The sequence below is a fragment of the Oryzias latipes genome, chromosome 20, assembly GCF_002234675.1.
Source record: "Oryzias latipes chromosome 20, ASM223467v1".
In the NCBI taxonomy this organism is placed as follows: domain Eukaryota; kingdom Metazoa; phylum Chordata; class Actinopteri; order Beloniformes; family Adrianichthyidae; genus Oryzias; species Oryzias latipes.
This window is the reverse complement of record NC_019878.2, coordinates 12,909,224-13,050,934: the sequence shown is the minus strand read 5'-3', so window position 1 is coordinate 13,050,934 and position 141,711 is coordinate 12,909,224. Positions and strand designations below refer to the sequence as shown.

At 38.3% G+C, this 141,711-nt stretch overlaps 1 protein-coding gene across 2 annotated transcripts; it reads left to right on the top strand.

Annotated features, from left to right (window-relative positions):
- The first annotated feature begins 20,096 nt into the window (after positions 1-20,096).
- On the top strand, positions 20,097-93,811 carry ofcc1 (orofacial cleft 1 candidate 1). 2 transcript variants are annotated; one of them, NM_001122920.1, is given in 24 exon segments: positions 20,097-20,148; positions 22,062-22,119; positions 26,254-26,320; positions 26,680-26,859; positions 30,268-30,372; positions 31,007-31,090; positions 33,189-33,398; positions 33,710-33,807; positions 35,108-35,194; positions 35,389-35,459; positions 36,662-36,773; positions 40,448-40,690; positions 43,912-44,060; positions 44,212-44,326; positions 44,939-45,203; positions 50,839-50,921; positions 52,650-52,795; positions 63,213-63,473; positions 65,430-65,682; positions 65,991-66,154; positions 68,402-68,561; positions 85,887-86,081; positions 90,029-90,155; positions 90,621-90,880. In NM_001122920.1, coding segments are annotated over 23 exon segments (3,273 nt in total). In that variant the 5' UTR covers positions 20,097-20,148; positions 22,062-22,095; the 3' UTR covers positions 90,695-90,880.
- Positions 93,812-141,711: the final 47,900 nt, after the last annotated feature.

The window sequence follows — 141,711 nt, the reverse complement described above, 5'->3', positions numbered from 1 at the left end:
CTAACGGAAGGGCGAACGATCCTGATCCAGAAGGATCCCTCAAAGGGTGCAATCCCATCCAACTACCGGCCAATAACCTGTCTGTCAACAACATGGAAGCTCATGTCAGGCATCATTGCAACCAAGATAAACAGGCACATGGATCAATTCATGAGTAACACACAGAAGGGCATTGGTAGAGACTCCAGAGGAGCCAAACACCAACTCCTGGTCGACAGAACAGTCGCCCAAGACTGCAAGTCACGACACACCAACCTGTGCACAGCCTGGATTGATTACAAGAAGGCCTATGACTCAATGCCACACACAGCTGTACAACATGAACAGGACTCTAAGAGCCTTCATAGGAAACTCAATGAAGCTGTGGAAAACCACCCTTGAAGCCAATGGGAAGCCACTTGCACAAGTGTCCATCAAATGTGGGATATACCAAGGTGATGCTCTGTCCCCACTGCTGTTCTGCATAGGTCTGAACCCCCTCAGCCAAATAATCAACAAGACTGGCTATGGATACCGACTCAGAAATGGGGCCAACATCAGTCACCTCCTCTACATGGATGACATCAAGCTATATGCTAAGAGCGAGCGTGACATTGACTCCCTGCTCCACACCACCAGGATCTACAGTACTGACATTGGGATGTCATTCGGGCTCGAGAAATGCAGCCAGATGGTGACAAAGAGAGGCAAGGTAGTCCACACAGGAGGGGTCTCACTCCCAGAAGGAACAATAACAGACATCGAGGACAGTTACAAGTACCTTGGAATTCCCCAGGCAAATGGCAACCTGGAGCAGGCAACAAGGAAAGCTGCAACAGCTAAATACCTCCAACGAGTAAGGCAAGTCCTGAGAAGCCAGCTCAATGGCAAAAATAAGACCCGGGCAATAAACAGCTACGCACTGCCAGTTATCAGATACCCTGCAGGAATAATAAGATGGCCAAAGGAAGAGATACAGATCACGGATGTTAAAACACGAAAGCTCCTCACCATGCATGGAGGGTTCCATCCCAAATCCAGCACACTGAGACTGTATGCTAGCCGCAAGGAAGGAAGCCGAGGACTAGTGAGTGTAGAAGCCACTATCCAGTATGAAACATCCAAGATGCATGAGTACATCAAGCTCAAGGCCCCAAATGACAGTGTGCTCAGTGAATGTCTCAGGCAATGGAGAGCAGAGGACACAGTGCTGGAGGACAGATCCTCATGGGAGGACAAACCCCTGCATGGGATGTACCACCGGACCATAACTGAAGTGGCTGATATCAAGAAGTCCTACCAATGGCTAGAAAGGGCTGGCCTACAGGACAGAACTGAAGCGCTCATCCTGGCAGCTCAGGAACAAGCCCTGAGCACCAGAGCGATAGAGGCTCAGATCTACCACACCAGACAAGACCCAAGGTGTAGGCTGTGCAAAGAGGCCCCTGAAACAATCCAGCACATAACTGCAGGATGTAAGATGCTGGCAGGTAAAGCATACATGGAGCGCCACAATCAAGTGGCTGGAATAATATACAGGAACATGTGTGCAGCATATGAACTGGAAACCCCAAGGTCAAAATGGGAAACACCTCCGAAGGTGGTAGAGAATGAGAGGGCAAAGATCCTGTGCGACTTCCAGATCCAGACTGATAGGATGGTAATGGCAAACCAACCAGACATTGTAGTGGTGGATAAAGAACAGAGGAAAGCCGTTGTGGTGGATGTGGCAGTGCCAAGCGATGGAAACATCAGGAAGAAGGAACATGAGAAACTGGAGAAATACCAGGGACTCAGAGAAGAACTGGAGAAAGCCTGGAAAGTGAAGGTGACAGTGGTGCCTGTGGTAATTGGAGCACTCGGGGCAGTAACCCCCAAGCTGGAGGAGTGGCTACAACAGATACCTGGAAAGACCTCAGACCTCTCAGTCCAGAAAAGCGCAGTGCTAGGAACAGCTAAGATACTGCGCAGGACCCTCAAGCTCCCAGGCCTCTGGTAGAGGACCCGAGCTTGGAGGAGAAACCACCTGCGGAGGGTGAGAGGGGCGTTTTTTTTTTTTTATATATATATATATTTTTTTAGACCTAATCGCCATGAGAAAAGAACAAAAACACATTATGATTGGTGGACACCAAGTGGTAGTATTTGCACACAACCACTAAGATTTTGGAAGAGCTGGGAACAATGCTTAACATAGGCTTGAAAACTTCATCAGATTGTTGGATATATGAATGCATTGCTGTCACAGTTCATCACACCAGACATAATACCCTTATCTTATTTAGATTGCAACACGAAGCATCTACACTTACTGTATAACATGTGGCTGTAAGCCTTAATAGCGATGCATGATTTTACATCATAAAAGTCTAGGGTACTCTTGGTACGCTAGACTAGACTTGGAGGGGGGTAGCTCCAGCCATGGGGTCAAAAAAGTGAGGAGCCTAGCCAAATGCCAAGATACCTTACAGAACCTGACAAATTGGATCACAATATCATCAGGAGTGCAATTTCTGGAGAGAGAAAAATAACGAAAAAACAAACAAACTAGTATTTAGTTTTGCTCGTTTTCACAGTTACATTTTAACAAAGTAGGCATTTTGGACGTTATTGAAGCTGTGTAAACCATTATATCATTGGTATAGAAGTGAATGTGAAACTTACCCTCAGCTCAATTTAATAAGGTCCACCTTGAATAATACTGGGAAGAGTATGGAGCCGTGGGAAACTCCACTATTAATGGGTATTGGGTCAAATGCTAAGCTCTTCGCTCTCATTGTTTGAGTGGGCCCTGAACAACTGCTTTGAGACCATTTGACACAGTTTTTAAAAGACAAATATCTGTCAATCGTTTCTGAAGGACTGAATTATTGACAAAATCATATATGATCAAACATGTAAAACGGACATTTTAAAAAATCTGGTTTTGTGGGCAACGTCTGACGAAAATTCTCAATTGTTTGTTTAAATGTCCTCCTCTACTTTAGTTCAATTTAAATCAGTTCACCACCTCATTTTCAGACTTTTTTTTTCAAGAGCTACACTAATATAAAGTGATAGGAAGATGGATAGAAGGGGGAAAACAAATATATAAACAGTTGTGCAGTATAGATGTCAATGGTAAGCAACCTCACATACAATGACATTTTGACTCAGGTTTAAATTTTTGTAAGTACTTGGACCTAAAAGTGCTTCAAATTTATATTTAAAAAAAAGTCACACAAAGGGATTGTATTCCTTCAGTATTGCTGTAAAAAAATATCCATGGCACAGTTATCAATACAAAATAAAAACGGAAAGTAAGAAAGTATTAAAAACATTACTGACAATATACAACTGTTATGATTATTTCAACAGGCAAATATGTGACATTATGGAATGTCATAAAAAAGTGACATTGAGTAATGACAAAAACATGCAACAATATGCCGGTGTTGCAAAGGCTGCTATGTCTAATCATTCCCACCTAAAGTGACGTGCAGGTTCTTCAGTGACAAATAAAAAAAAGAAAGCTGAGCTACATTTTAATGAGCAGAAATTGTTTTATTAATGTTTCCCCCTCTTTATTTTTCTCTCCAGGTTGGAGGCATCCTCCGTTCTGCTCAGCATAGCTCACAGTTCCTCCCTACTGCACTTTCTCCTTGGAGGGAAAGTCAAAAGGTTTTCATTTATCTCAGACCGAAGACGAAGCACAAAACACGACTCCCCCGAGAGACCCACAAGGAAACTGTGAACACCTTGCCCCAAATATCTGATCTTGGAGGAGCAGAAAATAGCATGCATGCATTTGTTTGCCGGGACGAAGACTTTTCTCATTCCCAAGATGCCGTGTTGTCATTGAACATGTTGCTGCTGTGTGTTCGGCATATAAAAATACATTTCGATTTTTATTGGGGAAAGAAAACACGAGAACAAAAGATCTCAAGAACAAAAGATAATTGTATTGATCTGCTGAGCATGTGGAGCGGCGCAGAAAAGGAATGTTGATAAAATATGAGCTGTGAGAGTATGACTACATTAAGTGTGCCTGTGTATGAGTGTGTTTTCCCTGCTTTTTTTATCTGTGTCAGTTTGTGTTTTATTGACCAATTTTCCTCAATTTTAGTTTTTTCCTTGAAAGTATTAAAGAGGCAAATAGGAAAAAAGCAAAGCTTGATTTTTAAAAGCATATTTTTGCTAAGTTATAATTCATAAGGGTTCCCATCCAATTGTTCTTGCTATACATTTAAATTATCTAGTTTTCTTGATGAAATCCCAGTGTTATTCAATGTTGGGCACTCCATTTAACAAGTGCAGAGTGTTTAACCTCAGCGGTAATGCTTAGTGCAGATGCGTTAGGACTTTTAATTTGATGTAAAGCGACGTTTCATGGTTGCTTTCCCTGCAGAGGTTCTGAACAGTGTCAGATTGCAATTACATAGAAGAACTAAACATGTTATTGTAATGACTCTTTCCTTTTTTGCTATATTCAATCTCTCTTCTCAAATCTAAGCCTAACTGTCTCAAATAATATCAGAGTCTACTTTGAATTCTTTTCATATTTTCTTTTGGAGTAAAAAGAAGCAGTTACACCCTTTTTTGCTGTGTGTGCGTGAAGAGGACACAGATTTTGTTTGAGCCATCTTCTTTTTGAATAAAGCAAGCAAAACATCTACAAGCATGACTGCAACTGCAGTTGCCTTTTAAATAAGGTCGTAGTAAAACATTGCTACAGAGCAGAACATCTAAACTCCTCCTTGGAAACTTCATTTTGGTGGTGGTGGTGTGGGGGGTCTGCGTGGAGGACAGAGTTGGGGGGAAGGCTTCTGTCCTTTTCTCAGAAAGAGTGACCTGCAGAGGCTAAAGAGAGAAATTAGACCTTCAAAGGTAAGTAAGTAGGGCCAACAGACCTGACCCACACACAAAGTTAATTAATGTCTATTGCAGGATTACATGAAAAAAACAAAACAATTATACTACAGCACAATTATAACTAAACTCAAGAACACAAATCTTTTTATGTTTTTCAGTTCCAGTTGCTCACAGTCCATGACACAAAGTTTTTGCACACTTGTCAGTCTTGGTCTCGCCACAAGGCTTATGGGATAGCCCTGCTTCAAAAAAACCAAAAAAAACAAAAAACAGGCTTTGAGTCAGTGTGAGTGCACGTATGAGCACGTGCATACACATGTCTATCCCTTTATGAGTTTTGTTTTTATGTGAGTGTGGGTTTGATGGTGGGCTTGCATCATATTGCTTCTAATTGCGTTTGCGTCTTTCTTGCATTCCTGCATGTGCATGCTCGTTTGCAGTCGATCAGATCAGGAGAAAAGAAAGATTTCAAAGCAGCTTGACAGACTCGGTTATTAAAGAATAAGCCAACTGTAACTTTTATGCATTCAACAAAAGGATTTCACAATGTCTCTGTGCAGAACCTTTTTTTTTACAACTTTAATCTTTAATCAAAATGCAATAGATCATACATTTATTACCAAATTTATAAGTGAAAGAATAGAAAAGTTGAAATTTCAGCAGTGTTCTTTTACCGGTACTTTATTTGGGTTAGTTTGCACAGGCACAGAATAAAACGTCTTAACATTTCAAACCAGGTTACTCAGATGCAATACTCAAAATGTTCTCTAAATTTATATATTTGGGCGATTATTTCTTTTCGCAGCCATCAGGTTAATGTATGTAAGTGCTCAGCCTGTCCAAATACCATTGAGTTTGTGTCATCAGGTAGACTCTAACACATAAATTGTCAGGGTAAAGATTTTTGAGAAAAAAGTGTTACATTAAGATAGCCTTCCATTTACAACTCAGATGTTTTCCTAAGAACTCACACATGCAGGTCTAACTGCTGTTTTTACAGCCTCCTGTCTGGGCTTTCAGGTCACTAATAATTACCTCCATGTGTCTGTCCCTGTTTCTCTTCATCTGTTTATTCATTCATCGCTTTTTTACCTTTTAGGCACTTGAAAAAAATGATTGTTAAGACAGAAATAAATAATTTGTGACTTGAGTCTATATTGTTTTTGTGTGTGTTTTATTTTGTGATTCAAGTACTAATTAATCCTGTACATGCTTGATGCCCTCAAAGCAAATATTAACACCATAAAGAAGTAATTTTGACTTCAAATCAAGGTGAGATGAAGATGACATTTCTCCAGACAAACATGATGCATTAAGCTGATGAGTCTCTGACTGTTGTGATCGTAGTGCGTACCACTCTTGTTCTTCCTTAGCTCTTCTTGTCTATGCATGATTTCTCCTTCACATAATCCATGTTGTCATCAAATGATCCTGTTTTAAGCTTCCATTTCATCTCAGAGGCCACTCGTGGCAAACCGCAGCTTGTTGCTTTGCACATGAGCATCCCTCTAAGCTTAAATCTGTCAGTTGACTCAAAGATTTAGCACTTTTTGTAATAACATTAAAAACATTAAGAAAAGCTTAGTAATAGCAATGAAAACTTGTGCTGATGTATGCTGAAATGTACCAAATGGGAGGGATTTTTAGTGTAAAATATTTTGCCAAAACAGTCAAAAGTTTGTCGGTGCTCCTTTGGCCTCCCCTTTAATAGACCAGGTTAGTCTGAAAATCTCCTCGACTCAAGTTGTTTAATGACCATAGCTAATGCCGCTACGCTCACCCCTCTTTTTGTCTTGTCTGTGTAAGCAGCCTAATCACTGCTGACAGTCAGCTTTGCTCTTTTATTAGCTCTGCGTCGCTTGCAATCAGTGACAGTGAAGTCAGGCAGCAGGAAGGGCTTGTGTGAACTCAACACCCACACGGGCCTGATGTTCAGACTTGTAGTCATGCATATCATCACACACATGCACACAAACTGTAAGGGTGTTAGTGCACTTACACACAAAAGAAAACTCAAATATGATGCATTTTGTTTATTTTTATCTCATGTGAAAAAGACATTCTTATAATAACATAATTTGCACATTTTTCTTTTAAAGATTTACAGTTTCACTGCAACAAACTAGTCTTCAGTGGGCAGTCAGTAGCTCACTATATGTAGGTCAGGACCACTGAAAGCTATATTGATTTTTTTGGCTGTGTCTGACTGTGGGTCCCCATGTTAGCAAAGGCTGACAGCTAATACGACATCCACAATACAACATGAGCATTCACAAACACACACACACATATATATATGGTTGCTCCCACATTTTGCTAGCCTCTTCTTGTCATTGCCCCCATGAATTGGCAGACAATGGACTTGTTTGATAAAAAGAAGGACTGACATTTGAACAGGCAATTTGTGAACGGTGGGGCGGGAGACAGAAAGTGGGGAGGGGAAGGGTGGGTCAGGAATTTGCTTCACTCCCTTTAAAGAATGTAGCATCACCCATATGCCCGTCTGCCCTGGTGCATACTTGATGGAGTGGAAGAGCATAGATGCGAGAGTCCCCCACACTTCTTTTTCATTCTGTTTCCATCCCACTTTGAACGGTTGACAATCTTTCAGTCCATGCCGTCGGAAGAGTAAAACCCTATTGCTGTCTCGTCTGTTGCATTAAACCGTGCAGTGGTCATTTAGGCCACTATGTAGGCCACTGCAAATGCAGAGATGGCTTTTACATCTCATAGTTCAATGCTGAGGTGAGATGAGACCACAGTGCATCCAGAGCAGCAAGGACCACACCTTTGTCAAAGCTTGCTGCACACGTGATTTAAGTGCTGTTGAAGGAACGCTTATTAATCCCCTTAAATGCAGCCTTGAACCTCATATTTACCATAGCTGACCTTTTCACCTTAGCCACAGGCTAGCATCTAATGTAGGAAATTGGCTAATTTGTGAAATGGTAGAATTTGAGGGGTAAAGAGCACTTAGGGCTAATGCTGGCTCATCTGAATAAAACTGCCATGCTTAGGAGAGGGCAAGCACAGGGCAGCAGAGATGCCAATGTTGGTGAGATGTACAAGAATGGGCTATCTCTGAGAAGGCTCTCCTTCTCACATCAATCGGACGCCTTTCACTGCTTCCATTAAATTGCCATTTGTTATCCTTGTGTGCTGTAGGGTTTTTCTCAATTACACCCATTTATGGTTTCTGGAGTAATTACATTAAGCTTGAGTTAGTTACCTGTAAGGTGTGTTCTACCATAAATTAATTTGGAAGTTTCTGTCTTACTTCCTTTCATTAGCTAGTAATGGGCTGCACTTGTTCTTTTGCCAGAAAACCAGAGGGCTGAATGAATTTGTAGGCGGGAGATTGTCCTCATAACGGAAAGTCGACTTCCCAGAGTTCAGAGCAATTTCAGTTGAAGCCAGGAGACAGAATATTATATGTGATTAATTAAGTCAATACCATGCAACCATATTGTCTTATACCCGAAAAGAAACTAAGCTTAGAAGTACACCTGTAATTACATGTGAACAATGGAGGCATATTTATCTCATATTTTCTGACACAGACTTATCAATATTCAAAAGACACACCACCTTTATTTTTTAATTGCAAAAAAATATTTTTAAGCACAATCGTCTCAAAAAGAACTACATTTAAAATAGATTCAGAGTTGCCCAGGGGCAAAACCAACATTTTTCCAGCTAACTTTAAAAAGACTTATGACAACAAATATGTTAAATGAATGCTTTGCTTTTTCACTTAACTGTTTGTCAGAAAATGTCTTCATCTTCTAAAATAATTTAAAAAAAAAATTTGATAAGGGAGCTTCATAGTCTGATTTTAATCAAGATAGGCAGCTTTATTTATATGATTAATGCACAAAGGAAGTAAAAGAAAATCATAGTCTTTTACAGAAGCAAATCAATTTTAAAAAGTGGTAAAACCGATAATAAAGTCTATACACCTGCATATTTACCTTTTAATACTGGAAATATTGCCAATGATATTTACATAACACACGCTCTTCAACCTCTTGTAACTTTTATACCATTTACACAATCAACGTGAATCAGCTGATGCTGACGAAGGGAAAACGCTGTGTTGCATATCATCCTTGCATTGAAATGCAACACATTATAAATAAAGCGTTAAACCTGGGTCTCCAAGGTAAAGAGAAAGTTTCTCATCTTATCGACCACAATACAGAAGGTAGAAACAATAACAGGCCTGTAAGAGGTACAGTGGTCCATCGTTTGTAAAGTAAGTAGGTGCCAAAAAATAACCGTGGTGCAGTAGGTACTCACTATATACACTTTTCTCAGACCGAATATTAACATCTTCACACTTTTCTCTTTTTTGAAACACACTCAAAGTTCAAATCTTTGCAGAAAAAGAAGTCCAATCAGGACGCGGAACACAATTCGCTATAATAAAAACCCATCCACTGAAAAATATCTGCAAAACAGCGAGACTGTGAAAGGTGAACAGTGAAAGTGGTGCACCATGTCAAACAAAGGAACCAAAACATAGCAAAGTTGAAAGTTGGAAATTTAAACTTGGAGCTCGTTTGAATACTTTAGGAATCTGTTTTTATTTGTGTGCAGCATTGCAGAGAAAACCAATTCTGCTGGTTCTGCCTAAAGGTTGTACCATCTGACTGTATTCTGCAAACCTTATGGGCCTGCTTGACTCATACTAGGAGAGCTGACCGTTATTTAGGCCTCACTTTAAAATCAGTTCTGCATTTAACTGGTTACAATTTGAGTACAGGAGTGATGTGGGCAGATTTCCTCATACTGGTTAACTGCTCTACAACTCCACGTGGATTTACAAATACTTAGGACTCCTTCCTAGGTGATACAGGACAATATGTACAGAATTACACTGTTACTATTCCAGAAAACTAATCTATTCATATAGCTTCTTCTGTCTCCTCTATATAATTTGTGTATTGAATGTTTCACTATCTCTGTTATCTTCGGCATATTTAGTCAGTCTCTCATTTGCTCTCGCCGTTTAGGCTAACAGCTTTTTCTTTCTGTTTATGGATGGCCCCTTAGAGCTAAATTAATAGAAGAGGCTTTGGGGACCAGAGAGGAATGTCATAAGCAAGACTGTAATGCTCATTTGCAATGTAGAGGCTAATTACCAATTTGACACTCTCCAATCTTGTTTCATAAAACCTTCACTGCTCAACATCTTTTGTGTTTTGGTGCCTGCAAGCAATGTATGACTTTTATACAACAGAGGATGTTGTGCTTCTGTTCATAACTTCATGTGCTTAAGATATTGAGCTCTTATATTTGGCTCACATAGGCCCACATTTAATATTCAGTCATGTCAGAATCTTGTTATGACTGCCTTCAGCTTTGACGGTACAATTTGGAGGAAAATTTATACTCATGAGAAGGGAAGGAGGATTATTAAAATGACTAAAAGCTAAGGAGAAAGATGTCACTCAAAATGCATGATAATTGGAAGCAATTTAATAAGTTTCCTTTTAACTTGATTTTGAGGTTAAATAAGTTGTTTGTAAGCTTTAATATAATTAGACTTGTTACGTAAATGTAAATCATTTTCTCATGAATTTTAGATAGTTTTTGGCTGAAATTTGATTTTCTTTAGGACACCATACAACTAGTATGCCATAGAAAACGTGCCTGGATAGCATTAGTATTGAATATTTCCTTTTATGTACTTTTCATCTCTGAATAAACATGCTATTCATCCTAAAGCAAACCAACAAAGTCTGCAGATTTGAAGACTTTTGAGACTCCATTGTTAAAAATCCAGCTACTACACATTTCAGGTGTGAGCCCTTTCAAATCTGCACAGCTAAACCAACAACTCATGTAACAAAACTTTTCTTAAGGCAGATAATAGATTGTCTGTATGTCAAAAAGATTCACTCAAAGTCTTATGTATTTTTACTTTTTTATTGCAAAGCAAAACCTATTGTAAAACCTTTTTTTTTCAATTCAGTATATAGCACACTGTAGATGGGGTAAAAATATCACTTTGATTGGTAATGACAATGATTCAAGCTTGCTGAAGAAGGACAAATGCAGCATTTGTTAGGATCAATCTTCTTTTTTTATGCTTATTCTTTAGATTTTAATTTGTCATCTTGTTGGCATAGTATCACATTTATCTTTACAGTTTGCTGTTAAGTAAACTGTCTCCTAGTCTCCTCAACAGACAGCCTATGCTGGAGATTTTACTGCACAGATTTTGTACAGCTCACTTAGCAAGCAGTATTGAAGACAATGTAGCAACCATGTAACGGCTTCTAGCTTTTGATCCCAATTTTTCCGTTGTAACGATAGATGTCACAGATGATCTATAGTTGAAGTCCAAAGAGGATGATGAGAGGTGATCTTTTAATCATGATTGCGCCATTTTTATCCGAAACCCCCCCCCAAAAAAACAACAACAACAACAAACAAACAAACAAAAAAAACTTGTTTTCTAGGACATAATTTCTGCAGAGCGCCAGTAGCTCCTAAGAAATTTGGCTCTGAGTTGCAGGGGGGACTGTTGGTGAAGAGTAAGCCTGCACTCATTTCCCATCATCACTTTGTTTGCACTCACTCCCGCTAGCTCACAGCCCCTCACAAACCCAACCTAACCTTAGTCGTGCAACAAAAATGACGGGTAGTATAGGAGCTTTCCAGCCGTTTAGTTTTGATATCCCAGCTCAGGCAAAGAAAATGAAGACTTATTGATCTCTTTGTCTACAAGTGGATACATCAGAATGGAGTGGAGCAGTGTTCCTGATTCAAAGAGATACACAGAAATGTGGTTTTAATCCTAATTTTCTTTATATATGTCCTAAATCTTAAGAAAATTGCTACAAGAACATGGTAAAAATTCAACATTAAAAATTCAACATGGTAAAAAGAAAAGACCCCCCACAATTTTCCTTCCTTTCCTTCAAAGGACAAAAGGCACCTGCACCAACACACCCTCAAAGACTGGTCAGTGGCTTGGGCTCATTTCAGACTACGGTATAACCCACAGCAAAGGTGAGTGTCCCCATGCACTGGAGATTTTGTTGCCATTTATGAAAGTCTGCACCTGTGGATTGTTGTTTGCTGTCATGGCGTCAGTAAAGATATCTGTGCAAACAGCAAAGAAATGTTCTACAGTTTAGGCTCTCGGGAACGTACAACTCAACAGTTGCTTGCATTAAAACTAGTTAGTGCTTTGTTTTTTTGTGTGGCTCTTTTGTAAGGAAGTTGGATTGCTACTTATGGCGTAACTATATATGAGTACTTGTCACAAAAAGTGTTTTTTAACCCTTTAACACAAGAGTTTTTTCTCCAGGGTCGACATTATTTCGACTACCCTAAGTCTTCAAGCGTTTTTACGCAATTAGTGTAAATCCAGCGGATTCTAAAGCTGACAAATTCAGCCTTGTGCTGATATGCAGCGCTTTACAGTAGTGAGGTGTTTACACAATTGATATCAATCAGCTAATTCTGTCACAGAGAAAAGCGGCAACTTTGTGTCAGTAATGTTTTGCATATCAGTGCAAGGCCAATGCAAAAAGCTACTTTTTACTGCATAGGAATGAGCTGATTCACATTGATCGCATAAACACTCGAAGAGTGACGCTATGTCAAAGAGCGTGTGTTCTTTAGGTGTCGCTGGCAACATCTCCAGCGTTAAAGGATTATGAGTCTCCTAATGAGGGGATGCCTGAGGCATTCCCAGTGAAATACAAAAGAAAGGCTTTAAAAGAGATCTTATTTTATTAATCTACTAGGCAAGATGTTAATACTTTCACATTTTAAAAGAAATAAATGAAAGGAAACTGTTAAACTATAGCATGGTTTGAGCAGAATCCTCGCAAAGTTCATCATCTAGTGGATTTATGAAGAAATACATTCCTCATATTCTTTTGATAACAACTGCAAAACTCCTTTCCATAATGATAAATATATATATATATATATATATATATATATATATATATATATATATATATATATATATATATATATATATATATAAAGTTAATTCCAATTATTATCACAATAATAAGCTGCTGCTAAATATGAAAAACTATATAAAAACATATATATATATATATATATATATATATATATATATATATATATATATATATATGTTTTTATATAGTTTTTCATATTTAGCAGCAGCTTATTATTGTGATAATAATTGGAATTAACTTTTCCCCATTGCTGCAGAAAGGAGCTGGATTTACCTCACTGAAACAAATGCAGGTTTTTAAAAATGTTGCAGAATAAAGGCAGAGATAAAATGTCCATTTACTTCAGCTAACTTCTGCATTTAAAAGTGCCCTTGCTTCACTTGTGTGTTAAACAGTACACTCACACAGTAGTAAACTGAGTGTTGAATCATTAACTGTAGGAAATAGATCATTAAAAGATCAAAAGAGATCTAGGTTAAACTCACAGAGTGAACATTATACCCTTTAAAAACTTAAAAGGCAGAGGCAGAGGACACAGAGTCTATGAATAGTCAAATGAGCTGGCTACTGTGTTCAGGGTCAGTGTTGCATGTCTACAAGCTGACCGGGGTTGATCGGAGGACATTTACACTTCAAACGTTTACCATAAACATTTAGAGAAATGTGTGAAGTAGTTTCTATCCTTATAATTGAGATTATTTCCAGATAATTTCCCACTGTTACAATATAAACTTTATTGGAAAAAAAAATGTTACCAGAGAGGATGCATTTTCTAAAGCTGGGCAATATTTTTTAAAGGAATATTTATTTATTTGTATTTTTTTTAATTAATGAAGATGTTTGGATGTTTCATGACATAGGACATGATATGAAACTATGAACAGCCATGCTGTGAAAGAAAATACAAATATAGCTGAATTGATTGGGTCTTAAAAGGTTTAGTTCAGTGTTTTTCAATGTTCACTGTTTCCTTAACAAAAATCACAAAGAATACAACCGCAGCAGCAACCAAAGATTTAAACAGAAAAACTCTATAATCTGTTTTAGGTACGTCCTTCCAGGACCTTGATGATAATTTCTGTGCTAATTTTATTATTATTATTTTGTCTAAATGCAACTTTAACAAAAAAAATAAATATATTTATAAGTGTATTTGTGGGAAAAAATGCATTTTTTATTTCAGTTTTGGGTAAACTTGTCTGTTGGCAGCTTAACCTTAATTCTGTTTCTTTTATTTTGTTATTACTTATGTTAAAAATTAACTTCAATTTTTTCTAAAGTGCTTGAGGTGTAAAATTGAATTTGTCCTTCAAACAGGCGTTATTAGAAACCAGCTGTTTCAGTTAAAGAGATAACTTAGACCAAACACTGGAATCTCCACCTGCAAAGAATTCCTTTGTGCTCCAACGCAAACCTTTAAGGAAAACTGAACTGTTGATCTCTGATTTCTTTAAGATATTTGGAAACTCTTATAACTGTGTTAAATTTTTTCATTTTTTGGGTCTTATAGAAGTTAAAAGTTAAAAACTAAGAGGTACTGTCACAAAAGCCAAATGAATCATGGGAGATGTAGTTAAAAAAATGCTTGTGCTGTTGCTGGACAGACACATCTCCGAGATTCATCATTTTATGCACTTTTTAGACTGAAGCTACACCGCTATGATCTTTAGCTGGTATTTTTGTTGGAACTGAGTCTTTATGAGCCATGTCGGCACAAGGAAGTGAGGACATTAACTACGTTTAATTGGGTTAGATTGATGACATATATGATTAAGCCTCTAAGAGTGATTGGCGGAGGCAGTTCAGGGGTAGATTTTTTAACCAAAATGAGAGTGAATGGCCTAAGTTGCAGCAAAATTTGTTTGAAAGAACACATAATTGATATTATCAGTGGTAAATGCTTTTAAACCTAATAGGTTCAATTGAATTATTTCCCACGGCACATCAGACAATCTCTCGGGGCACACTGGTTAAAATACACTGTTTAACCAACAGAATCATACATACAACTGCATATTTAAGTTTTGTCACCTATTCTCACATCAAAATAAGGCTTGAAACAAGGGTAAAGCCTACAATAGGGTTTTCATTCTCAATAATTTGGTATTTAAAAAAAACTAAACGTTTAGCTTTCTTCTGTTGAGCTCAGTGACAGCTGCTAGGTCAAGTTTTTGACCATCCATCATAAAATTTATGAAGTCCCTGGCTGATTGAATACGCCACTCCAACGGCTGTGAAGTTTTGGAAACCATTACTCCTGTAACTTATGGGGCTATTACTGCAGCAGGAATCTTACAATGCCATTACATCACCTCTAGGGAATCCAAAGTAGTCTAGGGGGATTTTAATTGTCCTGCTTTTTTGCAAATGAGGAGCTTGAAACATCAAGCTCCACTCTTAAAAAGCGTCTTTGGCAGGATATCTACTTTAGAAATAAGTTTTGATCAGAGAAATGAAAGGATGAAAATGTTATAAGAAAATATGTAATAGTGTAACACATCAGCTTTTTCCCCCCTCTTTTCATGCATTATTTCATAAACCGCCAGCCTTAAAATGTCTATTTTATCAAGTCACATGGCATACTAAAACCTCCATCACACTCCATGTTCTTATGGATCCTGTGAGCCGCTGACACATCCCAGCCTGTGGCCTCTTGCTCTTTAAAAGAGAACATAAGACCTTGACATTGCTGCATCTCCTAATAAATGGCTGAAAAAAAAAATAGTAAAAAGATGTATTCAAACAATTGTATAATTTCCTTTAGCGTTTTGTGCCTGAACTTGCAGACTCACTGCCTGTCAGAAAGCTCAGAATAAAGCTTTGACATTTGGAATCAGAGGCATGCAAGATGGTCAGTGAGAGGTTTCCCAGACACTTCTCGTTTGTTCTCCGTTTCTCTGAAATCATGTCCTAATGATGACCCTAGGCCCACTTTTAATCACTCTTTGCATTGCCCTTTTAACAATTATCCCACTTCACTGCACAATTTCAACCGTAGAACCACGAGATCCGGTGATGAACTCCCTAATAAACACAATCATTTGGGGCCCCGTCACTTTTTTACTCCAAGATATGAAACATTAAAAGGCAATTCTGTGGCATTTTGAAGTGCTGTCTGAAAGTCTTTGAAAATAGGTTTATTTCTCTAGCATCTCTTCTGAAGTTTGATGGAAGTGAACTGAATTCGTGGCACACCTTTTAAAAAGATGTCACTCATTCGTACAGGGCGGCATGCACTCCATGGTCAAAGTAGGAAACAAAGCAAACACCATCCAGAAACAACAACGCCTGACAAGCAGATTCATGCGCCTCTGACATAATTACACTAACATTTCAGTGTCATACCAAAATATACTTTCTTGAATAGCTCGTCCCAACTCATTAGGCTCATTCTATAGGAAGCAGACATGCCACTCAGTACTGACCAAGTGCTTCAGTGATATTAAAATGGAAAAACATCATATCCGGATGGGTTTTTTAGTGAACTGATGACCTTTTGACCCTTGGCCTTCATAATCGGAATCGCAAAATGTACCTTATATTGTGACACAACATTCCTGTCCTCTGAGAAATGGTATTCACAGTACTGCAGAGAAAACACGGATACTGAGTAATCTACATGTGGATACTAAAGTAGTTTACAAGGTTTATTTTTTCCTTTCATGGGTTGCAATATCAATGGAATAATCTTTCTTTCTGTCATGGAGTAAAAAAAAATAGTTTAAAAAGAAAATTGTTTTAATCAATCATTTTATGTTAACATAAATGTAAAGTTATACTGTTCTGGCCTGTCTCTGATGCACTGACATCATCAGGGGTTACAAAGTCTACAGTTGCTCCTGTAAGTCGCATCTGTGTCTACTCATTGCAAAACATTTCTTTTATTATTTTGGAGCAATGAAGGATAAATCTCTCATGTTTTCTCTGACCTTGAAAGCCAACAACAAAAAGCAGAGCAATCGATCTTGACACTCCTAAGATACCACAATAGAGCGTTCTGGATTGAATGTTCAAAAAAAAAAAAAAAAAAGCCAGCTGAACAGCTGTATTGAGACAAATCGTCACCCCCATATGCTGATAGAAGGCAATTTTGCACATTATGGAGACTGAAGATGAAAAAAAAAATCTGCTTAATCAACTAACATTGATATTACTTCTGGCAATTAGGAGCATGCTGGTAATGATATGAGTTTTCAGCTGTAAATAATTATACTGCCTGCAGGCCATGCTTTAATTCTCGGCTGTATCTATAAACAATAATCAAGCCAACAGCAGCAGGCAAAAAGTTGGAGATTTGTGGTTTGCAGAGCAACATTTGAGGAGCAGCTTATTGGAGCCCTAAGGTGGTGCCGGAAAGTCCGGGTCACCTTCAGGTGCTCTTTCCTTCTCTACACCCGCGCGCTAATACACAACACTATTGATCAGCATGTAGCTGTCAACTATAAAGCTGCTGCAAATAAAGCACAGATTTGTAATACATATGAGTTTATACACAAGGCGGGCGCCTGTGTTTGGCAGCGGAGCGGCCACCAGTGTGTGAATGAGTGTGTGAATGTGTGTGTGACTGGGTGAATGGGTCTGTGACGGTAAAAGCGCTTTGTCCTTGTAGGTAGAAAAGCGCTATACAAGTATACGCCATTTACTATTTACCCAAAAACATGCACATTTATTCAAATTTGAACCCAAACAAGTATTTCCTTTTTAGAGGTATGGCTCATAAAAATTAGGAAAAAAATAGGGAAGTCAGAGTGCTCAAGTTTTATCGCCAAATATTTCTTTTATGGTTGATTTTACATTAGGATGTTTGAAAGAAACTAAAGATTAGACAGAGAATCTTGAAAAACTTACATTCGCATACTTTCACTTTCCTTTTTCTTGAATTTTAAACTCCACTCTTAAGACAAAACTAAAGGCTGAAGTGAACCAAAAAGGCCTCAAAATATAGCACATTTTAAATGAGCTACTTATTATCTTTTTTGTAAAAACTGTGTAAATGAAGCACTTATTGTATTGTATTGTATTGTATTGTATTGTGTTGTATCATCTTGTATTAATAGTATTCTATTCTATTACAACATTCCTGTGACCATTCCATATCAGTTACAATTTTTATTCTCTAACAATAATATATTGTAAGATTATTATCAAATACAACTTTATATAATTTACACTTCTTCAGATCATAGAGGCTTTGTTCAGAGCAAAATAACTACATAATTTATCTCTTTTTGTTGTTTTCTGTACTCTTTGGTTTGCTGAAAGGTCAGTCTGTTTACTGTACCAAGGTTCACTTGCAAATAAAGTGGGAGTCTTGTTTATTAGGGGTTGTTGAGTTTTCTACTTTGGTTCCCACCAGAGATCAGGTAAGCTTTTAGATCAGCCAATCAAAGCAGACTTTCTGAAAAAAAACAAAAACAAAAGAAAATCTGATGCCGATCAAACAAGCCGGTATAAACATGCATTCAAAAGAAAGAACAATCGTATGCAATGTTTATTATAAAGGATTATTTAAAGATACCTAACACAAGTGTCAGACTTGACGAGTAACTTTGACAAAGTGTCAATCATGAAGTACCAGCCTGCTGCTGTGCAAAGACTAAGATGAAGTGCATAATTAAAGAAACATATAAAAGCCAGAGCCGGACCTGAGATTAATTAGCTGTGTGTCAATACCCCTCATAAGTATAAGATTAACTAATGACACATGGCCCAATGAAGGCCATTGATCTTCTCCAAGCATGCAGCGTTAATAGGTTGAAGCTAGCTCTCAATCGAAGCGCTGACAGAAAATGGAGGCGAGGTTCTTCCACGAGTAGAACGTCCCATCAGCCATACACAACCAAATCACATTCATGTGGTGTGGACTCGAGGGATTCCAGTTGTTGCTGTGACCACAACTCAACTGATCTGCTAGAATTCCCATCCTTTTAGTGATAATTAAAAATGACCTCAAAGGATCCCCCCTCCTCAAAATGAAAAAGGCTCAATTTAGATTAATGGGGATGGAATGGCCAACATAGTAAGTTGCCCCCCTTTATGATAATGATTGTAATGATAATAATGAACACTTGGATGAAGGATGAACAATCCCCTGTCCTGGAGTTGAATCCCTATACAGGTTAATTAGGTAAGATAACATCATTAGCCACACTCATGGCTACACTGAGAATTAATTGGATAAGAGGAAGATTTAGGTCTCTGTTTAATCGCATTTGCCATCTTCAACAGCTTACCCACGAAATGCAAAGTCCAAATCGGTGGGCAACTGTTTCAGATTACATTTAACCAGCTTAATGAGCAAAAAAAAAAAAACGTCCCAGTGGTCGTCTTAAAAAGACCTCCTTGAATGCTCCACAACATGTATTAATGACGCAATGTTGAGCCTTGTTAACCACTGATTGCTTTAGGATTTGTAGAAATAATCAAGGAAAAATGTTAACACAGGTCACTTGTTAGTTAACAGTTTCTAAGTCTAACCTTAAAACAGGAAAAACATTTACAAGTGAAAAGTTGCACAAAAAAATTAATAAAAAATAAAAGGGAACATTCTTTGCTGATACACATGAGCAATCGCCCTTCCTCAGTTGAAAAGGCCACTGATGGCCTGATGGCTTTCCAGTCATAAATAAAGCCCAGACTGACTTTTTGTTCTAAGGGAAGCATTAGCTGCAGCTCATGATCTGTTTTAAGGGGGCATTAGTGCTAATATGCCGTATGCCAAACATGAATAGACCAATCCGCTGGGCATTCTCTACCTATTCTTCACAGCAGCCGGAAAGCTTGCTTAGCTGACTTCTGCCTAGAAATACATTTGTCTGCAGTTCTAAATAATGCATGGGGGGTACTTTTATGTGAATTGTCATGTTCTGCATAATGGATGTTAACAAAGCAGTGTGAGTGGTTTAACTTTAGTTTGGGGAAGTTCATTGTGACTGAGAGCTGACAATGACGGCCCTTTTCTTTGTAAAATCTGTGTGTTCTGGGGAAACAGGTGAACAGGTGTAAGAGAAGTCACGCCACACAACTCATTAATGATTCACCTCCACACAAAACACAAGCAGTTTACGTTGCTTAGTTGATGAAACCACCAAGCAAATGAAACTCTATCCTTACAAATGTAAGTTCTGTTGCCACAAACTTTTTCTTTTTTTCCCAAACTGTTTATTCAAATTTTTTAGGATACTTTTCTCCGAAGTAACTCTGATCAAATTACCCAAACCTTTCATGCGCTTCAGTTCCAGTCAGTGAGAGTGAACATGAGAGGGTCATTTGACACCATGTGTGTTTGGTTTTGTTGTGCGTCATGATCACCTTGACGACTGCGGTGATAGCTGACCACGAAGGGGGGACAATCGTTCATTAGAAGGTAACCTGATTTTCAGACCTAAAATGCATGCAAAAAATAATATTGAATAGTGAGTCAGTGGGTCATGGAAGATGATTTCTGCAATAGAAGCTCTAAAGCAGTAAAATGAACATTACCTAAAAATAAAATGCAAAAAAGCCAAGAGACTCGTTTTGGCATCCTGACATACGCTCAAACATGCTCACTTTAGGGAGGAAATATCTCATGCATGCATACTGTTCGGTTAATAATCTGTTAATAAAACAGTGACAAAGTCCTGAAATTGATGTATATTGTTATATCTTATATCTTTAAACATTCTTTTTAAAGGAATACAAGTCTTTCTCAAATGCTTGCAAATCAATTAAACATGACACATTTACTTTACATTTAAAACTAACTACACTATAAGACAAATTTAAAATAAATATGTTTTTGTTAGACACTTTTTTAATATGAAGATTTGCATCGTTTTCAGTAGTTGTAATGTTTGCATCATTAATGCATAATACCTAAAGTCCTATGGTGCAAAAGTTCTCACTTTGAAACAAATCAGTTGTAAAAACGTACAAAATGATGCGTGTGAAGACTAGTGAAGAAAAGCCCAAAATCATTCAAAAAAAGAAAAAAAAAATCAGATAAAAATCTGTTTTCAGACGTTTCTACATAGAAAATTCTGCTGTTAGTAAGGGTTAGCAATGTTTGTTCTTTTTTTATATTCTGCACGCATCATCAGCAAATTAGCATTAGTTGAGCAACAACTAAGATCTGCCACGTTTCTCCCTAAAAGAACAGAAATGTTCACACTTTGTTTCACAGAATGCACAAACCTTCAGCAAAAACAAATTAGGTCATTTGTTAGGTTTACAATGGAGCTGGCAATTAAATTGTTTAGTCTTTGGCAGAAGGCAAGCACTTTTACCAGCTAATGAGACTTTTTTTTGCCCCTTTCACAGCATTACAGTTTTACAACCAGCGTTAAAGATGCTCTAACATTTACAGACATTTCTTTAAGTAACTCAGGAATATAGTTAATAGGATGAAAAACAAACACAACGAAGTAACAAATAAACTATTAAATAAAGGATGTGTTACCCAAAAAACCCTGCAAAATCGTACTTATATAAGATCATTGCTTTTTTTTCTGTTGATCCGGTGCATTTGGCACAAACAAAAACAGCTGGGAATATAAGAAAAGAGCATTGCTTTACCCATTTGTTTACATAATTAGATTTTTTTTGTGGACCATCATAAGGTGCATGGATATCCAGTGGTCTTTGCCTTGTTAACATGAATGGACCGCACACTGGCTCTGCTTTCACAGAGTTATTACGTCGAGTGTAATTTGAAACAATTACAAAAACACTGGCCCACTTGTTACAACACTCATTTTCCTTCACATATACAAACCACAAATTCAATAGCTTTACATGTTTTTCAATCACACCCAGTGGAGCTGTGTTCAGTGTGAAAAAGTATAGCATTTCATCCAAGTTCGCATGGTATGGGATAATCTTTCACATTTTGCCCGGGGTTTGTTTTGCTATTTCAGCAGAAACTTGTGCAAGCCACGTGAATTACCATAGGACAGATGATAAAAACACCAAATGGTGCTTTATCAGATGCAAATGAATAAACTATTTGAATAATGGGGATAAATAATAGGTCATCTGCATTAATAAATAGTGTTTTTAGCCTTTTATTCTCTAAAATGCAGTAAACAACTTAAAATCTATCAGCTGAGAGAAGACATTAAAAGAGGATGAGGATGTATGTGCTGCACAGAAAACTGTTATTAGACCATAATTTATATTTTTTTGTGCTAAACTTTAGAAAAAAGGCAAGGTTTATGTAAACAACCCTCCTCACCTACAGTTTGGATTCCTAAGCTTTTATTTGTGCTTTTGTTTTGACATATATGACTTTTTTTGCAGACTTTGCTTATGGTCAGAGATCAGGATCAGACGTATGGAGATGAACACCTCTGACAGCGTGAGTGCACTTCCTGTTTGGGTCTCATTAGATTCCAGCTAAAACCAAAGAGGTCAATGCTAGTATCTCTATCTCTTCGTCTCTTTGGAGGTGCTGGTCCAAATCTGACCATTGACATTTAGCATTCCTTCAAGCTGCCTCTGCATTTTGAATGGGGATTGAAAGGTGCAGAGGCCAGAGCCTGGTTCTCAAGGGTAAAAACAAAAAGCCTCTTGAAAATCCAGAGGAGTTCCCATGATCTCTGCAAAGACCTTGATCCGACCTGTGTTGCAAAGATTAGATCACACAAAAAATATAGGATTTTTCCCTGGATTTTGTAAACTGAGATGCACAGTTTTCTTAAATGGCACACTAAAAGTTGATATTTAGCAACAATATGCAAATAAATGGCAGTTTGGATCTTTTTGGGCCTTTATTGACATTTCAAAGTCAGTGCAGAAGCTTGTACATGACATTTCATAGTATAAAGTTTTCAAAGTCAATTTCCAAGGTTTTTCCAGTTACATACATAATCTGTTAGCATCAAAGGAGCACACACGCATAAATAATTGACTAATTCACTTAAAGGGGGCCAGCGTAGATTAATTAAGCCTGAATACTAATTATGTTTTCTGTCTACACCGAGTGATGCCGTTGTTGTTTAGAAGAAACTGTTTGTTGGGTCACATTTACCGCGCATATATGGCGGCTCTATAAATTACGAGGCTTTTGCATTTTAAGGGTAAACCTGCCTTTGTAGGCCTTTGAAACAAATTGCTAATCTTATCTTTAGTCATTAAAGATGCTTTGTAGAGGATGCCATTATTCCTATGACATTTCATTGACAATGATGCTTAGAATATGTTAAAAGATGAAAACAAAATATCAAAACATAAAAAAATAACTAGAATGTACATATTTATTATTTTATTTTGTAAAGCCTCTTTTCAATATATTTTTGTTTATATAAAAATAATGTGTGTATTTGCCTTTTTACATATAATTTTGTTTTTAAAGGCCTGTTGGCAGGTCCTCACACAGAGTAAAACAAAACAAAAAAAAGATCTCCCAAATTTCTTGAAAAACTGTTTCCTCTAATGTTAAAAATTGCAATGGATTTTCTGGAGTCTGTCTGCAGCAAGTGCATCATTGAAAGCGAGGTTTTGCTGTGTGTTCTCCCCTGGTAAGCTGCACACACGGGGACAGCTCAAAGCTGGGGCCTTGTTTACAGCTGTGTGGGGAAGAAAACAGGCAGACGTAAATGAGGGTTGACGGTTTCATGAAGCACAATTGCTTGATGGTAGATTCAATGTGACTGGGCTGAACTGGGCGATGATCCGTACAGTATGCAAAATTCACTCTCTAGCTGGTCTGTGCCCACCAGCCCTGAGCAGCAAGCGGTCTTCCCCAAGCCCTTCTAGCTATGCCTTTGAACGCAATAAGAACTGAACAAAGCATTGTTGTGCACTATTCCTTTTGACAACAATCACATTTAAAAGGAAATGAAGAGATAAAAGTTTTAAGAAAATGATTTTGTTCTCATTTTGACTGCTAAGTAAGCATTTCTTGAGATTTAAGGAGAAGTCTGTGCATTTCGTGCATGTAGATGCCTTCAGATGACAAGAGAAAGCATTTAGGGACCACAAATTTTCTCCTAATTTGTCTGCATGTGCATCTGATAAGAGACTTATATGGAAATATAGCAACAATATGAGGGACCCAAATTTCTTGGCACATAAATGTTTTGTTCACGGGGAAAACATTAAAAATGTTCATCTCCGTTGACAAATGCACTACTTTCACAGCTCTTAAGCAGCAAGCAGTCGTTTCTGCTTCTGAACATCCAGTTGGTTTGATGAACCTCTGTGACACTTCTTCTCCTCAGGATTAAACTGCAGCAATCATTTTGGAAGTGCAACATCTGCATGTTGCATCCACTTATGACACATCAAACCGCAGTCTTGGGTTGGACTAGGGATGCTGTCACAGTCTGAGGGGGTTTCGAGAGCAAGATGAGAATCATGCGCTTGCCTCAGCTCTTAAGACAGAAGCTCACATGGTGGTGTGTGGATTAGATTTTTAGTGACAGCAACTGGGAGCATAAGGCCTGAGGTGTGTGCACTCTACTCGTGCCACGTTTTTTTCCCTTGTGCGTTTTACTAAGTTGAATTTTTACTGGCACAGATACACGCATAGTAATCAGATGACTTATTGGCATTTGCCAGACATGGAGCTAATGTACTTTCCATTTTCAGAAACAAGGTTTTTGGGACACAGATTTGCAAAAAACTGTGCAGGAAAAAAACAGAAAAATCCAAAAAAGCATGCTTCAAACAACAATATGATACATCCTTAAAATAGGTCACTTTTCACAACATTAAAGAGATAAAAGCTAAGTGTTTATGATATTTGTGTTGAAAATTCATGCTGTTAAACACAAATAGCAATAAAACTTAGCAATCTTGTCTGCGATTTTCACTCACATTTCTTTATTCCCAAAGAAAACAGTAGAGATAAAAAAAGTAAAAGACTACAGCACAGAGGTTGCTGGAGCTTATCCCAGGTATTTAGGGCAAAGGTAGGGTGCACCCTACACAGGTCAGTGACCCCCATGACCCTGCAAAGGACTAAGCACGAACAGAATGTTTGATGAATGTAACAAATAAAATATGAAATAAATGGAATTAAAAAAAGATTAATTAATACGCTTTTTCATGTAAAGAATTGTAATTGACTTTTGACATGTTTTAACAGGTCGCTATGAATTTTTAAGAAGAAAAATGTTGCAGTGGACATGGCATTGCTTAATTTTGAAAGAGATTGAATATTATAAAATCAAACAGTGAGTTTTCTTTTATTAAACAAAGTATCTTATGTATTTTTCTACAATTTCTGCTACTAAGCACCTGACGAGTATTGGGTGTTTGCATAAAGTTGCACAAAACAGCTTTCATTGGTCAAGTGGAAAAATAGAAGAAAGAAAAAGAACCTTTTTCCACATTTTTACTCACAAAATCTTTGTTCTGCACATTATGTACATGTCAGAAAAAAAATGATTGGTACCCAGTCGAAAAGAAAATGGTTTTTAAATAAGTTACAATTAGATAAGCATTAATCTCTGTGGTATAAATGAATGTCTTGCTGTAGGGCTTGCTGAATGTAAAAGCAGATTTACAAAAACTCCTCTTACCAGATTGGACTGGAAATAGTCTTCTGCTATTTTAATTGCTCTGTCATTTAAATCTGAAATAAGCCCCCCTCCAAACATTCTGCCCCTTGATTTTGCCTTTGAAATTAAATATTGTATACAAATACATGCTGTTCATGGGCATGGGCACAGTTCATCACAGAAATCTGCATAAAATGATGCTTAAAAAGCTCCATACGCTTTGAGAATCAGAGCTCCTTTATATGGTTTATTCTTCTGTAAACACATCAATAATGAAAACAACTACTTACGCCTTTTACCTCCAACTTTGTGTAATTCTGTTTGTCCTCGGAAATAAGAGAAATGTGGGAGTGCAGCTTTAATTTAAAAGAAAACAATGTTCTCTTTATGCTGACTTTGTTCAATTTTCTTCTGGCTAAGGACAAACAGTCTTTACAAGTCAAAGTACTGTTGATGTTTCAAAAATACAGCAGTTGTGCCTCATTTTAATTAAATTAAGAAACCTCTCAAACCACAAATGGACTTTTAGAAGTACCAAACAGCTAAACTTTATTTTAAAAAAACAACAACAATTTTTACTTATTTATTATTGGCTTTATGGGTAATGCTCATGCAAATGTGAAAAGTGCAAAACGCGTCACAATTTGCATGGCCTTTTGCACATCAAACCTGTGCGCTCTCACGCAGCTTGTGTAAAAAATGCACAATTTTACAAGAGACAGTTTTGCTGCTTATTCATTTCTGATACAATGAGGAAGTATTTTAATGTGACCTTCATTACACATTCATGTCAACTTTTCTTATCTATTTATGATTAAATTCCTTTCCACTCCTGTTGTTCAATTAGTGCTTGACCCCTTTAGCGGCGATGTAAATTAAATGACATTTCAGTGTCGTCCCATATTTAAAATACTGCGTTAGTTGCGGATCATAAATGATGATCTTCATTCTGCAGCTAATTTATTCATTTAACAATTTCCCTCCAGAAGTTACAGCAGAAGGCTCTGCAGCAACCTAAGCAGAAGAAATCCAAGTCGGCTGAATTTCTGATGGGTGAGTCCTGCTTGATGAGTTATTGCTCATAATTTGTGTAAGGATTAATTAACTAATTACAGACAAATGGCTTTGGGCTAAATTTTGCTCTTGCTTGTCAGGGCGCAATTTGTAATTATTTTAATCATTTCTTCTTCTCCTCTTTTTTTTCTCATTCTGCAAGATTCTGATTTAATTTTAACCTAATTGTGTTTTAGTATCATCTAAGGAGAATGCGGCTTCAACGTTTCAGGGGAGAAAAATCACCACCAGAATTTTGTCGTTTATAATATGTGTATTTGCTTGTTTTGACTTTTTTGTTGTTTTTTAAATATTTTTTAGTTGTTTCCTTTTTCTGTATTTTCCCTAAATGTGGACAGGAAGTGAAGAGAGCGACACTGTCGTGGGCATAGATAACCCAGCCTTCGATGGAGAAGGAAGCACTGAGCTTTCCATTCCTTCGACTTGGCTGGGGAGAAAAATGCGAGGTGACAGGCCGGATAGCACCCTTGCAGCTCACCATAAAAAAATGGAGCTGCAAGCCCCTGCCAAAGAAAGAGGTGAAGCTTCATTCTTCATTAGCCTCAAATCTGTTGACAGTAGATGTGTTCCTGATCTAACCTTTCTCTCGCTTCCTCTTCCGTTCTCTCTTGGTTTTGGGTGCCCTTGGTCGTAGCATTCCAAAGCAAGCGTGTCCAAACAAGCAACCCTTGTATAACTTCTTCTTCACTTGGGAGCCCTGTGTTAGTGGGTGTTCTGTCTCTATCTAGAAGTACCCTTGACACAATCAGCCTCGACTCCCACTCTCAGCTATATGCCTTGTGGTGGGCTGGAGTCATAGGAGAGTGAATTTACATATGCTACCATGTTACCAAGCTGATCCGTTGTCTGTGCAGTGTACTCACAACACCCCCAAAACACAGCTCAAGGCCAATCAGGCATACAAAAATGCCCCCTTATAATTCAGTATGTCAGAGGGAACTCTTGAGGAATGGGATGGTAAATTAGGATGTGTTCAAGGTTGTAAGTATGCCAGTTTTCTCAGGCATGAGTCATGTCTTAGATTCTTAAATCATTGTGGTTGATTTATTTATTTTTATTGCTTTTGCGCTAAAAGGTTTGTAATAATTACATGTTGTTTTTTAATGTGCAAAACAATTCGTTTTTTTAATTCATTAATGTAGCTCTTCAATATTGGTATTGTACCCAGTTATTAGCAGTTTCTCACTTTGGTGAGGCCTTAAGGTAGTTTAGATTTACTTGCATGCATCTTGCATGTTAGGTTTACAGTAAATATTTATGACAACTCAATTCCAACACAATTTGTTTGATTCAATTCAATTTAGTTTTATTTACATAGCCCAATATTACAACAATAATTGTCTCAATGGGTTTGGTTTAGAAGATTAAGAAGGAGATCATTTGTTGATCTTTACGAGGTTTGGTAACATGGTCAAAATTATTAAAGATGTCTGAAAAAACAGCTTTTTGAGAACAACCAAACTACAGAAGTTTAATTAGCTTACCAACTGATAGACATACGATAAATGTAATAAAGAAGTACAGCCTTTCAGCAATGGACGGTTATAATTGCTGCCAAGGTATTCTTTTAGGCACATGTTAGGTTGTCCAGATACAAAATGTCAAAAATTACATAAAAAAAGAAAAACCACTTCAGATGTTCTAAATTATCCAATCAAAAATGAACTATTAATCAAACAAAACATAAAAGACATGTTGTGCCTCAAAAGCCCTAATGTTAATTTGAAAACTCATCAAAAATTGAGGTCTGACAAAACATTTAACAGCTCACTCAAGGTAATTTCTTTTACTTGTTTGATTGCTGTAAAAATCAATATTATGGATGAGGATTTGTGTCCTTTTGTTTTAGTTATGTTCTTGTTTTTGTCATGTTTTGTGTCTTCCTCCTGTCATAGTCCCACCTGCTTTCATGAGCAAAATTACCCACAGCTGTCTTAATTTAAGTCATCATCCTCGGTGTAAATAAGAGTCTTGTTTTTAGTTCATCCCTATCAGGTCATCTGTGTTATCACCCTTTTCTCTCTCTTATTATGTTCTAATAAAAGTTTGTTTTAAAGTCCACTCAGTTCATCTTTTAATCTATTGTAAAAGTGTTCCAATTGGTCTTTAATTACGAATAAGCCGTTTTTAGCCACACAAATAACGTGTGTAGGACATGTTTTCTGCAGAGCAGCAGTAGTTAATTAGAAATTTGCCTCTAAGTTGTGGGCGGGACCGTTGATGCGGAGTTCTTTGTTTACACTCTCACCTGCTAGCCTACAGCCCCTCACAACCCCAACCTGATATTATTGGTGCAGCTAATATTGCTAAAACATATTGGAGCTATCCTGCCATACAGTTTTGAGACAAGAACATATTAAAAACACCAAAAACCAAATTTTCATCAAAGTGGGTTTGTATATCACACCAGATAACAAAGATTCACATACACTTTTTGAGTAAAAAGAAAAAAGAAAGCTCATGGAGTGACAAGAAGAATAAAAAAAACTCTAACACTTTGACCTTTATGATAATGAATTTATATTTTAACATTCACATCTTTTCATGCAGCTAAAAACTCACTAGACGATGAAAGTGTCAGTCCAAAAAGCTACACAGTATCCAAGAATAAAATGGTTTGGTGTCTGTGATGCTTTGGCCTTTCCAACCATTCATTATCTCCTCATCTGTTATAAGTTCTTCTCCCTGGAAGAAAGGCTACTTACTGATACTGTGCATGTAAGAACAGATAATTGAAATTTTCATCAGAGGGATATATTGGAGGGCAGCCAGACTATTTAGGTAAATCACAGCTATGACTCAAAAGGCAATTCACAAAGCTACTACCATTATGCAAATTTGTATTTGAAAAAAGGGTTTCATAACCTCAGAGCTATTTGCTGAGAAATTGTTCAAACTCACTGCTAACTGTGTAGAGAGATTTAACATGTGAATTTCACACTCAATTTATGATGCCATTGAAGAGTCATACCGCTGCTCCTCAGTTAATAAGTTTCAGTCCGGGTTTTAGGCTTCAAATATGGACAGCATGAAAACCTCATGCAGGCGTTTCATTCAAGAGAAAAGAATCCCATCTAACCTTTTTTTTTCTGAAGTGGGGGGTTCAGTGGTGCTTTTGTCCAGGCACTTTTTTATGCATCCAAATGTTGGTCCTCACAAGCGCCTATAAAGGAAGCACTTATGTAACATGATTTCATGCAGCATTTGTTTTATTTGCTGGACAACCTGAATAGTACAGCTTAAGCAAATTTGATTGCTGTAAAATATCCGAGACCTTTTTTAGAGTTTTTAAAAGCTTTTTGGTGGGGTTTGCTCTTAAGAGAGCGATCCCTGGAGCCATTCTATAAATGTGCTGGAGAAGACTTGATACTTATATGTCAGTGATTGCTTATAAGAAGACAATGAGACATATAGGCTCAGGTTGTTGTTTTCTTTTCCTTTGAATTCCCCCTTCCAAACTTTCCAGGTCCTTCAGGACACTGACCGAAGAGTGTTTAGAAGGTATGGTCTCTGAAATTCCAAGTACTTTTGGGCTTGTAGACTGACTCATTAGTTTCTTTTGAACACTCCAAACATATGGCAGACGTATTTAAGAGATTGCCTTCCGTGACCTTTTGCAGCATGCTAATTAAGCCCCAGAGTACCGCAGGCCTCAGAGAGGTGCTTTGAGAAGCCCGGCAGTCTCTTTCCCACTTCGTGCTCCTGAATTTGTGTCTCATTTTGGCTCTGCCTTATCTGGCAGAAGCTGCTGCCACTGCCCTTCCACAGTGTGGGTTTCAGAATTAACATTTTGCTTCATGTGCTTCTAATAACCACTAACCTGAACCTGTACAACTCCCTCATTCCTTTCCCATGTTAACCCCCCTCCTCCCCCCAACTCCCAAGCCCTCTTTCTCTCATTCACTCTGCTCTCACACTTTCCACAGGAAATGAACATGCCCAAAATTACTTTGACCCATCGTCGGCAGAGCAGATAGACCCTAGGCATCACTGGACGACTGGGGTCAACACTAAAGATGAGTTGGAATTAAGTATGCCATTCTCTGTCATAATGGTTCTCCACGGTTCATTAAAGAGGGGTGAAAGAGATCACTGAGAGAAGCCTGCCATTTCAGAGTCTATGTAAATACACTAAGCGATGGCACTGCTAGATTGGCTACCCAACTTGTCATTGATGAAGGTCATGTATCATTGGTCAGTTTTCATTTCACCGTAGCAATTTCTCTCCCTTGTCAAGTGACACACGCAGAGCCATATCAATAGTTTGCAGCCCCCTCCTTAAGGAGGCCTATTAAAAGCAAGCTCTTGGGAGCCAAGTAATATGCATGTTATAATGAAACCTGGCTATTAATGGAGAAGCCATTTCACCTGTATCTTTTGGATATCACTGCCGTGTAATACCAAAGGATTCACCAAATCAAATCTCATCACAGCTTGACAGGTTGGCTAACAGGCATGTTAATGCTCCTATTTCATTACCCCTCTGCATGCACTTCATTTTCACCCCTCTCCAGCCACAGCTAATATCTCAGGTTTGCATGTTAAGATGTGCTTTAGATTGACTTCTCTGATAAGTACAAAGTAATTTTGAAGCCCGCTAATGCATGTAATTTGCCATCACTGCTGAAGATACTCTAATTTCTTTGTAATTGTCTTGATTTGTAGCAATACTGAACGCAGATGAAAACAGGCTGTACGAAAGGATGGCTGCCCTGCTGGAGGACGATGACACTTCTTTAGACATACCTGGTATGTATCTCTTTATAGTGATGCACATTCATAATGAGCTGTAGGTTGCTTAATTTAAACTAATTCAAATTTTATGTCAAGCAAATTTTGAAATGCTAAATCAACCACCTCTAAACGTCGTTTGTGCTCAATTTTTATTTTTATTTTTTGACACAATTCTAATTTAAATCTATTTTAACAGTGATTAGGTCAGATTTAGCCAGCTCCACTATGGGGTGCAGGTAGAATATCAGGGGTGCACGTCTGGGTGTGCTGAGACTTTAGGGTGTCCTATCCCTCCAAGCCTCTAAAATGTGGAGAAATCCATGATGTCATCATATCAGTTCATCTATCCACACACTGTAGCTATGTCTTATAGGTTGTATGTTTATTGATCTTCCTAACCTCTGAATTTACCGGGCTTGGGACCAGCACAAGTAGGGCACTTGTTTGTGGCCTGTTGAGGCTGCATTTACTTTTATTTTTCCAACTGCCTGTCTGTCCATCCTTATGTTTACTTCATTTGAATTGTGTGGGTTTTTTTTATTGTTGCGTGCTTGTTTATTTGTTTTTTGCATTTTTTAAGCTAATTTTGGATTTTGCAGGCCAATTTGAGAGGACAGTCATTGCATGGCCCCTGTGCCCATGTCTATAACAAGCTATGACAGAGGTGCAGATTCTAAACCAAATCAATACATTTCTTTTAATTGGAAAAAACTGAGAGTTAACATTAAAAAATCCGTTAACTTGAGGAAAAATTTTATAAGGACAAAAAACGAATATAAACAAGATATTCTGCAGGAAGTGGTGCCATAATAAAACAAATGGTAAACTAGAAAGAGGCTCACATGTGCTTTCCAGGCACAGCCATTGTCTCACAGTAGGCGTGTCTTCCCTCATTAGTTTGGTGAGAAGGCCAACACTGGGAAGGTTGAAGCTTAGCATTGTTCTGTGTGAAGACAGTCGTACCAGATCCTGTTGACATAGCGCACATCTCCCTTGTAATTCCCGCGCACAAGTGATGGGTTTAGGCCAGCTTCAACACGCTAGAATTTAGTAGGCTTGTATTATTTTCTATTGTTTTGGATTTAGCTGTACCAGCGAGATTAGCAGCCCTATTCATTGTCTCCGAATGTTCATGAAATCCCACAGTGAAAGTAAAGAGGATCTTGGATTAACAGTTCCAGGCAAAAAGGCAGGAAACAGGAAAAGAGAGGCAGGAAAAGAAAGAGACAGCTCTTCTGTAATGGAGTCCAACTCCTGTGACTGCCAGTTAGCACTTCAGTGTTTAAGACAATTACCTTAAGCAGTTGTACGAATGCCCCCCACCGGTACAGACTGCTACGTTCTTTGCAGGGGTAAACCGGCTCGGAGGTCCAAATGAACCAAATGCATTTTTTTACTTTTGTTTCCAAATTTACACACATATTTGGCTAAATGTATGGCAGAAAGCACAAACATGGCTAAGACAGTTAAATGTACATTTAAGGAAATTATTGTTTTATCCTGCATGTTTCCCCAAATATATCTTGTCCTGCCTTCCTTTGACTTCTTTTGTTTTTAAATGGATATCTTCAAATATAAACTGGCCCCACTGTACATCCAATAGAAAATAAAATTGAATAGAAACAGAGAAACACAGAAAAAAAAAATTACAATATTCACTCAAAATATTTTTTTCAATGTAAAAAAATAGTAGTATGAAACATCTATCTTGTGTGAATAATCGTACTTAAAAAATATATTTAAAGCAATTTTCCAAAGTATATTTTATGAGTACAATAAACAGATCTATTAGATTATTTTTAAAATTATATTTTAAAAATATATACTAAAAAATACTGCTTATATTAATGTAAAGATATGCAGTGTGCAGTAGAATATAAAAGTGATTTTTATTTATCTGTATGTTTGAAAGGGTTACTATTGCTCTTCGTAATTAATAAATCAGTTTTAATGCTTATCAAAAGAACCCAACTGTGTGAATGTGTGTGTTGCTGCTAAATATGCTCATCCATCAGTTTGGAAATCCAAGTGCTGCTGATGTTTGTGAAGGCACATAGATGTGTGTGTAGTAGTGTGTATGAGTCTGCTTACTCACTGATGCACATCTCTCCAGGTACACTACAAGCCTCCAGGGATGATGAGGTGTTGGAGGTGAAGGCGGGTGATCTGCTGCTTCAGCGGCGACTGCTGCTCCACAGTGGTGGTGATGCCTCGGGCTCTGGGCCCTCGCAGGCCCACACCACTGCCAAAACACGAGCCAAGGGTGGAGAAGTTGGACTCGAAGCGGGGAGGATGGAGATGGGCAGAGAGATCACTGTAAAAAGTAATGCTTTGTTCTTTATCCGGTTACAAATTTCATTTATTTTATGCAGCAATAACATTATATTAGGGTATATTAGTTTATGTTGATGTATTGTAAAAATTGCATGATTGAATAAATCATGAAGTGCTTTTGGGTGCCTGTGAAAAGCAAAGAAATCTTAGATTTAAAGAAAGGATTAAGATTTCATTTATATTTCAACAACACATATTTAGGAGGTGAAGTGGGTCAAGTTGATCCTGCACATTGCTTCAGAACATTACGTTTTTGTCAAATGTTGGGAGGTTTTTGATGTCATAAGTTATTTCTTGCAGCGAGGACAGCTGAGGAAGTGATTCCCCACTACGCCCAGCAGCTGAGGGAGCGTGTGCAGCCTGACATGATCACGCTTGGCAGCCTTTCACTGCAGCAGGTCAGGGCTACAAAGAGGAATATCTGTGTCATCATCCCATACTCACCAGCACATCAGCCTTGTCCATTATGCTGCATATCAGTGGTTTGGCTAATGGACAGAGAGCGTGTGCAAGTGTGCATGTACATTTGTCTGATTTTATCTGTTCAGATGTCTGTTTGTCTGCTGTGTGACTTACTTGCCTAACTAATTTTCCCTCTCCTGTTCCATGTTGGTTTCCAAAACCTTTTACTGAAATGTGGCTTTTCTTTTGTTTGATCAAAGCCGTTCTAAACCTCAGCTGTGAAATTTCTTTTTGTGAAACAGGCACTCGAGGTATTTCACAAGTTACATTACTCATTCATCCTCAGCACAAAACTGGTGCATGGATTTCAACTCTATCTTCTGTTCCAAATATGTTATGCTCACACAATTAATTTATTTACAGACGGTTTCATTCTGCCGTTTAACTTTGTTGTGCATTATTATGCATATTTGTCTCTTACTGAAGCTGCATTTCTTGTCTTTTAGAAAAAAATAGAGCATGACTACATATTATTTTCAAACAGGAGAGAAGGGATTTTTCTAAGCTAGCTTTAAGATCTGACGCCTTTTTTTCCCTAAAAAGGAGCATTTGCAGCCTTTTATTTCAAAGAGGAAAGGAAGTGGATAGAGGAACATAAGGTTTTCATTGTCTTGGAAAACTGAGACTGCAAAGAATTACAGACATTAAGGCATATGAAAACAGGATGTAGAACTTCTATCCACTGTATTTTTAGTTCTAATCTTATTTGAAAGACAGATGGGGTGTCAATTTACATGAAAAGAGTAAATGTAAGTGTTTACAAAATGTTCAGTGTTTCTCATTGACTCATCTTTCTATATGTGAACAGTCAGTGGCATCCACGCTGTAATTTATCAGTATTGGATCAGTGTTATCTTATTCTGCTATTATATGAGCGGGCTCCCCTACTGTTTTCACACCCACCTCCCATTGAAAGTGCATCATCTACCAGAGATTTCGACTCTATTTAGAACAAATAAACAGACTTTTCCCGATTATCTGCATTTCACAATACTAAGTCTGTATTGGGCTGTCACTTAGCAGTTTCAGTACATCTGAATGGGGAGTATGAATGTGCTGACTGAATGTAAAAGCTGCAGATACACTCATCAAACACTGCATGTCTTTAGGGCCTGGCTCACAATCGATTGCCTGCAGATTGCATTACAGTTGACTCCTTGTGTTTAACTCTGTCATTATGGGGCAGTGTATTGTCCCCCAAAGTAAGTGTGTATTTGTATTATCACATATTTTTAGCAACAAGCTCCAAATAAACCCTGGAAAATGACTGAATGGGCAAAGAGGAAGAAAAGGCTAGCTTCCCTTTTCAGAGGGAACAGTGAGGTAACAGCCTCTGTGTGGTAAGCTTTCAAGCAACATTTGAACAAACAATTTGCTTGTAAAATTTCTGGAAAATTTTCCTTTAAGCATAAATAATCTGAAAGATTTAGTGCTTATATTCAAAAAGTAAAAAATAATAATACTAATACAAGTTTTTTTTAGCTTTTGATTTTAAACTTTGACATGCTTTTCCAAAGAATGCCACTTCACCCAGAGACTGTGATGAAGCGGTCAGACCACAGCCCAGGCTGAACACACTGTTTCCGTGGTAAGTACAGCCCCTTTCATTTTTCTCTCCATATGTAAAATTGATGTCACATGACTGTAATCATTAATTGTGCGAAAAGCATTTGTATTCCCACTGACATTCCAGATTCATATGTCCTCTGCATGGCTTCTCTTGTCGGCAGACATTGCATTATGGGTAATATGGCTCAGGGGCACAGAAATCTGTCCGTGTCATTGGGCTCGGAGGTGCATCAATTCTTGGTCCATCTACTTTAGTCAGAGATCACACATCACATCTTGTGGGGGGAGCCCTGCAGGCAATCAGCTTAGCATGTTTAAGTTTTTAGTAATTATGGACTACTACAGTGGCTGACATGATAAAATCAAGAAAGCGATTGTACACATCCAAATTCTACCCGTGCCGGGCTGCGATATGGGTGGGTGCTAGTCGGACACCAGCCCTGTCAGATGAATGTGGTTTGAGGTTTAGCAAGATGTCCTCCTCTAGACAGCGATGAACCCGGTAAATTCCTTCTGATATCAATAGTGGGTGGCTATTAGATATGGGAGACTTTGTATGCATCACCTAGGGCTACATCCGCCCTAAAATGGAGAAGAAATTATTTCACTTTTCTCTCCCCATGCCCATTGTAGAAGAAAAAAAAGAAAGACCAGCCACACAAGGCTGACTTGTGGTTTTTTGCAACAAATGTGTAATTCATTTGTTTCTACTGTCTCTGATTTAATGGAGGTTGAGTAATTGCATTCAGAAGCACACTGCGCTGTGTTGTGAACTGATGAAAGCACATGTAATACTTTTGATAGGGAAACAGAGAGGAGGGAGGGGAGCAGGGAAAAGAAAGATCCAGTGTCTGCCTTTGATACTGAGCATTTATTTGCTAAATTATCCTTCCTTTAACAAGCATCTTATCCCCAGTCCCAGGCAGGCCAGGGCCCCTCTGATATTGCTTTATTTTGAGGAATTAAGAAAGGTGGCGAGGAGACAGAGCAAAGCAACCGCTTATTACATTACCCCTGATAAGATTGAAAGGCAGGGAAAAACAGAAGGAGAGAAAAACAAAGGAGAGGAACAAGAGTGAGAGACACGACGGAAAGTGTTTTGTTGTTGTTTTATTAGACTGAGCCGCTGTTTGCTCTAGAGTTTAGCGACACTCAGTCTAACACAGAGGTGGAAGTAAACAGGGTTATCCCCTGTGTTTGTTACATGCACGCTCGTCCCAGCGCTGAAAGCCCATCAGTCAGCGAGCTGGGTGGAGGCCAAGGAGACGCCAAACACGGCCAGATGACGGCAGTCCTGGAATCCTCGTCTTTGGCGTCACGCCCCCCGTGGCCGGTAAGATGTGCACACTGCTGTGTCCGCGGACTTAAAAAATAACGCAGCAGAAGGCATGTAAACAGGAAATGACATGATCTCTATGAGTGTGGTCACAGGAGAAGATCCTGATCCCATCAAATCGTCAAAAAACAATGTGCTATTTTTAATAAAAAGAAAAGCCAACTGATGTAATTATGTGAAATCCTGTACTGAATGGGACCAATAAGAGAAAAAGAAAAAATTATAAGCCCCAATTTCCTACTTTTTCACTTTGTCTTCAATGTGCACATTCTCATAAAGACACATGAACGCACTATACAGTTAAAATGCATCATACTGTATGCTTACAACCACTTTTTCACAGGATATCAGGGATGTTTTCAAGCTTTGTGTGGATGGTAAATATAAGTAGGTGGAAAATGGAGGTAAAGAATGCCAAACTGAAGCAGAGGAAAGAAAAGAGAAGCCAGGGAGAAAAGGAGAAGACTGCAGCTTTAGCACTAGCATCTCCAGCTGTGGGAGGAGTGTGCTGTTGTGTTGCATCTGGGGATGAGGCTGCCATGCCACCGTGCTGGCTTAAAGATGTAATGAATCTTCAGTCGGGGGCTTTCCTTCCAGGGTGACAACTGGCTTTGAGGAAGGTTGTAAATGCAGGGGAGATTGTGGTATAATTCCTCAGACTGGCGTTTGTGCCCCCCAGTCACCATTCGATTATCTCCCAAATTGCTGTGTTTCACTGAGATAAAGATTTTTTATGGCTTGCTGACTTGAAACAACTAGCACAGGCAGAATATGTGGCAAAGAAGGGAGAAGGGAAATACAAAAAAAAAATAAAAAAGAGCAGCACAGGCCAAACCTGATACGCATAGTAATTTCTCTTGGTAAATGACAAAATCTTTGTTTATATGACATTTTCTTAAAATTACTGCAGCAAGATGAATCTGAAATCTAAAATGTCACATTTGGCATGCAAAACTATGAAAATATATTTCTCTGAAAAATTCATAGAGGCATTTAATCTAGAACGTGTTTAATAACTAAGGCAGCCTGCATCAGTAATCCTGCCCGGAGGTCCCAAAAAGATTGTCATATTTATTCTCTCTTTTCTTCACCCCCTCCTTCATTCCGAAGCCAAAGAATTTTAAGGGTAAATGTTCATTGTTAATTAAGATTTACTAATTAAAATGAAAATAATTAACAAGAAAGCTTAATCTCTGAATATTAGCCCATACTTAGAGAGAAAAGAAGTTTTTGTATGTGGCATTTCCTGTCTCTATTAGGAGTGTATTTTGTGTGATCAGTCAATGTGTGGAAAACCCTGAAAAGACGTTTCAGCGAAGGGGCGGCAGCTTGCCAGCAAAACCACGGAGGATCCCTCACTAGAGCCTTTGATCTCATCTGTAGGAGTGCTGTAATGTTATGGCACTTCAGGCACAACTCAGGCTTGGGGCAAACACACCACCTCTGATATGGAAAATTGGCTCACTTCACCTTTTACCTCTGCTGTGCTGTCTTCGCCGTCTCTTATCATTGCTCTGCGAGTGCGTGAAAGTGATAAAAACAATACTTCTTAAAGATATACAAAGTGAGAATTTGATACTGGTTTGGTAATAATTCCTTGCATCTTTCTTTTTCTTGTTTCCCCCTTTCATTCCAGTCTTACATACATTTTTTTATAAATGAGGCAGTCTGGAGGTCTTTACCTCTGAAAATGTTATACGCCTGGGCTGAACTCCTTTGCCTTCAATAATACTCATTTCCATTATATCAATATTGTTTCGGTTGCTTTGGAAAGCAAGGATGCATAGTGGGGCAGACTTCACCTGCGAACATCTGCATTGGGTGCCTCTGACTTAAAAAGATTCATCAGAACTGAAATCTTTATTTTGTAAGCCCAAAATTTTGTCCCCTTGAGCCCAATTGGATGTTTAAAACTTCATTATAAACTTAGTTATTGACTTTAAAACAAAAGAATATCGTTGGACAAGACAGCATGGAATGAATATATGCTATAAATGTAGTAAAAATCTTTTTCTTTTTTTTTTTACCATTATACGTAAAAGGTTGTCACACTAATTTCCTAGAATGACCGTAAATTTAGGGGAGGTAACGATTCATATCATAATTTTTTGGTTGACGATTCGATTCATGAAGTTTTCCAGATTCATTGTTTTCTTGCAGGATTATTAAGTGTAAATTAAATATGTGTACAAACAAACAAGTAAACAAGACTTCTCGGCAGGTTTTTCCGCGTAAAGATGTCTTTGATGAATTCAAAGTGTTTCCACACATTGGACAGTAACAATGGCAATATAATATTTTGCTGCCATCACTAGGTTGTTTTTACGTTATAATTGAATAAACCTACTGTATCACAATCCAAATGGCATTTTCCAAGATCAACATAATTGATTTATTTCATCTTCACTGAAACGATTTTTTAATGGGATAGGTTGATTCGATTACCAACTTGCCTCAGATAGATTGATCTGTTCGGATCGTCTATAAATTGATTAATTGATAAAACCGATAAATCGTTACACCTCTACAAAAATTACTAGTGTGTTTTTTTCACATAAGAAAAGAGGAGGACAAAAAAATATGACCTTGACTTCCACTACGATCCTGTTTTGATTAGTCAAATCAGGAGAGATCGCATTTCAAGGGTCAGGGACAGCTGAATAAGAAACCTGAACGTCAAAGCAGCAGTTGACTTCTAAAGCGCATCAGGCCTTGTGGGCTTGTTGGCAGAAGTTTGTTTGTACCCTATTGTATTTGTATTGTTCTCTAACAAAATGATAACTATATAAAAAGCAAACCATCTAACCAGCTTAGTCTATTACTCATTGTAAATCCTTGAAAGAAGAAACTGAAGCGCATAAACAACAAGTGGGCTGATGTAGCCTGAAGGTGAGTGTGGTAATCTTGCCACCAGAAGGCTGGCATTTTGAAACCTTCATCTCGGTGGTTAATCAAACCCTGATAACAATAAAATGCTGATGTGCCCTTGAGCAGGGTCTAGGGGCCTTAAGCCTCGACTCTTTGAATGCAGCTTCATAAGGAGGGCATCAGCTGTGGTAGTTTTTCTTTTTCTTTTTTATTAAATGATGCTTTTGTCACCTTTGTGCCCCAATCAGGCATAAGAAAAACATGTTAACATTTTTATGTTATGAATCAAAGTGAATTGGCCTTTATGTGGATCCCTCCAGGGCTGCAATTTCAACATCTTGAATGACACAAAAGCTTGTTTTTCTTGGTTTTGGTGGTTTATTCATGATTTTCTAGGAATCATCTCAGGTGTTGGAACACCACACATTTTCAAATTGTAAAAGGCCACTAAATAGTACCGCTAAACAGAAACATGGTCGGGTTGTTAAAATGTTCGTTATATGAAGAATAAAATAATGCTACAGAACCTTCAGTTTATATCAAATAGTCATTATTGTCTAGGATAAGCCACATTCTTATCCCCACATGGGCAGCAAAAATGATAAAATCGCTCATTTGCAAAGGCTTTAGAACATAGAGGGTATGCTATAAAAAAAATGAGGTTGACAGCAGTTTCAGGTGTTACCAATAGGGTGTCAACAATTATTCTAGCCTTAATTTAGTGTTTCACACAAAAAACAAAAAAAACAATGCTGATTAACTGCTAAAACCCAAACTTAAGCTCTGCACTTTGTTTTTCCTAGAGTGCCCGGAGTTCCCTTCCTCAGCCTGTGGAGGTGCGTGTTTGTTGCCTAAGAGCCACCAGAGACAAACTTCCCAGAGGCCTTTATTCTATCCGAGTGACGATTCACAGCCGTCTAGGGGGTTCGACTCTTGCTTTGTTTGGTCAGAGCAAGCATCAGGATTGGGGAACGTCCACGGAGCCGACGGAACATGGAGGCCGCTTCTACCACAACGATCTACCAATTAACCAGAGCCTCTTCATGGTGGTTATAATCTCAGTTTAACTCTATGTGAGGATTGGTAAAAGTATTGAAACTGGTTTTATTCATGTAGCAACCAAAAGACACAGTCACAACTTAAAAAATAGTAATTTGTAAATTTGCCTGGTTTCTAATATTAAATACAGATGTGAATCTTTGATGTAAACAAGCCTAAAATCTAACATCCAACCTGTCAAATTGTAAACTCTCAATGGCTGATGTAGAAAACACAGCAACTATATAAGTTGGTTATGTGGACACATTTTTTTTTTTTTTTTTTTTTTGCATCCTAGCTCCATGACTCTAAAATATTTAACTATTTTCTGATTTGCAGAAAATAAATAATGATCCAAATTAAAATGGCAGGTTTTAAATATTTGTAATCAAGGCTGCTATGTTAAATTTGTGACATGAAATATAACAACTTTAATATATTTTTATATCTTTGGGGAAAAATATAATCTAGCAATAAAAAAAATGAAAGTTTTAACCCATTTTTGACACCCTGGTGGCCTGAATTTTCCAACACTCACTGATCTCACCCAGAGATTCAATACAACAACAATGACATTTTACTCTGCAAGTTCCTCTTGCTGCTTCTCTTTCCTGCTTTAAGTGCTTGCAGAGAAGACAGAGTTTCCAGATTGAGAGGGTTAAGTTATATTACTGGTGAAAAGCAGCATATGAAAATATGCCACACACGGCTTCCAAGTTTATCCCTGGGGACATCCGGATGAATAAAACAACAACTTCTCAAACATGGCATTTAATCCATGCATGTAAATCAAACCTAATATCAATTATTCATTGATGTAAAGGAGGTAATGTTTTATTGGAGGGAAAATGGATTGAAAAATACAGTTTGAGTATCTGAACTCAACTGAGATAAATTCACAGCCAGAAAAGTTACACATAATTGTCTACATGGTTTATTTTTGTTCAAAAGAGCAGAAAAAAATCCAGCTTTACCTCATTCTGTAATAAAGGGAATAAATGTGTTTTTTCCATATGGTCCTATTGAGGAACCAACACAGCGGATTATATTAGATGAAATACACGTCACTACCACTGCCATAAACCTCTTGATGAGAAGGCAGCGATACTCTATAGCAGCAGCTCTAATCTTAAAAAAACAAAAAACACTTAAGGATGGCTGACATTGACCAGTGGATTAGACGTGGTTATCTGTATTCATTTATGTTTGATTGGGACAAAAGATTCCAAAGTAAAACCTTAAAACGGAAGCCTTTAAATTCACTGTCCCCACTGATCTCGTACAGACTCGTATACGCTCAGATGGCAACTGTTTAAGGGCTAGCTGGAGTATTTTACAGATGTGGACACTGTCAATGTGCTGGTGGGTGTATTCACTGAGCGGGAGCTTCCTGATAATATTGTCTCCGGCTGCCATCAAACATAAGGCATGGGGTAAAAGCTGGCATGAACTGAATGCAGACCTGGGATCTGATTCAGAGGTAAAACAAAAAAAAAGGAGGTTTAAGTAAGGCATGCTAAATGCCTTGTGTCACTCTTCTTTTCCTCTTCTCCTTCCTAAACCATGAGCTGTACTTTACAGACAAACCAGCTGTTGTTTTTCTCATTGACAGCTGTGGAAATGCTGATCAGATTTGTCTGAGACTACGGGCTTAACTGTGTTTTTTTTGCCTCTCCCTCCTCTTGCCCACACGATAGTGTGCAATTTCAGAATACTTGCAGTTTCTTCTAAGAGGAAATGAGGAATTAGTGATGGTAAGAGGAGGCTAGGAGCTTATTTTCCTTTCTTCCCTTTGGAGCTCTCTTCACTTTTTGAATTCACCATTTGCTTTGTCTGTCTGCGCTTGGATTTAGACTGAAATTGTGGAGTTGAGCCATTGATGTTTTAGAGAACATCTGTGAGGAGTTGAAAAGGACTAGCTGTCTGAATTCAACTTTCAGACCACTGAGACAATCGTGCATCTTCCCACATTTTGATTTCACTGCCAGGTAAACAAACTAAAATGGAGAAAAATCAGTCTCCGTGTGTCCTTTTTTAAAATAATAAAGAAACTGCTGATGGATCAAAATGAATGGAATGAATTGGAATGAATGGAAAATATTTAAAGGCAAAACATCCACGTCTACCAAATTGACAGAAAGCATAAAACTTACTGTGTTCATACATGCTACATGAAGAGCCTGTCAAAGTACCGTTGGTCATATTTCCTCCAAGAATGAATAATACAAATAAACCCAATATCCTTTGCATCTGAAATCCATGATATTATGCCTTAAATGGATGACCTGAGTCATTCACTACTACCCATCATCTCGTAGGTTCCTTGCAGATTTGTTGGGGGGTGAATGAGCTCCACATGATTTATGTGTTAAAACAAATCCTTTGCATGTTCCATTACAACTAATAAAGGGATAAAATATTTCAGCCAGTGATGGATGAAGTGGCACACACCTCACTGTCAGTTCATTTTTTAAGCAAACACATTCTCTAGGTAAATAAGAATGTATTTGTTTTCCATTGACAGCTAAAGACCAACGCTTTTGGCTCCACGCAAGACAAACATAATGTTATCAGTTTGACTGATGGTGGCCCTACTGAATCTCTAATTCAGAAGCTGTCAGTTCATATTGCAAAGGCCAAGCAAAGATTCCCTTTATGCTCTGTCTTTAACAGTCCAACTCGTGCTATTAGGCAATTTATTAAAATGTATGTATTGGAAATTCCCTTGAAAACACAGAATAAGAATCAGAACAAAATCAATCAATAAATATATCAAACACATTTTTAACATGATGCTTGACACTTCTGGTGGGTTAAAATTCAAGTTAAGACATTTTATGTAAAAGAGCTTTTAGCTGACATTTTTTTTATCTTTTAATCTTTTACCTATATGGTACTTGTGTTTTAAAGTTAATGCCAGAGCATGTTTATTGTGTTCAACTATAGGTGGCTTGTATTAGCTCTTTAGTTTTATCTTGTATCTTGTAGGAATTTAAATGCAACAGGGATATATAATGTAACTGTATCTTGTATTTAAACATTTTTGGTTGTGCAGTATTGTATCTTAACTACTAGTGTATAGTATATTAGACGGATTTTTAGCCATGATAAAGTGTTAAATTTCCACATATATATTTTTTTAATCTAATACTAGAATGCAAGAATTCATGTCCACCTGAACTAAACTTTTTTTTTTTTTTTTTTTTTTTTTTTAACTATGTGCCTGTAGAACTTACCTGCTGCCTGTGATATCACCCCCTCCATGGTCCTGGTATTCCAGCTCATCAACCTAGCTGGGCACAGCAGCCATGTCAGCTCTGCTCTATCCTGGGGTGCTTTTCCCATTTGTGGGCCAAGCTTCTGTCTAGTCCAGGGCAAGTGCGTAAAAATGAAAGCCTTTGCCTAAAATGCTGCATCCTATCAATAAAATAAATACAAAAGATTAAACAGCTTTTAATTGGTCAACTTTTGATTGAAGCCATTTGATTGGTTCAGTGATTTATGTTTTAAATGTGTGTCACCAACTCAGGTTCAAAACTCCGCTATTGAGGGGGGAGCCCAACCAACAAATGGACCAATTTAAAAAGATCGAGGCTCAAATCGGCTCTGACCTGGACAACTGGCTTTGCAACTTGTATTTTCAGGTGCATGCTTGTTTCTGCAGTGGGAAGACAAATATGTCTTCATCTGTTTTATTCATCAATGTCTTTATATTCGCAATAATTTACAAACAAGAACCCATTTCCCATTTGAAAGGGCCCCTTTAAAAATACTGCACTCATACATTTCCCTTTATCTGATGCCTAGGCATTGTTTAGAATGTTCAGAAGGCAGGATGAAAAGATTGGGGTGGAATCTTTGTTTTTTTCTGTGATAAAAATCTCACACAAAGTAAGTAGAAATGGCCCTGGAGAGCAGAAAAGAGCCCCGTCTTTGCCCAACAATTCCAGATGCTTTGAGCTGATTCACTGAGCAGATTAGTAAACATCTTAATCAAATTAAAAACCAGAGCAAAGTTCTGTGCCCTCTTTGTAAATCTCTTTCGTAGAAGCATGGTTTTATAAATGCCAATCTATCACAAAAATGGATTTCTGAAGTGTCATAGGAACGGGCTTTTATTCCTGTGTTGTGTTTTATTAAGTATGGGAAATAAAGTAAAATAAAATTTCTATAGTTTCTGTTACGCAAAGTGAATAGAACACAAGGATTGACACATGACAAGCTAACTAACCTCCCTGCAGTTTGTTGTGTTTCAGGTGAAAAGGCTCCCACCTGGTGCATCTGTGCAGTCTGAGCTCTCTGTGGTAGCACCGAACCCTCCTGCGATCAAACCTGAGATCCACGAGGATCAACCCCAGCCTCGGCCCCCGTCCCAGTCACTTCTCTGTCCTCAGCCCGAGTCTCAAACTCAGCTCTACGCAGGCCCCAGCTGCAGAGAAGAGCCCGTTGTTTCACATTCACATCAGGGGTCTTGTCTCCATCTGTCAGCTGATTCTGCTTGCTCTTCCTCATCTCTCCCAGGTAGGGCTCCCATGCTAAAACCCCTTACTAGGCCACAGTGGGGAGATAATGTCATCCTAATGTCACAAGCAGTGGGAAAAGAAGAATGGCAGGCGTCACTTTCCAGAAACTCTCCACTGTGGGGAATATGCTTGGGGGTATCACTAGATAAAGAGAATGAAACACACTTCAGAGACAAAAATGCTGCTCACTCTTAGAATATATATGCAGCAAATTTATAGAGAACACAATCAAAAGCAATTATTAGCTAAAACACAAAAAATACTTTGCTCATTTTAGAAGTAAACATAACATTTTTAGGGTATATTCAGACTGGAAACATTTGGCTCTCTTAAAGTGAACCACAGTTCGTTCCCCCAATAATCCGGAACACATTTTCTGTCTAAATGCACCCAAGCGGACTGTGGCTCAGGACTAGGAACCGCTCTCTGACCCACCTTTTGAGGTTTATTCGGTTCGTTTCTAATCAGATTGAGCTTTGGTCTCAGTCTGAATACCATCTGTTTCCTCAGTGGAACGACTGAGCCAAAACGGCCACAGTAGCCGGGCATTATGGGATGTAAACAGAGTCGAAATGAGGCAATGTGAAGCAATTATTTTTGGCTAAAATCGGCATAATCATAGTTAAAAGACCACTGGAGACGCTTAAAACAGATCAAAAGACTCGATCCGGACCTAATTAAACAGGCTCAGTTCAGACTGAAACAGAAAGCAATCAACAAATATTCTTATTTAGAGAGCTGTCACAGCTAATGAAGAGTTCTTCTTGTGCCTTCATCCTTGGATAGTCCAGCAGTTTAAATTGTCGAGCTGAAACATTCTTTAGCTACTTCAGGTTTGTTTTTAGTTCTGCACAGACCAAACCACTTGAAAACGGCTCTATTCTGATGCATCCACCTGCAAACAAATAGATCTATGTGCGTCTCTGTTTTTCTCGTCTGTGCTGGATAGCTGCAATATTGCTCACCATTTTGTTGCACCGCTAGTGTTTGGTTGGGATTGTGATGGGCTAGTGGGAGAAAGTGTAAACAAAGGGCTGATGAGACATGAGTGCATGCTTGCTTCCTGCCAACAGTCCCACCCAAAACTCAGAAGCAATTTTTTAATGAACGTCTGCCTCTCTACAGAAACTATGTCGTAGAAGACGACAGTTTTTTAAATTTTGTATCAGCATAATCATAACTAAAGGATCACTGGGGACGCTTTTAAAATAGATCAAAAGATGATCTGAGTGGGAAATCAATCTTTAGACCAGAAATTAAAGGTGTTCAGTATTGAACTTCCACCCATAGTTTGAAAGCACAAAATGGATATGTCCATCTAATACATAAATGCAGGCAAGATGATCTATTAACCCTTTGAGTTTGGAATAAACACTTTGAAAAAAAAAAATCTACCTTCATAGTTTAGGAGCATGATATTCATGCTTACCGCCTTAATTCATCCAACCTTAATGGCTGTTGCCAGAAATCAAATACCGGGTCATTTGGTATTGATTTACTACAAAGACGACTGGCCAGCATCTTTGTTATTAATACGCTGGCCTTTTTTCTTCGTCTTTCTTTCTTTTTTTGCACGCACAGCTCATCTTTATTTAACAGCCCTTAAAAGTTTCTGGGGTGCTCTGCTTTAAACATCACACAGGCTTTTTAATTACAAATGAGTTGTGACAGGTCTGCTGGGTAGCACCCTGGCCCATTTTAAACGTGATGCCGGCTGACAGCTTGGCAGTGTTCTCCCAGCACTGAAACATGTGGAAGAAATTGGTCTTTTACATTTCACAGCTTGTCGCTTCCTCCGCCAGCTGACCTGTGACCCCCCACAGAGATCCTAACACCCACAAGGGAAGTGTCCCCAACGAACTGAGTGCCTTTCCAGAGAGAAAAAGGGAGAGGAAGCATGCAAAAGAGAGAACACTCACTATGGGAGATTTATGTTCTGCCACACAAGTCAAAACGCACCCAATCTCCTCGCCGTGAAGCCCACGCTCAGCTGTGGATGACAGCATGCACACACATTCCCACAGCCAGGTGAGGAGGTGACTTGGGAAGTGAACCCGATCCGTGAGTAAAATAACGGATCAAAAGGTGTCCTGCGCAACACCTAATCTGCTCCATCCCTAAAGCTGATCTGACGTTTGTGCCACATTTGCATACAGATCCGTTCATGTTGCATTACCTCTGGAGCAAATTACGCCATTCCGATGGAGCGATATGTCAAAGCCAAAGCCAGCGATTGGATGGACAACTTTAACCTCACCAAAAATGGAAATCCAATTCAGCAGGAAGAGTGAAACAAATTATCCTCTTTCCCAATCCTTAGTTGAGACTTAGTGTTTTCAGACATTTCCTTCCTTTTTCACGGCTCCCTGTTTTTGATGCATAGACTCGACTTCACAATGTCTGGGCTTCCGTTGTTCTCTGTTTGTCTCAGAACAAGAACATATAAATGTCATGCCCTTGATAATTAAAACAGAGAATTGCTTGTCAGCGTAACTGGAAGTTTAAATTTCAAAGGCCTTCAATCAATTCTGCAGAACAAAATCTGTTGTCTCAATCCCAGACAAAACCTCTAATTACCCTTTTTATGGAGTTACTGGCTCTTTAGAAGAGTCCTTGTGAATAATTTCATGTTTTTGTGCTCCTTTATTAATAATTTAAGTTACCTCATACGACTTGTCTCAGCATAATGAAGTGTATTTGACTTCTGATTAGCTAGAGGCACAATGGGTTAAGTGACCTTTCACATTAACTGAATGATCCAGTTACACTGGGTTTGTTTGAACCCAAATGACAAATTAGATCAGCATCTTCTTTCATGATCGCCTTTAGTGAATCTCTATGAGTGTGCAGATGAGTCTCGCATAACTGTATCACAGTTAATATCTCTTTTTCCCTCCCTTTTTGTGTAATTTATTTTTTTGATAAATTAATTTTTAACATTTATGCCCTTAAACATTGAAGCCAGTATAAAGAATTTCACATTAGATGTCTTTGTTGGAGTGGCACTTTGGTCTTCTGCCACTTTAGTTAATAATTTTCAGATAAAATGTTGAAAATTTAAAGGCTAACCAAAAACGTAATGTGCAATACAGATGGCTAAAGAGGAAAACATCTTATTTTGTCAACAAACTCACAAAAAGTTTAAAAATGTATTTAAAGTATGGTGAGATTCAGCATCAATGTCTGGTGATGTAAACAAGATTTCTAAATATCACCAGAAAAAAAAAATTAAAAATTGTTTATGTCATTCCAGTGCAACAGATTATAAGAAATAATACTTGCTTGAAACCGCAGTTTTCTCTGTTTTATTGCAACTTTAACACAAGATCCTGTCGTGGACTCAGGGGTAATCTGTGAGTTGCTAACCCTCAATTTCTAAGCAATTAGGGGCCTAGGTGAGCAAGAACCAGCATCACAGTCTGGTTCAATCTCACCGCAAACACAGTGATGGGGTCTCAGTGGTGGTGCCGCCTTCGGGCTTTTCTTTTTACTCTAGCTGACTTGGTGTGTAAGTAGGAAAGAAAAGAGGCAGGGTGAGTTATGCATTCATGAGGTACACTCTTAAATTTCTCCCCTGGAAAAGTGTGCATATATGGAAGGATCTGCATTGATATGCGTTTCTCTCCGTGTGTGGGTGCTTTGTTGCAGTGTGTGGACTTGTTGAGGTTGTGTGCTGGTCGTAACGCAGCTCAGAGCGCACAGGGGATAACAAGGAGTTTGTTGTTGGCCTTGGGTGCCCAGAGAGGCTGATGCTGTGGCAGATCTAGCACTCTGAGTTCATGGACATAGCCCTTAGCTGTCAAAGCTGTCGATGCTGCCTCCGCACAGGTTCTGAGCGGTGTCTGACCATAAGCAAGTGGGGTCTTGTGTAATGAGCATGTGTGTATGTGTGTACAGTTTAATCCATGAGGGGTCCATGTTTACTCGTTTACGGGGTTATTGTACTTGGAAACAGATCCGGAGATGTGCGGCGGCTAGGATGTGTACAAAACATCCTCTTTAAAAATTGGCACACAAATGCAAAGAAAATCTACTTCTGTAAATGAATAATTGAGATAACAGGTGTCTTAAAGTGGTAAGTTAGAACAAACTCATAAAAAAGTTATTTTTCGATCTACTTTTTTACTTTACTTTTCTAAAAAAGCAGATAATTTTTGATTGAACTGTTGACACATCAAGATTACAACTTAAAAATGTACAGAATAAATGAATGCTGATATATTTACTAGTGACTTGTTGATAAATAAAGACTCAAATTTGTGTGACATTTGCTGTCTAACTCTTCTAAAAATAGCATTGATTTCTCCTTCTTACTATTTGCATGTACTCTTCAGCTGTCAGAATTTTTTTTATATGCAGGCTGTATTTAAGTTATTACTACTGATATATTTAATCCCATGGCAAGAGAAAAATTATATCTTTCCTGAGTTTTCCATATGTATTATATAGATGTGATTGGTTCCACAGGGGGAGAAAGTTTCACATCGTGAGACTTTTACATGTATCAAGCTAAGGTTTACTTAATTGCAACCTCCAGGCAAAGCAGGAGCCCTTTTTTAAATTCTGGGAATGTTAATATGCTAAATAATGCAGATCTTTGACTCTTCAAGCATGAGACACACATCTGGCGGCTCACCATTTAAATTACAGCATGAAAAAAAAAAGGAGGGAGACAGTCAAGGAAAAAAGATAGGATAGAAAACACATCAATATAATTTACAAAAAACAGAAGAATGAGGGGAGGCATTGCAACTTACATTCTTGGCATTATTTTTGTCAGCTTTACTAACATATAATAATTCAAATTGTTAAGGGTCCAAAGCTTTTTGTGGTGTTTGCAACAAACTATCTTTTTTTATTTGAAAATACAACTTGCAGTAAAACTGTATGTTAAATCAAACACATAAACCAAAATTTACTTGAGTATTAAAGATTATAAAGACACAATCTATCTTTAAAAATGTTTTTGCATATGCAATATATATTTGTGTCAATATGTATGGTGGAGGTGGGGCTTAAAGTTCTACGTCAATCATTTTCTATCTATTTTATAAGTGTTGCCACTGGTCTTTTAATGTTTCCAGAGCAACAGGAGGTTACCAGATATTCGCCTCTGAGTAACGCTCTCATTTCCCATCATCGCTTTGTTTACACGCTCTACCGCTAGTTTAGAGCCTCTCACTAAAGATGTACATTCATTTATCTGTCTGCAAGTGGATGCATCGGAATGGAACGGAGCACGGGAGCTTGTGGCCTGCTGATTGTTGCACATATACGTCACTGCTACAGGCTTCATTCAATGGCCTTTTTTCATCTGCTCCTGATAAAAAAAAAAAAAAAAACATTAAATAAAGAAATATACCTAAATACGACTTCAAACTTCATTTTATTTTTAAGTGTCCTCCATCGGGAGATCCCACAAGAACATGTAAAAAAAACAAAAACACAAGTATTATCGGATTGAAAATAGTGTCGTTCACTTTTTCAAATTGTGTTTTAACCGCAAGATGAGGGAGGAGTTATTCTGCATTATTATTATTTGTGAAATGTACTTGTTTTTTTTTATTTATTCATTGCTTTGTGCCATTGCTGTTAATGTTATTTTTTGAAATGATGTCATTTTCTGGATGCAGGAAAAAATTATCCTCTATCTGGGAGTAGCGAGGAGAGGAGTGATCCGTGCAGAGAGGGTGCAGAGGGTGGGAATCACTGCAAGGTAATACAGTCATTTCAGGGGTGGTGTTCCCCACCTTCAAAACCCCCTTTCTTTTCTCCTTTCTTGCCCTGCGCTCTCCACCCTACACACACCTCCCTAGCTTATTATCTGAGATTTGTCAAAATACATTTCAGACTAACAGGGATTTTTCAATGCTCAAAGCTAGTTTTGATCGTCTTGACAAGGCAAAGCAGCTCAAATTCTGTGAAATCAGCAAATCGGACTTCTTTTTTCTTTTTTTTAAGTTGTTTAAATGTGCCTCTTCCTTTATTATCATAGACTTAAGGTAAATCAATTACAACCCACCTGCCACACTTTGAAGTGGTAATCGGAAGATGACTTTCTGCTGATCTGGCATTGCTGCCTTCCGGTCTACGCTTGTCATTGTCTTTCCTCTTTGGCCTTTTTGTTGTTGTGGTGCTATTGTTGAGATAGTCAGAGGCTTACGGACATCAAGGCTTCTTCTTTCGCACACCTCTTCTTTTCCTGCTACTCATAAAATTCCCAGTTCTTGATAACCTCCTTTTGGTGATATATAGCTCTTCAGAACACCATTTAACTGTGACTAAATAAATGACTTCTCTGATATGAGGTTTTATTTTTCTGCAGCCTCTGTAGACCATGTCTTATTTTCATCCCACTATCTTTGAAAAGCTTGCTAACTCTGTCAAAATGTCGTGGTGTGGAACCCAGTTGTCTAATGATTAAGTGGAGTGATCTCCAACCTGCCCCAGCCTGGGAGCACGAGGGATCAGATTTCAGCCCTTCAACCTGCAGTGCAGGCCTAATTAAAATGAATTTTCTCCAGGCGACCTCTTGCCCACAGGGCAGGAATCCTGTGTTATATAGAATCCACTCTTAAGGTATTGCACTAAATTTATTGCAAAGAGACACTAAGACATTGCGGTTTATATATCTCCTGCATTTTTTTTCTTCTCTCTGTTTTATTTCACGCCGTCCCCCCCCCCCCCACCACCACCACCGTTTTATTGTGATCATCACTTTGGAATCCAAGTTCGCTTTGGCAAAGATTGCTCTATGAAAACAAATGGAGCTTTTATGTGACTCTACCCATTTATTACTTCCTTTAGCTGGTTTATCGTGGAGACGGCGCAAGAATTGGTAGGGAGGAAAAGATGAAAGAAGAAATTAGACAGAGAAAGGTAAAATGAGAGAGGAAAAGAGGAAAGAGAGGGGTTGCTTGTTTCAGCGTTGGATCTCATTAACATACATCAGTGTGTATTTCACAACTTCAAGCAGGAAGGCACTAAGCCCACCCAAGGGCAACACAGGCAGGCTGACAGGGCCTGGGAAAGCAAACCGTTAACATGTTGGCGGCTTAACAAATAATAATCTGCTCCAAAGTACCTTGGTGAAAAATTTCAAACTCCACTTCCTAACTCCATTTGACTGTGTTTATGACGGTAAACGACTTGCACGAGGAAAGCAGTGCCAGCTGCTCCAATGTCACATATTTAACGCCACCATCAATGTACGCCCGTTTCCCGAACGAACTCAAGTTGAAGGATGGCATGCCGTATGCGATTTTGCCCTCATTCTTGTCTCGTGTCAATTGAGGTGCGGGTGAGATATAGGAGAAGCTCCAAAGCGCCACACACACTGTCGCTGTCACTGCGTACATACCCCAAGATAGATTTAGAGGCCTGTTTCCTGCTTTGATTACAAATGACATCCGTATGTGTTCTCCCCGATTTCTGCTCCTCACAGAAGAAGCCAATCAAGAAGACAAATAGCTGTGGCCCCAGCATGAGCGGCAGAAGCGCACCGCCTCGGCAGGCAGACAAACAGACGACGCAGACTTCAACGGAAACCCTCTCTGCGGAAGACATGGAGGAGTATACGTTTTCTCTACAGTAAGTCTCACCACACACTCAAACACACACACATGCCAAATTCTGATTAAAAAAATGCATGTCATCAACAAGACATCTCTAGCACAGAGTTTTTTTTCTAATCTTACAGAAGTCATAGGACAGATAATGCATAATTTTTTTGTCTGTTTTTAAGTTTTTTGCAACACTGAAAAAGAAAGAAAAGACGTTGTAATCTACAGTTTATTAATAAAAATCTATGAATATTGTTAAAAATATTAACCAACAACCAATCATAATGTATCTGTACTCTTTTTTCTCGTAAATACATTAAATTCCATCAAGAAAAAAAATGTAATTTATAAAAAAAAAAAAGAATGAATGAAAACAAAACCCCCAGCCTGAGAAATTCAAACACCTTAAAGCTACACCGTGCAGCTCTGTGTGTTTATGAAGCATTGCTAAAAGCAAAATGGCTTATATTTATTAAAAATGAAAAAAAAAGTCACAGGTATTTGTTTTTTGATGTGGTATTTGAATGTCAAGTAAATCCTCATTGCTACACTCGGGGGTGAAAGAATCACAGGGAGGCCCTTGGAATCTGCAAGCGAGGTACAAAGTGGGTTGTCCCTGGAGATTTCGAAGTACCAACGTTTCCTCATTTCTGGTAGTTTGTAATTGGTAGCTCCTGGTCACATATTCAACAAGATCAGAGACAACTCTCTGACATCTTTTGAACGTATTCGGAGAATTCTAGTGATTATCAAGTGATTCTGCCAACAAATGATGACAGAATCTGTCCTTGGAGGGAGTGAACTCAGAAAGAAGACAGAACCTGAGCGGCTTGCACACAAAGGTACTCGATTAAATGGTTTCCACTATTACTCATTTACATTATATCACCTGTGAATGGTTTCCTGGCTCCAATAGATGAAACATTCTATAAGTTTTAGATACAGAGATGACTACCGATAAGTTGCTCTCCCTGCTCCTGTTGGTTTCATCTTCACAAGAGCTCACATTACAGTATCTCAGAGCTGAAGGTCTCTTTTTTCCTCTCGCCTAATCAGACTATTAGAAAGACACAGTGGCAGTTTCAAACTCACACCTTCATCAGTCTCTCCCACTGTGCTGCTCGAATTGCTCCGAGGTTGTCTATGTTACCTTCAGACTCGCTGAGATCCACACAAAACCGATTTATTGTTCCATTTTTTCACCTTTTTTCACTCTTTTTTGCAATCATCTCTATTTTTAACAACAATTTCAAGAACTATCTCTGTAAATATTCACTGTTGCATGCACTAGGGAGCACAGATTTATGTTTATGTGCCCAGTGTTTATTAACTGCATGTGGTAGCACACACACACACACACATCTGTACATTTATGGATATGAAGTGCAATGAGGATTCATGGTGTGGTGATTGAGGGATATTACTGCCATCTATTGAGCTGCAAGAGACTTAGCTCATTGATATTTTTGCAGGGACACCAATGTGCAAATCAGATGCTCATGAATTATTAAATAAACACCTAGATATGGGAAATTCCAATTCAGATTACTTAAGAATCCCACTTTAACTCACTGCATTGTTATAAAAGCTGAAGTCACAAGCACTCCACTCACAAAATAAAATACATTTACAGACCAAATGCTTATTTAAGCTGTTTTTGCACTTTAAGTGCATGTTCCATATGGAAATTTACTCTTTCTATACACACAAAAATATATAATACAGATCATTCAATTATAATTTTAGTTGAGTAAAAGATATCTTATTGGGTAATTGAGGCTGCTTATCAAGTCATGCATTTTTTGCAAGTTTTCCTCTTAACTATGAAGTAAATAAAACAAATACATTCACATTTTTATGCTTGTATGTTAGAATCAACTTCTAGCAGCTTTTGTAAGGACTTCTCCTGTCTGTCATAATTTAATTAACTTGAAATGATATTAACAAAATACATTTCTTTTTGAACAGGATTTATAGATATCTGAAGTGTTTTTTTGACACTGGCAAAAGTCACAAAGAGCTGAGGACAAGTACAGCTCTAAATTCAGTGCAATCAACCCAATCAAAAGCATTTAAAAGAGGAAACAAGTCCAAACTGAAATGGTTTTCTCTTTTGTTACTTTTATATCAATAAGTCCCTGATGGCAAGTCATGATTTTAGATCATGAACACAAAAACTTTTCTTAATTACTTAACCTCAAACAATTGTGCATCTTTAGTTTTTGTCAGTCCCTTTTAGCGTTGTGCCAATGTCACCAAACTATTTTTCTACTCTCATTTGAGAAGAAAAAACTCTTTTAATCAAAGTCATTCTCACATGGCAATTAGATCTAATTAGTCCAATTATGAAGATTCTAATTACATTAAAATATACCCCCTAAATCTCATATCAATTATAGTATGTGTGACTTGTCCTGATCCGGAGATTTGAAAAGACGCACAGTGAAGCTGGGTTGCAAGTAGAAAAAGAGGAGCGTCCTCATCCTCCAGAGGACAAATGGCAGCCGACTCTTTTCGTCCCAAAAGCGTACGTTTTAAGGTTGTAGCACACCTGGGGATAGACTTTGCCTAACCTTTATTCAACTGTATCATGTTTCCACCAATTTTGTGGCTGATTATGATACTGTGATTAGTTACATCTTTGTTTTCTGTCTCCACTTAATTTAGTTGTGATTCTCAACAAAACAAAGTTTGCCATGTTGTGCTGCGGCCACTTATGGTTGGTGGTGGATTTAGAACGTGGAAGAGAGATACTTTTATCAAATTCAGTCTCAACAGGAACACATTATTTATTTTGTGTTCCTGTTTGTGACAGAGAAAAATGCATGTGCATTGAAAAAGCATAGGCCTGCACAATGTGTTGTTGCAGTTGTGGAATGTGACACACAAGGTGCACCCACAAAATAAAAAAAAACATACACACATGCACAGCTTGTTCTTCGTTGTGAAGTCACAGGGAACACACTGACCTAATTTCCCCCAGTTAGCTCGCCTCGTTGGGGACCAGCGTTCTTCTCTACCCATTTTTCCCAACCGAGCCTATCAGAGCGCTCTCAGTGTGTGTCTCATAGTCTCTATCATCCTGTGCCCTCCATCTGCTTGAAACTGTATTCATGCAACAGCATAAAATTAGCAGTTAAGTGAGCAGTTTCTCTGTCTAGAGTGGCTCATCTTCTCTTGTCTGCTACAGCGTCTCTTATTCAAAAAAAGAAAAACTTGCAGAAAAGGACAGAAAACCACCTGAAATAATATCTAGTTCCGTGCTGTCGATCCTCTGCAAACTGCTGCTCCAAATCACAACTCAGGCCAGGGGTCAATCAATTCTGATGTAAGAGTGGTAGGAGAGGTGGGTAGAGATGGCGGCGTTGGTCACCTCTGTGCTTCCACAGCCTTTTCCTGTGCTAAGGGAGCAACAACGCGTCTGCCCGTGTGCATGCACAATTTTGTGCGTGCATGTGTGAAAGAGAGGCCCCTGGCTACCTCTGCCCGGGTGCACATGTCAGGGTTTTTTCTTTCTTTTTTTTTTTTTTTGTAGCCAGACAGGTCCTGGGTCACTTGTGATCTCATACACACACACGCACGCACACACACATGAAATCAACATGCTGTCTTCTTTATGGAAATCGGAGCTGTCAGCTCCCTGACAGCCTAACGCCGCTATGCGATTGGCTAATCTGAGGTGATGTGGGTGTCGATGAAAGCCGACTGCAGTTCCATTGGCTGTCTGGGTCAAATAAATGCATTTTCACTGACTCGTGAGAAACAAGGGGAGATTTGAGAGAGATAAAAGTGACAGGAACTATATGTAAGAACATATGAGATTTTGAGTGTTGTTTGAGCATGAAGTTGAGCACACCCCTCCCACCTGTTTTAAGATTGAATTAGTTGAGACCATTGACAAAAAAAAAAAAAAAGTCAACCAATGACTTTCCAAGAACACAGGAGAAAAAAACAAAAAACAAACACACTGCAGCACAAACATGCAGTAATTCTCTGCGCAAATACATAGGAACTTTTGAAAAAGATGACTGACATGCTGCTTTGAAAATACAATCTGACAAGTTTTACAGGCAGATTTAATCAGGGTTTGATGCACACAGTATGATTGTTTATGTAGCATGATGTTATCAGCATCTATGTAAGCCCCACGGGTTCAAAGCCAGAACGTGCCTAAGCGGTAAAAGCTCTGACACTACAGGCTGAGCTCTCCCTGACTGAGACACTGACACACTCGCAAGAAAACAAGAAATTTTACCTTAACTTTATGAAAACATTGTGAAACTTTTTCAGGTTTATTATCATCTAAAAGAAATTGAGCAGGTGTTAGCTTGCGATGTAGTAAAGCAAAGATTGACATTTCAGACCTCATTTTGGTAGAAAATACTGTTATTTTGTTTCCTTCCCTGTTGTCTGCGTCCACTATTTTCAAAATTGCTCTTTGCGTCACACGCACACACAACTTTGCCCAACTTATAATTATTTCCTTTCTCCCTCTCATTCCCTCCTGTTAATTCCATCTTTATCTCACTTACTCTGCCTCTAATTTTCTTTCCCATCTTTCTCAATCCATCCTCTGTCTCTCTGGTGACAATGTCCTGCAGTTATGAGGCAAGGTCAGAGGAGTGAAATTCATTTAAATACTGATGCAGCTCTCAGGAGGCCCATACTCAGTCCACACAGCACACTTCCCTAAACGCCTCAACCAAAGTGATAAATGGATAGTTTTCATTTTAAGATTTATTATTTGTCCAGCTCTAATCATTTAATGCGTCATGGATCTGCTGGCATCATGAATCGTACATTTTTCTCAGCTGCCTCACTTGGGTTTACAAAGAGAACAACAACCTGTTCTTCATTTCTAAAGATCCTGTTGGAGGTTGTTGGAGGTGTTTGTGTGCTTGGGAAGTCCCAAAGTATTTGTTGATCCCAAGTACATCTGAATTTTGAAATGTTTCCACCCTCTTTTATTGCATGCCATGGGACCAGCTATTTCCAAAGTTTAATTCCCTCTCATGCAAAGTCAGGGGGTCCATAAAAGCAGCACATGTGGTTTGGTAATGAAAATGCTACTTCATGCATAGGCCTAAACTATTACAAGGTGCATGAGGAGGAATAAGCATGCATCTGAGTCTGATATGGAAGTTGTTCTTCCTAATAATGAAGAACAACTGGGTTTATTTGCAAAGGAATCCTGATGCAGTAACTGACAGAGTGCACCAAACCTTTTTCTCCAAATTAAATTAAAGCAATTTATATATATATATATATATATCCATATATATATATATATACATATATATATATATATATATATATATATATATATATATATATATATATCCATCCATATATATATATGGATGGAGAGACCATTAAGCTCCATATATATATATATATATATATATATATATATATATATATATATATATAATCAAGATTGAGTGCAATAAAAAAAAAGTTTGAAATGATCAAACTGTCAGTAGTGGAGTTGTGTAAAGGTGCAGGGCCTCAGCAATATGAGCTCTGAAAGTAGGTATTACCACCTCCAAACATCAGCTGCTGTGACAGCATGACATAGAACAGGCAGTTAAGTTTGTTCTGGTGCAATTTGACAGAAATCTAAACAAAGGCAGGGTAATCCCCTTTCAGAAATATCTAATAGAGCCTTCATCTGGTCAGAAAAAGTCACTTATTTTTTTTAAGCTAGTGAACTTCTGTGTTTTTGTCTGTAAAACGTCCAAGAAGTTTTTAGGCACAACCTGTTGAACTTCATTATATTTACTTACATTTTTGAATTTGATAGAAACAAATGAAAATACATGTATAATAAGTGACAATAATTTCACAGTTTAATGTTTTCGTTTCTTCCTGCATATCTTGCCTGAAGATCTCCAGCTTCTGTATATACCAGCTGATTCAGTTCTGTGTTGTGCATAAAAAATAAACTGAGCGATAAAATTTGTGTAGCTGCTTTGTTCCACGTTTCAGGTTATTATTATCATTATTTTCAGATTGTTATTTGACTGACTTGGAATGGGAAAGAAAGTTGCAGAAAAAAAAACTGATGCTGAGCAGCTCAGTGGTTAATAGCTGTTGTCCTTCAAAATTACTTACGTTTTAGCTTTTAAAGATTTTGTGTAAAATTATTGTCTATAAAATGTAAATGCATCTGATGCAAATTATTTACTTACTCAGAAAAAAAAGAAACGTTCCTGGAGCCGGTCCTCCAGTTTGAAACGTTACTTAAATGAAATGAAGTCACAAATAAAAAACAAAGTAGTTATATTTTGGCCCATTTATATGTTCAGCCGGCGCTGACTAACCTATGACAACTGTATATTTGTTAATCATTTCTGTTTTTTTTTTTTTTTTTTTTTTTTTTTTAAAGAGTTTTATTTCTTCATTTGCAAAGCAGATTTCCCACAACAGTACATTTATAGCTACTGATCATCCAGATGTCAGCCAGAAAAACACAGCATACCGGAGTACGGACTGTTTTTTACCATCAGTTCTTTAGTAGAATGCCCGAGCAAGTAAAAACTTTTGGCTTGAGTTTTACTTTATAAATTGATTAAATCCTAACTGCTATGTAATCTTTTTTTTTTTTTTTTGGGGGGGGGGGTACTTTGTGTTTAGCTAAAGTTATTGAGAAAAACCAAATATAAGTACACCTTTTCCTTCAAAGTAGATAACACCATACAAAGCAAACATAACATCTCAACAGACATCCAGTGGCCTGAAAAAATAAAAGAACATACCTAAAATATTTTAATTTCAAAACAAATGTATGAGTCCAGTGCTTCAGAAAGCCTGGCACTAGGGGGTTTTAGCCATTAATCCTTTGCAGAGCGGAGCTTCAGGTTACCTTCAAGAGTCCTTTCGTTTTGAAATTTCTATTCAGAATATAGCACTGTGCTGCACTGTACAAAACACCCTCCACCCTTCTGCCTCCCATTATCCACTGCCATTTAAACAAAGGTTTAATATTTCTCAGCAACGTTTTGTGCTATTTTTGTTGGCACAGCTCCTGTTTGTGGTCTTGTCATCCAATATTAAGGCACACAGCCTGGGAAAAGCAGTCCAGGAGATGTTTTAGAACAGAGGCTGAAAGACACACACTAGTTAAATCTGATTTACAGGCCTTGGCACACGCTGGGAAGCTGCAGAAAGAATGATGAGTCCTTTTGCAATGTGCTTTGATGACATGGGAATGAACTATGAACAATTTAAAAACAAAGATTATACAAGGGCAGCTTCTAGCCTTGATTTTATTGAAGCAACTACAGTTAAAACAATATTATGTCAGTGCATGCCTGCCGAAATGTTAGTTTCATGCCTCCGCTGCTCTGCTGGTTTTGCATAATAAAAATCTAAAACCTGCAGCTCACTATTTTTTTTCTGCATTGCAAATTTGTAATTGAAGCCGCCATAATAAAATCAGTCCAGCGGAGATAACAGATTTCACATCACGTTACCGGCTTCCTTTAGAAGGGGCTACCACTTGAAGGCTTCTAAAAATATTCATCTTTCACGCATCATCAATATCTTCATTACATGAAAGATGGACGTCAGAATGTATTTGCTGTTCCCATTCAATCCCAGTTGACAGGGAAGTATTTTGCCTGTGTCTATGACACTTTTTATTTTTTTCTGTACTTTAGTTTTAGTTTTACAGGAAGCACTTTTGAATTGACGTGCGTTAAGTGAATCTTAGCTGCAATCAATGAGCAAAACTGTAAATGCAACACTTTTGGTTTTGCTCCCATTTGTCACGGGATAAACTCAAAGATCTGAAACGTCTTTTACAAACACAAAATAACTATTTGTCTCAAATATCCTCAACTTCATCTGGATGAAGCTCATCTGCTGGACTTTAAATATGTAGTTGTAGAGTTAGATAAGTTAATTCTTCTCTATGAGTTCTGGTACATCGTCTGTTCGTCCTGGGGGAGGATCCTTCCTTCATGTGAGCACCCCTGAGGTTTCTTCGTTTTTTCCGGAATCCATATTTTTTAGGAGTCTTTCCTTACCGCGAATGAGGGTCTAAGGGCAGGGAAGGGCAGTTTAGTTTAGTCTGTTTAGTTAGCTCAGTTAAGTATTCTCCTATTAAATTCTATGCATTTGTGATCCTTTTGATTGGATGTTTACTTTTCAATTACCGGTACGAAGCCCATTGAGACGACTGTTGTTGTGAATTTGGGCTGTACAATTAAAATTGAAAATTGAAGTTGAAATATTGTTCACAAATCTGTGGCAGTGAGCACTTCTCCTTTGCTGACATAATCCATCCTACCTCACAGGTGTGCCATGTCAAGTTTCATCCTAATCATCCTGTTTAGACAGCATGATCATTGCCCAGATGTACCTTAGACTAGCCACAATAAAAGGCCACTCTGAAATGGGGTATTTTGTTTTATTTGGGGGTCTGGGGATGCAGAAAACCAGTTTGTATCTGGCGTAACCACCATTTGCCTCATGCAAATGAATAGAGAATAGAGTTCATCAGGTTGTGCATTGTGGCATGTATGTTGGTCCATAGCATTGGAATTGGAAAACGCTGTTGTATACCCCGATCAAGAGCATTCCAAACATCCCTAATGGGGAGACAACCGCTGAGTATGCTGGGCAAGCCAGAACTGGGATGTTTTCAGCTTCCAAGACTTGTGTAAAGATCCTTGCAACATGGGAGCGTGCAATATCATGCTGCAACATGAGGTGATGTTCTTGGATAAATGGCACAACGATGGGCTTTAGGATCTCATCACGGTATCTCTGTGCATTCAAAATGCCATCAGCACCTGTTTTCTTCACCCAAAAACACACGTCTGCCCATACCATAACCCCACCAGCACCATGGGCCACTCGACACTCTGATCAACTCTATGCAAAACAGAGGTGCTGCTGCATAAGGGAAATGCTTGTCACATCAGACACTGACTGGTTTTCTGACTTCACAGATCCTCAATAAAACAAAAGAGCAGGTGTAAGAGTGGCCTTTTATTGTGGTCATTCTAAGCACACCTGGACAATAATCCTGCTGTCTAATCAGGATTTCGAAATGGCACACCTGTGAGGTGGGATGAATGATCTCAGCAAAAGGAGAAGTCCTCAGTTTAAGTGTTGTGCTTTTTATTGCTGTTAACTGAAGAAGAATAAACACTTTAAATCTGACAATTCTGTTTTGTACCTTTCAAACACTGAAAACACAACTAAATGAAACAGAAAAGAAAAACGTTTTAATGTACAGACTCCAATACAAACTGACAACTCTGTTGTTTTAAATTAAGCAAACAGCTGACTTTAAACTAACTAGCATTTATGACATATGTTTATCCTCTCTGCTTGAGTTTATGTCAGCCAAGCTATGAATATTTATCAGCCAAAAAGTTTTGACTCAGCATTTGCTGAATGAATCTTGACTGCTCCCACATGAATTGTATGCTGCTACCGCTCTTGTAAGCATGCTCTGAGGAACTTTAACTTCAGGTAATTTAACACTTCAGAGAGCGTGCTCGCCTCGTACAGAATTACCTCTGCTCTTTTCCTCCGCAGATGCGTACGGTGTGATATCTTAGCAACAATAAAAGCAGGAAATAAAATGCTGTGCCTCATTTTGATGCGAGTCTAGCCCAATTATTTGGCAATGGGGGTGGGGGGGTTGCACTGGATTCTGGTTTTCATCTTAAGGCAGTGTACCGTTTTCCCTAGATACACACTACAAAGTGAATTCCAACTGTGCTGTGGGATGCAGTGGTGAAATGTAGGGATGTCCACAGGCATTTGCCTTTGAGTCACATCATGATGTTAACAGGAACTGTATTGTATAAAAGAATTGTTTAACACCTACAACGGTAAGCTAGAAGGTACAGGCTGTCAGTGTCCACCTGTAGTAATATGGTTGAAGTCCACAAGCAACCAACCTGTGCAGAGACTTTTTCTTCACTTTCTTTTCCTCCTTTTTTTTCATTTTCCTTTCCTTCTCTTGCTTCACACTGCTCCATATGCGCCCTCTGTATGAAAGGGAATTGTTGAGCAGGCTTGACAAAGGGCGGCACAGAGGAGGCAGAGGTGGAAAGGGAAGCTGAGCACCGCTGGAAGGGATTGCTATCAGTTTGATTGTCAACATAGCTGTGTGTGTATGGAGGAAACAAAAAGGGAGGAAAAAAGACAAATTGCACAGCTGTATACATGATTACATACCAGTATTTTTATTTGTTTTTATTTTAACTCTAAAATCTCCAACCCTCATGGGATTTGATGGAACTATACAATATCAAAGTATTTATGCTGTTTTAGGATGCATTAAGCTGTCACAAAGTTTCTATAAAGTTGAATGTGAAAACATAAACAAAACAAAAGGTAAGTATCTTGCCTGAATGAATAATTTTCTTCCACAACAAGGAAGAAATTATCTGAATCTGTGACCTCTCTCCATCTAAAAACAGGTCAGCACCAGCTGGACCCAGTCACAGTCCTCCACACCTCTCTGACCGAGTCCGTATCGCCCTCTGCATGCTGCTGTCCGAGCTAGACCTGCCGTTGCTGCGGCAACGACATCAACAACACCTGAATGATAGCTGGCATGACTCCGTTCAGCAGCTCGGCCTCATTATGCTTCTCCTAACTTTGATGTGGTTCGTGAGGCTTTACCTGCATTACTGGAGCCAGTGGCTCTACCTCCAGGCCATAGCGGTTCCTGTCAACAAGTGAGTTTGCTTGCTTTGATATCAGCCTGCACCCAGACACACAAACGTGCACACACACACAGGGAATAAGACAGTACTATGTGAGCACACAGTGCGCAGCTAAAACCCATCAACAAAATGGAGGGGAGAAACAGTGCATGTGAAAGTAGTAAAATTGTTAAAATGCACACTCAGAAATCCACCTAGTGACGTTTGCAGGCACACTCCCATGCATACAATGTATGACTGTGGTGTAATTGGATGTGGGCTGGATTTCAAGCAGTCTTAAGAAAAAAATACAACATGTTTTTTTTTTTTTGTTTTCTTTCTCTGTGTGTGTGTTGGCATCATGCAGGTTGGATACACCCAAATCATATGTTTGGAATCTCTCTACTAAAATTTTAACAAGACTCTCTCAATATTAATTAACAGTTGCTGGGGGAGTTTGCTCACCACACAGTCATAAGTCCCAAAAGGCTACATTATTTGGAAGGAATTTATTGTTATTATTTAGTGCACAGCATCGATAGTAAACAGCAATAAGACACTGCAGGACTGTTAAATCGCACTGCAAAGGCATATGGTGCAGATTTAACTCATTGTAATAAAAAAAAGGGCTGGCTGCAAAAACAAGCATTCAAGAAGGTTTTTATTACTCAGTGGGGGAAAAAGTGTGGGTTAAATTAAGAAAACTGATCAAATGTAAAGTAAAAATAAAAAAAATAGAAATAAGCCAAGGGGGCAGAGAGGATGTGGATCTAAAAAAATTGTAAAATAAAAAAAGAAGGGGTCAACATTAGATGACAACTTCCACATGTCTGAATCTGCAGCTCTCCCTCCAAGCATTTCTCTCTCCATGCAGCGGCCAGAGCTGGCGGTGCCCATTGAGAGGATGAGAGGCTAAGTGACAGAGTGCTTAGAGTGATGACAGGCAGCTCTCCATTCTGCCTTTTTATTCCACATACGTTTTCCTACCTTTCAGCCAACTCTGTGTTTTCCCATGCATTCATCTGTGAGCAGAAAAGTTCCTTTACTGCATTCTTTTGGTGTCAACATTTAAATAAGAACCTAAGTAAAATGATTGACATGTTACCAAACTGTCATTTGTTACCACATTTTTGAACACTGCCTTAGCAACGTAGCTCAGGTTAGATGGTGACAACGGAATACTCCATTTGCCCAAAGAATGCTTGAATAATTGAGCAGAGAACTGCAAAAAGAAATATGTTAAACGCATATGTGGGCTCATAAATCAATCGCAGCAACATTTACTAAAAAATGAAATTAATGCTTTTAATGTATAGGACAGGCATTTAAACCTGCCACAAGTGCTGTTTTAACCTGTAAAACCTTCAAAAAGAAGTCAACTCTTCTGTTGGTCGTTCATTTTAATGGCTTTTGTGCTCTAAAACACCTGTCATAAAGTTGGAATATGGTAGACTTGCTTTAGAAAAAAACAAAAAAAAACCACCATTGAACCTCTACTGCTAGATTAATGATCAGAATCTAAAAGATACTTGACTCCTGGAGCAAATCAGATAGAAATGTATAGAAATGGACGTCTATGTATGGACGTCTTCCATCGCTGGCTCTACCTCTTCCAAACTGAAGGGAAGATTAAGAATCTCATGAGGCTTACTGCAGGTGGGTCTGATTTACAGTGGAAACTTGGTAAAAGCTCTTTGTTGTAGGAGTAGAGGCATCTTTTAACTTTGATTTATCGTTGATGTATTTAAATTTAATTTAACAAAAAATCTTGACCCAATTAAAGTCTTCTTTAAATCAAAAATGACCTGTAAGACAAACACCAGCTAATTATAATGGTAATTGTCATCAAACTAATTAAATATGATTCATCGTATCAACCACAAATATTCAAACGCATAGTGTGAAATGCTGAAACCAGCTGCCCCTAAGCTGCAAGCATCGTAAACACAAATATGGTACACACATATTGACAGTTGCTTCTCTGTCCAGATTCCGCTTCCACGCACACACAGTGGAGCTCGTCTACCAGAGTTCTTTGCTCCACACCCGGGAGGAACTGGCTATGGTGATGGTGGGTCCCCTGACCTTGAACGCAGTAACGTTCCTGCTGGTTCTGATCAGATGGGGCTGTCAACTGATATTTGGCTCACTCCCTTCATTCATGTCAAAGTTTATCATGGCTCAGGGAGTGTGGACAGTCCTCGACCCCCTAGCAGTCTTTGCTGTGGACGCCGTCCTCGGGGTAAGTCGCTTAAAAATAACTTGGACATTTGTGCACTTTAAATAGGAGTTCACTTTATCTTGGCAAAGTGACTTTAGATTATACAGGAAAGGGGGGCGGGGCAGGAATTCTGCAATTTTGTCACATACTAAGCACTCAGGAGTTTAAAGAACCTTGCACTTAAAATATCTTAAAAAAACATTAAAACACCTCATCTTGCTTACCTGGAATTAAGCTTTGTCCAAAATTAGAATTTATCTTATTTTGCATTGGGTTAACAAAACACTGTGAAAATTTCTGTGGACAGTCTTCCCCAATTTTTCTTCCAGCATCTCATTTACAGCCCTGATGTACCAGTGGGCGATGCAGCCAAGCTTTACTGGCACTTTTATCGAGCTGATCGTTCGGGTGCAGCAGGAGTGTTCATCACTCTGTTCCTGTATGCAGTCCACTTCCTGCTCTCCATTACTATTCTTTCTATTTACCTGCTCAGGTGAGACACATGTGCCGTGAGGTGACCAACTTTACTGACCTGTGATATGTTTCTTTAGCTTTAGTAAAACTATTGATTGAGGCTTGAAAACTGTAGTCAATCATGCATCTTTAAAATCTAATAATTACGTGTTATAATATATATATTAAGTTTATGATGAGTCCATTGACTGTATATGAGAGCTGGACTACAACAAACCAGAATCCCATAGACTTCTATAGACTTCTATAGAGAAATAAATTGATTTTACTATTCAGAATAACCATTCTTTTTTTTTTACATGTTCTTTCTAATTTTCTAATCCAAATTGTTTCGTGATATGTTTCTGTAGTGCATGTTATGCAAGTCCTAAACTGACCAATCAGATGCCTCAATAAAAGTAGGAGGTCTCACATAGAATGTTTGATTGACACAGTCATGTTTTCAACTGAAGCGAGTGGTTGCCATAGAAACAACGACTCAGACCAATCACTGCATACTGACATCATCTGGCTCTAAAGTGCGGCATCTATGTCACAAAAAAAGCTGAATTTATTTAATTTTGTTGTAGCTGGAAGCAAGTCATTTTCTATGGGGGACATCAAATTCACTCATTCCAGTTCTCTTATACAGTCAATGGACGAACCCTTTAAATTCTAAAACAAAGAACAGAAAAAAAAATCAAACTTGTTTAATGGACAAAAAAGACAAAAGACAATGTAACTTGTTCTCAATCTGAAGACTGTTTCTCATTCGTTATAAGACATTAATAACTTAAAAGAGGGGGGGGGGGGGTCCTCTTACTGAATAAATCAAGTTGAGACTGGCCGTGGAGATGGTGCCATCTAATTTCAGTAAGTAGTGAGCTTATAGGGATCCAGCTAAATGGACAATATTAATACAGCAGCCAAGAATAATGACTTCTGTCACTCAACCTCCACATGGGTTCGTATTGAATGTAGGCCACCAGGCCAAAGCAAGGCTGATAATTTTGTAGGTTACAGTTTCTTATTGGCTGCAAGGAAGTGGCTTTGACACAGACGATGACCTATTTCTATTAAGAGCCTGAGGGTTTATGTAGTGATAGAAGGGACAGAAATCATGTTTTAATTACATTTAAAGCCAACTTTATTTACAAATGCAACTCTTGTTTTTTAAACGCACATGGAACTGATATCACACAAATCATGGAGGATTCACGTGGATGCAACTGGGAAGCCAGGATTTCATCTGCTATCGTCCCCTTCATTACTTAAACTTCTTTTTGCACACAATGTGCTTTTGCTGACCTCTACTCCAAAATAAAGTTCAGATGTCACTTTTAACGTCTGAGCCATGACTGACATGTAAGAAAAAAAGTACTTAAGTTCAAAGCTTTCCACTACCAAAGAAGTGTTATTGTTTTAAAGCACTAAGGTGCAAAGAGGGTTAATTCCACCAAGACTGACATAAAAATGCATAAATGAATGTGGAGCAAAATGCAAGTGTAGGATGAAGATGATTGTGTGCTATTCTTGCGTCTGAGGTCAAGATAGTACAAACGTTCCCTTCCCAAGAGTGATGGAAAATAATGCTGAGTTCAAAGATTCAGATCAGTTTCTTGTACAAATCCTGGTCTCCTTGATGTCAGTTTTATTTGAGAGCTGATTACCCTCTGACAGGCTAGAATCTCAGTGGAAGGGCACAAGGTCTGCTGGTTTTGATGGTCAGCCAAATCATTTCTTTACAAATATGTTTCTTTTTGAGGGCTGGCTCCATGCAACCCTTATGTGTGGCAAAAGAAAAACAACGACTTTGGTGATGTGCATTCATCTTGAGGTATCAATCAATATGCCTGCTGCTGTGCAGAGCATTTCACTGTGACTCAAGCCAGGCTTTCCAGACACAAGAGCGTCCATCGTTGATCTTTGAAGCTCAGCATTAACACAGACGAACATCCCAGAATCTGACTCCCACACATTAACCGATGTTCAACTTTGCAAACATTCTGCCAAATATGGACACTGATATGGTCTCTGTTAAAGTATTTCCTACTCATAGGCTATTTTTTGTGACCCTGTAAAACTTTTTCCTAGAAATACTTTTATTGTAATCAATAAAGTTTGCTGAGACCAATGTCATTTCACTCGTTTCAGAAAAAACTAATCTTCAAAGATGAAGTACAATACAGGTTTTTAAAACCATTGTCTAAATGTGGACTCACAGGGACATTTCATGGAATTGCTATTATTCTCTAAAATGTTTTACATTTTCACACACAATTTCCAGATTCCACAACGATGGTCGCATGTTAGATGTTTTCCAGCGACTCACCGCTAAAGAGGGAAAATACTTCTTGCCTCAAGACCTTGAGCTGTCCAATCAGGAGCTTAGCTACATTGTCAAAAAGGCTGAGCAGTGGAGAGGCTTCAATGGTGAGAGGCGCAAGGTAAACATTCCAATTGCTACAATACTCTATTGTTTTTCTTTTAGTAATGCTTGATTCAAACTTTTACTTGTCCATTGGGGTGATTTTTTTCTTAAAAAGATGAGTTAACAGAGAAAATCTAGCTTGACTGTTTAAATCAATAATCAACACACTAATCAAAACTTCAGACATTGAATAAAATTGCATTTGCAATGGAATAATTTTATAGAATTGCGTTTTCTTTAGTTACATTTTAGAAAACTGAGAATTTATCTGAGGTCTTTAGCGTGAATTTAGTTAGGACTAGATAATTACCAAAAACAGAGTTTTCAGTGGTGGAAAGTCTGATTAGTCAGTTTAAACCAAATTCGTGAATGGTTTTCATTAAAAAGAGGCTTCTTCATTAACAGACAAAATGCTACACCTGAACATCTTCACATCAGGTAATGAGCTTCCAGAACTATTTATTCTTGCATCTAAAAGAGGTTTTCATGTTTGGTTGCCTACAGTTCAGAGTTGTTGTGAGTGTTTTACAGCTGAGCATACCGTTGCCGTCTTTGCAAGGTGAAGTAGAATGTGACAAGCAGAGATAAGGGCCAGCTAAAGCCGTCTTCAGCGCTGCAAATCAGATTTGTTAACAAAGCCCTACACCTTGATAGTACCGGGTCGGACCCCCTTTTGCCTCCTTGGTGGCATAGATTCAACAAGGTACTGGAAACATTCCTCAGAGAGTTTGGCCCATGTTGACATGATAGCATCTCGCATTTGGTGGAGATTTGTAGGCTGCACATCCATGATGCCAATCTCACGTTCCACCACACCCCAAAGGTGATCTCATAGGTTGAGATCTGGTGACTGTGGAGGTCATTTCAGCCCAGTGAACTCATTATTCTCAGTCTGAGATGATTCCAGCTTTATGGCAAGATGCCTTATCCTACTGGAAGTAGCGATGAAAAGATGGTACGATGAGGTCATAAAGGGATGGACATGGTCAGCAACAATACTCAGGTAGGCTGTGGTGTTGTAATGATGCTCAATTGGGGCTGAAAGTGTGACAAGAATATATCCCCCACACCATTATACTGCCACCAGCGGCAGTCTGAACCGATAATTTAAGGCAGGATGGATCCATGCTTTCATGTTGTTGATACCAAATTCTGACCCTACTATCCAAATGCTGCAGCAGAAATCCAGACTTATCAGACCAGACAACCTTTTACTAATCTTCTTTTGTCCAATTCTGGTGAGTGTGTGTGAATTGTAGCATCAGTTTCCTGTTCTCAGCTGACAGAAGTGACACCCAGTGTGGTCTTCTGCTGCTGTAGCCCATCTGCCTCAAGTTTGGAGGTGTCGTGCGTTCAGAGATGCTCTTCTGCAGACCTCGGTTGTAACCAGTGGTTATTTGAGCTCCTGTTGTCTTTCTCTCAGCTGGAACCAGTCTGGCTGTTCTCCTCTGACCTCTAGCATCAATAAGGCATTTCCACCCACAAAACTGTTGCTCGGATACGGACTTGGTTTCTTTTTCTTCCCATTCTCTCTAAACCCTAGAGATGGTTGCTTGTAAAAACCCCAGTAGATCAGCAGTGTCCGATAATAAATTTGCATTAATGAGCAGTTGGATAGGTGTGCCTAAATAAAGTAACCAGTGACTTTACCCCCCCCCCCCTCTTTGAAATAGTTGTTGTGCATACAGTGTACGTGTAAAACAAGGCCTGAATTAACTAATCAATGAGTACATTTTCATCATAAAAACATGAAAACCGTCTATTATCTATAATTTAAAATCTCTAGTCCAGGTACATAGTGTGAGGCTATTTTTTAACTTTATTAACCAAAAACCAGGCTGATCAAATACATTTTTTTATAATAATTTCTTGTTTAAAGGGATCTATCTTCAAAGCTTATTTTGTAAAAAGTTGTGTTGAGGTATTATAAGCTGTTTTCCCACTGACTGCATTCCCTGTGATTTTGATCGGGGTATTTGGATGTACTAGGCTCATGAGATAAAAGTACATTTATGGATGTGTTGCAGTGTTGTGTTTGATATTTGCAAACACCACAATTTATGATGCAATATAACAAAAAAATCAGTAAACACTTGTTTAATCACCTCTTTTTACCAAATCTTGTAAGCTTTTATTAAGAACATTGACAATTGAAAACGTTTTTTTGCAAACTCGACAGTTTTTCGATTGACACATTCTTGTTTTCAAGTTGTTCAGTAGAACTTGAACCTCCTTGTGTTTTGAGACTAAAAACAAGAAATGAAAGAAACACATTTAGCATTTGATGATTTCCTACTGTGCTAAAATATCGTCCTTATATTACAGCCCATCTCCCTCCACAGCAACTATTACTGCATACTTCATATGCTATCTAATTTGCTGTTATTACCCTGATAAAATGCTAACATGCTACCACATTCTGTGGTATGATGAAAATTTAGTGTTATTGCATTTTAACATTTTCATATTACTCAACTGAACAATTTTTCATCAAAATAAGATGGCCTTTGCCAGTTTTTCATAATTATTGCAACAATTTCTTCGAGGACAAGGGTCACTTTCCGAACTCAGCAAAGACATATCCCTATTAGACTAATTTGCCTACATGCAAATTTTTGTCATTTTTCCCTTATTAACTATTTATAATAGACAAGGAAAAAAATATTCATGCGGGCAAGTAAAGGAGCGGCCCGACAGAGCTGAAACTAATATTTTGCAACTCTAATGATTTTATGCATCCTTAATTAGATAGAATAAGGTTGATATGATTAGGTCAGGATGTAGTGTTTTTCATTAAAAATACATTTCAGAAACTGTATTCCAAATGTGCCCTTGCAATTAAATAATGAATCCGACGCATTCCTTATTACACATCCAATTAATATCAGAGGCAAGGGCGTAATTTTAATAACAGTGGGCTATAAGGCCTTCATTAGCTGACTGAGAGAAAGAGGAAACATGAAAAAGGCGAAAAAGCTGCAAAGTGCAGGAGTCTGCAACCAAGTAGAAAAAAAGCCTTGCCCTTTTAAAAAAAATATATATATATTGTACAAAAAACTCTGAAAAATTCTCCAGGTAAATATTTTAAGTCAACTATAAACAAACAATTAATAACATCTTGAAAACCTTTTCAGATATTCTGTTCTTGTTTAAATGTAATTTTCATCTGCCAGAAATGAAAAAAAAAAATCCACCAGCCAAATGCAGATCTGCTTAATCAAGATACTTCTACGTCTGATCACTTATAGTTGCATACATTTAAAACATTTTTTTCCATCCAAGAAAGTGTTTTTTTTCAATGAGTTCAATAACAAGAGGCACTGCAAGACAAGACCTGCTAACTAGGCAAACCGGGACAGAATGGTGCATGGTCTTTTTAAATACTGTATGAAATTTAAATTTCTGTCAAAAAGAAACTGTAGGGTTAAAAAGCAGCAGTTTTATTTAAAAATAACCGTGCATGTTGTGGTACAAGCGCCAAATTTGGCACAGATGTATCTTAAAGCAGTGATTTTCAACCGGTGTGCCGGAGATGGTCAGGTGTGCCATGAGAAATTGCCCTCATTAACTGATCTAAAAACATTTACCATCTCCAGGATACTAGATCTTTGTTCATCCAAACAGGCCCCGATAAAACACTGAGTAGTTAGGAATGTGAAAGATAGTAAAATACTTTTTTTGTGTATTATTCTATTAAAGACATTTTGATAAGAATGACGGTACCGCGAGCTGCAGCTATAACTGTTTTCTGAAAAGTCCTTCCCTTTAGCTGTCTCGACCAATCATTCTTGGAGGCTTAATCACACGTCATCATTCTGACCAATCAGAAGTGGTTAAAGTCTTCACCTCCTTGTTCCGATTCTGCTCATAAAGTCGCTTAGTTCCAACAAAAATACCAGCTAAAGCTTTAAGCTAAAGCTCTTTAGCGGTGTAGCTTTCCACAGAATCCGGTGTCAGACCGTGGAGCAAGTGAACAAAATAATGAAGCTCAGAGAAGCGAGTCTGTCTGCGTACGGCGGCTGTTTGCACTACATCTTCCATGATGCATTAGGTTAAAGTGACAGCGTCTCAGTGCACAATCTGTCTTCCTTGTTAAATCTCCTGAAACCACAACGAACACATATCAGTTTTTAAATCTGCAACTTCCATTTATTTTGTGGAGGTTAAAGTGTGCCGTGGCTCAAATAAGGTTGAAAAACACTGCCTTTAAGTCCCTTTCAGAAAACCATGTTAGCCACAGGAAACATCCAAGATTTTATACATATATATATATATATACATATATATATATATATATACATATATATATATATATATATATATATATATATATATATATATATATATATATACACATATATATATATGCACAAAGAGCAGATAAACATTTTGCTTGCTCTCTACCATCATATTACCTTAAAGCTGGTGATTGGGCTAGCAAGCTCCTCATCATACTTGCAGTTTGGTAATGAGGCCCATTAATTATGTAAAGGCAGTGATGCAGATGGACCTAATTAATTGCCTCCCGTCACCTCCTTGATTACCGCACCTGGAAGGGAGGAGGTAATTTCTGCAAAACTCAGGCAGGTACGCAAACTGTTTTCGTCGAAGCCACCGCTATGACAGTGACAGAGTAGATCTCCAGCTTACCTGCTGCAAAGCTCTTTTGCTCTTAATTTGCCAAAAGAAAAGTTTACCAGTGGTGTTAGTGACACTGACGTAATTGAAGGAGAGGAGGAAAGATTAAAAGAAGTGGGGAAGAAGGGAGAGAGGCGAGACAGGGTTTGAATGGGGGCCCTGGAGATGTTTTCTCAACCTGATTGCATCAACATTTGCGTAAGTTTGCACCGTTTGTCACTGTATGTCTAGGTAATGGGTTACCAGCGGGCAAGTTTTGGAACACCCAAGGTGCTTTGCAACTGCTGAGTGGTTGGTGGGGAGAGGAACCTGTAGAGAGTCAAACAGCACAGATTGAAGCAGTAATGATAGTCTGGCAGGCTGTTGTTAATCATAAAGGAAGCGTTATCCATTTTATTTAACTTCCACACGTTATCATAAACTGATCTGAAATGAGTTTTTACAACAGAACACTTACTTTCCTAAATTAAACAGAACAGGAAAAAAAATACATAGTACACTGAACCACTTTTGCCCGCAAAAAAAAATGTATTGAACCTTTCCATTTTGCTTTTTAAAGACCCATTCCGATGATTTTTTTGGTGTTTTTAACATGTTTTGTGGTGTTTCTAACAATAATAGAGAAAATACAATGGGCAGGCCACAAGCTGCTTTGCTCCATTTTAATGCATCCACTTGTAGACCAATAAATCCCCTAACGTCTTCATTTTCCTCATCTCAGCTGGCATCTGGTTCAAAACTGTACAGCTGGATAGCTCTGATATTGTCCACCATTTTTGTTGCACCGGCAGAGTTAGGTTGGGGTTTAAGGGGCTGTAAGCTAGTGGGAGAAAGTATAGAAAAATCATGATGGGAAGCGTGGGCAGGCTTACTCCACACCACCAGTCCCACCCACAAGTCAGAGGCAAATTTCGGATGAACTACTGCCGCTCTGCAGAAACTATGTCCCAAAAAACGACACAGGTTGTTTTATTTCATTTTGGACTTAAAACAACATGTACCAAGGAAAATTCTATAACACTTCATTTAATTTTAATACCACAGTGTTACAGTAAACTTGGCATAGGCAACAAGAGCTGTAAATGTAGAAAGATGAATTAGGATCACAGAGAAGAATGTCACCAAACAAAAGAAACATCAGCACCTGAAGAAGAACCCTTGACGCCGACACCAGGAGAAGAGAGGAAAAAGTTGGTGCTATAAAGAGAAAGGTTCTCTGAGGTTAGAGGGCAACTAGGTCTGCACTGGCATGTGTGCAGGCAAATGTGTGCAGATTCTGGGTTTTATTTAGAGGCACTGGATGAGAGGAAATGTCCTATTGTCATATTTTTTGCACAAAAAGCAAACCTGCAAATGTGTGCTTTGTGTGCACACACTCAGTACGTGCACTGTCTGTGCACGTGTGCAGCCCAGCAAGCAAGTTTATCATTTGTGTGAGTACACACATGCACTAGTTTCTGCTTGGCTGCACATGCATGTCACATTTGAGTGGCTTCTTCAATTGCATTGGCTTTTTTTTGTAATATTTTCTTCTTTTTTTTGCGGACAGTGCTTCTGGCCTCAGAGCCTAGGGCGATAACAAGCAGGCAGGCAGGCAAGGACAGAAGCGACATTGCAGTGAGCACAGCATCCACACTCAGAGCATTAGGGAGCTCAATATGAGATATGACTGCAAAGGCTACATGCCTTCGCTCATGAAAAGGTCATGGATTTTGCTGGGCAGTAATGTGTGAAAGTGGTGCACAGTGGTTAAAAAAGAAGAGAAGATGAAAAAAAAAAAACGGATAAAGACCAAACGCATTCACCTCCATTTTAATTAATGTGTAAGATTTTACAGATACAAGTGGAAAAGATATCCATGCAAACTGACCCAATTCAAAACAGAGAAAATGTCATTGTAATATTAAAAAGGTGGTGATGGTTTAAAATAAAAAAAGGAGCTAGCAGTATCTTAGCAGTAAATGGGGAGAATTTGGATGTCATAAATTCCAGAAACACTGATTCATAGATTTATTTGCATAAATGAATGAAAGCTTTGCCAAAAGTCTAGGACAAAATGAGATGTTTTCTTCTTTTATTTGTTTACTTCACCATAAAATAAATTTTTAAACAGAAAAAAGAGGGCACAAAGACAGAAAATATACTTTTTTTTTAGCCATTTTTAGCACACAAATGAATATAAAATTATATAATTCAAGGCTCATCTGATTCTTTAAAGTCTGGAATGGTCTTTAAGTATCTACTTCGTTTCTCCCAAGATCCTTCAGGAACACCGATTCTGTAGTACATAAAGAGAAGAGAAACGTTCCAGTGTGAACTCGTCGGTGTGAATGGTTTAATTACAGGGAGTGTCATCCCCATTGCTTAATGTGTCCTTTACAATTAATCCAGGGAGAGAATATCATTATCTACCAATGCCAGTGCCTGGGCAGGCTGGCTGCATCAGTGCGAGACATGAAAAAGGGAATGAAAGAAGAAAGTCCTTTTAAATGGCATTATAGAACCCGTTTAACCTTGATTCCACAATAAAAGGCCTACCACTTCAATAGAAATTGTGTTTTTTGTGTTTTTAACATGTTCTCCTGGCATTTTTCTCATGATAGAGGAAAGGACGTGTGTAAAGGAAATTGAGCCTAAAATTGCATTTCTTGAGTATTTCCTTTTTAAATTATTGTGAATCCGCAGCAGACAAGAAAAATGCCACAAGCTTTCTGCTCCACGCCATTCCGATGCATCCACTTGCAGACAAATAGATCCATGTAAAAAACTCTGCTTCAATATTGCTCGCCATTTTTGTTGCACCTGAAATGTTAGCTTTGGATGTTAGGACCTCTAAGCTAGCGGAAGAGCATGTCAACAAAGGAATGATGGGAAATGGGGAAGGGCTTCCTCCTTACCATTGATTAAAAAAAAATAAAAATTTAGATGAACTCAAGATTAAAAAACTACATTCTTGGAGTGTCAGATATGGGTACACTAACTTTTTTTTCTTCACATTAAAACTATTAAACACAAAAAAAGTTCTTATCCTCTCATCTTGTTTGCAGAGATTTGTCTGTCAGCCATCATAGCAATTTGTCGCTGGAGCTTTAATTAACACAGCAGGTCTTTTTCCTGACGTACATAGCTTTCCTTTCTCCTTTTTGTATTAGTCGTTTTGAGGTACAATGGGGGCAGAGCAGCAGCCACTTACACGTACACTACATAAACTCTGCCCATGCACAAATGCAGTAATGTGCAAAGTCCTGCAACAGTAAATGCAAACATTGCATCCTGTGCATACAGTGCATGGCAGAATTTTTGCAGCTTGATAGGAATAGATCTTGTTGTTTATGGCTGTTTTTTGGAAGTTAGTTAGTTTCCAAACTCTTACTTCTGTTTAAAATATTGACCTTAACCTGTAGTCTCAACAGTATAAAAGAAGTCCCAGAGACTGTGACAAGAGTCGTGGTTTAACATGCACAGATGACGTTTCAGGGAGGGGTGAATATTTGGAAACCTTTCTTAACACAGATTATTTTTCTCATAACCTTGAAGAGACAACTCAATGTGTGTACATGTATGCACCTAAAGTGTGTGTGTGTGTGTGTGTCTGTGTGAGCAAGCATTTGAAGCCTACCCTGTTCCCAACCCTCATTCTGGTTATTGGCTTGGATACTTATCACCTCCAGCCTCCCAGGCCTGATTAGGTTGAAGCTACTCCAAAGTCAAATTCTGGATATCAAAGGCAGTACTCAACTTTGACATCTGTCTGCAGCATCTTAATATGGAGCCTGGTCTCATGAAATATTGAGAATTGAGCATGGCATTTAGAGATTAGTGATATGTGCAGTAAGAGTGGGTAAAATGTGTTTAGCCACCACAAAAACGATAACCTGAAGGTTACAATCCCAAACGTGGGGATTCATTTACTGGTAAATATTGATTATTTGATGAGTATTTGTAGAAAGGCTTACTGTGTGAGCAGTGACGGAGTCTCCTTTTTGCATTTGCGTTGTCTTAATATGTAAATCCAATCATTTAGGACTTGAAGGTACTTGATTATAATGTCACTTCCAGTCATCTGTGAGTTAAATCCATAACATAAGTTTAAATGTTGAGCTAACTTAGGTTCTTATTAGTTTAAGTCACAAGTTAACTTCAAACATGCCCCATAACCAACCTAGAAAAGTGATCTCCTAAGGCCTGGGGTGAGTCAAAAATGGTGTGGAAGAAAAGGATGAGCTGCTATCTGAGTTGTTTACTGTAGGTTGGGAGTAGGCTTTTCTGCAAAGAAGATTAGTAACAGTGCATTATGCATATCTTATTTTCTGGATTATCTTAGGCACCCAGAGATGCTATCTTAACCCATAATCTCTTTTAAAGTCATTTGCTCTATTCTGAATGTGAAAAAAAAACTGTTATTTTTGCTTGTTTATCTTTTCTCAGAGTCCAGTTTTTCTGTGTGCCACTTTTGGATGAAGTTTATTTATGCACACTATCTGATTGTTATATCGAAATACTTATAAACAGCAATGTCCGCGTTGGAGTCACAGTAATGAGGAAAGGGTGGGTAAAAGCTACTGTAGCACACTAGCTATTCATCACTGTTTGTGCACGCCTGTGCATGCTTATATATGTGCCTCTTCATGCAAATATGAATGGGTGGCCTGTCTTGTCCAGTGGTGCGTTTAACCAGACACAGACCTTTGCTTCAGCCAAATCAGGCCCAACGCAGACAGTGTGCATCCATGCCATTTTCAAGCTGCTCCAATTATATCTGCCAACCGTCCACATATTGGCCAATTTTATAATAATAGCATATCTATTTCTATTGTAATGGCTGATATTGCTTGGCTAATCCATGCATGTGTGTCAGTGGTCTTTTATGCTATTTGGTTTACTCTGTTCCCAGTCATAGGCAATGCGTTGCTGCCTGTCTTGGCTTTTTGTGGGCAACTAAAGCATGCGCCCACTGCATCCATGGTGGACTTTTGTGCTTGCTTCTTTTTTTATGAAGCGTTACAGCCTCAAAACATGGTTTTACACTTAGCTATTTGAGTTCATTTGATATTTGTTGTTAGCCTGCATCTTATTGTGAGCAAACTGTTCAACACATATTAGCAAGAGACAAGTTGGCTGACCTTTTTAAACAGATAAAAATATTCAGATCCTGAAAAGCAAAGCTGTGTGTTTCTTTTTTTGTGTGCTTAAGTTTGTGTAACCAATCATTACAGTCCAGAGTAAAAAAAACAAAAAAGAACAATCTTAAGATAAATAAAAGCTTAAAATTACAACTTTGATCAATTTACCCACCTAAATACAAAACAGCAGTTTAAGTAAGAATGCATTAGCACAGAGTGATTCTTGATCGTTCATAGCTCATTTTTTCTATTCATGGATGAATGGTCTTTGCTTTTCTGCCAGAAACTGTCTTCTGAAACCAGGACTTTTTCTAGTGGATAGGATGGAAAACCAGGCTTCCTATGGTTCCTATTTATAACTAAAACATCCAATTTATTTTAATATTGCAAAAAACAGGACCAACAGCTGCTTTCACACAAACGTATTTTACTGTGTTCCACCTCTGCTGCATCTTTATGTGCCAAAAAGTTCAAACGGTCCTGTCATAAATCAGTGGTCCCCAACCCTTAACTTAACCGGTACTGGTTCGCAGAGCAAAATAAATACACCGCTTACATTTTTTTCCCCATTTTGTTTTAAAATCTGATTCTGAAGTTTTATTTTGAAAAATCACTGGATTCTCTCCACCATAGTCAACTCAATCTTGGCGCACGTCAAGTTGCTCAGTCGTACGTCTTTACCCCAAATGTGGATTTATTGCGACAGTTGTTCTCACACAATAATAATAATGTACAAATTTAGCAACTGGCTGACTAAAGTAACAAGAATGCTGCTAATAAAGTTGCTCAAATGGTGTTTCAAGTATATTAACCTATTATATTTAGAAAATACCAGTTTTAGTAAAAAAAATGTTGTATTTATCTGTTACACTTAAAAAGTCGGATGAGGGTAAAATTGACGTGCAATTTCTTAGCTTCCACTTTGACAGTTATGGGTTATAGAGTTATGGTAGGATGAAGATACATTTTACTATCAAACGTTAAGGTAAACTGGAAGCTAAAAAGTAAAAGAAAAAAAATCTGATGTCTGCTTCAGCCTGGTACAGACCGGTCCGTGAAAATATTGTCTGACATTAAACTGCTCCGTGGCCTAAAACTGGTTGGGAACTATAATGTACCGTAAATAGTAATAGGTGCTGAAATTCTCTCTAAAATTTCTCTCTAAACTATGGGTAAAATCAAGCAAAAGTAAAAAAATATGTTAAAAAAAGTCGTGGTTGTTCCCTTGACACACAAGAACTTCAAAAGCAGCCCAAAAGAAGCAGTAACTTTACAGTGATCATTGGTTACCTCTGCATTAATATCTGTGTGTAAAAGGGCTTCGAAATTAAAAAAAAAAAAAAATACTAAACAAAAAAAAGTTGGTCATAACTAGCTTTTGATATTTTACTGTGACAAAGCTCAGGTTAAGGTTTAAATTGATTGAATATCTGTCTTTACAATCTGAAATATTAGGAGGAAAGAACAAGTACAAATGCTTTTAGTAATAATTAATCTTTTTTTACCAAAAATAAAAATATTTATCACCCATATATTTTTTGTTTGTTTGTTTTACCTTAAAGAACAGATCTGTTATAGCTGTAACCTTTTATTTTACATTTCTAATCCCTTTTTAAAAACACACCCTTTAAAGGGACCATATAGTGACTCTTCCAATATATATATATATATATATATATATATATATATATATATATATATATATATATATATATATATATGTATGTATGTATATATATATATGTGTATATGTATATATATATATGTATATATATATATATATATATATATATATGTGTATATGTATATATATATATGTATATATATATACATATATGTGTATATATATATATATGTATATATATATGTATATATATATATATATATATATATATATATACACGCACAGATAACCCCCACAGCGCCTCACGCCCACCCCAGTTCCCCACCCCCACCCTGGAAAAATGCCTCAACAATCATTGCCCTCTGAATTGTAATAGAATCAAATCGAATTGTTGGATGCCTGGAGATTCCCACCTTTACCTTGAACCCGGAGAAGGTCTGACAAATGATGGAGGGGAGTGAATGGATTGACCCTCCGTGACTTTGACAAGCTTAGTGCACAGACCCCCAAAAGACACACATATACTTCCACACACCCAATACCCCCCCTCCCCATCGCCCTACCACCCTGCCTCCCCAACCCCTTCTGCACAGCTTGAAGCGCCCGCAGGCATTAGAGATGCACGCATGCGTTGCCTCACTGTGTGGGGCTTTGTCTGTTTGTGAGCATAGATGTATGTGTATGTTAGCATGTGTTACTGTTTCTATGTGTGCGTGTGTGTGCGTGTGTGTGCGTGTGTGTGGACAAAGGAAGTTACCATGCCCACCTCTTTTCTCACTTGACAATAATCACTGATGCTGTTATCAGTCCATGCTTTTTCCTGGAGCAACCACCTTTTGGTTTGTACAGAATTCATCTTATTACATTGTTTCAAATTTTTAATTAAACTGTAAAAGGACAGCTTTCACCTAATGAAAAAGAAGAAGGTAGAGTCAATGGTACCTTCCAAATCCACCACATGATCATCAAATCCAATGGAAATGCATTACTTTTCTTACACCAGATATTAATACAAATATAAAAATTTGTGATCAAAAGAGCACAATACTCCATTCACATTATTTTATAGCAATAATTTGCAGAAATGTTGGAGGCTAAATATTTTTGCTTAACGTGATTTTTTTTTTTTGCCAAACCTCCAAAAAGCATCCCACTTTAGCAGTCTTGTTATTATACCTTTACGTTTTATTTACTTATTCAAAGTATCCACCTATTGACAAAGAAAAACAATAACATTAATCAGGGGTGTACCGATTATGTGACTTATTGGATTAATTGATTTAAATCTTACCATCCAACCAGATCAATCTGTCTTTAACATTATCAAAATCCTTTCAAAATGAAACAAATTAATTTATAATCAATCTTGGAAAAAATCATTTATATTAAGGCACAGTAGGTTTATTTTACTATAATGTAAAAGCTGTGCATCACATTCAACAATTGGACAATGGACATGACCATACGATGTGGTAGAACATTCTAATACTGTTCCCTTTGTATTTTTTTATGTGGAAAAATAACAGTGGGCTGAACTTTATAAAATTAAGATGTGAATGGATTTGCCATTAATTCATATTTGCTTGTTTGTTTGTACACATATTTAATTTACACTTGATCATCTTGCAAGAAATACAAGGGACCTGGAAAACTTCACCGGCATATTTTTCAGTACTGCCTGTTAACCCCCTTCTGTGTGCCAGAAGCAACAATCCAGCCTCCACTTTCAGAACCAGAGACAGTGTTAGTATTCTACAACACCTAAGCCACACCCTCAACTGGGTTTTCACTATCTCCCCTTGTCTCAGTCCCAACTTCAGCCTTAGCCGGGGCTTCCATGTGCGACTGACACATAAATAACCAAGCCTGTCCGCCACCTAGGCAAATTCGAATGCACCTGTCAAAGTGATGAAGCACCCGCCCGCAGGGAAGCATTGTTTACATTTTCCCTCCACTCCTTGGAAAAGTGAGATTCTAATTATTTTCACACTGTAAATTAAAGGCAAGTGGGACAGAACTAGAAACCAAGAGGATCATGTCAGTGGAGAAAAGCCCTGCTTTCCCACATCAATTAGAATTTGTGAGTGGTCTGAGATGGCTAAAACTGTGGTTGGAAGGGGGAGGGATGGTCAGCAACTTTTTAGGCAGAGTGAGATGAAGGGAATAATGTGGAACTTTTTCCAAAACTACGACAAGATATTGAGAAGTCTTTCAAATATTAGTCCAATACTTCATGTGTGAAAATGCTTTTGATTATTTTCCATCACAAAAGGAGTCAAACAAGTATGTTACTTCTAAAAAGTGTCAGAAAAAGAGAAAGATTTAAAACATTCATAGGATCAGGCCAGTTATGAAGGTAAAATTAGACAGAAAGAGGGAGATCTTGGGAGGAGTGAGTGCATGAATTGTAATGAAGAGTAGTTGGATCAATCATTAAGGATTGGGGGCTGAAAAGCCTGTTTGTGTCCATGCCTTAGGCTCCTGTTCTGGACAGTAGCCAGTCTGGCTCAGGCTGCCTGATGCAGACTTCTCCTTCTCTCCTCACACAGACAGAGTGCAGACACATGTCTAAGAACTTAAAGTGTACACACTCACTGTCCAATGTACGCTATGTTTTCTCAATGAAAAGTTCATTTCATGTTTTAAGTAAACACTTTTTGGGATTGTGTTGATTTGTGCTTATTTATTTTTAGTAAATCTAATTGTTAGTGAAATAAAATAACAATTTCCCTGACTAAAAATAATATTTTCACTTACACCTAACCTATATTTTAATCTTTGGGAAACATAAAACTTTATTAAAACTGTTTTGCTGATCAGAAGAAATCACAACGGAGATTTCTTTTTGACATTAGGATCAACAAAAAAAATCCTTTTTACCTTATATTACATACTAGTTGAAATTCTATGTTAAATAAGGTAAATAAGGTATAAGAAGGTCCTGCAGTTTCCACACTTTAAGTCGGATTTGAAAGCCCTTTAAAAAATAAAATTAAAAAATAACTCAGTGCGCTTTATAATTCAGAATGCCTTTTATGGATTAATTGTGGTTTCGTTTACTGATGTCAAAGCGATTTTGAGAGGTTCTGTCAAATTTTCAGTCTGTTTTTTTACAAGTAGCAAACAAGTTTGTTTTTTATTGTGAATATGTTAACACGGCTAACATGAAAAGTCTGACGGCTAACAGTGTCAGACTTTTCATTTTATCGTGTCACAGTAACGTTTGTTTTAGCGGTATCAGTCTGTTTTTTAAATCTTCCAAACAAGATTGAGTTACTGGTATTGTGAACACACTAATGCGTCTAACCTGGGTAACGTGTAGCGCGTCTCACTGACTGACAGACTTATCTCTGACTCTTGTTTTAATGTGCCTCATGTTTCAGTGCATCTTATTTGTGACATAAATTTGAAAACAGACCATTCATTGACGGTGCGCCTTATAATCCAGTGAGCCCTGTAGTATGGAAAATATGGCATGCTGCTCTTATTAAAGAAAGTAGCCTACATAGTAACAAGTTGGATAGTTGACTGTTGGTGGACTTTTTATTTGCTTCAACCTCATCAAAAGTGATTGAAATATCAGTTAAACTGTTGCGCAAGTCCTCCTGATGTAGAAATACAACTTTTTCACCGGCACTTGCTCCAAGAACAATTGCTTTTATTCACATTTATGGAGGTCTTTGTATGGTGTGAAATTGTGTCTTCAATGAGAAAGACTGACAGACCGGATCTGTGTCATGCATGCAGCTGAGCAATCCCCACTTCCTATGGGCTTGCCCCTCCCTCCCATTCCCAGTGTGCATTTGCGGTAACATCTACAAATCCTCAAATTTATGTTCTTGCTGGAAAACATGGTTTGCCATTTATAGCCCCCCACTGAAAGAAATAAGGCTCCTCTTTCCTGATGCAAGTCAAAGGACTGATGCAGACTCTATCAGATTTCTAAATACAGACCTCAACGATAAATCCTGGACTGATTGGGTTTGAATTAGGTTAGCTCACTTGAATGCTATCTGCTTAACCCACAGCTGGCCTGTCTGCTCCATGCAGGCATTGAACCTAAATCAGTCACTTAGTGCTATCAAATGGAACAATGGTGGAGTGGAGAGAGCACTTAAGCTAGGGCTAGAAGCCAGGCTAGCATCATAAGACAACACAACAGATCAGAGAAGAGCCATTTAGAAAAGACAGACCCTTCGATGCTCTTTCCTTTTTGTGTCCCAGCAATGATGCTTCCTGAGAGCCATGGTGCATTGCATGAAATGGCATCACCCAAACCAAACACACAAACACCTTTTCAGGCTTTTGTCTAGTCTTGTCAAGTGGATTTCACGTGCTAATTAGTGTAGGATGGCAGCATGGCTAACATAAAAAAAATCTATTTTCATGCAAGCCAAAATACATACACATGCACACCACATCAGAAAATTTGAGCAGGTGTGTTGAACCAAAGTGACACATAGAATAAAGCCAGGATCCATGGTGTTTATATCACTGCTATACAGCTTGATTTGTAAAATATTGAAGAAGGGCCACAATTAGGCCATAGGGAAACTTTCTGTGGCCAGTAAATAAATAAAAGTGTCATCCTTTCTCTCCATCTGCCACCCGCCCCCAACAGATGTGACTTTTAGTTTCCATCCCTCACTACCTCAACATCCACAGACCCATAAAACCAAAGGAGATCAAATTTGCACTTGTCTAAAGTTCTTTCCTCTAAAAGAAAAAAAAAGGCAGGGAAACAACATACACATGCTATCCAAACAGACGGATCGCTGCCTCGCAGAGGTGCTGATTAGTGAAGAAATTCACATAATCAGTCACCCTCCAAATGTGGGCTGAGGCCAAGCTAGAAGCAAAGCACAGCCAAGGCGATTTCACTAATGAGAGGTGGAATTAGAGTTAAGGAGATGCATCCCGGCATACCCTAACCTTGCACAGAGACACCTTCTTTAAGTCCTCTTTTTATTTGCTTTCGTGACTCTCTGACACTTTGAGAATAGGCTCTATTCTACTTACAGGGCTGTCTGCTGTGCACTTTATGCTATGTCTCTAATTACAAGTGTGGTAATGGCTCCTACTGTTTTCTCAGTAAAGTGCCTAGAGTTGTGTTTGGCTAACTGTTTAAAAGTGTGAGGGTGACATCGATACACCACCAAATTAAACCTCTCCTTCAGCTTGACCTGCCACTCATGGCTGAATGAGTTTGCCTTTTTTCTTCTTTCTGTATTATTATACAAATCATAATTATACATCCAATTAGGGGGTCACCTTGAAAAACTTTCTCCTTTTTATGACTCTGGCCATGCATACGAGACTGCATGACTTTGAACGTGAATCGTTTTCGCTCACTTTTAATTAAAATTTAAATTATGCCTCCGTTTGACACTTAAAACATCAAGACATAAAACACTACAAAAGAACATTTCACATGTTTATTCCTTCAGTTCCTCATCATAAAGTTAGAAAATAGAACCTGTGCTGTTGATTGTAAGGTGTTAAATGTAGACATACATATTCTATTTGGATTAAGATTTTCTAGAAGCAAGATCTGTGTATTGTGTGTGTAGTTTTTCTCTCAAAGCTTTTGCATTTCAATATAATATATCTGATTTGTCATCTGTGGATGCTCTCAGAGAGGGATTGTGTGATCTTCACACATGGATGACTTCAAGTTACATGGTCTATATAACATGTTACCCATCCTGCTTGCTCTCATACCTCACAGGGTAGTACATTACAGGTGTGTCAGCTTTTAAAGCATTCGTGAGAGGGAATGGTAAACAAGCCAGCCATCCAGCTTGCAAAGCTAATGTGATCACAAACAAAACCTGCTGCAGTTCAGTTCCCACAGGACTCACTTTAGTGAAGTGGGGCTTGCAGCTGCATCCGTGTTGCATCAATCCAGCAATAGCATTTATCTCTATTCTCACCCCCCGTATCAATGGGCAAACAGGTGGCTGTTTATGATTATGTCTGGACAACGGAGGATGTTCTGTCAAGTTCTGGAGAAGAGCCCCACATGGAGGCACCACCACCACCACCAGAGGGTGAGACCAGCACCCATGTGATCATCTACACTCTATACGTGAGTGGACTGAAGCAAAGATACAGACACTTCCTCCGTCAGCCTGATGGGGCAATTGTTGAGGTGAGATATTATAATTTTCTACAAAAAGCAAAATCAAATGAAAATGAGTTTTCCTGTTTCAGGTAAATACAATAAAATACTTCAAAATAGAAACAAGTTCATTTTCCCCCTAATTTAACCATACAAGTTCAGAATGCTCAAAAACAATCTCCTTTAATTAGCCAATGACTGTAATTAGCGATCCTCAACCTCAAGAGTGATTGTTACCAGATGAGTGCTTAAAGTTCCACACTTTGATCTATTGTTAAAGCGTTCCAAGTGGTCTTTTAATTATGATTATGCCATTTTTAGCAAAAAATCCCCAAACCTGTGTTATTTTCTGTGTAGTTTCTACAGATTGGCAGACTGTTGGTGTTGAGTAAGCCTGCGCTCATTTCCCATTATCACTTTATTTATACTCTCTCCCTCTAATTTACAGCCCCTCACAACCCCAAGCTAACATTACCGATGCAACAAAAATGGTGAACAAAATCAGAGCTATCCAGCCATACAGTTTTAAGTCAGATGCCAGCTAAGACGAGGAAAACAAAGACGTACATTTGTCTGCAAGGGGATGCATTGCAGGGACCTTGTGGCCCACCGATTGTTGTCTGTAACTGCAAGCTTTTTCCGACTGCATTTTTTTTGTCTGCTCCTGATTTACCTTGATTTGAATAAATAAAACTCAGACAGGCAATTTAAATTTTTAATATTCTTTATACCCTTGTGCTATCCTATGGGTCCAGATGACCGATCCTGACATTGACGTGTTCTCCCTACCATGACAAAGGTAGATAAAGGTGAAGAGGATTTCATGTAATCCATGGACACCAGTGAAGATTACAAATCATTGAAGAAAAAAAGGTTCAGAGCACTGTCTAGTGGGTCTAGATGACCCAACTCCCAATGTTAAAGTGCCTTAGATAGCACAAGGGTTACATGTTTCCTCCATCATGAAATAAATGCTACAAAACATGTTAAAAACACCAAAAATACATTTTTTTTTTTAAATGGAATTCTTGCTATTGCTGAAGAAGCAGAAATATATGCTGTCCCCAATCAGCATCACTCCCTGATCAACCTAGATCATCCAAAAGTTGTTTTAAAGTTGAATTGTTATGGAAGTGAGGAAGGAGGATGCTTAATGCACTAGCAATTAGCTCCAAGGCTCTATTGCGTTCTAATAGTCCTCAATCATAATTTGACAGATGATGAGCTAAAATGAGTAAACACACTGCATGGGATATCTATTAATGCTGCCACACTGAGTGTTTGTGTGTCTGTTGCCTCTAGACTTGTGCATAGGAAAAAAGAAATCTGGGTGAATGCTCTTCACCAAATGTGTACACACAGACGTGTGCACATGCACGCAAACATGCAAATGCAAGCAGAAATTACTCCACTTGTCCAGTAAAAAGTAATGGGAATTTTGAAAAAATACAACAACAATCAACCCTGTTCATATTTAAACAACCCCACTTTGTAATCAATGTATATGATAAGGAAATGTTCAAAAACGTGCTGTTTGATGAAAAATTACTTAATTTGGAAAATTTTCACATGATGTTATGACCTTGGATTCACAAAAGTCATCAAAAGTGAACAAAAGGTGTCACTGTCCTTAGAAAATCCGCTCACACGTTCTTCATATCCTTTATTTTTTTCTCTTACATACTGTGTCCCTTGGCTGTGTGTTTCTTGCAACTTCACAGGCAAAGAACTTCAATAGCAAGACATGCCGATGGCGTCCTCTTTCACCCACTGGGAGAGGAGGGGAGGGGGGGTGACAGCACTGACACACAGCGCCACCAACAGAGTGATATGCTATTCTTCCTTGCCTTGCAGCACAGACACCCTTGTTACATATTCAAGACTAATCTTCTGAATTTATATTTGAAGATAAACGCTGGCTGATTTTTTTTGTGTTTTATGGCACCCACGCTACATAAGAGTTGTATGGACAAACACACACACAGGCCCATGTGCAAAAACATTAAAAAAGAGCAGGGTGGGCCGACACAATAGAAATGTATTTACGACATTGCATGAAAAATACCGTTCATTATTTTACATAACCCAAAAAAAGGAAAAAACTGTGAATTAAAAATACAAATAAAGTATATGCACTGAAACATTTGATAGTCACTTCCCTCTGTTGTCACATAATACAAGCGCAGTCCTTTAACTTCTCCAATGTGTTTCCATTTACTCAGGTAATTTCAACAGATGGTTCATTTCCTTTCAAGTGCTCTGTTTTTACAGGCAGTGTCCCGTACAGAAGAGTATTGACAGAGCACCTTACTCTTAGACAAACATGACCGCTGCTCCAGGGGCCAACAGTTTGAATAATACATACACATTTAGACCCAAAATTTGCCTAAATGAACACAAAACTAACAAGTCCTGGAAGAGATGTCCTGACCTAGAGACAACACGAAACACCAACTTGGAGGAAAAAGTGCTGGACGTCCTCGTTGAGGAGAAAAGAATTAAGTAAAAATAAAAAAATAAAATTTTGTAACTGCAACTGGCTTTGTTGCTTCCATTTGTGTTTCAATTCAAAAACAAAAAAGTAGATTAAGTTTTTAAATTCTAACTATAATGAAGTTTTTATTGACTTGCACATTGAATTCTGTTTAAAGAAAGTTAATATTAATGAGCCATCGTGTGCTCTCATTCGGTCTTTTGCCCAAGGCGGATGTGTGTGCAATTCTGCCGATGCTAAAGGAATCTTCTTGTTGAATCCCAACAACACAAATATTCAAAGCTGCACTCCCAACAGTGTGTTCCAATAAAAGACATTAAAGGTAAAGTGAGGTGTAGCTTTTGAAACACTCATTACCTATAAACAGATGTTCCACAGCTGCCAACTTGCAAAATGCACTGCTGACAACAACTGTTAGGGCCAAAATTATGCAGGGAAATGAAGCTATATAAGCTAGGACCTTCAGAGAAGGACTCATAACACCTCTGTCTGTAGAAACAAGATGGCTGATGAAGAAATTAATGCAGGCAAAGTCATTATCTTCCCTCTTAAAACCACAGTGGGCTTATGTCCCCTTGTGTCGCTTTTTCTCTGAGGCTAGCATTTAAGTGTCCATGGACTTATAAAAAGATAGGACAAGCCAACTGTGCTCCTTTTGTCTCCTTTCCTCCATATGGGAAGCAGCAGCATATGCAAGAACTGGCTCGGCTTCTGTAAAACTTCCATTAAAGATGCACAACTAAGGCTCTGCCAGCTTGAATATTACCTCTCTCTGCAAATTATTTATGGCTTGGAAAAAACGCTGATGATAAGCATCTCCAGCGACTTGTATAAATAAATACACTTCTTGCTGTAATTTTTAGCCTGGCTTTTTCAAACAGCTTGATCAAAACTGACTTTGCTTGGGTTCTCCAAAAAAAACACAAGAATAATTTAACCTTGAGAAAAAAACAACATATTTTCCACCTTTTGCATCAAATTGTTTCTCCGACCTCTCATTTGGGATTTTTCTGCCATAAGTTTGATTGACATTGTTGACCTTTGCTTTATTTGCTGTCGGCAACCATCTGAAATATGAATAGATTTAAGAAAGAAGAGTACTTGAAATGTGTATAGTCTATCTGTGAATGCAGAAGTGAAAAAGTGGCGAGTAAGTGTTTTGTTCTTGGCTTTTTCCTGTATGAGGGAATTCATTTCTTTCTGGAAACGAAATACTTGCACTATACTCATTATCTTAATTTTAATATAACTGAAATGTAACTTTTAAAATCAAGAAAGTTCTAATATGAGCTTGCTGTCCATACAGCTGCAGTCCACTGGCCTTAAGGTTAATATAGTTTTTAGTCAGTGATGCAGGTTTAACTGCACTTTCAGACGCTTTGTTCTTGTGCCCCGGGGTTTTTATGAAAGTCTTAGGTTCATCACAGTTTGCTGTTAAGTCTTTTAATGCTTTTTCATTTATCTTCCCTGGCTTTCTCTAAAGGTGATAGGTGAAATAGATGGAGATGACAATGGAACTGGCTCAGCTCACAGTGCTGCCCATCAGAAAGAAAAGAAGGAAAGTGCAAGCCTTTCAATCCAACTGCGAAAGCGCAGGAAACCATTAGGCCGTAAGTGTTCACCTGTTCATTTGAATCCAAATATCTAGAAGTTAAAGCTCATGGAAACAAAAGAAGATCTTTTTTTAACTTTATTTGTTATGAAGATTACTATGATGATAGAGGAAGCAAGGTAGATATAAAAGTAAAGTTCTTTTAGTGGTATTGTTTTGCTTTGCATCTGTATTTTTTTCTTTTTCTTAATAATAGCCCAACATTAAATTTAGTCTTTTTTGGTCTGCACTTTCTTTACAGCACAGAGGATTCAGCTCAGTGTTATAACACCCACTCATTTCAAGCTTATCTTTCTCTAAAATTTCCATTTATGACCTTTTTCATTGAAGTATATTTTAATATGAAATTAAGAAAGTTTTTATTTATGAACATATAAACATTTTTAGAGAATACTCAATCACATTTTAATTTTTTTTTTTTAGGGGAACCTATATAAAGGATTTTTTAACGGTTTTCCTGCAGGGTTCCGCCGTATGGAGCCTTTAGGAGGAAGTGGATGTGGCTCCAGTTCTGCTCTACAAGATCTTCATGAATGATTATTGAGAATCATGGAGGGACTGTACATCAAAACAAACTATAGTTTCACTTTTTTTTGCTGTTGTGCCTTGTGATTTTTGTACCTCGGCTCAAAAAAGGTTCAAAAACTCTGATCTTCAAGACCTAATGTTCACAAACAATGCATGTGAATCTATCTGTATTTCAATAAATGCTTTAGCAATACTTTTAATGAATGCCGGTTGTCAAATATCCCACAATGCCTCAATGCTGTAAAGTATGAAGATTCTTAAAGTCACTAATCAGAAGACGAGTGATAAAATATCAATTTTTGCCTTACATTAAACAGGATAATATTCAGGCCAGCTTGATTTGTATTGAATATGTGTCTGCTAGCCGGTGCTTAGTGTAATGAAGTGGCTCACAAATCAGGCTGTAATGGCCTCGTACTTACACATATTGCTTAATTAAAGGTTGTGAGCTTATTAGCATGTGTCTCTGGCTCAGGCTACAGGAAAATGGGGAGCAGGACTGATGTCGTTCAGGGCTCGGCTTTAAAGGTTTTATAGATAGCGAACCTATCATACTAAAGCTTTAGCCCCTCTAAAATCTGATCTTAATAACCAATCATTTTCATTGATGATGATTTCCCTTTATGAGCAGCCATTACAGATCAAGTTCAGGGTCTCACTGAATGGCGATGGCCTCCATTTTTGCTCGTCATAATCAGCGGCACACCTTACTTTGGCCTTGAAGTTGCTCCTTGCCTCCATGTTTAAACTATTGCTGTTTTGGCCTTGGGTCGTGGAGACCATTGCATATGGACACACACATTCACATGTACCTAGAACTCCAACATAACATTACACAAATTCAACTAAAATGCCCAGATAAAAGGAAGAAAAATAAGCCATTTATGTTCATCTCCATCTGTGATTTGAATTTTAAAAAAATTGTATGTTATAGGTAAAAATAATCTCCTGTGTTTTCAAATGCTAAATACATTTTTTTCGCTCTAAAAAGCTCACCTAATAGTCTCAATTAATCTCCCAAAAACAACAGTATAATCCAGAGCGCCTTATATATGGATTAATCCCGGTTGTGCTTAATGATGCATGATTTTGAAGCGATTTTGAGAATTACATGGTGCTCTTTCAAAATGTTTGGTTTGGTTTGAATACTATTGTGAATAGGCTAATGCTGCTAATGTGTAGTGCTGTCGGGTAGTGTTACCAACATGGTAGGGAGTTAGAGTAGTCACAGTAACATTTGTTTTAGTTGTATCCGCCTGTTTTTCATGTGTGGCAAACTAGGTTGGGAGTTACAGGTATTGTAACAATGCTAACGCTTCTAACATGTGTATCATATTACAAAAAGTTCAAATTACAGAGAATATGGCAAATGTTTTGTCTTGTGTCATTCAATTCTCCAAAATTCATAGTAAATAATTATTATACCTGGAGGTTTGTCAGTCTGTCCGATGACGTGACCTCACAACGTTCTTGTAGCACGCGTCGACGAGCATGTGCGCAGACTGCTGCCGGCCATGGCTAAAGGAAAAAAGCGTATCAAGGTAGAATTATCTGTTGACTGTTTGTATTTTGTGTCAAAAGAATAAAAGACCCACTGACACCAACCCAGAGTTGTCTTCGTTCAACACCAGAACAAAACCCAAAGTATAACAAGGAATGTGACCCAATTACATGAACAAAGTTAATTGAGTCGAACTGATTGATGGACTTATCTCTGTCTCCTTTGTCTCGCTTAATGTGCCTTATAGTTTGATGCACCTTATATATGAAATAATTTCAAAAAATAGACCATTCATTGACGGTGAGTCTTGTAATTGGTTGGAAAATATAGTTTGTATGTTAGCATACATTCTTTCTATTTTTATTATTTGTTTTCTCCCGTTCTATCATTTGACCCTAACCAGAGCCATAAGAGTTAGAGATCACTCCATTAACAATGAAAGTCCCACACCCCCATATTCAATCAGCCCACTAATGAACAATAAGCAGAGATGCTGCCTTTCAGATATGACAAGAAGCTCTTTTCCTTCACCAAACATCCCTTCCTCTGGATCTACTCCCATGAACTTGTCTACTTGTTTTCAGATGTTGTCTTTGTTTTATTAAAAGTGAATGCAAGATGATAGTCGTGACAGTGTTAACCTAAACACAGCTGAAAAACAAAAAAATTCCACTGACGTTCTGTTGGTTTCGACAGGTTATTCTTTTATGTAAACCCATGAAACACATTGAATGAATCGTTCGTGCCCTCCAATCCTCTTTGTTTTCCTTTTGATGTTCTCTGAGAGAATTGCTACCTTTTCTATTCATGATCATCAAAACAATGCCCCCTGCAAAACGTTCAGACTGTGAAGACTACAGATGCAAAGAGGGCAAAGGTATTTCACTGGTTCAAATATTTGATTGGTAATGACAAACACAATTTCTCTTCAATTTAAATTTCAAATTGGTCCCCTGGAGCAGTGATTTCTGAGTGAGGAAAACATGCCGTTGGGTTTTGGGCGCCTCACATTTTGCTGATTTAAGTTAAAAGAAAACCTTTTTGCAGTGCTATCATAAGGGAGCTGCAACTTTTTGAAGTAAGTGCCTGCATCTGCTTAAAGCCAATGCAACCTGGGGATGTTGCTGGAGAGTGAGGAAAGAGGGGGGAAATAAAACATAAAAAGAAGAAAAATAACACTTTGTCTAATTCTATATTTACGTTGCCCTCAGCTTTAGGTATTCACATAAAACAGTTTGTATTCAGAAGTGCTGTGGTGATCGTTACTCTGTACGTTGAGATCAGCAACTCTCGCGGCACAGTTGGAGGGTGCAGCTCAGCTTGATTCATTTGAATTAAAGTTGCTGGAATTCGTAGTTTTTCTTTTTTCAAACTTTTTCTGATTGTGCTTTTTTTTAAGGGCAACCAATAAAGAATTTCTTTTGATGAAGAAATTTCTACGTTTGCTGTTACTGCACACATGTATTTTAAATTTGCTCAGTTTTATGCCACTTTGTTTGAGGTAAAAGGAAAAATAATTATGCATTGCAAGCAGAGTTTCTCTTTTGCCACTGAGAAGAAAGCCAATGTTGGTCTGAGGGCGAACTGAGTTCTTACCATGAGAGGATGCAAAAAAAAAAAAAAAAGATGTAAAAAATGTAACACTTGCTATTTTAACTTTTATTTCTGCAGATACTAAAGACACGTTAATTAGTTTTCACTTTATTCAGACAACTTTAAGATCATAGCAAGCAAGTAAGAAAACAGTCATCTTTTCAATTTGCTCCCCCACTATCATGATACATTTATGCAACTAGAAAATTAACAATTTAATGTAGAAAAGAGAGACATTTCTTTCTTTTATCATAAATTTCTTTCTTTTTGGGAGCCATGCTCTTTCCCTTTGACCTGGATCACAGCTTCCTGGTCCTTAAACCTTGGAGAGCACTGTATCGGGGTGAGTGACGATGCTGACACCGTTCCATATTTCCATATTTTCACCGGCATCTGGACAGATCATATGTCTCTCTGCACATATTTATAAAATTTCCCTCTTCCAGAGCGGTGTCAGGGAGGCAGATGTCCTGCTCACAGGAAAAATAATTTGCAGTGTAAAAGGGAAGGGGAGGTGAAGGGAAAAATGTATGAATATGCAAATCTTGTCACAGTGTGGAAACCTTGTAATGAGTGGGAAATGTTGTTGCCATCTTTCATTATGCAGAGGTCATTGCTTAATGCCAGGCAGCTGGGCCCAGCTTCTTCTCTCTGAGCCTCCCGCCTCCCCCCACAATCCCTCACATTATCTTTTCACAACTTGAACCAAAATATCCAAAACCACCCCCCGCCCCTGTTCATAAAAGAAAAATCCTGTCACTTAAATTGATTTTGTCTCACAGTCCACATCTTTAACGATAATTTTTTTTTATGACTTTGAAGTAAAAGGTATTTTTCATACTAGCCCATGCAAAATATGTCTCTATTTCCGATTAAAATCTTACATAAAGGACTTAAGTCATAAACAAATATTTCTTAATCAGACATTTGCAACTCAGCTTAAATTATTTCAAAAGTTGCAAAATCTATCAGTACTTTAGTGACAGCAAACATTTTTGTTACTTTTTTTAAGTTTGGAAAATGAGTTTGAAGCATACAAAGTATGCTTTATTATTTGATGCCGAAACGTAATCAGAAAAATCATCTAAATGAAAATGCTTCTTTAAGAAAAAGTATGCAACATGTTATAGATGCAAATGACAAGAACAGACGCTCATTGAACATAAAACAGTAAAATCATGAAACATTGAGCATCTGTCAGTTGAGCAAATGAACAAGTTTTGGTAAAGTTGGAGATGAAATCCTCTATAAATTATGCTTTTCTCTGATTTTTTTTTTTTTTTGTTTTTCATTTTACTGCATCTATAAAGCTCAACTTTTTTTTTTGAAAATTGAGGCTGGTTGTGGGAAAATATAAGCGTCTCCTATATTTCTCCACAAAGCAAGACCTTGAATAGATTTTTGTATTGAGGTTTCCTTTGATCAATCCTTTTGGATTTTTAATCGCTGAAGATCACTATTGTTTCATCTGCTTCTGCAACATCTCCCTGAAATAGAGCATCTGACTTTGAGCTTTAAAGCTAATAATTAGGTAAACCCGTCTACCTCTCTGTCTTGTACACTCTTCAAATAATCCTTGGTCTGAACGCTAAAAATGTAATGAACTTCATGGTTCATTGTGTCTGACATTGCTTAATTAATGGGTGCATTTAAAGTACACAGGGCCCCGGTAATTGATTTATATGCATGATTTGCACATACAGCTGTTGGTTCCTGTAGGAGACTCATCATTCAAAAAGTGGCTTAGCTGATGATATTCCGGGTAAGTGATAATAAGACTTTTAGATCAAATTCACAAGTTAGCCTTTTTCTAATGAATCATGCTAAACTATTTTTAATATTGGGATTAAAAATTAAAAGGACATTTTCTACCAGAGACATTTAAATATCTGGCCTCTGCTTGCAAATGTTTAATACAAGAATCTTCTTTTAATAAACTAGAATAAGTAAATTTGTGTTATTACATTTTCAGCTGCTACTTTATGATTTTATTGTAATAAAGAGCACATCTAAATTGGTTGATTTAGACAATGTATGGAAGTTATCGTTCACATTTTTAGCAAGGCTGTCAATGCACATCTAACTCTAAAAGTAAGAAGGAAGAATTATTAAACTCAGGTAGGCTGTGGCATTGTAACTATGCATAATTGTAAGAGCTCTAAAGTGTTATAAGAAAATATCCCCCATACCATTACACCACCACCACCAGCTGGAACTGTTGATACAAGGCAGGATGGATCTATGCTTTCATGTTGTTGATGCCAAATTCTGGCCCTACCATCTGAATATCGCAACAAAAATAGAGACTCTAAAGACCAGGCTATGTTTTTACAATCTATTGTCACATTCTGGTGAGCCTGTGTGAATTATAACCTAAGTTTCTGTTCTTAGCTGACAGGAGTGACACCCAGTGTGGTCTGCTGCTGTTGTAGTCAATTTGCCTTGAGGTTCGACATGTTGTGAGTACAGAGATGCTCCTCTGCAGACCTCGGTGGTAACCAGTGGTTATTTGAGTTCCTGTTGTCTTTCTATCAGCTGGGACCAGTCTGGCCATTTCCTCTGACTTCTAGCATCAACAGGGCATTTCCGCCTACAGAACTGCCGCTCACTGGATATTTCCTCTTTTTCTGACCATTCTTGTTGGATGCTTGTTGGTGAAAATCCCAGCAGTTTCTAAAAATACCCAGACCAGACTGTCTGGCACCATCAACCATGCTACATTCAAAGTCACCTAAACCGTCTTTCTTCTCCATTCTGATGCTCGGTTTTAGCTGCAGCAGAATGTCTTGACCATGTCTCTCTAAAGTTGAATTGATGAACGGTTGGACAGGTGTGCCTTAATAAGTAGCCATTGAGTGTATTTAATATAGAAAGTATTGCCTTTGCAGTTTTGGAATTTGCTATTTATTGACTCTGGCCTTTATACTTAGTATGGACATACACAGCACACTTGTAATTATTGTTTTCTGGGGCTGTGTGTAGGTCGCTGGCCCTTAACCATTAGTTGGTTTAGGACAGAATCTCAGTGGAGCTGGGATCAATCTCTCACCTTCAGAACATTCTAGCATATTTCTATCACCATCGTATTGATTTTTCCATGAGCAGAATCTTGTATTTTGTGTGTGTGTGTGTAAAGTGTTTTCATGCTGCAGATGCAGCCTGCAGCCTGCACAAACACACCCCAACTTACATGTGCAGCATGAGGCCTGACACAAACGGACACTCTCAAAGATGCACACACACATACTGTAGTTGTTCTTTTATTCATTTCCGCAGACACCCTTTGGCACTCCTGTGTAAAACGCACACATTGGAATATTCAGTGGCTTTAGATCTCTCACACACAAACATTCTCACACCCTATTCCTTGTTAGAGCAGACACCAAGTGAACCAGGTCCTCTCCAGGGCCAGACATCTCGCTTTCTTTATTACACACACTAATCAATACAGAATGGCCTGGTGGTGAGGCCTGCCATCTTTCTATCCTACTCTGCGGCCTTCTTCTCTTGTCTCTAACCCTTCTCGACCATCCATCATTCATTCATCCCTCTCACCCACCTAAATTCCATCCACCAATCTGCTAAAGCAGCTCTCGCCCTTTATTCTCAAGTTATCATTCTCCATCTCTTTCATTCTCTTGGTTGGCTAACACTTTGAATCAGAAAAATAAGTGATAGCACAAGTGAGAAGTAGAAGGGGGAGGTATGAAAGGGAGTTTCTGTGTAAGTATGAGAGATGTGTGTGTGGTGGTGCTGATGATGTGTGTGCGTGCTTGGGGGGGGGGAGGTAGTGTTACTGTCATTTAGCATAGCTGGACAGGGGAGGGTGATTTGGATTTAAATAATGTATTAGTTTCTCAGAGCTACAAATCACAGTGCCTCCCAACACTATGAAACATAATAACCTTAAGGTGCGTGCATGTGTGTACGTGTGAGTCTGTGAATGAAAGTGAAAGAGAAGCAAAGGATATGAAATTGAACGTCTTTCAGATGCAAACTGAGTTGCATGTAAAATTTGATGCCGACTGATCGGTCAAATTGTTTTCCTGCCGCTGTTTAGCAATAAAAACACAAGTCTTTTATGGTCCAAATGTGTTTTGAAGCTGAAAGTCAGGCTGTAAAGTCTGATTGGAGCTGAGGGCTTTGGCAGAGGTGGCTCCACAGAACGGAGGGTGGGGGTAAGGATAAAATATTGTGATGGAATTTGTCAAAAGCCAATAATCATTCTGGTGCAGGAGAAGCGTACTATATCAGAGGGCTGAATCAATATCGCATTACTTTGAGTAAGGGAGTATATACAAGACTCATCCAATTGATTATTTTTGATGCTTCAATGGCAGTTTCATTTGCTGGGGCCCTCAACAACAGCTACTCTTCAATTACCAGGGCTGAGAGTGAATTAAAGGAGGATGAAAAATAAAAATACAGCAAGAAACGCAGATATTTATTTAACAAAAATAAACCCAGACCCAAAAGGAAATGAGGAATGGAGTGTCACGGGCATGCTCCGGTTAAAAGATGACTTCTTTCATCGGACATTGAAATTTCATGAATATATTTTCTGTGGCCTGGCAAAAACAGAATTCATCATGAAGTTTTTTACTCAGGCCGTGATGTCACAACAAAGATTAGTCAATTCCCTGATACATTCTGGCATTGTTAGCATATTCTTTTCCTGACTTAATAGCAAAGTGAAATAGTTGCAGCAGTGTTTTCAGATTGTTGTTTCTTTTTTTCAAAATAAGATATGTGATTCATTATGAATTTAAGAACGTCTACGTCAAAGGTTACGTAGAAAAATTAACATGGTTACCTGCTGCTATGACCCTATTGTTTCTTCATAACAATGTTTTTAGGAGCAAAAAGTATTAATGTTTGCCTGTGTTGTTATAAAGAAAAACTAATTCTTCAGCTGAATGGCAAATATTCCACAAATTTCCTTTAGCCAGAATATTACAAATACATGTTTTCTGAGAATCTTACAGCCTTTGTTGAATAAAACAGCAAAAAGAGTTGTTATTTCTGCCCTTTTTTATTTAATGTTTTCTGCATTTGACATACTAAAATAAAACAACTTTTTTCTGCACTGTGTTATACCAAAATCAAATTGTTCAGCATATCCAGTCTGTCTTTAAAAACTGTTGATCTTCACAGCTTCCATCTTTGAAGTTTTTCCCATAAATGGCTCTAAGTCTTCAGTATGGGGCCATCAGGAGAGACACAGCGCACAGCCTTCTTGGATGATTAAAAAGTCATTTTCTTAACTGTCCTCCCAGGATTTGTGAGCTTTTTTTTTCCATAAGAAAACATTAAATTGCTCCAATCAAGCGTAAACGTCTCATGCTTGTGGTGTAATTTGTACTGCTGTTTGCATGGTGGGTGCTTATTTGTCATCCTTTTCCTTTGGCGCTTTTCCCAACTGTCTTGATCAACAATTAATGGTTGAAATGACTTCCCTCTTACTTATTGCTGTAGAAACAGATGCAAAAAAGGGAAAAAAGGATAAAATTCATTTTCACGTGTTATTTAAAGTTTGCTAAAATTCTTCTTGTGCATCCCCAACTTGTTTCATTGTTTGAATTACGCGCATACTTTGATATAACTTTGACTGTTACAGAAATTCTCTGCATTGTTTGAATCTTTTCATGTTGCCCAAATATCCTTGTGTGCTCCTCTGTTTCTCTCCCCCTCTCTGTGCTTTTACACAATGACCTTTAGTGCTCTTTCCTTCATTGCGAGGACAGGCCGGGGCCTGGCATCTGATAGAATCAATATTCTATTATGATAGTGCGTGGAGCGTGTGGGGCTTTACAACTCTGCTGTAATAGTCTCTCTATTTCATCCCGTGGCAGCCATGGCCTGAGGGATCATCCAGGCTTCTCCAGGCTCTATGCTCCCAGCATAGCCCCATTTTCATTAATGTCACAGGCCCCAGCCAATACCAGGGGACAATCTGTGTGACCGATGGATGGGGTTGAGAAAGAGTCCAGCCAGGGTGCAATGTGTGTCAATAGACTGTAATAGCCAAGCCTGGGTGAAATGTTAGTTAAATGGCTTTCCAGTTTTAAAAGGAGCAAGACAAAAATATTTGCTATTTGTCTTGTTTTATTCCCTGCTTCTGTCCAGAAGTAAAATCAAGCAGTATGTTGTCCAAACATATTATTTGTTTTTGTTTGCTGTGATATTTTAGAAATCTGTTAATTGTTGTTATTATAGCATGACGAAGCTGTTTAAAGAGATTTCTTAACAACAACATTTCCCCCTGAATTTGAGGTTTTTCTCTATTCCAGCATAAAAAGCAGACATTGGCTGAATCTGAATTCCTTCCCAACCCCTTTGGATTCTCCTACCTTCTAAATTTATCCCTCCAAGTGAAGAGTTGTGGAAAAATAATGTCTTCAAATTCAGACGTTATTACCACTCGATGACATAATCAATAGTCACCATTGAGCTACATATAACTCTCGGCGCTTGAAAAAAAAAAAAAAAGATTAGTTCATAACTTTAAAAAGGCCTACAGTCATTACTTAGCCAGCCCTAAGTCGCTACGGCTTCACCAAAAAAAAACAAAACAAGTTTGGATATCGCTAAAGTTCAAATGCCTCTTCAATTGGAGCAATAGGGAGGAGCCAGGTGGGTAGGGGAAGAATTCAGATTAGGCCATTGACTAGAATTGTCTTGAACAATGAGGACAGATTACAACATTTTTTTTAAAGAGATTGCAACACAAGTAAGAATCCTATAAAGGAGGTAAATGCAAAGCAACCTACGACATATTTAGGTAATTTGGGCTTTTATGGTGTCAGAAAACACTTAGAAATGGTAGCTGGTTGTGATGTAAACGTTATGGGGTTATTAGGGAATTCTTGAGAAACACTTGTAAAGCTGTTATGCTACATTCAAACCGATAAGGATGCAGGATACGCTGGACCTGCATTCAGGATACGTTGAATGCAGGTTCTTGAACGTGATTTTAGCCCATGTTGTTCCCACAGGACTGTTGCTACCCGATGCTAGCACATATAACTGCTGTTGGAAGAGGCTTAGAGTGAAATGTTGAAGCAGTGCAAATCTCTGGAATCTTGCTCCAGGCTTTTTCTTTTACAGCTTTATTCCGATACATGAAAGATTTGTTGTCATAAAATTCTAGCCGGGAAGAAACTACAATTATGAATTTCTCCTTCTTGATCAATTTTCAAACAGTTGGCACTTCTGCGAATTAAAAAAGGATGCTACATCACCACCAAATCTGAGTACCACATTGGTCAAAGTTCAACTGGTTTAACTTTTAGCGTGCAATCAGTGGCTGCATGTTTCGTATGTCAAGGCTTAAAACAGTTGCGCAGCGACCTCTGAATATGGAAGTTTTGAGAGTTGAAGCCTGAATAGCGCATTTAAGCATCTTTATATAGACTTTTAATCGGCAGTGGTCGCTTGAATGCATGTTGTTGAGGCTGGTGTGAACGTAGTATTAGAATGCATATTTTCAAGAATACACTTCCTAAATCCTATGCACAAAGGCTCAGCAGAAAGACCAATTTACATCCCTTCACATTTCTAATCTCAAATTATGTCTGTGTTTTCTTCCAGAGGAAGACTTACCCCTGACAGCATATGCAGCACATCCCCAAACTTCCACCTTCCTGTTTGATTGAACTGGCTGACTAGAGGTGTATGATGATCTTCTACCCGTCTTCTATTCATCATGATGTAACCGTGAGCAACCAGGATCTAAATTACCTTCGTCTGGCATCATTCCAGCACATGCTATAAATGAGGTAATCGTCCTTGACTATAAAATTTGCATTTTCAAGACCTAATTGGTATCATTACATTTTTTGTGTAATTCTATTAATTTTACAGAATGGGGACCAGAGGCCTTTTTATGGTTATAATTTGCAGTAAAACAATGCATTTTCGAAGTAGAAAAAGTCTTGACAAGAGAAAGGAAAAAGAGAAGCATTGGGCCCACTCCGGCCTCCCATCGTGCCCTTCTATTTTCATTTTGCATGTAAATAAAAAAGTTTTCCAAAAAGTCAACAAATACTAACAAAACACTTGCAGCAGAATGCTGTCACACACCAGCATGTGTGTTTGTGTAAGCCAGCATGAAAGCTCTTTCAGGTTGAAAACAGAAAATGCATCAATAATGTTTCATCCCCACATTGTGCGGGCTAACTGAAGCTTGTCTCTTAATAAAATCCAGATTGGGCTCTGCTTTTGCTGCCCAGTTTTGTAACATTGCCTGCTTTCTTTGTGCATATATGTACAGGATGTCAGTTGCACTCAGTAGTGCCGTCCCCCAAATGGAATGGTGGAGAGCACGGCGGCTGACACGGAACAACGGAGCCATCAACTCCCATTTATGCTTCCTGCGGTGACCTTGCCACAGATGTCTATGAGGTTCAGAAGTGTGGCGAGCTAAGTGCGAGCAGCATTCTGCAACCCGCTGCACTTCCTCGCACTCTGCTGACCTCAAAAGTGTGACCTCAATTTTGGAGAAGGAAGAAAAGATATTTAAGCATTCTCCTCATCGTTGTCTTTTGTACTTCAGTTGCAATGTCCTACTTTCATCAGGTTGCAGTTCTGAGTAGTTTTTAATTCTTCAGTTCTAATTCACAGCAAAATCTGAAGAAAGTAAAAAGACCCTTTTAAAAAAAAAAAAAGTTTTGTTTTTTGTCTTGCAAGAAAGTAATCTCATCAATAAAGTTTTTCGATAGCAAAATAATCTTATACGACAAGAATTTTTTTCTTAAACCAAAAAATCTTGATAAGACCATTTATCTTTGGATTGTCTTTAAATAACTTTGTCTTTAAATAAGAAAAAGAATCTGCCAATGGGGGCAGATTCTTTTTCTTCCATCAATGAGGTAAAAAAATTGGACTTATTTCTAAGGGGCCTGTTTTTGCAGTGTCATTGCAATGACAGAGTGTTTAAAAATCCCTTTTTGCTCATCGAACAAAGACACAGGAAAGCCAGCAGGAGACATTTACCTTTTTTACCAAAATTACTTTTTCTAAATGTACAATAGCTTGACAGAAGTTAGGCTTGCTATAGGAGCAATTGTCCTAATTTTTAATCTTCTTAGTGAGTTTTTTTTATGCTGTGCAAAATAATTAAACTTAGAACTATGTAAATTATCAACAAATATTGTGAATCTCAAGTAACAGTCAAACCATCCTTAAAATCTATCACTTGAAGGCATTTTAGAATGTATAAGCTAAAAACCATATTTACATCAGAGTTCTTGCAGTTTGTTTTTTCAGTTTGGTCCAAGCTCTTGTGAGGATGAAACAATCCAGCCATAAAATGTCTGAAAACACTGGTTCGAAACTGAAAACCTGTCTGGTTCATTCAATAAAAGAACCCAAACACATTTAATAAATAACAATCATAAACCATACCCACATTTTGAGCTGGGGTAAAAACAACAACTATTGGCTCAAAGAAGAGTTGGGCATGAAGTGGTGCTGAGGTTGTAGCTGGGTTTGCTGTAGCGGGTATACTGTACTAAGCATGTGACATTCCTTAGTCTGCTCTAAAAGGTAAAGTCTGAAAGAAACCAAAACAAATTAAATTACATTTTTATTTCCAATCTAGTTGAATCGACTTTGGCCTTTTCCCCGATCTAACATTAATACCCAACTTCTACAATGTTGTGTGCAAGAATACAGTTCTTCTCCAGAAGGGTTTTCTAAACCAACAAGAGACGAATCAGTTGCATGTAGATGACTAAATGTGACTTTGCTGGTCTTTAATCTTAATTTTATACCATGAAAGAATTCATGAGAATGAAATGTATCATTTCTGACTTAATAAAGTCCAAAAGCTGCTGTTTTAAGCGGTTTTGATGTTGCAAAGAGAAAATATTCCATGGAAACTTCTGTATAAAAAAATAATGTACAGGATGTACCGTGGAAGGTGCTTTTGTTCTCCTCCACAAGCTTCCCTTTCTCCTCTGTATCTCTCATACTGATTTCTGCTGACACCAAGCAGGTGTTGTCGTCACTGTGGGTTTCCATGGAGCCTTCCGACACAATGCAGGTAAGGCCTGACACGCAAGCCTCAATGCTTAACGTAGCGGTGCAGATGCGGCGAGCTCTGTTTTGACTGTGTCAGGCAGCATCAGCTGGAGGTGCAGTGAGGGCTGCTCTCTGCTTTAGGTTTCCGTATCAGCATGTGCAGTGAGAGCCTGTATTGTGTTTTCATTGCAGATGTGCTTAGGAGAAGCTGTCAGGTGTGTGTTGCGCTGGTGGTCGTCAGAGTAGGACTGACAGGGGCACTTTGGTTCACTTGCAACACGAGAGGGGACTCAATGATTGTAACATCATTTGGTTTTAAACTGAGTTAATTTAGTCTTTGTAAAACATTTTATGCACAAAAAATCTTTTAGTGAGGCCGGTAATTAAAATAATTGTGCATTTTGAGGTAGAGGCCCCAAATTTGGCGTTAATGCACCTTATGATCCCCTCTTTGTTAGCCTCGAGAAAATCCAAGATATTAAACTATATATGATATATACATAGTGTTCTGTCAGTTTAAAGACTGCCTTCTGTGCATGAACAGCCAATATTGTTGAAACTAGGGCAAATAGACATTGAATATTTTTGTAGGGCCCCTATCTTTAAAAAATGTTCTTATGGTTAATGTACTTTTCTGAAAGAGGGGATCCTAAGGTACATTCATGCCAAATTTGGGCCCGTACCACAAAATGCACAATTTGTCTGGAGTAAACCTCCCGGGCTCCACTATACAGGAAATTGTCAATTCAAAACTTCACTTTTTGACATAAACTTTAGCTATACCATATTCAATTCATGATTCTGTTCATCTCTTTGTGGCCACTGATGATCCCAACAAATTAACACACTTATTTGTTGCTATTATAAAAACAGCTTCTCTCCAACCACTTTAAAGGAAGGCTCAACTCTTCACTCTGACCAGTGATCCCCACGCCGAACAAATGTATTCAGGGTTTCCCATCTGATCTAAACTCTTAAGTCAACATATTTTTCATAAAAAAGGTTTTCTGGTTAATAATTTTGCTCAAAAACGCAGCACTGAAATGTTAATCTAGGGCATAAGGAGTAAACCTCTTCATGTATTATAGCCTTTGATAGCTTAAAAAGAGATTTGCTGATATGCCTTGTGAGGATTGTTAATGCTAAAATCCAGAGCCTATTTGAAGTGGAGAAAGCGCAGCTCTCCGCATGCTAAAACAAAGGAACATTTTCTTGATAAAGCACCGTATTTGACATTCATCTGTTGTGCAAATTAACATTTAATAGCCTTACACATTTGAATATGGTCTTTCTTGACACAGTGAGAAACCCACAACGTCAACTACATACACAAGAGGAGCAGGATAAGAGAGGGTTTTTGGCCACGAGCGTTTTAGCCCACCACATGCAACCATAATTGTTTAACAAAAACTAACTGCACTGACCATATTTCAAAGTTGTTGTTTTTGTTTAGCTTCTCTTCTAAATAACTTCTGCTACACAATTTGTTCTTCGTAGCTCAATGCTGGATGGCAGAAAAAAAAAAATGCCTATTTTGTGCCTGACAGTAAAAACATTGAAGTTAGCGTAAAAAAAAAGATCCGTGGAGAAATGATGAAAGTGTTTTCTTTATTTGCCGGAATTTCTGAATTAATATGAGGCTTTCTGTGGTATAGTGGCACAGATGATCATCAGAAGCTGCCAACGTGTGTCTCTTCTGTATACAATAATACTCTTTTTCCCAGCCAAGACACTGAAACTATCTGAATACTGAAGGATGCACACAAACACCGGACACATCCAACTTTCTGTGGAGGCTGTTACTCTACAACTGGCAACCCGCTATTTGGCGGTGCTACCCCCATTCCTCAGCTCACCAGCGTGACACCATCTGTCCACTGGGTGCTGTTTATCGGGAATGCTTGACTTCAGTTTGAGAGGAATCCTCTCTAGCACTCCTCAGGTGGTGCACACAGGGTTGTGGAGGAGTTGTCATGAAAAGTGGCTATGAGCCAGAGTGATAGTGTTGAGAGAAGAAATGAGAATGGGAGCTGGGTGTTGCATCAGTGCGTCTCTGTGGAGCTGATAGCCTCTTTCCTCAGGTGTGACAGCCTAGACAACAGAGTCGGAACAGTGTTTAGCACCTAGAGGTCAGGAAGAGTTGGTCCCTGTTAACTCTTCCTTTTGGAGAGGATCAGGTGCCCTTCTCTAAGACGGGCGATGTGAAAACTCCGACGCCAGCTTTGACCCGTTTTACAGTGTGCATGTGTCGTGAGGGAGGGGGCGTCTCTTTCTGATTGAGACTGATGCATGCCGATTGGTTGCCAGGTTGTGCTCAGCGGCAGTGCAGCAATGTCAGGTGAAATTAGCAGCTGTCACTGAAATAATCAGACCTGGGGGATTCATTAGGGACAGCCTCCCCTAACTGAGTGCAATGAGCGGCCTTCATACATGCACACACACACACATGAATAAAACACCCACTTCTGATCCTAAACTGACTCTACCATAAGCATCATGAGGTCAAGTGAGAGCTTTTGATGCTTTTACAGGCACATCCTCGCCACCTCTCTCTGTTCCAATGAGTGATTTTACATATTTAGTTCACTACAGCCAAACCTCAATCAAACTAATCAACAAGCTTGCTGCCACTTCCATTTTTAGGAAGCACTTCTCTTTTACTTGCGCCACCCAATGATATATTTTAACCCTGGTACACTGGAGCTTTTTACTATTGGAACTCTTCACTTGTTTAAGCAATTAACGTAATTCCACCTGATTCAAGTAATTACAGTGATTTTAGTTGGTGCTGCAAAACCCAGGGCGCTTACATAGAAACATCTTGCACAGTTAGAATCTTTTTAAGGACCTACTCTGATAATCTTTTGATCCACTGTAAAAGAGTTCCCAGTGGTCTTTTAATTAAAATTATGGAATTTTTTGCCAAAAACAAAACCGTGTCGTCTTCTAAGACATAGATTCTGCAGAGCGGCAGTATTTCATTAGAAAATTGACACTGAGTTGTGGGTGTGACTGTTGGCGTGGAAGTAACCCCACCCCCATTTCCCACCATACATCTGTTAACACTCTCTCCCACTAGCTTCTAGCCCCTAACACCCCCAAACTAACATTATTGGTGCAACATGGCGAAACATATCTATCAGCTGTACAGTTATAAACCCGATTCCAGTTTAGACAAGGAAAACAGAGACATACATGGATTTATTTGTCTGCAAGCGGATGCATCAGAAAGGAGTGGAGCAGGGAGCTTGTGGCACATTAACTGTAGCACCTACATCACTGCTAAAGCTTTTTCCAACAGCATTTTTTTTTCCTGCTCCTGATTTACAATGATTTTAATTAGAAATACTCAGAAAAGCAATTTCAATTTTATTTTCCTTATACATGTCCTCCGTCATGATAAAAATGGTATAAAATCATGTTGAAAAAAACAAAAATAAAGTTTTCACTGGGGTCTGTGTTTTTATAGAATTAAGGACGTTTCAAAATTGTATCGTGATTACAATCAAGTCGGCTGCTTTTTGAATATGTTTTTTGGCATGAAATCAGCTTCAAAAGCAGCAAAACAAATGTATTAAATGTCAGGGGTGTGAGTGTGATGATTTATATGTTATCTGCCTTTGGTCAAGTTAAACAAACATCAACTATGACTATTCCTCCAGCTTCTTCTCATCCTGTTCTTAGTTTGTCAGAAAAGAAGCTGACCAAGGACAGACATCAGTAACAAAAGTTCTCTGAAAAATAAGAAGAATTCACAAATCTTACTCACCTTGACACACAGACAACATTTACCTCCAAACCAGGCTTTCATGTCAATAAAGGATATACAAATTGAGATTCTGTCCTATTTTTTTTTCTTACTCAACATAAGTGATCTGTTTAGTTTGCTTTGACATGTACCTATATGTCTATGAATGAGATGTATGCAACCAAGGCTAATAATAATAATAATTGATCCAAATTAATCTTTTCTTAGGCAAAAAAAGCAGATGATGATGAACCACAGTCAAACCTTTAATGGGACACACTGACAGGTTTTTTCCAAAATTGGAAAAAATTCAGCTGTGCATTCAAATCTGCCTGTAGTGGGTGGGTTGTCATTTTTATCTACCCATTTGGCAATTAAATTTGCTTTTTCAGTCAGTATATTCACACTAGGGTCCATCTACCCCCATAAAATTCCTCCAATCCAAAGCTTTCCTGTTTAGGAGCATGCAGCTGCAACACAGAAGCTCCCCTCATTAGAATTAGAGATATTAGTTACAACCAAAGGAACTCTATTTCACGCACATCTTCCCAACTGACTAAATGAAGCTTTGCAAATCCTCTACAGCTTTTAATAGCAGCCACTAATATCACAGGTCACAAATGATTGCACCCTTAGACTCAGATTTGACTGATCAAACACAGCCCGAGATTATCGGTGTTATTTACGCTTCTGCATCACTCTGGCATAAACGCACATTTATGAAAATGCATCCCTCCACGATAATGCACTTTGTAATGATTTATGGTAGAACGATTCATGAAAAATGTGACAACATTAGCAAACCCCACAATATAAAGTTGCAGTCTTTTTTTCCCTTTCTGCAACTGGGAAAATGTTCCTTTATATGCATCCATTTACCTCAAAGGCTCAGCTTTCACCTCAGAAAGTAGTAGAGTAGTGTGCAGCATGAGCACAATGGCTCCACTTTAACTAATCGATTACAAAGTCTAGAGTAAATAATGTGGCGCATGTCTAATTATCAAAAATCCAGAAGCTTTTGGGGGTCTTGCCAAGGAAAAATTAAGATTACAAGAGTTACATGTATTACTACTCAAACATTTACAGTATATAAGAAAACACAAGTAAAAAAAAAAAAGATGAAGTGACAGGTACTCTATGTATCGACCAATTAAAGTAAGGGATTATTAAGTTGGTGCATGTGGGCCTTTGCACACAATTGTGTGTATGTGTATAAAGGAGGGGGGGGGGGGGCACCATTGCCATGCATACAGGCAGGCAGGCCTCACATTGCCCAAAGCTACTCAGTAAGGATTCCCGATAAGGAGAATTAGTCAAAACTTGGGAGCTGCCAGTCAGCGCCAATTAAACTTTAATCTTGGGCTGAAACAGGCACAAATAAATTAAACCCTTGTGAGCAGCAATGTGCGCTCTCCTGATAATAGGGGATTGAAGTCGTCTCGGAGCGGGGCTGTGTGCTCCCCAGCTCAGCCAAGGCAGGCAGTGGTGCAGAGGCAGCAGAGGGAAAAAGGCTGGTGAGTGTAGTGAAAAGGAACTCTCAAAGTTGACATAAACACACGTGGATACACACAGGAACAAGTAAATTACAAGAGTCATTCATGCACAAAGTGTTGAAGCACAAGAGTGAAAACACAAATTTTCACTTTTTAGCTGCAGCATCAAGTTAAAAATAAATGTTTATTTAGTTTGAAGCAAAAAAAGAAAAAAAAAAAGAAACATCTTATTTATTATGTTCAATGTCTTGAATCCTGATGATAATAGAGTGTGCACTTTCTTTCTATTCAAATACTGTGGCCTCTTCCTTTTTCACAGTTTATGCTCAAATCTACCATGTTTATTAGAAATACCAAGCAGGCATGCAATTCACCTCTGGTGGCCGAAAATTCTGCATAAACGCAGTGTTTCGAATTTTGAATGTCTTTTGGACAATCGTGAGGTGCAATCACACCCAGCGCTGCAGTGTGTGTTGGAATTTGATAAGGAAACCATGCATGACGCTCCCAGTACCAAATGGAAATGATATTTCCAATCAGACTCGGGCATGAAAAATGGACCAAAAGTATCAACCAGTCCAACATAAGTAATAAAGAAAGATCTACCCTTCATATAAGCCAGAGGAAAAGCTTTTAATGTTGCAATATTCAAAAAGTGTGGTTGTCTCCATCCGCACTGTGTTGAAGGGGATATTTCATTAATATTTTTGAATGAATTAGCACCCTTATCGCTAGTTCCTGTGCCCGACCTGTGCTAGCCTAGTGTTTAATTTCAAAGTAATTTTCTTGCTATATGAGCTTGCCGTTTGTGTATTAATGTCATGGGCCTCGTCAGCCAATGCCATGATTTATTCCAGAGTGGCGGTCACATACATCCTAATATCTTCAAAAGAAGCCCCAGAGAAATGCTGCAATGAGAAAACAATAACATTAACAATATTAGGAACAATAAGGAAAATAATTGCCAGTGAAGCAACAATGGTAATCACACATAGAGAAATACCTCAGTGTTTGACCGAATCGTACACAATTATCATGCATGTGTACATAATATAATTAATTCTATGTCTGAGCTTTTTAGCCCGAGGCGATCAGCATAGAATCAGTTTTGTATGTATAATAGATCAGAGCGCAGTTCATGAATAAAACAAACGTGGGGACTATGCAGCAGTGACTGGGAATGTTTGTCTTTGGACAGCAGAATCAAAGTGAACATGTAATATTGTGATAATCTATACTTGATGAATTCAAGGGGCTGACTTGCCTTAGCTAAGTTCAGCTAATTTCCAGACATGGCTTGCCTCCATAATTAAATTTCCAATAACATTATGATTATTCCAGCCCACAAGATAATTGAATTCAAGGTATTTTTTTTCTTAACACCGCAATATTGTAGATGTGTGATTATTATGCATTTGCATGTAGATTTCAGTGCCTTCCTGAAACTCATCACTTTTCTTCTAACTGGATTTTCTATATTGTAGCATACATTTTCCTCATAACAAATGACGGGATTCCATCTGCTTATGAGCACAGAGTCAATTATTCCAAAAAGTTCATTTTTATATCAATTTTGCCCCTCATAACAATATTGCAAAGAATATTTCCCCCTAAAAACTCGATTCAAAAGTCTACCCTGGGCCGACCTGTTTGTCATTCTCATTATACGTGAAAAGTGAATATTTTTACTGTTGAACTCATCAAATTCACATCACTGCCAACATTCCTCCCATGCTTCCAGTTTGATATTACTTAAAAAACCGCTATCAAACTTAGGCTCTGTGGCCCCAATGCTCATCTGTTGCATAATGTAGACTGTATCGGCACGAGCAGCGCCTGTGTGAATGTAATTTTCATTAAGCTGATAGAACCCCCCACAGATGAAGCCTGTGCATGGGGGTAGCAAAAAAATGTAACGGGGGGCACTAAGCAGAGCAGGAAGTCTGTTATTGAATGTGGGAGCGGTGAAACTTTTTTTCAGAGGCACACAATGCACCAAAACCCCTCTTCTTCCACCTCAAGGTGATGTCGTTGGCAACTTCACCGCCTTCTCACTGAATACATTTTTCATACACACCACTGAGAGGTGGAGATATTCACATGAATAATGTTGGGACTAGAGGAGTAAAAAATGATGGAAATAATTAACCATATCGCCTCATATCTAAGTAAGTCTTTTGGATGACATCTTAGTTCAGCTATGTTAGCTGCTTCTAAAAAGTGGAAACATTTGGGTATTGTTGGGGCAGCGAGCTGATCCTTCAAGCTCCTGGGCACGTGGATGTTGTGAATGGAGGCTCTATCCATTCTCATCATTTGGAGTAGCCACGGGGCTTGCAGAGCAAAGATGGAACCAGCCAAGACATTATGCCAGAGTTTAGCTGTTGTTTTGCATAAATGTTGAATCATGCCAGCGTCCTTTTAGTGTGTAACAACGGCCGGCATTGATATTGATTTAATGCTCACTAATATTTAAACTGCCCTGAGGGATCAATGCTGTTGAACATGATATAATATAGTCTACTTGAGCAGATATAAAAACAGTCACAACAGAGGAAAAAAAAAAAATTACTTGGTGTCCGATTTTACTTTACATTAAGGCATCAAATCCTGTAGATCTTGTTTCAAAATTTGTGCTAAATTATGTCCATCGTGAAACCGAGAATGTAATTTGTTTATTAAATTAAATAATCAATTATGTTAAATGAGGAGCATCAGCCCGCTGTTGATTTTGCTTCTCTTCACAGTGGATTCTGATGAAACTGGCTGGAACTCTTGTGATAAGGAGAGTGGGAATAAAGGAGCAAAGAACAGTTGCAACAACTTTAAGCAAAACATGACATGCGAATGAGCAGCGAGTTCTAATTTACATATGCTGACATTTTGCAGAGAATATTTCAATGTTAGGCTGAGCTGTAATGAACTCCTGCCAGGGAGCAGTCAAGGAATAATGTTTCCATAAAGGTAACCTGTCCACATCTGGTACAAGAGAAGGATGTGGAGGTGGAAAAGAGACATTTTTTTTCTCTCACTCTCTTCTTCTACATTGGGTGTTTGGCAACAAAGGGATATTTTTCTTTTAGCGCGCTTCATCCATCTTGGCCGGTACTGATTTAGTGTATTTTTCCACCCTTTTTACAGGCTAATTGCACGCAGGGATGGTGAATTTGTTAGTGGTGACACCTTGCCTACCCATTGGGAATGCATCTCATTACTGAATGCAATGTCCAAGAACATCAGATATTATTAGCTGTCATTAATCTGCCATACACAGTGATGGGGGAATATGGGGGAAAAGAAGGGCAACAAAGGACACAAAGAGGCAGATATGATGGCTGGCAAGGGCGGCGTGGGGAGGTTAGAGTTCACAGAGGTTAGAAAGAACGCAGGTGGACCATTGGGGGTGCAGCACATGAAAGATGGCATTTGGATGGGTTTTGGGCTAAAAATAAAAAAAAGGAAGAGACTTTTTAGTTTGGATGTTTGTGGGAATAAATTGTGAAAGTCTAAAAATTGTAGAAAAAATAATCTTAGGCAAAAAGCATGTGAGGAATACTACAGCATGCACAAGTCTGCTTAAGCCACATGAATAAAAGTGAATGTTTTAGGGATGTCAAAGATACAAATGCGTATGGAAAAATCAATTGAGCTCTGGGAGTAACGGCAGTATTGGTTGAAAACCACTGATATGAACAAAATTATGTTGGTAAAAATATATAAAATCGATTGGGAAATAAATTATCAGTTTATGGCAAAACGTGGCAGTTTCTCTTTCTGTTCTGCTTCTCTACTGTCATTGCATTTTTATATACATGTGATGTATGTAAAAAGACGGCCAATCACAAGTTTGCTTCTACCAAGTCCAAAAGGACCTGGCTGCAGACATTAACGTCCAGAACCAGAAGTTCTCGACTGAAACCGGAAGTCCCCCCATATCGCTAAAAAAACTTTATTTCAAGAGGCAACCTTAACAGTTACGTTTTTTGACCCATTTTAAGCTTTAGTAAAACATTTTTGTCACAATTCTGATTAGATTTAGGGTTACGGCTAGCATTAGGGTAAGTTGTACAATTTCCACTTCCGGCCAATGATGTCAGGCGCTTTTTTGTCTACATTCAGATCCCTCTCTTCAAGTTCGGCCAATTATAATTGCCCGAAGGTAAACCAAAATGAGGGATGTGTTGTGTGCACTAAACATATTTCATTTTTTACAGAACTGCACACCTGAATCCATTAATATGAAATAGCCTCCTTTTTAACCACAAAGAATAAAACAATCTAAAAGACCCAAAATACCAGGTTTTAATGTTTGAAGCTGTCATGTCATAAACATTTTGTTTTTGTTGCTTACTATGAAAAGTAAAAAAATAAAACGTTTTTTTCTGGTAAAAAGCATTTAAATTTATATTTTAAAATTCCAAATAGATTATATTCCTAGAATTCTAAATATCAATAAAAAAGAAATGATGTTAATACAGTCAGGACCATAAATATTTGGACAGAGACACATTCTTTGTAATTTTGTTTCTGTACATTACCACAACTCAGATGCCATCGAAGTACAGACTTTCAGCTTTAATTCCATGGGTTGAACAAAAAGATTGCATAAAAATTGCATAAAAATGTGTGTGTTTTAAACACAATCCCTTCATTTCATGGGCTCGTAAGTAATTGGACAATTGACTTCCATGCTGTTGCATGGGCAGGTGTGGGCAATTCCCTTGTTATGTCATTATGAGTGAAGCAGATAAGGGCCTGGAGTTAATAAGAGGACTCGTGGTTGCATTTTGAAGATTTTGCTGTGAACAGACAACATGCGGTCAAAGCAGCTCTCCATGCAGGTGAAAGAAGCCATCATTAAGCTGAGATAACAGAAAAAAACCATGCCAGAAATTGCTACAGTATTAGGAGTGGCAAAATCAACAGTGTGGTACATCCTGAGAAAGAAAGAAAGCACTGGTGAACTCAGCAACGCAAAAAGACCTGGATGTCCACGGAAGACAACAGTGGTGGATGATGGCAGAATCATTTCCATGGTGAAGAGGAACCCGTTCACAACAGCCAACCAAGTGAACAACACTCTCCAGGAGGAAGGCGGATCAATATCCAAGTCTACCTTAAAAAGAAGACTGCATGAAAGTAGATACAGAGGGTACACTGCAAGATGCAAAAGCCACTCATAAACCTCAAGAATAGGAAGGCTTGCTAAAAAGCATCTAAAAAAGCCAGCACAGTTCTGGAAAAACATTCTTTGGACAGATGAAACCAAAATCAACCTCTACCAGAATGATAGCAAGAGAAAAGTATGGAGAAGACGTGGAGAAGCTCATGATCCAAAGCACACTATATCATCAGTAAAACACTGTGGAGGCAGTGTGATGGCCTGGTCGTGCATGGCTGCTAGTGGCACTGGGACACTAGTGTTTACTGATGACGTGACACAGGACAGAAGCAGCCCAATGAATTCTGAGGTGTTCAGAGACAGACTGTCTGCGCAGATCCAGGTGAATGCAGCCAAACTGATTGGGCGGCGTTTCACAATACAGATGGACAACGACCCAAAACATACAGCCAAAGCAACTCAGGAGTTTATTAAAGCAAAGAAGTGGAATGTTCTTGAATGGCCAAGTCAGTCACCTGATCTTAACCCAATTGAGCATGCATTTCATTTGTTGAAGACTAAACTTCAGACAGAAAGGCCCACAAACAAACAGCAACTGAAAGCCGCTGCAGTAAAGGCCTGGCAGAGCATTCAGAAGGAGAAAACCCAGAATCTTACTTACGAGCCCATGAAATGAAGGGATTGTGTTTAAAAAAAATCCTTTAGTTTTTCACATTTTTATGCAATCTTTTTGTTCAACCAATGGAATATTTAAAATTCACTGTGGTAATGTACAGAAACTAAATTAGAAAGAATGTGTCTCTTTCCAAATATTCATGGTCCTGACTGTATGTCTACCTGTTATGAACAGGCTTTAGATATAGTTGTTGAAAAAATACATAAGGACTTAGACTATGGTAGAACTTTTAGGAACATTTTAAATAAAACATTCTAAAGATTGTATTTGGTTAATGAAATGAAAAAAACAAAGTTTTCGATTTAAAATATCACCAAATAGTAATTACAGACTACATTTAAATGTCCTACATTTTATTAATATGTAGCAACGTGTTGTAACACTTAATCATTGACTTACCGTGTTTTCTATAAGCCGTGGACTTGCTTTGATTCAAGCCTACCCAATGTCTTGGTAAACAGATCAACTCCTGGGCCTTCTTTTTTTGTTCAAACTAGGTTTTGTTTTCAAATCCCATTTGACTAAAAAGAATGTGACAACCCTAAACTCGATTTTCTGAAGAAATTCATTCTGTTTTAATGCAGTCTGATTGTTGCTCAAAAGAGTGTTTTTTTATTTTTTTTTCCACACATATGTTTGATTTGATACAGCATCTTTGGCTGTTTTTCCTGTTCAGCCCCGCCTGAAGACTGCTACATGCATACTAGATAGGATTACACCTTCTAAGCAGATTTTGTTGTGGAAGGGTTAACGTAGATCCCCCTGCTTTGCTGAACAAACAGGACACCATCTGAAGACACAGGAACTTACTGGGCTCTCATTAAGACATTTTTTTCCTCGTGGTGTTCCGAAGCAGGAGATTCTACCCTGTTTTTTGTGTGCGTGTAGAGGAGGCACACTGCAACCTCCTGCCGTGCTGCTGGGCTCTTTGAGTGGGATGGAGTACATGGCCTAATGACTAAAAGTTCCTCTATAAAAAGTATACAGCGCAGCTCCCTGCAAATTGAGTTTCCTCTTTGTGCCAATTGAGGGTGGTTTATGTAGGCTGCGGGGAGTTCCTTTGAACTCTCATTCCAAAAAAACTCCAGATTCCTAGGTCAATCCCTCCTCTCCCACCAGTGGCTCAGATAGAGAAAGGGGTGGCTGCTGTCTCAGACGCCTAAATTCATGCCACATTGAGCCAAACTATACTCCAGACTAGAAGTATGTGAAAAAGGAAAACATTTTTTTGAAATGAGGTTAAGGTGGCATGAAACAGGTGTTTCTCTTCCCCTTTATTGCTAATAAATGAGTTTGTAAATTGAACTTTATTGGATTAAACTTTATAATGGTGTTTACATAAGACAAAAGCGGCATAAAGTGATTAAAAGCTGTTGTCTTAAAGTCTCACCTTTATTGATCTTTCAGAAGGCTGTTTCCTCAAACAAAATATTTAAAAAATAACGTACATTTATTGCATTTGAATTTCTTCCTTGTGGAACTATTCATCCATAACTGGTTATATTTTTAGAGAAAAAAAACAACAACTATAGATTAAGAGGCCCTGCTTGCACGTGTGAATTTGCCAAGAGGTGCTTGCTGTCTGTCTTTTGTCCCCACCTATCTTTTTTTGCCAAAAGCAAATGTTGGCGCCATCCCATGTGGAAGCAATAGGGCCTGGATGCCCAGGACTCAGCCAAGTGGCAGCAATTGTTTTCCATGTCAGGGGCATGAAAGCTGGGCTCGTTCTTCACTAATCACAGCCCTCAAAAAAGGCCTCAGTGAAAAATCCAGAGATCTCTTCTTCGACTCTTTCCTTCTTGTTTTCCCCCCACCCCTCAGTTTTTGCAATTATGCACTCGCATTGCCATAAATCTAATACGCTTTCATGATCTGTGGGAGCGGAGTACATAAAACACGCTTGCCGGATTTGCATACAAACATACTTATTCTAAATCCCCCTCAGAAGTTGTAAATGATTGTCTTTTCCTGAAATACATCTCAGCAAATTGTATTTGGGCATGTTTATGAATCCTATTATGGCACGGGTTTTATCATATTTTGCGGACAGTGATGGCTTCTCAGCATAGCTGTTAAGAAGAGGAAGAGAGGGGCCTTGGGCGATAGGCTTTGTCATTTATTTCAGATGGGCGCCGGATTCCCCTTCATTGCTTCATGACAGGTTCACGGAACCAAGATGGATCTGTGCTAGTCCCTGCTAGATGAGTAATTCAGTAACTACTGTCTAGTGGGTGAAAAAAGGCCGCATTCAGCTCACATTTTGGTCCATTGCTGGGATGTTAACTTGATGAAGTCACATCACCAGTCTGCCTATGATTTTGGTCATTTCAGCTATAGACAACTTTTAAAACCCAGTAAACAGTGACGTAATTAACTGGAATGTCTCATATTGAGACCAGAATAGAGCACTATTTATCAAGGGCAGGAGGGCTATGGGCACAGAAGAAGGAGAAGACTTTGTTAGCTGTGCCTGAAAGGCCTGAGCTGCCAAGTTGATAATGTCATTTTAACATGTCAGGCCCCCCCATAGCAACTAAAAATCTAGATTATGATGGCCTCTGGAGGTAAATAATAATTTCATCTAAATTAAAAAGCAAAGAAAGCCCCCTTTTTGACAATTTTACTAGATGCAAGTGTGATTTTTTTTTCTAGTTAGGAGCAACAGAATATCAAAACTATTTATTATAACTGAATATCATTCCAAGCTGGGCCAGCTCTGATTGTGGACCTCTTGTCAGATTTAGCCATTAATTGGGGCGACAAGCTGCTGAGTGGGAAGGTCATAAACATTTCAAGAGTTATAAAACTTTCATTAAGTTCTCACGATATCGCGCCAGCGAATGACCCTCTTGCTGTCTCCTTCTCTTTTTTTGTCTGGGTGGTGTTGAAGAGGGGAATGATTGTGAACAAGCAACTTCTTTGTGGCTCAGGGGGCCTTTTTCAAACTGTCTCGGCCTCTTGACTCGTCCTAAGCCAGAGATCAGAGCTTGGAAAGTGGCAAAACAAAGGGCCGATTTAATGAGATTGTAAAACAGGCTGAGGAAATAGAGGGGGTTACCAAATAGCTGGACTGCTAGTTCTGGTTCATTTCAAAAGGTCTTTTCAGGATCTCATCTAAGCCATCTGAATTTAAGCAAGAAAAGAAAAAAGGAAATCAAAGGAATTTAAAATCCTTCAACAGATTCTGATATTAGGAATATGGAGATTTTAGCCTGTTTTTCCCCAAAAGTATATAAAAAAGGTAGATATGTTGGAATGAATGTGTCATATTTTTCGGTTATTTCCTTAACTGGATTCTTGGGTTATTCATGTTGGGATATATTTCTGGGTTACTTTTTGAAGCAAAAGTTACTCAGTTTTCAACATCACAGTTAGGTTAAGAACAGCGCAACTAGGGGTTAATTTCAATTATGGGGTTTTGCAAATAAATGGCAGTGAGTGTAACTTGAAATAAAACTTCCACAACTTTTGAGCATTTCAGTTGGTTTTTATTACAGCTCTTTTGTTCACTGGTCAAATAATTTGAAGGTTTAAAAAAAAAACATCTCTCTTTTGGGTTTCTGATCTTAAAAAAATAAAAATGTTAAGCAGCTCCTTTTTGCAACAAACATAAAGCTGCCCTTCTTGTCTCTTCACCTACCCTATAAATAGCCCTGGCACACATCTCAAAGGAAACAACATCCCCATTCATGTATCTGGCTTCTGAGTTGCTCTTTCTAAGTAACGCCGGCAACGTGTTTATCGCATTACATCTGTCACGTATCTTCTCCTTCGAAAAAATCTCTGTGGAATTAGACCATTTAACCCCTCCTCAGTTGTCATTACAGGGGGGGTGGAAAGGACGGTTGGATGGAAGGAGGGGCAGGGGAGGAAAGGAATGAAAACAAGCCAGAGTTGAGGAGATAACCATCAGGGTCCTAAACCCATTATCTGGCCCCTGTCCAATGTTGAGTGTCAGGAGTCACACCCAGGTCCAAGTTAGCCTGGAGCTGTTGACCTGATGCTCTCTACTGACATTTCCATTCAGATGAATGGCTCTTTGCTGCATGCTAGGAAGTGTCCAGTTTGACCCTTACCTGCCCCACCATTCCCTCCCTCATTAACTGGGCTGTGGCCCGCTGCCTAACCTGTATTTCAATGCCTGTCACCCCCTCCTCAGCACTGATGGCTGGGCTGTCTTCGGTAATAATGGAGGACAAATGAAACCTGCCGACTCTAATGGTGGTGGGTTTTAATGACACCAAGCTTTTGTGCTCCTTTCATTTAGACAAGAAGTGAGAGATGAGGAAGGGAGCCGTCGCTGCTCCGCCACAGTAAAAGTGTGCTGATTGGCATTCACTCAATTTAAGGTTATAGGACACAGTTAAGTTCCTTCCGTGGTGCGGGCAGATGTGCCGGTAATGGGCTTGTCAGAGCTCTGCGTCGTACACAGCTGCTTTTTTACGTCCTTTAATTTCCTTGAAGGAGAAAATAAAGCCGTGTCTTTTAGGAGGCCCATGGACATGAGAGACCAAATACCAATAGGACCATCATAGGTGCACTGTAGTTAACCAATGTAATTAGCAACAACGCAAGTAATCGGTCCAGGGAAGTGTGTCATTAAATAGCCCCCCACCTTACCTTCCCCCCAATGATTAATTTGCTGCTCATAATGACAAAATGAACCCTCTCTGTGTCCTTAATGACCTCGGTTAATCTTTTAAAGAAACAGGCAGGGGAACTAAGATGTAGTGGAAGAAAGAATGAGCTGCTGACCAGGGAAACAAAAGTTTGCAGCCACTGAAGTCCTTGATGTGCCTGTGAGGATGTTACCAAACAGTTCCATCACATCTACAGCAGGCAGTGATTTCCTGGACAAATCAGCTTGTAGAGAGAACAGAGGCAACACATGGTGCCCAGCGTCTGACACCATGCTCTCCATAGTGGAGGTAGCAAGGAGATTAAAGCTGGGAAAAGATCTCAGGGTATTATACACCCTGTTGCATAATTTAACACACTTCCACTCAATTCACTCCTCTGTGGAGTACATATTTGTCTGGGTTGTTTTTTCTTAAGCCACAATAAAGCAGTATTAGCCATGTGAATTAATCATGGGAATTAATTCTTTGGTACCAGGCTGATGCTCTTCCATAAAGCCAGCTGCACTGGCCTCGGCCCGCCTGCTTAACACCAAAAGTGCCAAGCATATGCTAGTTTGAAGGAGGAGGGCGGATAGGGAGGCCTGGGTGGGCAGGGAGGAGGTCCCTGTGGAGTCCTTCACAATGAAACACAATATCCTCCTCCTCAGACGCGTGCAAAGACTTAAACACTCTATTGTATTAAATATGAATGAGGTTCCCCATTGTCCGGGTGCGGGCGAGTGGGGAGACAGTGATGTCGATTAGCCACATGATTAAGCAGATGACACGGTGGGGGCCACAGAGGTAAATAAAGGCCGCCTTCTGTCATTTCCTTGTCCCCAAAGGGGCCCATGGCATTGGCGCCTCACAAAACTTAGCGCCACTAAAGCCAATTGACGGAAAAAGTGATAATGTATGACTGTGAAAACAGCTGAGTGATGGGAGGGGGAAAGAGGCAGAGCGGGAGATTAACAGGGTTAAATGTGGAAGGAGATGCACTGTTGTGTGTGCTCAGAAAAGAAAAGAATATTACGAAAAAAGTGAAGGAAATGTGTAATAAAAACAAGTAAAGTAAGAAAAGGGAGCTAAAGGCTGAAGTACGTGGCGTCTTTGATTAAACAAGCGGGGTAATCCAGTCCTTTGCTTCGTGTCAGGTGTTTATTATCACATTGTAGCATTTGCATGTGAAAAAGATTCTAACGCTCGCTTCGCCCAGCTCCATTTCCTGCGTTCTCATTGGCCGGCGGGACATCTGTGCTACACTGTCGCAAAGGCCCCCTGTTAGGAGTGCATGAACCCAGTCACGGTTATTTGCAGAGAGCCCAATATGTCAAACGGCTATTATTGGCAGCATTAGCCATGAAAACAAATAGAGGCAGAGGGGCTCATAATAAAAGCCAGTAAATTGTTTTAATCAACTCTCTTCATTAATCAACTCGGAGAAAGGCGTCAAAGCCAGAGTCCCAGGTGATAATCCTCACTTGAACAAAACAAAACCCATTGGCGATCTTAGAGGGATCGTTTATATATATATATATATATATATATATATATATATATATATATATATATATATATATATATATATATATATACATATATATAGTGGAAACTGAACACCAATCCATACCTAACAAGTGTTGACAAAACTTAAAGCAAAAGTTAAGATTGCAGATGTCATAATTTAGACATCATCCTTCACCCTGTTGCCATTGTCACTCACCTCCCGTTAAATTCCTCCTGGACAAAAAGTTTGTCTGTTGGGGAGCTTCATTACACTGCTGTAACTAAGATCTTACCCTAGTTAATGATTTCTGTGACGCTAACTTTAACCGAAACTGCTCTCTGACTGTCACCCTCCCCACACCTACAACCCCCCCCCACTACCGCCACCAGCCCCCCACCCAGTCCGTCACGGGACATTCAGGTAACTAATCCGCCTTTAAATATGTCTCGAAGGAAACTCTGCTAATTAGTATCAGAATTTACTGCCTTCACTTTTATTGACTTGTCCTACTTCTTCGATAATTAACTAATGAGTAAAGTAATGAGCTATGTCGTTCACTGTTGCTGTTCAATTAGAGTGCGGAATCAATTATTGAAAACAGTTTCTTATGCCAACGCCTGGTATGGCGCCTAAAAGTGAATGCAAGGAGAGGCCAGAGCTGACATCATCAAAGTTCTGACATTCCCTTCATTGACATTTAGCTCAGACATTTAAAAACTGCATAATAAACAAATACATGACCAAAAAACCTATACCTTCATTTTTTAGTTTATACGGGTTGCATCTTATTTTCTTATTGTTAACAATTTATTGATTAGACGAGGAAATAAATGCGGCCGCTTCATTAAACTACCCAGAGGAACTCTCATAAAGTCCCTGCAGTGGTAGTGAGGTACTTCTGATATTAACAAAAATGTGCAGTTCATTAGAGAAAATTAATTAGAATAGAGCACTCCCAAGCGGTTTGCCTGATAATAACCTCTCTATCTTGTCAGGCCAATTTAGTCAGATGCTCTTTGATAAATATGTTTACATCAAAATAAAAGTTGATTGTGATCACATTAGAACTTGGTGATTTGGTTCGTGCAAGTGCATAAACAGGGCTTAATGTCGGAGTCTGAACTGTTTTGTTCCACTAAAATCATCTTTTAAGCTATTTTAAAAAGTGTTCTTTTAATTATGAATATGTCATTCTTAGGCTAAATAATAAAAAAAAAGCTTGTGTCGTTTTCGAAGACGTTCTGTAGAGCGTCAGTTTTTTTTTTTAATCAGAAATTTGCCTCAGAGTTGTGGGCGGGGCTGTTGCCGTGGGGTAAGACTGCCCCTGCCTCTACCTCTTGTGTGATCTCCTGCTGGCTTATAGCCGTTCACATCCCCAACCTAACATTACAGGTGCAACAAAAATGGCAATATTGGAGCTATACAGCACTGTAATTGAGCAGGAAGGTTGTGTGCTGCCCAGCATGTTTTCTATGTAACAAATAAGCTCTTTTTTTGAAACTGTATTTTTTTGTCTGCTCCCGATTTATATTGATTTGAATAAAGAAAACTCAGAAATAAGAGCATAATCTTTAAATATGCCCTCCATCATGAAAACAACGCCACAATACGAAGCCCATCGAGACGACTGTTGTTGTGAATTTGGGCTATACAAATAAAATAGAATTGAAGAACATGTCAAAACACAAAAAAACAAAAAACACTTTCATTGGAGTTGGTCTTTGAAGGACAAAACTTAGTTTAGTATATTTATAGTAAAGTTCTGCTTTTCTCAGAGTACCACAGCTCTTCTGAAGGCTTGAATTACTATGTTGTTTTTTGGTTCATTTATTTTATCAAACAAAAAACGGAAAAGCAGTGTCTACTCTTAAATAATTGGTTGAATGCTGTAAAGCATTCAACCCTTTGTTTTCCTGTTTCTCTTTATTTATTGGTTGAATGCTGTAAAGCATTCAACCCTTTGTTTTCCTGTTTCTCTTTATTTATTCTTTACGCCTATCTTCCGCCGTTTTTCGCCGCTTAACTCCTTCTACAATTTTTAACCGATTGTAACCATTCAACTTTTAAAATGTTCAGCTCTTTCTGCTTATTAGTGCTATGACTTTTGGTTTTTCAAATCCTTTTACTTTTTAAGATATTCCAGGTTTTCCGGGAATTTTTGCTCCATTGAAATACATGGAGAATTTTTCGTTCAGAAGTTCACAGTTAAACTCCTTCTACAATTTTTCACCTCTTTTAACCGTTCGACTATGAAAATGTTCAGCTCTTTCATCTTATTCTAGCTATGACATTTTGGTTCTTCAAATCCCTGAACTTTTCCATTTATTCCCGGATATTCCTGAATTTTCCAATGTTTTTGCTCCATTGGCCACACCTTTGCTTCTTTAAACAATTGTAACTTTAACATTCTTTTGGCTAGCGACACCGTTCAAATATTGAAATGTTCACAAGGTTTTGGACTTTAAGATAAGGTTCAAAATTATTATGGGATGGCAACACCACCTACAGTTTGGCGGCCATTTTGTGCCAAAATGTGAGGCAATTTTAAACTTCTTCAAACTTTCAACTATTTTTACCATTCTACTATTACAATGTTCAACCCTTTCATCTTATTCCTTTCAGCTATGACTTTTGGTCCTTCAAATCCTTGAACTTTTCCAGATATTCCCGGATATTCCCAGATTTTCCAATCTTTTTGCTCCATTGGCCACACCTTTGCTTCTTTAAACAATTGTAACTTTAACATTCTTTTGGCTAGAGACACCGTTCAAATATTGAAATGTTCACAAGGTTTTGGATTTCAACATAAGGTTTAAAAATTATTATGGGATGGCAACACCACCTACAGTTTGGCGGCCATTTTGTGCCAAAATGTGAGGCATTTTCAAACTTCTTCAAACTTTCACCTATTTTTACCATTCTACTATTACAATGTTCAACCCTTTCATCTTATTCCTTTCAGCTATGACTTTTGGTCCTTCAAATCTTTGAACTTTTCCAGATATTCCCGGATATTCCCAGATTTTCCAATGTTTTTGCTCCATTGGCCACACCTTTGCTTCTTTAAACAATTGTAACTTTAACATTCTTTTGGCTAGAGAAACCGTTCAAATATTGAAATGTTCACAAGGTTTTGGATTTCAACATAAGGTTTAAAAATGATTATGGGATGGCAACACCACCTACAGTTTGGCGGCCATTTTGTGCCAAAATGTGAGGCAATTTTAAACTTCTTCAAACTTTCACGTATTTTAATCCTTCTACTATTACAATGTTCAACCCTTTCAGCTTATTCCTTTCAGCTACGACTTTTAGTCTTTCAAATCTTTGAACTTTTCAAGATATTCCAAGATTTTCCAGGATTTTCCAAGATTTTTGCTTCATTTAAATACATGGAGAATCCTTGAAAACCTTTGTTGCTTTCAAGCATTATAACTTTAACAAACTTTCAGCTAGAGGCACCGTTCAAACATTGAAATGCTCACAAGGCTTTGGACTTCAACATACGTTTTGAAATTATTATGGGATGGCAACACAACCTACTGTTTGGTGGGTATTTTTTGACAAAATCTGAAGCAAATGTTGCAATAAACTTCATCCATGGCTGGAACTGAACATATTGAAATTCACTGGATCTGGACATATAAGGAATGTGGGCGTGGTTAGCAAACAAAGCTCGTTGCTAAGGACGTCCAAAAGTTTACTTTTTCCGATTCATCTGAAACCGACGTTGATTTGTTCCTCATCTCCAGGCGACCCAAACATAAAATGGTTGCTATGGAGATAAAATCAATAGAAAAGCCGCCATTTTGAAAAAAGTGGATTTTCTGTCAACTTAGAACATGTAGCTTTTACCAACATGACACTCTTAAACAATGTGATTTTTTGAGTCAGTTGATGATGCTGATGCTAGCACTTTTAGCCATTTTAGCATCATCTTCAAATTTTCAACCGTACATCCATTTTTTCAACAATTTCAACTTTCATGCTTAACTCCGTCTACAAATTTTGATCCGTTTTGGTCATTCTACTTTTACAATGTTCACCTTTGACTTTTGGTGCTTTAATTTTTCAAAATATTCCAGGAAATTTCAGCCATTTTTTCAACAATTACAGCTTTCATGCTTAACTCCTTCTACAATGTTTGACCTATTTTAGACATTCTACTTTTACAATGTTCCGCTTTTTCATCATATTTCTGCTTTCATTCAGCAATACAGCATTCAACCCTGCATTTTCTTCTGGAAATGCAGCTCCTTCTAGTTGGTTGAATGCTGTAAAGCATTCAACCCTTTGTTTTCCTGTTTCTCTTTATTTATTCTTTACGCCTATCTTCCGCCGTTTTTCGCCGCTTAACTCGTTCTACAATTTTTAACCGATTTTAACCATTCAACTTTTAAAATGTTCAGCTCTTTCTGCTTATTTGTGCTATGACTTTTGGTTTTTCAAATCCTTTTACTTTTTAAGATATTCCAGGTTTTCCGGGAATTTTTGCTCCATTGAAATACATGGAGAAATTTTCGTGCAGAAGTTCACAGCTAAACTCCTTCTACAATTTTTCACCTATTTTAACCGTTTGACTATGAAAATGTTCAGCTCTTTCATCTTATTCTAGCTATGACATTTTGTCCTTCAAATCCGTGAACTTTTCCAGATATTCCCGGATATTCCTGGATTTTCCAATCTTTTTGCTCCATTGGCCACACCTTTGCTTCTTTAAACAATTGTAACTTTAACATTCTTTTGGCTAGAGACACCGTTCAAATATTGAAATGTTCACAAGGTTTTGGACTTCAACATAAGACTCAAAATTATTATGGGATGGCAACACCACCTACAGATTGGCGGCCATTTTGTGCCAAAATGTGAGGCAATTTTAAACTTCTTCAAACTTTCACCTATTTTTACCATTCTACTATTACAATGTTCAACCCTTTCAGCTTATTCCTTTCAGCTACGACTTTTAGTCTTTCAAATCTTTGAACTTTTCAAGATATTCCAAGATTTTCCAAGATTTTTGCTTCATTTAAATACATGGAGAATCCTTGAAAACCTTTGTTGCTTTCAAGCATTATAACTTGCTTTCAGCTAGAGGCACCATTCAAACATTGAAATGCTCACAAGGCTTTGGACTTCAACATACGTTTTGAAATTATTATGGGATGGCAACACAACCTACTGTTTGTTGGGCATTTTTTGACAAAATCTGAAGCAAATATTGCAATAAACTTCATCCATGGCTGGAACTGAACATATTGAAATTCACTGGATCTGGACATATATGGAATGTGGGCGTGGTTAGCAAACAAACTTCGTTGCTAAGGACGTCCAAAGGTTTACTTTTTCCGATTTGTCTGAAACTGACGTCAATCTGTTCGTCATCCCCAGGCGACCCAAATATAAAATGGTTGCCATGGAGATAAAATCAATAGAAAAGCCGCCATTTTGAAAAAAGTGGATTTTCTTTCAACTTAGAACATGTAGCTTTTACCAACATGACACTCTTAAACAATGTGGTTTTTTGAGTCAGTTGATGATGCTGATGCTAGCACTTTTAGCCATTTTAGCATCATCTTCAAATTTTCAACAGTACATCCATTTTTTCAACAATTTCAACTTTCATGCTTAACTCCGTCTACAAATTTTGACCTGTTTTGGTCATTCTACTTTTACAATGTTCACCTTTGACTTTTGGTCCTTTAATTTTTCAAAATATTCCAGAATTTTCCAGGACAGTTCAGCCATTTTTTCAACAATTTCAGCTTTCATGCTTAACTCCTTCTACAATGTTTGACCTATTTTAGACATTCTACTCTGCTGTCATTCAGCAATACAGCATTCAACCCTGCATTTTCTTCTGGAAATGCAGCTCCTTCTAGTTATTCTTTACGCCTATCTTCCGCCGTTTTTCGCCGCTTAACTCCTTCTACAATTTTTAACCGATTGTAACCATTCAACTTTTAAAATGTTCAGCTCTTTCTGCTTATTTGTGCTATGACTTTTGGTTTTTCAAATCCTTTTACTTTTTAAGATATTCCCGGTTTTCCGGGAATTTTTGCTCCATTGAAATACATGGAGAATTTTTCGTGCAGAAGTTCACAGTTAAACTCCTTCTACAATTTTTCACCTATTTTAACCGTTCGACTATGGAAATGTTCAGCTCTTTCATCTTATTCTAGCTATGACATTTTGTTCTTCAAATCCTTGGACTTTTCCAGATATTCCCGGATATTCCCGGATTTTCCAATTATTTTGCTCCATTGACCACACCTTTGCTTTTTTAAACAATTGTAACTTTAACATTCTTTTGGCTAGAGACACCGTTCAAATATTGAAATATTCACAAGGCTTTGGACTTCAACATAAGGCTCAAAATTATTATGGGATGGCAACACCACCTACAGTTTGGCGGCCATTTTGTGCCAAAATGTGAGGCAATTTTAAACTTCTTCAAACTTTCACCTATTTTTACCATTCTACTATTACAATGTTCAACCCTTTCAGCTTATTCCATTCAGCTACGACTTTTAGTCTTTCAAATCTTTGAACTTTTCAAGATATTCCAAGATTTTCCAGGATTTTCCAAGATTTTTGCTTCATTTAAATACATGGAGAATCCTTGAAAACCTTTGTTGCTTTCAAGCATTATAACTTTAACATGCTTTCAGCTAGAGGCACCGTTCAAACATTGAAATGCTCACAAGGCTTTGGACTTCAACATACGTTTTGAAATTATTATGGGATGGCAACACTACCTACTGTTTGGTGGGCATTTTTTGACAAAATCTGAAGAAAATATTGCAATAAACTTCATCCATGGCTGGAACTGAACATATTGAAATTCACTGGATCTGGACATATAAGGAATGTGGGCGTGGTTAGCAAACAAAGTTCGTTGCTAAGGACGTCCAAAAGTTTACTTTTTCCGATTCATCTGAAACCGACGTTGATTTGTTCTTCATCTCCAGGCGACCCAAACATAAAAATGGTTGCTATGGAGATAAAATCAATAGAAAAGCTGCCATTTTGAAAAGACTGGATTTTCTATCAACTTAGAACATGTAGCTTTGACCAATATGATACTCTCAAACAATGTGTTTTTTGGAGTCAGTTGATGATGCTGATTCCAATGCTAGCACTTTTGGCCATTTTAGCAACATCTTCAAATTTTCAAAAGTTCAGCCATTTTTTCAACAATTTCAGCTTTCATGCTTAACTCCTTCTACAAACTTTGACCTATTTTAGCCATTCTACTATTACAATGTTCAACTTTTTTAGCTTATTCCTGCTATGACTTTTTTTCTCAAATCTTTGAACTTTTAAATATATTCGAGGATTTTTGCTTCATTAAAATACATGGGAAATCTTATAGCTTAACTTCTTATACAGTTTTTTACCCACTTTGACCATTCTACGTTTAAAATGTTGAGCTCTTCCAGCTCTGTTCAGCCATTTCTTTAGCAAATTCAGCTTTCATTCAGCAATACAGCATTCAACCCTGCATTTTCTTCTGGAAATGCAGCCCCTTCTAGTTTGATTTTGTCTTGGTGTTTTTGTTGTTTTTTCCCATGTGAAGGAAACTAAAATGTTTCAAGCTTAGCTTGAGAAATACATTTTACATTTAATTTTTCTAAGTAAAAGTTAAGATAAGAACCAGTGCTTGTTTGAAACTTAATAATGTATTTCTTTTTTTTCCACTTCGGTCCAAAATCAAATCAGACTGTGTTACAATTATTTTCTTAATGAGACACTGATGTTTTTCAAACAAATGAAAACATAAATAAATAAATAAAACACTTTTTTTAACATTTATCATAAAAAAATATTTACACTTAATATAAAGCAATTCAAATAATGCTTTAAATTTTTTCTTGCATATGTATGTTGTTTAAAATCAGCTTCTCTTCTCTGCTTTTTCACACACACAAGCCTGGGAAAAACACAGCACCAGTTAAGCAATATTCCAAGTTAAAAGAAAGAACTGGTGTGCTCATGCCGGTACTAATTGGTGCAATAGTGGTGGATCAGTTGGATGAGCTCCCAGTTTCTTCATGGCTGAGTCACTAGTTTGAGCAAACATCCACATGAAGGCACATGCACGACGGGGCTTAGGCAACAACTGCCATAGGTGTGACTTTGCTTGTCTATTTGGAAATTTCTGTCTAAGTGCAATCAATCATGCAAAACAGATTTTGGCAAACATCATTTTTTAAGGAGATATTTCCCATGCTTGATTATGTATAAAAGAACGTGTAGACGTTTGAAAACAGGAAGTTAATGACAGAGAAGATCCTGTATTAAAACAAGCAAAAGGGAAGAATGCATGAGCATCCCAACACAGTGTTTTGGCGGTATCAATATTCTATTAATAAGCCCAATGCCAGAGGTCCTGACTGGTACACCAGTCAGTGCTGAGCTGATGTGACAGGCTCCCACAAAGACGCTAAAGCCAAGGACGTTAAATTCCCCCTGACAGCAACCTTGGAGACAGTCCCAGGCGCGCGTCGCTTCTACTGCGGTAAATCAGAGAAATAAACTCAAAAGAACATAATGGAGTCGACTCTCGTCATTAATATGACAAGCAGGTTTATTTAGTGTACAGTTGGCTCTCCCTCTGCTTCAGTGTGCACACTTGTTTTTGTGTTTCAGAGCCCTAACAAGCCAACAAGGAGTGACTGGCAACTGTCAGAGATGCCTATGAGCCAAAGCTGCCGATGGACTTCATATGAAGTAAAGCCAGAAGATCAAAAGAACCAAGCTCTGATTTTGTGAGAACGTAAAAGTCAAAACCAGTTATATCAGCTGTAGAGCAGCAAACAAATTAAGCACATTTTGAGCCAAAAAACAAAACCACACTGAAGTGTTTTTTTGTCTTTAGTTTTAAAACTAAGTTTGATTTTTGGTATTTTCAACAGATGTTTTTGTGAAGAAGAGTAAAATCTTTCAGCCTGGTCTTCCTGGTACTTTGACCAAAGTTGATAACCACTGATCCTGTTTGAGTAGTACTGTAGTACAGACACACGGGCCAAGGTAGTTTTTCTTTTTTGTTTTTGTTTTTTTACAGTAGCTTTACATTAATCTCACTGAACAACATTAGAGCCCAGCTTTAAATAAAGCTTTTGTGGAATGTGTCACATATTTTTCTCCCTGCTGAATATGTCACAAGAGATTTTGGTGACATTATCTTTTCGTTAAAGCGTGACTGATCCCTCTGCGTCTTGTCAGGCCTATTGGAGAAAGGCCTTTTTGAGATGCAAAGCCATTGCTGCTGCAGGACTTGACGACACATTGTGAATAGTCGTGTGCAGCTTTGGGTGACCAAACACTGCACTTAAACTATTTTTAAGCAGGAATTTTTACATTAAAATATGCCTTGCCTGCCTTTTTGCCTGACACAGTACTTATGTCCTTGTTTGCTCTTGCGTGGAAGTTGTGTTATTTCAGTGACAGATTCCCAGCTTTGCTAGACAGTAGCAATGTCCAAATCCTTTTGCTGGTATCTTTCAGATTGTATCAAAAATCACAGCTCAGTGGTCCTTTATGCCATTTTTATGCAAAAAGTAAAAAAAAAAAAAAATAAATAAATAACCTGTGTGATTTTCTAGGACATAGTTACAGTTGTTCATCTGAAATTCACCTCTGATTTGTAGGCCGTACTGTTCGTGCAGAGGAAACCTGCCCCCTTCTCACAACCCCAACCTAACATTATAAAACGACAACAAAAATGACGAGCAATATTGGAGATATCCAGCCGTACAGTTTTGAGCGAGATGTCAGCTCAGATGAGGAAGACAAAGAGGTACATGGATCTAGTTATCTGCTCCACTCCATCAGAATGGAGCGGAGCAGGAAACTTGTGGCCTGCTGTTGTAGGTTACAACCCACAAGCTTTTTTCCAAAGACATTTACTTCTGATTCACGATGATGTACGTCCTCTATCATGAGAAAAATTGCTCAAGATCATGTAAAACACAATAAAAACAATACTCTACAGATGTTCAGATTTTGTTTTGATTAATTTGAAATCTTTTTAACCAAATGTGCATGAGCCAACAAAAAATAAGAAAATATTATATTTTAATTCAAAATGCTGCAAGGTGTTTGATCCTAACATGTTTAGTCCCACTTGATGCTACGAAAAACCACAGAGGAAGAAGTGGTCTCCCTATTATATGAAGCAAAAATGTCACTCTCTCTTTTTTGTATTGCTCCCTTAAACAAAACTCAGCACAAAGTCGTGACAGAAAGAGGCACCAATGAGGAAGTCAGCAAAATAAAATAAAAAAATCGGAAGGGGTCAGCATATGTCCAGTCAACGTACAACACCTCACAAGACAACTGTCCCGACCAAGCAGATTGGGTCTCTCCCACAGCTGAAGTGTGGTGTGCCATGCAGCTGTGCAGCATGTGTGTGAGTGTACTCACCCATGTCATGTATAATACCGCACAAGTGAAGATGGGGCAGAGTAGCAGGAGAGCTGCATGGGCAGAACTGGGTGTTGCCCTCGGGGTGTGAACTGTAGTCTGTGCAAGTACTGACGTGACAGGCCTGAGACTTGTATTTTTGGAGTTTGAGAACATACAGCGGGACCAGGTAGAGGTTAAAGCTATAGTGCTGAGACTCAGTCTTTTGATTTATTTATTTAATATAAAAGAGGTATGTTAATAAAGCTAAAGAAGAATGCATTTGTGGACCATTTACAGATTGTACTCTTTAAATATTCTACATTAACCAAATTTTGACAAAAAACAAACAAAACATTGTTGTTTCATAAAACATTTATGTAAGACCCTAATTCATTAAAAATGGTTTGCCTCTCCAAAACCATCTGATTACACAAAGCCTTAACTTGTTTTCAGGTGCATGAGTTTCTTAGAACCAAATTAGATAAAAGATTCTTATCGTTACAGTCCTGCTTTTTTTCAAAAGTGTAAATAGCTATGGCAAAGATCAATAAACCAAACTAAACCGAGCAAAAATGCACACATACAAACAAAGGCCATTTCCAAAATGAAATCAAGAATAATCCTACTTTTTTTTTTGTATCTTTACAGGTATGCAGTCCGAATGAAGAGCATTGTTACTATTTTGCTTGATACGTTTTTTCATTGTTATCAATTATTAAAAGAGAAACGAACTGCAAAACTACAAAAAAATTAAATATTTCAAAAATTCATAACTCAAATTGACAGTGACCAGTCAGAAACTGTACCAGGTTTAGGCTGGTGCATTTGTTGGGGTTTAAATAAACTATTTTGATTTTTTCTAGCTCAAATCTGAGTATTATTGCTTATTTTAACTAGCAGCTGCATGGGAGCACCAACTCTTTGACCAAATAAAAGTTCTAATTATGTTGACAGATCAGTCGTATTTTTGAAAGGCTGAGGTTCAGACTTTCCTCTACATTCAAAATTCTTAATGGCATATTTCTTTTTCTAGATGGCCAACACTGATCACAAACACCTGGAGAACACTGAGTAATGTTTCTTTAAAAATAATGTGTATTATCACCATAAAAAATATAGTTTGTTCGATAATAGAATGGCAAAATTTATTTAAAGTCCCACTCCAACTGTATTTTGATCTACTGTAAAAAAATTCCCAGTGCTCTTTTGATTATGATCATGCTTTTTTTTGCCTGCATCATGTTTTAAGACATAGTTTGTGCAGCGCAGCAGGAGTTCATCAGAAATTTGCCTCTGAGTTGTGTGTGTGTGTGTGTGGGGGGGGGGGGGGGGGGGTACTGCACACTTTTGACCCAGATTGCAGCTCGAACGAGGAAAACGAAGACGTACATGGATCTATTTGTCTGCAGGTGGATGCATCAGAATGGAGCAGAGCAGGGAGACTTTGGCCCATTTCAGTTGCTGCGTCACAAATATAAGCTTTTTCAAGTAGCAGGTTTTTTTCTGCTGCCTCATTATTAATAAATAAAGAAATTCTCAGAAATACACTTTTAATCTTAAAATATTTTATCTATGCCCTCCATCATGAAAAAAATGCAACAAGAATATTTTAAAAACACTAAAAGCACAATTTTCTTTGGAGTGGGTCTTTAAGGAAGTTTTCTACATGAAGTTATGTACATCTAACATCTTCACAATTTTCCCCAAATTCCTTAATGGATTGCATTTAATCTCATTTATGATTGATTATTTATCTTGCTTACAAAAATTAAGAAAAACTCCAACAAGCAACCACTATACACAAATAGACTGAAACACGTCTAAATTCTTAACAGGAACTCAAGACAATCGGCTTAATGTTGGCAAATAAAAACAAAAAACAAATAAAAAACAGTCAGGTACAGCAGTGGTCCCCAACCTTTTTCACGCCACGGACCGGTATGATGCACAAAAACTGTCACGGACTGGTAATTCGAATTTAGGCAGGTGATTTTAGTAGCAATACAACGAAGAAGGAAGAGACGTGACAACATGAAACCGGAGCTTTTATTTTGACACGCACAACATTGTACATTGCACAGGTGTCATCCTCCTCTTCTGTCATGGTGCACTCATGGTGCAAAAAAGAAGTACTGTCTATTAAATGTAGCTTTCTTTTTTTTGGACGGTGAAGGCTCCTCTTTTGTCTCCAGGCTGAGCGTTTTCCCCTTGGCAAAGAAACATTCCAAAGACGTTTGTTTTTTATTCATTTTGCTAGCTCCTGGGTTTTATTTTAGCGGAAACCCATCACGTAACCAAGAAGAGCGCCTTGGCCGGTGTCAAGAGTGACATAGACGGATGTAACAGAGAAACGGGCAATTTTTCACAAAAAAACATCTTTTAGATTCCGAAATTAATAAAAGGGAAGTAATGAAAGTTATTTATTCTTTCTGTGCGGCTTGGTACCAAATGACCCACGGACCGCTACCAGTCCGCGACCCGGGGGTTGGGGACCGCTGAGTTACAGAATCTGGGAAAACCTCAAAAAAACTGAAAGAACCAGGATATATTAAGAGTAAAATGGTAATATTATTCAAATCCTCACTTTCTACAATGACCCAGTAAAGAGATCATGTCAATGACTACAGCACACTACAATTATAGATGTGGGTCCCTATTTGTTGTTTATGTTCAGCCTTCCGCCACAGTCACTGATCCATCCAGAGTTAATCACTCCAAACAGCATTGCAATTAGTGCAGTTTGGAGTCAAACATCCATCTCCTGGTCTATCTATCACATTTTTCTTTCTCTATGTGGTAATATTCCCCAATTAAAGCATTATTGTAGCCTACTTCATCAAGAGCTAAAGTAATCAAGATTAATCTCAGTGAGCTGACACGCGCTGTTTGCTAAGGAACACACAGAACAATTGCTCTGGGCGAGCATCATTAGGAAATGCAATAAAATTAGGGAAACTGATTATATTTCAGAACTGGGGAGCAAAATAAAAACACAGTTTGGGGAGGGTTTCAATTATGCCGGCTGTGCTTGCATGTTTGAACATCAGCCATTAAATCACACTGCAGCTGTAATATGTGGGCACAAGTTTTTTAAAGTGTAGGGGTTATTCTCAAAAACTGTACTCTGTGTTGATAGGGGGATAAATCTGTGCTTCTGACTTATTTGTGCTTGATATGTACTTTCTGTATAAATTGTGGTGTGTTTGTGATGGGAGGAGCCTGGCCTCACACATCAATTTCTAATCAGCTGCTGACACTAATTTAGCTCACCAATCCATCACCATTTGTGAACCTCTGGTCAATTGCTTTAATATTAGGAGCTAAATGTTTTCTAATTCTCTCTTTTTTAAGGGAAAAGCAAAATAGCATTTAATTATAGCTTGAACTGAAGATAGCATTTATACCATGTTTGCTTTGCACTTTGTGTTTAGCTGTTTTATTTGTGCTTGCGTTAAAAAAGCTTAAAGCTGCAGTTGCAGAGCAATCTATTTATGTCTTTCATGGCCACTCAGTGGTGAACAATACTCTGAAACGCATACTGTGATTTGCCGGTTAGCAGTGAAACCGTTTTAAATGCTTATTAATCTTGCCTAAGGCTAAACTCTTCCTCCTATTTCCCTAAAATGGGAAAATGAATGAAAATACATGGAAATATGAAAAATACTTTATCTTATCACTGCGCGGAGGTAATATTATGTGATCCCTTGCTGAAATAGCTCTGAACATTCCATGAATATATTTTGAATATTCCCATCTCCTGCATGTGAACTGATGTAGAGCAGGCTGTATATGCATTCATGTCGCCTGTCCCCTGTCACGCATCTCCCATATCACAACATTTTCCCAATCAACACTGACACAAGGGGCCACTTTAATTTAGCTTAGATGAGAAAAAAGGAAATGGCATTCTTGTTTTGCCTCACTAGAAAGGTCCTCCTCTGTTTTTTATCCTACAAGATTAAAGGGCTGTTTGTGAGAAAAGATACAAGATAAATGAAACTTTCAGCCATAACTTGCCAAAACCGTATGCTGAATGTATCGAACACTGTGCGGAAAAGGCTCTAGGCCTTTTTATTGACTGTGTGGAAGATTTCAGATTGTGATCTACTAGTAAAAACAAAAAATCAAAAATATGTATTGTTATGCAGATCTCCCATGATTTTGAGTTACTTTTCACAAACTTGTGTGAGTACCTGTACCTGTTTTGCAGAAGGTCACATTTTGATGAATATTCTGTGCATGCTAGACTCACATTAAGACCCCATTAAATAAACATAAATAAACCAACTTTACTGCATGAAAGGTCAGTTGCACTAAGTTGCAGGGGAGCTCAAGGACAAACTTTGTTTACTTTCTGAGATGGATTTCCCCCCTGCATATTTTTTCAGATAGGGGCTACAGGAACAGCTGATCAACACTTAAATCAACAGAAGAAACTTTAAAAGGGGAACTTGCTAGAAGCATCATCTCACAATTTGTAACAAAGATTTAAAAGATAGCATTTGTATCATGTAGCATTAAAAAAATGTGGTTATTTATAAAAATATTCTAAATTGATTTAGTAGCCTTATCTCATGAGCCAAACAAATATTATTAGTGCACCACTTTTGTTTTAAATAAGAAACTATTGAGAACGAAATGAATACGAGTTTGGGTCTCGCTCATATATCCTATCATTGTTTTTTTCTACACCTGGGATCTGGAGTTATCCCTTTCATTTTCTAAAGATTCAGATCATCTTTGTGCTGTTAAAACTTTTATTCCATACTATTTATAGACATTTCATTTGATTGGTCAGTTCTGACCCAGTAAACACTTTTTCTTTATTTTAATGGCTGTTATTTTTAAGAGGTCAAACTTATATTTTCAGTCCATGTATGATAAAGAAACACATGAAATCAATACAATAGGATGCACATATGCCACCATGTGATTTTCATTGTTCTGAAAACAGGATCAATATGCTCATAAGCAATCACGATGACCTTTTGACATTGTGTGACCTTTTTGCTTACGATTAACCCTCCTCACACTTTGCCACTGACCTGTGCCTATAGACTTTATGAATTATAAATGCACCTCATTACCATAGTTCAGTTGTTAAGGGACATTGTAATGTACATGTAAGTGTTTATCTTGTGTTCCAACTGAGAATACTTTCTCTTTCTTTGTTTTGTTTTTTGTTTTTGCGCAGGGCTGTCATAAGTTGTTTGTTCTGCCTCTTCTTTTGCTTGCTCCCTCCTTTTTTCTTCTTCCTCTTTGCATATTGCGAGACCTCTGAGGAAGGGGCAGGAAGCAGAAAAAGGAGGCGAGATAGAGAGAAATAGTTAGCAAACTCTGCAAGTGATTGATGGGCTAATTTCAAGCCCTGAATAAAGCAGTTTCCTAAGTCTGTTGATTCTCCATTTATTAGGGAATAGAAACATTTATCAAAAAAGTCACATTTTTTGCTTAAGCAATAATTGCATTTTTAAGCCTTCATTAGGTCTTCCATGCATACATAATCCAATTGAATAAATACAGCGTCGGAGTGAAGAATTAATACCCTTCCCATGGTAAACTGAAAGTTGGAGACTCTGAAGCTTAACTCTTGTTCACATGGAATAATGTTCTGAAAACTACTGGGAGGCAAAAGTAAAACCTGCAGCAAAATGCCTTCAACTGCATTAATTTATTATTAAACTTTATATAAATATGTAATTATTTTCCATGTTGCAGAAGTTGAATCAGAGGCTTTTAAGTGCATTCTGAATAAACTATTTTTTGAGAGAGATTCAATTAAAAGCACATGCATTTAACAAAACAGCATCAGGTAATGTTAGAAATAAAAGCAGATCTTACTGTTCAGAATGAAATTAGGCAAATAATATTGGTAATTCCTCTTTTTTAAGATTTAGATTGCAAATGTAGTAGAGAATGAGAAACAATATAACCCTATATGAATAGATTTTGGTCATTTCATCACAGGATTAATTTGTCAGCTGAATGTGGATTTTTTTATTGCCAATTCTGCCTGGTCATAGATAGGTTCTCCACTTTATCACCTTCCAGCCTATCGTGGCTTTAACTGTTTGAGTAAGTAGGAACATCAAAAACAGAAGTCATGTCTTGTTACCTGGCAACGGTCCCACTAGCCAGCTAAGGCTCTTGTTCCAGTCGAGAGAGCCAGTTTTAATCACCTAGCAAATTTCCAGCACTGAAAACAGACAGGGCCTCAGCTTAATCTTGTTAGCATGATGAGGCCGTTTTCAGATATCATTGCTAATCAAATCATCCCAAAGGCTTTGAGCCTGGGGTTTAGTTTTTTTGTTTTTTTTTTGGTTGAAAACGTGGCTATGGTGGTAGATGGAGCAGATGTGCATGAGTTTATGTCTGTGTGTGTGTGTGTGTGTGGTTGGGGGAGGTGATGAAGCTGGTGTCTACATGTGTTTGTGTGAAGTCTTGTATGTAAGCATGCATAGTCTATGGGGGTTGATTGTAGCTTTGAAGAACACACAGCTGTGAAAACTGCACCGTGTGTGAAAAACTGGTATTTTAATGTTTGTGCTTTAACACACCAGCACATTACTGATAAACTGATGTGCCTTCGCATGCGCTCATCAGTGTAACCAAGCTTCCTCCCTGCTTTTCGCTCAGCATTCAATTTGAAAAGCTTCTCCACTTCTCCCAGCAGATAACCTGCCTTTTTTTATTGCCTAAAGCCAGCTGACAGCACCCAGAGAGACTCCCCAACCCAGGGCCCTGGAGATCCCACACAACAGAGGAAAATGAGAACAAAGCCAACCTGCAAAGTTGTGAAAAGTTAAAACATGTACTTTGATAGCCTTGGCCTACCTATTGCAGCAGCAATGATCCGACCCCAGGGAGGCTGACAGCACCACAGAGGAAGACGAACACAGAGAAGAAGTGGGCCACAGAAACCCCAAACTCTTACCTCCTTCTGTTTTCCATATCTACATGCGCACATGCGTACACAGTAGTTTGATGGATGCCACTGTTCTGCAGCACATAAAAATGGAATAGCAACACTCTAGTCCAAGTATTTTCTATATTAGCATGTACTTGTGCTTCATAAAAGGAAAAACACAATTTTATAGTGGAATTTTTGTTACAAGAAGCTAAATGTCCTTTGACAAATCTCTCAGAGAACATTTTTTTTAAAACTTCAACCACTTGTTCTAAGGATCAAATCCTTCAACCAAATGTGTGCATGGAAACTCCAGTGGAAACAGCTGGTCCACAATCACGTGACCATATACAAAAATCTAAATTTTTTTGAAATGGTCACTAACAAAAAAACATTTTTTTTAATAGTTGGATCTGTCAAGAAGCAGTGGTGTAGGATCCAAACTGCAGGAGACTAAACAGAGACATGAGACGCAATGTATAACCAAAAAGATGACAGAGCAGAGGAGATTGCCTAACAATGAAGAACTGATGATTTGCGACCTGAACCTGGTTTAACTGACAACGGGGAAACAGCAAGCAGAACATGGCCAAAGTAGCCTAATAGCCTTAAGTACAAAACAAAAATGAAAGCATTTATAACATACAGGTTATGAATGGGATTTAACTACAATAGTACATGTTTTAAAATGGTGCTTAGCAAACTTTGACATTAAAAACCTATTATTTTATATTAGAAAGTAAAAAAAAGTTAAAAAAAGATTCGATGTTCTTTAGAAATTGTACTACTATATTGATTTTTATTTCCCATCCACAGGTCAGAGTTTTTGATACAACATCTTTACACACCTTCAAAATACTGAAGTGCACAAATATGAACAAAACACTTCTGAAGATTGTGGAGTTTTTTCTATAGGCTGACCCCCTTATTGCATGTTCACGAATGCGCTGAACACGGGTTCTTAAACGCGCTTTTAGCATATAACGTTCACACTGGACTGTCGCTACCCTATACTAACGCATGTACCTACAGTAGGAAGAGGCATGAAGCGAAATGTTGATGCATTGCAAATTTTTGAATCTTACTTCAGGCTTTTTCTTTCACAGCTCTATTCTGCTATATGGAAAACGTGGTGTCATAGAATTCTATCCGGGCACAAACCGCAGTTATTAATTTGTCCTCCATGATCAATTTTTAAATGTTGACACTTCCATGAATTCAAAGGGACACCATCTATACGGTATGTCACTAGCAAATCCCTGTTCCTGATTGGTCAAAGTTCAACTGGTTTTACTTTTAAGGGGTGTTCAATGGACACATATTTTGTGTGTAGAGCCCAAAAACGGACTGAAAAACTTTCGTAGCGATGCGTGAACCCAAGAGTTTTGAGGGCAGAAGCCTTTGCATATACGTGCGTTTACGTAGACCGTAGACGTGGGGGGGGGGGGGGGGGGTGCAGTGGAAGGCCGGTCGACCAATGATCGTAAGATTGCATGTTCGATTCCCACCTTGCACGCCCATGTGTCGAAGTGTCCTTGGGCAAGACACTGAAGCCCAAATTGCCTCTGGTGGGAGGTTGACGCCAGTGTTCGGCAGTGGAGCCGCCGCCAGTGTGTGAATGTGTGTGTGACTGGGTAAATGGGACTGTGACTGTAAGGCACTTTGGGCCTTGAAGAAGGTAGAAAAGCGCTATATAAGTATACGCCATTTACCATTTACCATAGACTTGTCATTAAAAGTGGTCGCTTGAGCGTGCCTGGTGCTGCATCTAGCAGCATCTTAATCCTAAAACTAAAACTAAGGAAAAAGATCATTTGTTATTTTAAAAGTATATAAAATCTTAAAAATAAAGCGGCAGCTGTTTTTGAAATACTAGTGGTCAATAAATGCAGTACAGAAGCCAATATATTACCAGGTAATTAGAATACAATAACATAAACCCCAGTTTTATTGGAGTCTTCCAGGGGCCGTCAAACTTTCATGTGTAGAATCTTTTTTTACGATTTGCCACAAATCACCAATTAAAGAAACACCCATGCTAAGGTTTGATAATTGCAGAGGAATGCTGGAATTTATTACCCACAGAGTCAAAATTTATTGCCCTCAGTAACCTGTTGTTGGGTCCTAAATCAATGACCTTAATTGTAAAAAAGCGCTGTTAGATAAATGTCAGTGATGACATTGAGCTTGGAGCACTTTTCTCTCACCATAGTATGACGTGGTGTTTGGAAGCTGTCTCTATCACCGTCTTTTACAAACACACACACACACACACAAGCCTCCTCCTCCCTGTTATTAAATCTGCCTGCTAATTTTCTCTGAGGGTTTTGTGTAATTAATGGACCAGTTGAGAACGGCCAGCAAGGCCCAAGCCACCATCACTATGCTCGTCCCTGTGGTCACCAATGAGGAGCCACTTCAGAAGCCCACTGTGTTCCTCCTCACAGCAAACACCAGGCCCTGTCAGTCACATGCCCACCTTGGGACCCTAGGCCATTCTATCAGGGCTGGAGTGATAGAAAGACAGGACTGTGCGCTTGGCTGTGTCAGTTTTTCCCTCAAGTGACTCTGATTTCCCTCATTACTGCCCATTTACATTTCATCAGCAAACTAGCTAGCTCCACGCTGATAGCCTACTGACTTATTAGTACCAGAAAGAAGCAGAATGGGGATGAGTTGTACAGAGACCTGAGGCTCTTAAATTTTCAAAATGCACCAGAGGGATATTTAAGAAAAAAAAAAAAAAAACAAGATGGACAGGCAGCAGGACGGTAGTAGAGTGAGACTCTGTGACTCCATCTGATCAGATAAAGCAGAGAGGACAGGGGGAGAGGCTTGAATCAATATGTAATAATGTTCAGTGCTGTCTGTAGCCCCGCCTTTTCCTGGATGAGTAAGCACAACAGTCTATATCAAGCTTGTTTGCATTTACACACAAAGATTAGAACCTGTCATATCTGTCAGGTGGTCTTTAGCTGCTCATTTCTATCCTGATGCTGCCTTCCACCTTAAGTGTAATAAATTGTCGAATGTTATGAGGAATTACCTGTACAGTTAATATATTATTTCTGTTTAATTCTGCAATCTAAAATATTATGGATTGGCTTGAAAATATAAAAATCTAATTTGGGGTTGAAAACACTTATGTTATGTCTGAATTCCCTCCCTACTCCCCAACTTCAAAATGTATATAGTGCAGGACTAGCTAGTGCCCTGGATTTTAAAAGTAATTTGGACACGATGCTAACAATTTCTTTTTTTTAACGGTAAAAGTGACATCACCGATTTCCCCAAGAAAAATCCTGTATATATATATATGAACATTTTACAATGACTATTTATAAATCCACTGTGTTCTGAAGATGTAAACACGGATAGTTTCTAAAAGTAAGTTTAATTACATATTTTCCCATGAAAAATCATTCAAATA

Excerpts from the sequence above, each read along its gene's own strand:
- ofcc1 (XM_020712374.2), top strand. The coding sequence starts at position 26,670 with ATGTGGACAGGAAGTGAAGAGAGCGACACTGTCGTGGGCATAGATAAC. Across the intron at positions 52,796-63,212 it reads GAGTATACGTTTTCTCTACA|GTCAGCACCAGCTGGACCCA; the intron begins GTAAGTCTCACC and ends ATCTAAAAACAG. Across the intron at positions 90,156-90,620 it reads GCGCAGGAAACCATTAGGCC|GGTTCCGCCGTATGGAGCCT; the intron begins GTAAGTGTTCAC and ends GTTTTCCTGCAG.